We start from the raw sequence: 144,179 nt of genomic DNA, 5'->3' as shown, positions 1-144,179 counted from the left end.
TATTTTAAGTCGATAAAGATTTTCCTGTCACTTTATATCGGCGCCATTCTCACTTTCTAAGCTTGAAAGCTTTGTAATTAAGAGAAAGAAATGAAATTGATAACTACCCAGAGATGTTGGTAGTCAATGTTATTAAACTGCGGGGAAACTTTAAATATATGAAATTAAAGTCTTAATTTTTAAAATGTCGGTCATTTATAACTTTATTTTTGAAAGAATCCAAGAGGCGGTAGATTGCTAGAACTAAATCATTTAAGACCTTTTTAAAATTTTATGAAAGTATCGTATGCTTTATAACTTTTTCAAAAAAATTTAAAGCACAATTAATTTTTTATAGTCTTAAAAAGGAAAAAAAATAGCTTCGCACATAAGACCAGTTTAGTTGTATTTGAACTTATCTTCAAAAATACTTCTATGCATAATTTGTCATATTTTTTCATATTTGCAATGAAATTCAAATCCTTTAGAATGTTGTTACAAATATCTCTCTTCTGTAAAAAGCTGATATATGAAGATTCTGCATTTCCCTTCCTCATTCTTTGGCAAATTCGTAACGAACTTGCCTTAAAATTTTGTAAAATTCTGTGAATCAAGTCCTCTTATAATATATATTGTTACGAATTAGTAGCTTTGCTTTCCTGTAATGACAGTACCATTGTTGATAAGTTGTACGCATTTTTAATGGATGATGAATGGATAACAGTTAATGAACTCCGATTTTGCATCAATCTTGATTATTTGGCGGTAAAACTGAAGGCTCTGGAAAACACAAGAATTATGACGATATTTCTATTCTGTTGGGATATTATAAAAAGTGAAGCGCTTATGTGAAGAGTTAATTGTATTGAGAGTACTAAAAACGCAACGAGCTCTCTAGCTGCATTATGAGCACCATTGCTGTTTTAAGTCTGATTATGCTTTGAAATTTTACCAAGATTTTTCTCTGCGCATAAAATGGTTCCGTGATTGCTAGCCGTGCTTAGTGATTTGTTATATAATAAGGCATCTTCCCTTCTCCAGAATATTGGACGTATACCCACCCACCAAACGGATTTCATAATAGTATATCAAAGATGTCAAGTAAGCTGAATGATAACTTTTTAATTTTTTATTGAGTTTCGTTTAACCCAACTAATGTACTATTAGATTAAATGCACCTCACCAGTTGAATGTTAAAACCAACTACATATGTTGAAAAATCAAGAAAGCTGACAAGGTGCAATTAGATGCTAGATGACGCAGGCAGTTATGTCTTATGATGACATTAAAAATATTCGTATGCAACTGATCATAAATTCATATAAAATAAAGCAAGTGCAAAGATAGTATAATGCTATAGACGTATATCACAAGTATGCAAGTACAATAATAAAGGTACCATAAATGCCAAATAACGAGATTCAGCTGCTACTGAAAATGAAATTCAGCTACTACTGCCGACGAAAAGGCTGGCCGACAAAAGCGGTTGCTTTATTTAAATAATTTTTTTAGAATTTCACAGCAGAAATAATATATGGCGTACTTCTTTTGGGCGTTCATTTAAGTGTTTTCTGCCTGTTGGGAAACGAAAGATGCCTAGGGAAAAGATATAAAACGAATTAAAATTAAGTAAACATTTTACTGTAAAAATAAACAGATGAACAAGTTATTGGTCAAGGACGACCATTTAGTAATAAAAATCTCAGTTGCACAAGAGCCATTAAAATATCCACACTGATTATTCAAGACTTATTTTGTTGCACGCCATTATAGAAATAAGATTTTTAAAAAATAGATAAAGAAAGCATTGTTTCAAAATTGCTTAAATTTAATTGTGAAAGGTTTAAAATTAAAAAAAAATTGCAACGATATAAAATTGACATAACTGGAAAGATTTTTATGTTTATATTCTGTTAATTTTTGAACGTGTTTTGCATCACGCAATTTACAGCTACTATTCTGACCTATGGACATTTTACTAAATTATGAATTGAATGAATAAACGAAATAGTTTTATTCTTCGGAATGATTAACATTTTTTTTTAATTTCAGGTTCAACGCCAAAAATATTTTAACCTGATATGAAGGACCAATGACCACAATAAACAATGGCTACATTCCAGTCATGTTTTGTGTAAAGAGATGACACTTAACCATACCATCTTCGTAAAAGTGGAACTGCGAATCATCACTTCAGGTTAGATGTATATTGTCCATAGAAAAGTCAGCTTCATATTTATCGGCGGAACTACAGGAATATTTGCCAAACTATATTTGATTATTCGAAGTAAGACCATACAATTTTGGAATTTCATTCGATTAAAATTTTCTGTACTATTTTAAAACTCTCTTATTCGCACTGCAACATGCTGCAATCTAAATATTGAAACTATTTGAAAGTTTTTATAAAGTGTTATAAATCGATTGATTCTCAAAAATGGGAAAAAAAACAAATTGCTTGACGTTTGGTGAAAGATAGTTCCTTTGCTCTTAGAGGCAGTAATTTCTCGTACAACTTGGCTCAAATAGTTTAATTAGCATTTAAATTATTCGGCTTAAATGTTTTTGTTTAATTACCAAATTTTGTACAATTGTCGGTGGCAAAATTCTATTTGTCACTGACAATTTTCAGATTGCCAGTACATCAATGTTTGTTACTCATTCGTCCATTTAGATGTTTACCGAATCTAAACCATTTTTCGATTAAATCTACTTTGATTTTATCTTTGAATGCTTTGTAAAAATGTTTTAAGTTCTCTAGGCATTTACATTTCCAAAACTTTTTACCTTGCCTTAGCCTCTGTCGGAGGCAGCAGATTTTAAATGTAATTGAAATTCTGCAATCGAATTTTGTCTACATTCAGATTTCCGTTTTTGAAGTTGAAGGCGATAAATATCTGTTCTACCAATAATTAAATAAAATGTTATATTGAATTTACTCTGAATTAATCCTCGGTTTTAGAACTACCAAATTTGGCAGAAATATCCCTTATAGGTTGGAAACGTGCATCTCTTGGCGAATTATTTCTTAATTCTAATTAAATATCAAAAATGTTATTGTTTATCGAAGACAATTTTTGAAAAATATTGCCCAAAAACTTTTAAACATGTTAAAATTTAAGATATTTTAATAATTTTAAGAATATTAACTTAATTACTGTGGAATTTTTCTCTCAAATATTGATATCTTTAAAAAATGAAATATTTGCAACGATAGTTTAGTATTGTAATAAAATTTAAATCGCTTTCTTTCTGAAAGTAAATATTTGAAAATTTTCCTTCCATTGTTAAGTTAATCAAGAAACATATTAGTTACCTTTATTCATATGAGGAATCGGACATATTTCAACGCAGAAACAATATGCAACTTAAAATAGATTACATACTTTTAATTTTTTAATAACAGTCATTCGTTAGACTAGATTTCGATATAAACGTTCAGTTACTCAGTAACAAGAGAAGCTACTAAGTTGCGTGTCTTGAATGTTTGACATAATTTTATTACTTAAAAATATTTTGAAGAAATCGCGTACATCAAATTATGCATAAGAGATTTGAGTTGAACCCAAACAATATTTCAGGCAAGCTGGCTGGTTGTCAAAGGCGGTTAATTGTACATAAATATTTCTAAATTCATAATATCCCTCAATTCTTGTTTTGACATCTTAATACTAAATTTTAAGAGTGATGGCAGTGAAATGATTATTCAGTTGACTAATGTGGAGTTAATTTGGTAAAATTACATCCTGGATATTTGCTGATACCGTAGGGAAGAGATCCGATTTGAGTCAAAATTCAAATATATATGTAAAATGACGAATTGTTTCATCTCTGATTTTAAGATATGCACTAAGAGATAAAGCATGCATCTCCTGTTTATTACATAATGAAACTTTGGTGGACTTTCTGAAATAAAAAATGATTGGATGCCAGATTACTATAAAAAATATTATGTAGTTAATCTTCTGTAATACAAACAGGTTACTAAAATAAGCATTGCAAAACGTTAAATTTTCAAAAATAATAATAAATCTCTTTCGCTTTACTCCCCCCCCCCAAAAAAAAACGCTTTTTCAGAAACAACACCCACATAAAAATCGGTAATGCCTTGTTTTAATCCGAAATGCCTGATGGCAATTTAACCACTTCGCATATAATGACGAGTTTGATTAGCGCATTGAATTACTACGTTTTAAATATGGGATTAAAAGAAATTTAAAATGCCAAAAACTTTTAAAGCTTCAAGTAGTTCAAATCCAATTTTATTGTTATAGGAATAAAAATGAAAACAATAATAAATGTCCCCTATATTACTATTTTAAGCAACATTACTGCTTCGTCTAATTAAGAAGTAAATTCGCAAGTCAGAAATTAATGAGATTCTCCCTAAGATTAATGAGATTATCAATCTGGCGGTATTATTTCGACAGAAAAGAAATGCTAAATTCTTTTTATGGGGTCAGAATATCTTATTGAGGTGAAAATTTTCAATTTCATTTCAATTCGGTTTGACACTTTTCATTAGTCTTTAAGGTATAGTAATGGACTTTCGTAACGACTTCAGGCTATGAAGAGATTTTTTTTCTAATCGGTTTAAAGAAAGATGGGCTGCATCTAGTTGAGTTAAAGTAGTTTTTAAATCATTCTGTTTGAAGTTAATTTCAGTTTTTGTTCTCCTAAATTTAACTATTTAATCTTGTACATTCCTTTTAATATGTATCCAAAATTGCCAAAAGCAAGGAATTGAGATTATTAGTCGCAATGATATCTCATATTACCAATGAATCATTTGTTTAATGCTTGAAGCAGATCAGTCTTTTGTAGGCTAAAAGAAAAATTCCAAGAAGAGGTTCTCAAAATTGTTAATTTTTTGAAAGTCGAACAAAGTCTTCAAATCGCAAAGTTCCCCGATATTAAATGAAAACCTTTAACTCAATATTAATTTATTATTTAGGTCATATCCAGGTACCCCACTGATCCATTTTTAACTTCTTAATAATAAGGTACTTCATCAGTTGAGATCGGCTTGAATATAAGGAATTGACTCCAGGTGGAACTTTTCAGAAATGAGATTAGATTGACTGCCAGTGTCGAGCTATATCAGAACGAAAGAGGGGCAATTTCTTGAACATAACAGCATTTGTGACTATCCCAGTAAATTGGGGGAAGAAATCGATTTTCTATCGGATTCTTTGTTGCTATGATCTGTGTAAAGCTCCTCTTATTTTGAAATATCATTGACGAAGTTAACTTTCCATTAATCTCAACCCTTTAATGGTAAATTATTTTTAGTCTTTTGCGATTATGAAAAATCCTTTCTATGGTATGTCCATCCAATTTTTATAAATTTTCTTTCACAACTTAAATTCTTCTTGGAGCTAATTATGACCAGTATTTTGTAAGAAATCGAATTGTGTTAATGAGATGTAAATGTTTCGACGAAGGGAGGTTAAAATTGTTTTGCGGCATTTTTATATCTCTGGGCTTTAATGTATACATTAAAGGCTGTACATTTACTCATTCTTATTACATTGCGTATGAAAAGCGGGAGGGGGATTTAAAATTCCGTATATTAAATAGAAACAAATATCAAATGTAAGTCCTTAACACTCATCGCACTTGATCACTCCTAAAAAGAGCTAAAAAACGAAGTGCAGTCTTTAAAAAATATCCCACTTACATAAGTTACTTGTATGGAGATGAAGCTAAAGCTACCAATCTATTACTCCCCCATTTAACTAAAACAAGGGTGGTATTTACCGAGTTTTTATTTCGGAAATAGTCATCAAGGTGGAGGAGATATGAAAATTTGTCAAGCATTAAACATAACCGAATGACAAAATATATTTTTCGAGTCTTTATTTACAGGATCACTGGATCATGTTTCTGGTGAAGTAATATTGTAATAATAAATTGCGATTAGATGTATAATATTGTAATAATAAATTGCGATTAGATGTATAATATTGTAATAATAAATTGCGATTAGATGTATAATATTGTAATAATAAATTGCGATTAGATGTATAATATTGTAATAATAAATTGCGATTAGATGTATAATATTGTAATAATAAATTGCGATTAGATGTATAATATTGCAAAAATAAATTGCGATTAGATGTATAATATTGCAAAAATAAATTGCGATTAGAGAGAATTAATCTATAGTTTGATATTCCTACCTAATGATCAAAGTATACTAAATCAGGCTAATCACTTTAGTATCGAGTATCGTAAGAATACCACTATAGCTTTCAATCAAATCCTTCTATCTGCTGCAATTAATCACTTCGATCGCGTATTGTATAACGAAATAAGAATGAAATTTGTCATAGGTGTCGAAGTGCCTTGGGTGCAAAATGGAATGAAGAGTAGTGTCCGTGAAAGGTATGTGAATGGGAGCCTTCACACGAGGAGATGATAAATTTGTAAAATTCTTTCATAAAGTAACCTGTAATTTTTTTACACAGAATTTGTGAACTTAGATGACGCCTCTCAATAGTTTCCTTTTTTTTTTATATGCGGACTTAAATGCAACGGTCAATATATAGAACTAGAATTTTACTTACGACTTGCCCTAAAAGTATTTTTTCCATCTCTCGCAACACCACTGATTAAAGTGTGCTTAGGGCGGATTGCAAATCGTCAGTTATCTGGGGCATGGATGGTTTGTTGGGATGTGAATATATCGATTAAAAACATACAGAAGGGAGCGAGATGAGAGGAATGAGCAAATGAAAACTGTAGGTAGGAGAGAAGACAATTTGGAGGTTTGCGTATATTTGGCAGATTGAGCAGTGCATTCGTAACTTGGGAAAAATGTGATGGATTGGGAAATATTTTCGACAGCTTATTAGTAATTTTGATGAATCAAGCATGTGATAGCGGGAAAATTTTGGATTATCGAATAGTTGATAATGTGTGGCAGCACGGATAATGCGGCTGATAGTGCCGCGTAAATTGTGAGTGGTAGTGAACTTGGATATGCATGTGGTAGCGGGGAATTTATGGCTAGTGAAATGGGATATATATGTGGTAGCGGAGAATCTATCGCTAGTGGTAAGGTATGTGTTTTGTAGCGGGAATATGGCTGGTGGTGAAGTGGGATGAGTGTGGCAGAGGGAAAACTGCGGCTCGTGGAGGTATGGGAAATGTATGTGGCAGAGGGAAAACTGCGGCTCGTGGAGGTATGGGAAATGTATGTGGCAGAGGGAAAACTGCGGCTCGTGGAGGTATGGGAAATGTATGTGTGTGGCAGAGGGAAAACTGCGGCTCGTGGAGGTATGGGAAATGTATGTGTGTGGCAGAGGGAAAACTGCGGCTCGTGGAGGTATGGGAAATGTATGTGTGTGGCAGAGGGAAAACTGCGGCTCGTGGAGGTATGGGAAATGTATGTGTGTGGCAGAGGGAAAACTGCGGCTCGTGGAGGTATGGGAAATGTATGTGTGTGGCAGAGGGAAAACTGCGGCTCGTGGAGGTATGGGAAATGTATGTGTGTGGCAGAGGGAAAACTGCGGCTCGTGGAGGTATGGGAAATGTGTGTGTGGCACAGGGAAAACTGCGGCTCGTGGAGGCATGGGAAATGTGTGTGTGGCACAGGGAAAACTGCGGCTCGTGGAGGCATGGGAAATGTGTGTGTGGCGGATGGAAAACTGCGGCTCGTGGAGGTATGGGAAATGTATGTGTGGCAGAGGGAAAACTGCGGCTCGTGGAGGTATGGGAAATGTGTGTGTGGCAGAGGGAAAACTGCGGCTCGTGGAGGTATGGGAAATGTGTGTGTGGCACAGGGAAAATTGCGGCTCGTGGAGGTATGGGAAATGTGTGTGTGGCACAGGGAAAATTGCGGCTCGTGGAGGTATGGGAAATCTGTGTGTGGCACAGGGAAAATTGCGGCTCGTGGAGGTATGGGAAATGTGTGTGTGTGGCACAGGGAAAATTGCGGCTCGTGGAGGTATGGGAAATGTGTGTGTGTGGCACAGGGAAAATTGCGGCTCGTGGAGGTATGGGAAATGTGTGTGTGTGGCACAGGGAAAATTGCGGCTCGTGGAGGTATGGGAAATGTGTGTGTGTGGCACAGGGAAAATTGCGGCTCGTGGAGGTATGGGAAATGTGTGTGTGGCACAGGGAAAATTGCGGCTCGTGGAGGTATGGGAAATGTGTGTGTGGCACAGGGAAAATTGCGGCTCGTGGAGGTATGGAATGTATGTGTGTGGCAGAGGGAAAACTGCGGCTCGTGGAAGTATGGAATGTATGTGTGTGGCAGAGGGAAAACTGCGGCTCGTGGAAGTATGGAATGTATGTGTGTGGCAGAGGGAAAACTGCGGCTCGTGGAAGTATGGAATGTATGTGTGTGGCAGAGGGAAAACTGCAGCTCGTGGAAGTATGGAATGTATGTGTGTGGCAGAGGGAAAACTGCGGCTCGTGGAAGTATGGAATGTGTGTGTGTGGCTCAGGGAAAACTGCGGCTCGTGGAGGCATGGGAAATGTATGTGGCAGAGGGAAAACTGCGGCTCGTGGAGGCATGGGAAATGTGTGTGTGTGGTGGATGGAAAATTGTGGCTCGTGGAGGTGTGGGAAATGTATGTGTGGCGGAGGGAAATGCGTGTACCAGTGTGAGAATCTGTTAATGAATGAATGAATCTGTGTGAGAATCTTTTTTACTGTGAAATTGGATATCTTGGTTGTTTCTAAGCTTGGGTAACATGTGAAAGAGTTAACACTTTGAGATTTTGTGTGAGAAATGATGTAGTAATGGTAAGTTATGAAATGCATGCCGAGTGTCACTATGTGGAGGATGAGACATTTATTTTTGATCGGATCAATGTGCGGAGGGGAAAAGGTATGTGGTTGTAGATAAGGCTTGTTAGGGAAAAAAAAAAGATACGATTACGAGAAATGTGTATGGGAACAAGAAGTGACAAGAGTGGATCTTGTGTGGAATGTTACTCAAATTATGTGGGATGAAATATATATATGACGGATTGGGAGATGAAATTTCGCAATTCTTAATTATAGACTTGACTATATTGAAGCATAACGTTTTTGCAGTAGTATAAGGAGACTAAATCATAAGTATATATAAGTATTTTGTCTAATAATCATTGATAATAGAATTTGTGTAACGAGATTAACAAATTTTAATTAGAATAGTTTCAAGCTTCTGCCGAGAGATTTTTCATTGTCAAAGAATTCAAACAATTTTGGCATTTCGCAGAAACGGTTCTGCTCAGTACATAAAAGGTTGATTTCCGATTCGTAGTTGACGAACCTCCGTATAAAATTTTCCCCCATAAGTTTTTAATTTGAGGAATAATTTTCTTTTTAAAATGAAGTTTAGGTACCTTGGTTTGAGGCTGAGGTAACATTCTTATGATACGAGAATTTTAAGGTTTAACTTAGAGAAATTCATGTGTCGGATCGTTCCGTAGTTCTAATAATTTGGAAATATGCTTTTTTCATCCTGTAACTTTTCATCAGAAACGCGATCTCATGCACCTGTATATAAACGAAAATTAGAAAAATATTTGTTGCCTTTCGCTTATGCTGAGTGGCTTGCTTATTTTTATATGGCCTCCAAATTCTTGTTTAAAAATTACAATTTGATGTTTAATTTATCTGACAGTTTGTCTTCCTAATTTATTAAAAATTAAACGCATAAAAAAAGTATGGAATTTGACATGCAAGCATTTAAATTATTTTTAATTTACATATTTAAATAACCACTGCAAAGCAAATCTTAGTATTTTAATTCCCATATTTTCGTCAACAGTACGTCGAAAATAAGAGCTTGCATATTTGTTACTCTTCATAGACAAAAGATCCGAAAGAAAATCAATTTCTTTCTCCAATTTTATGGGATAGTTATAAATGTTGCTTTGACAAGAAAGTAACCTTTTTTACCAAAGCTCGACACTGGCAGTCAATCTAGTCTCTATTCTGAAAGTTTTCTTCTGGAACTCGTTCATCACATTCACGCCAATCCCGAGTGATGAAATTACTTATTGTCAAGAAGCTACAATTCATCAGCTCCGTACCTGAATAAAAAGCTAACAAATCGACGTTACGTTTCAGAGTTCATTTTAAATTACTGGACATTGGAGAGTAGATCAAATTCTATTGATTCCACAATTTTATGTAATATTCAAAAATGCATAAGCTAACTTTCTTCAGAATTCGGTTTCTAGCAGAGAGAAGATTGGCGCTCTGGGAGCAAGGATTTAAGAAGTGATTTGTGGATATGAGATGCCATCGCGACTTATAATGAATGCCAGATTCAAGATTATATCAATTTTTAACTAAAGTTCGGCAAATTAAAGAACGTGAATTAAGTTGTAATAGACTTAAAATTGGAAGCTTTAAAAAAATTCTTCATTGAATTGTTAGTGTCATTTATTTAATGGGGTAATGTATCAGAAAATTTCACTGGGTTTTTTTTGTAATGAATTTAATAAGCCTTTAATTCTATAGAAATATTTAATATTTTTCACTCCATTAAAGTCAGCAATACTTATTTTTAACTGAACTCCTCTAAATTGGTTAAAATGCTTAGGATATTCTAAAATTTTATTACATTCACTCATTCCTAAGAGAATGAAAAATAACTTCCTTTTATAAAGTAAACACCTTTGCCGTTAACTCTTCACTTTTGAAACAACCAAAGGGACGCGGTGCCTGATGGCAAGGTCTCGACTTCGGAACTGGAGGCTTTCAGGTTCGGGACTCGATTCCACCGAAGAACCGTTGTGTAAGCGGACCTGGTGCGCGCTGAATTCGTCGGGGCGAAATGTCCTCCCGCTGATGTGGTGCAGAAGTTTGAAGAGGGGGTGTCAACTCTGATTCGTCCTCGTCATCTGACCGCGGTTCAAAATTAGCCTAATGTTACTTGAAAACAGAATGTTAATATAACTAAACTGAAACAACCGAAACGGAGGGAAGTTTGGATATTTTAAAATCCTTGTTTTCTTAATTGCGATAGTTCTTATTTTTTGCGAAATAACGTTCCTGAAAGATACTTCGTAAAATTTATTTGAATCATGACGTACTTAAAATGGACTCTTATTGAGTTCTGAAATAATATTCGTTTATAAAAACACGTCACTGAATATTTAATTTCAACCGCCCAATGAAATTTTAAATTCTTCAGAAAAAGATATGGAACAGGATGAAGTAATTGTTTCGCAGGATTTACTAGTTAGTTTTAAAGCAATCTAAGTAAAATAACTATGGTAATTTTTCTTATTAGAAATAACTCATATTCTAGTCATAATCTAGTTTGTCATGACACTAGCCGCCTTTGGCGATCAGTTGATTTCTCCAGGATTAAAAATTTAAATATTTTGCGTCGCTTAGTTTTGAAGAATTTTTCAGAAAATCTTTAAACTTCAAAATTTTATACATATAATTCATGGTTGAAGCCTTGCAATGTGCTGTTTTTCGTGCAATGCGTTTCTCTAATTTTTAATCCATAACTTTATATTTACTTATAACTTTATAAGACGGGGAAAAAAAGCAACGAAAGCCCTTTACATTTTTTCTATAACGCTTAGTTCTGAAATTTTCAATTGTAAGTACAAAATTTGAAAAATACTCGAAAAAGCCTGCCTTGTACTGAAGCTTATTCAATATGAAAATATAAATCGAATCTTTACCTTGATTACCAACAATACTAGAAGGAAAGGGAAAGCAAAATTGGTGTATTAGTAATAAAGGAAACTGTGAATTTTACTTCAGGAATGAAATACGTTGTTGTAAAATCAAGTTATTTTAAACTTTTAAATAGAAACAATCTTGGTTTGGTATCTCTAAAAATTTTTACTTTATCTAAAATTAAAAAAAAAAAATCTGTAGTATTTTCGGTAGTTATGAAACATCGTCAAAACCAACTAATTTTTAAGTAGAATTTCAAAAATAGCGTCTTTAGATGCACATTCTCTCCCTCCAAAGTATATTTGTGCCAATGTTTGGTAACTTTAGATCAAATGATCTATCTGATTTTTAGGCTGTCTATGCATACTCAACTCCTCTCCCCCTACACACACTTCATTTTTGCAGATTTGCATTGAATTGCACATAATCCAATAAACTGCATTCGAATCCATTTAACTGAAGACCTTTATTAACATTTAATTAAAGGAGCAGACAGGAAACTAAACGCGTTCGGTGCATATGAAATGCGCAAGATGTATTCAAAGATAAAACCTTGCAAGATTTAATTGAAATGGTAAAGATTTTAAACATCGATATTTATTGGGAGAATGAAATAAACTCATTGATAAACCTGGCAATCTGCATAATTATTGGATATGGAAACTTCAAATTATATTTTTAAGTAAAATAAATTTTATTTGTAAGCACTGGAAATAATTTCGGCCAGATTGTATGAAAATTACTATATTATCATCAGTCAGTAATTAATTTTCCTGCGATATGTTATTCAGTTATTTGAGCGCTCTTTTCTTGCCACTTCTAGGAATTTAGCTTCACTTCATTTTAGATATTCTTAATCTTCGTCAGTTTTTAGAATGTTTAAAGAACGTAAATTAATCAGGATAAGTAATTTCGGATGAGTTTCATAGTTAGCGAAGTGGTGGGTGATTCGGATAAGTTTCGTAGTTACCTACATAAGTGGTAGATACTTATCCGAATTAGTTTCCTAATAGGTCACGGAACAAATTCTCAATTGCGAGATTCCAATTTTAGATGGCCTTGTTTGATATAGCTTAGATGGAGAAACAAGAACAACAAAAAATGATGAATGTTCATTGTCTCATCGATGTCAAAAACAGAAGAATCAATGTTGCTAACTCAGTAACTAACTTATACGGAAAGGAAACTTTTGCTGTTATTTTCAATTCAAGCTACATACAAGGAATCGGATGATAAGCATCGACTTCTATTCACTCAAAAGAATGGAATCGAAAAATAGATGCAGCTTCAAAGAACTCTCACTGCAATGCCACTTCATGCCCCCTTACTCCTAGAATCATGGCGATATCTAAATAATGGGAATGAACAAACTTGGAAGAGCAAAAGTGAATCGTGTTTTCTTAAGAAAGTACTAGAAAAAATCTGCTATTGAAGACAAATAAAAATGACCATATTGAGGGAAGTGAAAAACAATTTAACGCTTTTGACGCAATGCCTATGAAAAAGTCTATAAAAATATCGTTACCAGTATCTTGCCAAACGTCAATCTCTTGAAGGCTTTAATGGTTTTGCATCATTGAAATTTTCATTCAAAAAGAATCGCTCGTTGCTTTGATAAATTCTCTGGTTTCTAAGTTTATTTTCTATTAGCACATTGTTATGAACGACAGAAGTAGCTCAGTTTCCCTATGAAGAATGTGCAAGAATTCAATTTGAACTATTCAAATATATAATATTCATGAACTGAATGGCCAGAGACATGGCAAAAACGTTCAGCAGAAAAATCATTTAATCAAGAAAAGTGTTTTAAAGACTTCTTTTGGTATTCGCAATATTCAAAAAAGAGTGCTGATATTAAAAATTTACAAACCCGCCTTCAGTAGAATGCTGTAAGATGAAAACTGCAAAGGGAAGAAATTTGACTGCAAAATGATATTGGAAGCTCTTGTAACCGAAAAAGAGGGCAAACCTGAGATTTGCTGTGTGAAAACTGACATCTCAAAAATGGATGGACCCACAACGCTGGGTCAAGTGGCTATATAGCAGTCCCCGTAAGTCAATTTTTCAATCTGTTCTGGTCAATAAAATGCATCGTCAATGACATTAAATATAAGAATTTAGCTTTCTTTGCAGATAATGAGAGTAGAATGCTGCATAACGGGTGACATTTCAAAAATGGATGGACGCAAACCGATGGCCAAATGGCTTTGGAGCAGTAAGAGTAAGTGGGCTTTTCAATCTGTTGTGGTCAATGAAATATCACGTTAATGACATTAAATGTAAGAATTTAGTTCTCTTTGCAGAAAGTAGTGGAGAGTAGAATGCTGCATAACGGGTGACATTTCAAAAATGGATGGACGCAAACCGATGGCCAAATGGCTTTGGAGCAGTAAGAGTAAGTGGGCTTTTCAATCTGTTGTGGTCAATGAAATATCACGTTAATGACATTAAATATAAGAATTTAGTTCTCTTTGCAGAAAGTATTGGAGAGTAGAATGCTGCATAACGGGTGACATTTCAAAAATGGATGGACGCAAACCGATGGCCAAATGGCTTTGGAGCAGTAAGAGTAAGTGGGCTTTTCAATTTGTTGTGGTCAATGAAATATCACGTAAATGACATTAAATATAAGAATTTAGTTTTCTTTGCAGAAAGTATTGGAGAGTAGAATGCTGCATAACGGGTGACATCTCAAAAATGGATGGGCGCAAACCGATGGCCAAATGGCTTTGGAGCAGTAAGAGTAAGTGGGCTTTTCAATTTGTTGTGGTCAATGAAATATAACGTTAATGACATTAAATGTAAGAATTTAGTTTTCTTTGCAGATAATGAGAGTAGAATGAGGGGGGAAACAGCTGAGGGGGAAAATAATCCAAAAAGTGATGCTATCTCAGTGATAAGCTTTCGGTGGGTGCCATTTGTCATTCCCCGCTTGTGCAGCGATTTCCTCAGCTCCACGCTCATCTTCGATACACACCAATCATCCTTAATGTATACATAAGATTTGGAACTGACATCGAAGGGCAGGTCATTCAATTTGGTAAGTATTGAAACTGTATAGTTTTTGAAACGATTTTATTCGAACATTTTAAAAATGACTGTGAAAATAATGAATTTAGTTTTTGGGAATAAAAGTGAATCTCCGATTTTAGAAAAATTTCCAGAATTTTTACTTTTCTGAAGTTTTCGAAATTTTTGGATTTAAGTGTTAATGCATTTATCTGTCAAATTTATTTTCTGTCAAAAAATAATTACTTATCCTAATGGAAAAAAAATTTCTTGATAAAATGTCGTGTTGTCTTGGACATTGATAGGTTAGATATTTTTCAGACGGGGAATTAATATTTATTCTCATTGTGCAAAATGTGAAACTTCCGTATCAAATAATTCTTGAAATACTAGATTGCTAGTAAAGATTTCGGAAATTTTTGTGCAGCTTTGATTGCAAATGAAAATTCTTAATCAGTTCTCCTCATTGGGGGAGTATACACGTCTTGAAAAATAAAATTATCGTTCGATATAAAAACTTAAAACTTCAGTTAGATGTAATATAAATCTTTAGTGGTATGCTTTATGTATAATACTAACGAATCTGCTATGAATTAAACAATTATATTTAGAAGTTATTTAACTTACAATATATTTCTTTTTACAAAATGTGTTGATAATTTTTCTTAATCCATCGAGTTCCCCCCCCCCCGTGCTGTACTTGTATTTCCCTGTACTTTATTTGCAAATCAACTAGATACGATTGAAAGAAGATAAATGAAACGCGCAAACTATGAAGTTTAGAAATTCCTAGTTCATGGAACAACGTGATGCTATTAAGTTAAAAAAAAAAAATTTTTTTCTTGGATCTTTTAACTATTGCCGGTATTAACGTTGGTGTACTAAGTACAGCTACAAAACCTATGTCTCTTCGGAAGATGTTTTACAACAATATTTACATTTAATTCTTTGGCAAATTTTTAACTTTTTCAAAAATTAATTTTTTAAATGATAAAAATTAAATCTTACTGGCTTTACTATGACTTTTAGCAAAGTTTGCTACGCACATTTGTATTGCGTCCAACACGATACGCCATCGTTTGATTTTGATTACTCACTGCTGGAGGGACTTCAAAATAAATCCTGAAATCAACTAATTAAAATATGCAATTGTCAATCTAATTCCTCCTCCATTTCAGAGGGTAGTAAGCTTCAGAATCGGCGGTCTTCAGGTTCGAGCCCCGATTCCATCTAATAACTGCCGTGTAAGAGGATCTGGTGTGCGTTAAATCCGTCGGGGCCAAACGACCTTCGTTCCGCTGGTGTGGTGTGGAAGTTTGGAGAGGGGGCTGCTAGCTCAGGTGTCGTCTTTGTCATCTGACCGAGGCTCAAAATTACAAAGTTCGTCCCAAAATAGCCCTAGTATTGCTTTAAAACGGTACGTTAATTTAACTAAACTACCCCCCTCCCCTTATAATATGATTTTTCTTGCTAACTTTCGCTTGTTAAATATACGCAATGTAATGATTCTGAAAAACTTATTCCCCCCCCCCCCCTCTTCTCAAACGCTAAAATTTGAAAACTTATTTTGATTCAACAATGTAAATAATTTAATCAAATATTGTAAAGCAACATTTTAATTTTTGAAATGAGCTTTTAAATTATCTTTAACTTGGCAAAAAGTTATTGATTGTATATGCATGTAAACATGTGTACATGTATTTATATGGATATTTCTGTTCACTGAAAACGAATTTGTGCTGCATCTTATTTCCGAATTTCCCACGATGTGGACATGGATCTAATTTCGGATTCTATGGAGACAAAATTCAATTTATGAAATCGATAAATTCTATTGTCATAATTCAAGAAAAAATTAAATCCAATGAAATGTAGAAATTTTACGCAATAAATGTACAATAAAGATAAAAAAAATATCAGTTTTGTAAATATATATCTTATGTAATTTTTTTGTAATCTGTACTCTGTTCAACTTCCAAGTCAGCTTTCAAAAAAATGCATGAATCCTCAACGAATGAAAATTGTGACACGTGTAGTAATAACACGTGTAGCGTTTAAATGCAATCAACGCGCTTTCCATATTAAGTAAAACCTAATGTGGAAAACGCGTCATTTAATGTGTCATTTTAAAATTATGATTCTATAACAGTTATCTAATTGCTGTCGAAGTACTAAGTGCATTTATTACTAAGCGCACTCTTTTTATACTTAAAGGAATTGGGATGCTCTCGACAATGAAAATGATCGAAATTTCGGTTGTAATTAAAGGGTATTTTTTTCTCAAATACAACTGAAAATAGAATATTTAAATATATAGGACGAATGATTTATTTTAATTATAAAGTAATAGAAAAAATATTTTGGAATCATTTTTTTAATGGTGAATCTAATGTTATGGTGAAATAATTTTCAAATTCATAGCCACAAATTGGCATAAAAAATAATTCAGAGGAAAATCGTTCCAAAATGGGTGTAATACATGGGTATTCATTGAAATTATAATGAACTTATATTCCTTTAAATAGGCTTATAATAAACATTTCAATAAAATAATGAATGTCGTGTAATTTGAAAATCTAAAATTTCGTATAATAATTAACTTGAAGATTAATACCTCTATGCAGAAAAAAGTATCTGTTCAAGAGAATTCATAATTCCAATGAATTCATAATTTACGATTGTAAATATTGTATAAAATTCAATATGAATATAATGAGTAGAAAGCGTGCTTCGAGAGACTTTTAATCATAGAATCTCTTGTTAGATTTAGTATTAAAGGATAATTTATAAACTTCCTATTTTTAAAACTTAATTATATTACTGTGAAAAATCACCTATTAGGCTAAAGCTGACATTTTTTTGAATAATTTTTTAAAGATTTAAATGTTTCCAGTTCCCTTAAAAATATCTTAATTTTATTATTGCGCCTAATTCTAATATGTCGGAATCAAAGAATTCTTTTTATCATCCATGTCTCATGGTTTCGATTTTAAAGAAAGACCAGCATGCATAAGCATTTCCCTTTTCTTGGTTGATTGTGCAGAAATCGCAAATGCCAAAACTTCTTCAAGAATATTACATATTTTTTCCCTGCCTATTTTCATAGAATCTTTATTTTGGTGATTTTTCTCATTTCCTGTAGCAGTAGCACATGCAATTAGGGTCAACTTTCTAAAGTTAACCCAAATGGCATATACCAGCTCGGATAATTTATCAGAATTCAACCATGGGATTAAAATGTTTACCTTTTCTTTTGATGCTCATTTGGGGAAAAAATGAGGACAATCGCTTGTCTTGGATGTTATTGGTAAATAAGTTTCATTAACCAATCTACCATTCAATAAGTTCTGAGTGTTTACTGAAATGACTAAATTTCACAACCATCTTTATTTCACATAATCAAAACGAATTTTTCATTTTGTTCATCTTCTCTAAACAATGCGATGTAGTGCATTTCATTTTAATATGCTGTATGAGCTTATTTTAAATATTTCTTTAAAAAATTGTATTTTTTTAAGGTGTCCTATGAGCAGAACTAGCTCAATTGAAGACTGGGAATTCCAAGTGAAGGAGTGAATAAGAGAAGCTGAAATACATTTCGTATTTGTGTCAAAGGTCAGTAATTTACACAATTACAATTTTAGGATACAGATGTTTGAAGAATAACATTTTTTAAATATTGAAATACGAGTACATCTTTTGAACTTAATGTTGCTCCAACTCTTATAGGAAAATAATACAATAAGTGTTAAATGCTATAATCTCAACTACATTTTATTAGATTCTTTATCTTTTATTCCACATACGCTAGAAAATAAATTATAAAGTAAAAATGAATCTGTAAATTTTCTTTCCAAACTTGAAAGGCATTTTAGAAAGAAATAAGTCAAAGTTGACACCAATTTTTCGTTATCTCTGAAATACAAACATTTCTTTGAATTGCAAGTGGAGTTTAGTTTAGTGGAGTGGAGTTTTTATGAGGTGAAATTTTTTGAGTTTTGGTGAGCGACCTATTATGCGGCAGTAGTGAATACAGGAAGAATATAGTGTTGTAGATAAATAGGCCCCAGCTAAACCAGAATTTTTGTATTTTTTTAAATCGCTATGCCTGATTATACTTAATTATTTAAAAAAGGCCTTAATTATTTGCGAAATTTTTTAATTTCTATCATAAGTTTTGTTCAAAATAACTTATTGTAATTGAACATGATTTGCTTATAGGTTGAGTATATTTTTATTAAATTATCATGAAATTCTCTTATTCATTATCTTTTTCATAGCAATTGTCTCATTATAGTCAGATCTTTAAGCAAACTAAAAAATTCCAAACTATTTTAACCTCTAGACTCCTATTTTTTTTTTTTAATTAGATAATGACGTTTCGGAAATGGGTTGTCTTACTGATTAAATGAAGAATCCAGATTATATTTTGAGGTATTTTTGGATTGTGTAAGTTTATTTAATGAGAAATTTAGTACTGAATAATATACTTGTGTTTAAATTCCTGCCTGAGTAATTTAATAAACATTGTTTTATTGCAGATTTTTAAAAAAAATACGGATAAAAGGAATCAAGCTTTTCTACCAAATATTTCCAGGCCTCCTCCCCTCCCCTTCCAAAAAATGCTGGCGGTCGGAAGTTATGGAAAATAACGATGGCTATAGAAGTTCCCTATTAGTAGCAAATAGCTGTGTTTCAATAGTACGCAATGGAATACCAAATTCCAGTTTCTGCGGAGTCGTAGTACTATTAATAATAAAAAGTTGTCCTCTTAAAGTTGAAATACATGTGACAACGGCGTAGTGCAAATGACGGGGGGGGGGGCTGAACAATCTTAGATTATTTGGGACTAATGAAGATTCGAAGCTATTCGAAAATTGACTTCTCATCAAATGACGCCTCAAGAGAAATTTCCCAGGGAACTTCTGTATAGCCTTTTACCAACAGTTCGAAGATTCTTTGAAATTTGTTGGCCGCTGTTTTCTTATGCAAAAGTTGGATAGTTAAGAAACGTAACAGCCAGTCACAATAATTCCGATATATACGGCTTAGTTCTGTGGTAATGGGGTACTGGTTGTAATTAAAAAAACAAATTATGTATAGGAAGTTTTCCTAACTGGCGTACTCTAAAATAAGATACAGCTAACTGCAAATATTGTATATTTTCTATTATGCATCTTCACAACTTGTAATCTATTTGTTGAAAGAATTTAAGAAATCGGAACTCTCCTTTGCAATACTTCAATAACCAGAACATTTGTGAACATCACACAAAAGTTTTTGCATTATGCCAATTTAAAGCAAATAAATTACCATAAAAATAATCTGGATGCTTCATTAAGTTGAAATCGGAGACGTGGAAAAGGATTGAACGTGTTTGAAGCCCATAAAAAAAATGTTTAAAAACACGATTTGGGATGACACGTAAACATGAGTAAATGGGCCAATTGATTAGATAACTTGACTTGGTGACAATGGAGGAAATTTCAGTGTTATTTTAAGATGTGCCGTTCAATCTTGAGACAAATCTCTGAAAAAATTACAAACTGCAAAAAAAAGTGCAAACATTTTTAATCCAAAATAATATATTTTAAACCTACAGTTTTCTGATAAGAATAAACTATAAAAATCTTGATTGATGAAACAATGGATACTGCTATTATCCAGCAAATGTCTCGAGTGTCACCACAAGGAGCAAATAAAAATTTCCATTTTTTTCGCTTCTTTTACTTCTACAACTGTATAAAGTATTTCAGAAGAAATACTTTATACAGTTAAACATTTTTTTGACGGATTAGTGTGGATATCAAATGTTTTAGAAGACAAGGCTATGATGGCATTCGTATTATGAGCGGAGATTTTAAAGCAAAGCAAGTGCCTAATACCGAACATCAACCTAATGTCATTTATATAATCTTACAATCTGGGATTTTTGCCAAGTCCAGACATCGGAAATTGTTTTGGAATAAAAGACCACGTTGAAGTGTTATCAAAGAAAAACGACGAATTTTGTACTGAATTAAGAACCGAGGTATGAATATCTTTTAACTTACTGTCATTTTCTAATTTGTTCAGTTTAAAGCCAATGCATTATTCTATTGTCATATTTTATAATAAACAATTTGACATTATTTTCCATATCAAGTCTTTAACCCTTTAAAACGATAATTTTTTTCTAGTCAGGGTATATTAAAATCATCGAAGGATTGAGACCTGGCTTAAGTGATTCATTTAACTCATTAGATAAATTTAATTTTAATTATGTTATTTAATTAAATAACAAGTCAAAACGCCATTTTATGTGAGGTAAGGAGCTGAAGCATCTAAGTTTCTACCTTACTGAAAAATGTGTCAGAACTTGTGCCAATCTACATAACTTAATACAAAGATGGATAAAATTTTGGAGTCGCGATGGCCTGGTCTCGGCTTCGGAACCGAAGGGTTTCAGGTTCGAGACCCCATTCCACCGACAAACTGTCGTGTAAGCGGATCTGGTGCAACTTAAATCCGTCAGGGTCAGGCTTCCTCCCGCTGGTGGGGTGTGGAAGTTTGGAGAGTGTGATGCCCAAGTGTCATCCACGTCCTCTGACCGCGTTCAAAATGATGAGATCCGTCCCAAAATAGGCCTAGTATTGCTTTAAAACGGGGCGTTAACTAAACTGATGAATTTGGTGGGAAGCACATTTCCCATGGCCCTACAAAGGACTAGAATATCTGGAAATTGGATTTCGTTTTAATCGCTCTACTATATATTTTTTAAAAAATAGATGCCTTCAATTTCGTGGATGGCTTTCCTTAATGGTGAAATGTAGAATCCAGAGTATATTTAAGGTATTTATAGAAATTTAATTTTTAGTTATGTAATTTTATTGAAAGAATGCTTTATGAAATGTGCACAATTTGACAACAGCTTCCTTTTTCCATCGAACAGAATCCTAAATACGTCGCTGCCATCTTGTTGATAATGAAGGGCAGAGGCGAGTATGTTATTTTCATCCTATTATCTTGAAGTGCAACAAATACGAAATAAGTAAACTTGGCTCAGTAAAAATGTTAATATGGTATTCAGAATTATTTTCTATTAAACATAAAACATTTGAACTGATTATCGAAGTTGATAAATCAACGAATGAAAGAAAACTAGCCTAGTTGAAAAGATTTTTCAGATTCAATTTTATCAATAAACAGTTTTAGACAAATTCGTGTGTAATATAAACTATTTCTATTAAAGAAATAAATGGCTCGTATCTTTGACTCCATTTGTAATAGATTCGTATCTAATCAATATTAATTCAGCATTTTCTTTTTCCAGATGTTGATGGGTCAACAATTATATTGCATCGATCTGTCTGTAAATATCCCGGAAGGAATTATCTGGTATCATCGTTTTTCTTGAAGTCCAAGACCTTTACTAGTGTATTGCATGCGACGGACATCATGTTGCTAAGTTTTACTGTGTTGAATTGTCGATTACTGTTTTATATCTCTGAAGGTCCTTTTAGAAATATTATACAGCTGTAATGCAGAATTTCATTAACTGCTTAATAATGAAGTATTTCAACTTGCTTCCATGTTTGATAAAGTAAATAATTTTATCAAGTACTTGGCACATCAAAGACTAAATAATATAGCATTACTTCTCTTAGTTTCATTTTACGAATAATTTCTGTAAAAAAATTTCCGTATTTGTATCATTGTCAAATAAGTATCATTTTTTTAACATTAACTTTTCTCATGTTTATAATGATGGGATTTTGTGATCGATTTGTCACTCACTTCCTGATTGCTAGTTTTGAAATGTTGTGCACCTGAGTGTTCTCGATGACAATTATCAATTGATTACTTAAGTCTTTCAAAGCAATGGCTTCTACTGAGAATGAATGCTAAAAAATTTGATTTCAAGTTTCTATACTATTTAGAATTGTGAATTATAATAAATTTAAAATTAACAAAAAATGCATTTCAATCCATTTCAAATCATATGAAAAGTTAAAGCGAAATGGAATGGCGCAAGTCTGGAAAGGGTTCATTACTGTATTTAAAATATTTTAATATCCTTGTAAATACACTTTATTGCTTAAGTTTTTTCTTTAACTGATTTGATGGTGCTTTCTTGTTTTAGCAATGCATTTATGATATTGCTGATTGAACTGTAATTGCAAAGATAATTTGATATGGTTATGGATGCTATGTTATTTTTGTGTCTAATTATAATAGATGGAAACTTGCGTTTACAAGTTCAAAAATATGAAACTTGAAGTACATAAATGTATAAATATAGGTATGTTAATAAGAAAGAAAATTAAACTGTCCATTCGTCGTATCCATGCAAAAATCCGTCGACTATATTTTCGCGAGTTTATTTTATATTGAATTTAATTCTAAAATTTTTTAAATTAAGTTTTAAATTTAAAGTATTTTTAACTAGTCATTCACTTGCATTATTCGCGTATTTGTAGGGATATTAAACTTAATAAACTCCCAAGGATGACCGATTGGCTCGGCCGGCCAGTCAATCGGGATTCCATCGAATTTTTTAAAAACATTCGATCGCCATGCTTGATCACCATGGGGATTAATTGTTTTTAAAAAATGCTATACAATTATAATATTTACACCAAGTAAAGCATATAATACATGGATAGCCTATTTATATATAGAACGCTTGATTTTTAGTAAAATCCTACATGGATGCAATGAATGGTTAAAATATATGTTAGTATTTTTTTAACTTCTTCGTTAATGCTACTAAAGATGTTCGGAATTTCGAATTATATTTAAAATATGTAATAGAAAAATTAATAAACATTTAACTTCTTGAGTTGAGAATTAGTTTAAATTTCGAAAAAGAACATTTATTTTTTTTAAAAAATTTATCCTTGTTTATAAAGAATGGAAAGGACATCTGACATATTTAAATGTCTAATTTTGCCTTTAATACAAATTGAAAATTCACATCCTGTAAAATGATGCGGATGTCCGACACGTTTCAGTACAACGGGTTAATGGTTGAAAATTGTTCTCCATATTATTCTTAGAAAAATAGAAAAGACAACTAATGGTTGTTCGAATTTCTCAAACTGTAACTTGAAACTAAATCGAAAACGCATGTGCTTTAACAGTTCATCATATTCTATCTTGGATTATTATTTTATTTGAAACATGTATTTTAATATTTCGGTTACATGTGTAGAGTTTGTTTATATCGTAAAAAATTTCTTATAGTAACATCTGTGATTTAAGATTTTTCAGAATTGTTGTATTTCAATTATGTATTTCAAATTTAAGAATATGTATTGCCTATATTTATTGTTGCAGACTGTGTAATAATTTCTGCGTGATCTGACAATAAAATATTTTCATACATTTCATATCCGTCGTAGTATTGATTTCAATTTTCATTAACCTATAAATTGCATCTCTGAATTTCTGCATGACTGTTACTGGAGCTTAGAATACAAGAACAATATATTCGTATAGAATAGAAGGAATACAAGAACAATATATTCGTATAGAATAGAAGGAACAGGAAAATATTATAAAATCGCTACTGTGTATTGGCAGTCTAGTGTAGTCTTAATTTTGGAGTCGGATAGTTAGGATTTTGAAGACCTGACTTCACTCAATCGCCATCGTCTGTTTAACCTAGCTCGCTACAAATGTGTTGATTTGGATCAAGTTTCATTGTGCTGATTTAGTGTATAAATTGTTGACTTATTTATCTAATCATGGTTCTAAATAACAAAGTTAGGTCTTCACTTATTCCAAATCAAAGGTTCGTAAGTTATCGATCTCTAACCTATAGATCGATAAACATTTAAAATTGTAATCTATATACTTATAATAAAGCTCAAAGTGTGTGTGTGTGGGCGCTCTACAGGCCAGATCACTTCACATACAGCTACCAAATTTGGTACATGTATACCTTAGAGGTCGGGAATGTGCACCTGGGGTCCTTTTTTTGAAATTTTAATTAGAATTTTAATTATTAATTAAAAACTAACTTTCCCGCCAAAAAAAAAAATCTTCCATTTTCCCCACCGCCAAATGAGTAAGGCTTCAGTTATATTTTTCTCCCAACAGTAATGAGACTAGGGTTAACATTTTTCGACGGATTATTTCAAACGATTCTGTTTATTTTCTTAATGTTTGATGCATTTAAAATTAAACATTGTTAATGAATCCATGTTTCAGATTCATTCTGAAGTACTTTTGCATTAAAATAACACAGAATAAAGGAAATTAAAAATGTATAATCGGCATAGCGTTACCCCAACTGGCGTAGAAGAATTCACGCATTTGCGTTAACACAACTGGCGAAGAAAATTTACGCATGCGCATTCTGTTCTAATTGTTGTCATGACAACCATTATCAACGGATGATTTAAATTATTTTTAGGTGAGTTGCATGCTTTTGTAAGTAAATTGTATTTATGTTATATATTTTTTGTATAGGCTTATAGTTTTAAGTACTTCGTTTTTAAGTAGTTTTTTAAACCTGTTTTAGACCGATTATTTTAAACGATTCATTTTATTTTCTTAGTGTTTGATGCATTTAAAAGTAAACATTGTTAATGAATCGATCTGCTCATGATGAATCTAAGAAAATGTTGACAAATTCTTGAGATATTACATAAATTAAGATATTCTTTAGTGCCCATAAAGTTTAAACGCTCAGTGACTCTATTATCAGTAATCATATTAAAAAAAATGCTTTGTTTCAGTAAAAAATATTATTATATTAATTGCAGATTAATCATTTACACTTTAATTTAAAGCATAAATTCTACGAGGGTAACAGAAAATTAGAGATACATATCACGTTATGACTGAAGGCCTTTATAATATGAGTGAATTATATGACTCTGAAAATTTGAAGTTTTAAAATATTTTGCTGAAGAATCTATTAAAGTTGGAATTGCATAAAATATTTAATTATTAAAATTTTAGCGAACATTAAGATTGGCGAACCAGCTGGTCGCCAAAGGCGGCTAGTTCTAAATAAGTTTCGCAGAATTTATCTTCATGATAAATAATCCGATTAACCTGTTTAGGATGTTAAATTTATGATTCTGTTTAAGTCGTGCATTTAGTAATAGTTATTCTCATTTCAAAATCTTAACGTTAAAATAAACTATTCAACTTTGACAGTTTAAAGTAGATTCGAAGCACCTAGGAGAATAAACTGTTTCGCAATGGTGTCTCAAATGTATATAATTTGGTTGATTTTAAATCGGTTGGGAGATACAAAGCATCCAAAACTGGTTTATCCGGTTCTATTAAATATCCGTTTATTTTTATTTTATTTTATTAATCTTGAGCAAGTGTGCTGAAAGTTTAATTCATCGAGAGAAATGGTCTAAAAATATTTCTGCTAAATCATTGTTTTTTATTTTTTGCGATGATCTTGAATTGAATTTAGTATCGACTCATTTATTCTGCGAATGAAATTTTTCCAAATTTTTTTTGCATTCCTCCTCTTTGATTTATAAAACAGATCGTCGTTTTTAATATCTTTCAAAATCACTTTACTTCAAATCGTCAAAAACTGTCGGGTATCTTTTTACAGCAATTTCAATCGAAATCTTAATTATCTGAACCGGAATTTGGGGGGTTTCCCGCCCAATTTTCATTATTGATGTGTTAAAAGTTAATAATAAAGTCATGTTGAGGACTTATTCGTGAATTTTCAAATAAGGTCGCATTAGGCTACTCGTAGACGTTCTAAATCGCTCACTGCAGCTATTTTGCATGGAAATTGGAAACTGCACCTCGATTATGATTTCGTATCCCGATACCTGAAAATGATACATATCCTGAACTTGATTCGTAAGAACTCGGATGGGTGTTGTATTCTAAAATGCGTCGTCGGGAATTTAAGACTCTTGCATAAAACATGACGCTATTCAAGGTGTGAGTAGTTTGAAAGTACTAGTTTGAAAAATAATTATTTCACGTTTTTTATTTATATTTCAATTTCAGGTTCGAAAATTTTAACAGCATAAAATTGCCTTTAAATATCTTTTTTACTTTCTCCTATATGAAGCGTATAGAGAATATATGAAATTGTCAAACAAATTTGAACTCGAGGTTTTGCCGAATCTGTTTTAATCTCCATTAGTTTGATAAGCACATTTTTGGCTTTGTGTGACTGTAACAAGGATAACTCAAAAATATTTAAAGCTAGACATAAAATTTGGCATATGGTCTTCACATCAAAATTGTAGATTTGTCAAATTTTGAGTAAAATAAATTCAGAGGAAGTCTGTCCAGCTTTTCGAATATAAATTAACACTATAATTACAAAGCGAATAGAGCTAGATGGATAAAATTTGGTGCAAAGATTTAACATCTATAGTGTATACATCTATTAAATTTTAAGCCTAATCCAATAAAGAGCTGACCATCTGTTGATCTTTACTTTCAAATATGTAAATGTAATGATTTAAATACATCAAATTTATATGTAATTTTGTGATTACAATTGCAGTTCTGTTCAAATTTTAGTTTCTATCTTTGGGGGAAAATGCGTCTTAAGATTTTTTTTTTTTGCGATATTTTGAAGGATGCTGTATTTCGGAAATTATCTTCCTTTTTTCATAAATTGCCAGTCGTATGCGGTTTGTTACGACGCACGTGAAGCGACAAAAATTGATATTGTTTAAAGTTTTCGGTCCAAGGAAGGAATAACTACTTTCCCTCCGATATTAAACCTCCAAAAGACATGCTGTTAGATTCTTGACGGATGGAAGTATAGCGTGCGAAATTTAAAAAATCTGTATTAAAAAGTGTCCCAAAATTAAAGCAAGATTTGAATTTGCCACCATTCGTGCAGCAAAGTGTTGGCAACATTTTTAAAGAAAACCATTCGACAGCTGATAGTTTAGGGTTAGTAAAATTGAAGTTTTACACGATAGAACAACGTGTTTTCATTTTCAAAAATAATGGAAGTCGGGCGGCCGCTATTCGAAAATGTGAGAATTGGCCCCCTAGATCTTGTGATTTAACATCATTAGATTTCTTTTTACGGGGTTGTTTGAAGTCAACGGTCTATACAAATGAGACCACAAACAAGCGTGCATTGAAGTAGGAAATTCAACGATGCATCAACAAAATTCAGCCACATGTATTCAAAATGGCCATGGAAAATTTCGACAAAAGAGTCCTTATGTGCCAGCAAAGCCATTTACCCTATGTGTTAATCTATACATAACTCTCCCTTGTGTACTTTACGATTCAATAAAAATATAACAATTTAAAGAAAGCAATCTGTGCTTATTAATAAATTCAAATCTTGGGTTAACACGTTGTTCTAACGTATAACGCTCCATTTTTACTAATCCCAAACTATCAGTTGTCAAATGTTTCTTTTTTAATAGGGTTGCCAACACTTTACTACATGCATGGTGGCAAATTCAAAACTTGCTTTCATTTTGGGACACCCTTTATTTGTACACTGAAAAAAGTTCGGAGGGATGCAATGTACTTTTCAACTAAGCTTTCATGATCATTATTCATAGTGTAACTTTCTTTTTTCCAAGACACAAATGTAGAGCAAGTTTCTTTCCGAGGTGCCGAATGTTGCCGGTTTGACTCGGTGAGGTCGAAAACCGGCGTTAATAACCGACAAGGAGGCGCGCAATGCCATCTGGATCAAACCAGGTCAAGATTGCAGTTGGAGTATGATGACGGTTTTATGGAAATGCAAGGCTCGTATTTCTTTACGGAAGCAAGTCAAGCTGAATGTTAATGAAATATAACTAAAAACAATGACTGTGCATGGCTCACAATAACTCTGTAAATAAATTTTAAAAAATGTTTAAGGGGACAGGGGACAATTACATCTTTAAATAAACAATAATAACAATTTTTTAATTTTTAACCCCACAAAATAGGGGGCATTTCAGCGATTGTGGAAATATAGATTTTAGAATATATATTTTAAATATATATATATATATATATATATATATATAATATATTAATGCAATTCAAAAATGAACATTTAAAAATGTAATTAACAAGAATTCATATCATAAAAGATAGTTTTAGTATAATATTCTCAAACCAAGCATTTTTTAAATTCAAATGTCGGCGCACACATATAACATTCCTTTTATTGCATTCGTATGAAATTTCGTGCTATTCTATTTTTAAACATGACGCGTCATTAAATCTGCTTTTATTTGTCTATGGTTTAATAATACAGTTTCAAGAGTCTATTTAAAATGAAAAATATCTCATTTATATAGATTTTCAAGTTAACAAGACATAAAATTTCTTTTTAAAAGAAAAATGCGTGTTAATTATATTTTGGAGCGAATCTATGCAGATTTTTTTTTACTAGTCGTACCTACTGGAATTTATGAATTTGCATGCAAAATTTGCATTCGATCTGTTTTTAAAGAATAAATATTGTTTAACCCTTTTTAAGGCCGTGGGAAGTATGCTTCCCGCCAAATTTATCCATCTTTGTATGAAATTATGTAGGTTGGCATCAGTTCTGACACATTTTTTTAGAAAGAAACTTAGATGCTTCAGTTCTTTATCTCACACAAAATGATATGTCTTGGTTTGTCACTTAATTGTTAATTAACCAAATGAATTAAGTAATCAAATTAAATTTATCTAATAATCTAAATGAATCCCTTTTCTTATTCTAATTTCAAGCCTAAAAATATTTTTAAATAATATGACTAGAAAAAAATGGCCCTTTAAAGGGTTAAGGATGAAAAAAAAAATCATTTTCTTTTTATTTATTAGATATAATATTTCATCACATATAATATTTACATGAAAGAAATCTCCGCTTATTTACAATTCACATTTCAACCAATTTCATAGCTGATAACACCTCAGTTTCCTTTAATCTCCTTTGTTTTATTCGATTTTGCTAATTTTTAAGCATTTTTCTTTAACAACTTCTTTCAGGTTTATAAAAATGAAAATAATTTGTAATCGATTGGTCACTTATTTCTTTACTTAGTTTTATAATGTGTTTCCGGTGACTATGCTTTATATTATTTTCGGACCTTATTTATCAGTTAGTCCATCATTTTAATGAAATTTGAATACCACACGATTTCAAGATTCCACAATATTTATAATTAGTATATATTGCTCATTAATGAAACAATCACAATCACGAACTGGCTACTTCGACCCACCCGAAGGCACACGGAAAAACTTGAAGGACCGGCTTGCCGCAACAGGAACAGTGGCGGGAACCGTGGTTGAATCTTTAGGGCCATCACCGGCTACGACACAATCCTTCTCTAAGGAAATATGTCCCGTCAACGATCAGATCAGCCAGACTCTCACCTTCTCGTATACCCACAGGGGTGACGAGAACCAATCACCATGCAGGAAGCTTCTCATCCTCAATAATACCCCCCCCCCCTCCGTGGGACTATTAATGAAATAAAAAATCATATAATTTTAAAACAAAAGATTTTTAACAATGTAATATTTATTTTTAATAAAAAAAATATAGGCGTCATATTAAACGCAGTTAAATATAAATTAAAGGCTAAAAAGTACAAAATAACTAAAAAATATCCTTTTTTTTACATTAACAAAATTCCATTTTTAAAAACTATTTTTATTAAATTTATTTTAGAATAAGGAAGAAGGCTATGAAGTTATATTCTTTGATCTTTTATTAGATCCTTTTTAAATGCTCCTAACTAAAATTATAGTTTTGCTCCCAGTGGTAGAGATATCCCGAGTATGGACCTGGCTTGATGAAAGGCTCAAGGAGGGGCAAAGTTGTAGATTCAATTAGAACATATTATGCACTTTTTAACACTAAACAAAGATGGAAATTCCTCCCCCACCCTAAAAAAAAGGAATGCCATAAAGGGAATGCAACACGACACTTAATAAATATTTTTTAATTAATACACAAACTATTTGTCTCTTTGCTTTTATTAAAATATAAAAACATGCATGCACAAAAGACAAAAGAAAGATTATAATTAAAAAATATTGTCGCAAATATTAATCCTATAAAATTTAATCTTATGGCGAATGACGCTTAAAACGATGTTTACGTTTCGAACTTCTAACTGAAATAATTAATCTCAACAATATGTATGAAAATGTACCGAGAAAACCTTTACTTCGGAAGCAATTTTATTAAGAAATGCATATTGTCAAAGAATATAAAATGAAATAGGACAGAGCCGATTATATATCATTGCAATCGATAGAATTCAGTACTTCTAGCTCAAATGAAAATCAAACTTTTTTTTACCTCAAATAATTCTTAAAAAGATTTTGCAATTTTCTTTCTTTCTTTCTTTCTTTTTTCTTTTTTTTTTTTTTTGTATTTGTCACAGAAAATGGATAGTGTTACTAAAATTTTTAATTCAAAATGAAGTTTCCAGAAATTTGTTCTAGATTAATTTTTATGAATTTCGAGAAGTATTTCTTCTAGAATGCCAGAAGAGTATTAAAGCCTTCAATTGGATTTATTTTTTCCAAATGCTATTTTTTATACCTTGTTTTTCTCTAAAAGAAATAATTTTTTGCAAGATTTTGGCTATTTTGTTTTTGTTCTTTACCAAAGGCTTAAATATTATTTAAAATAAGATTGCCGTATCGGGATTTTAATTATTTTTTATTCGATATGAAAATGTATTCAGTATTTGAAAATAATTCTTCAAAGTAATTCTAGATCGATCGTCTTTTTTTAAAGTTAGATATCTTCTCCTTTTTTATAAATCAAAATTAATTAGTTTTATGTCTATTTTTGATTAGGCATTTTGCGTTTTCATTTGGTACGTTTCAATTTTTCTTTTGCTAGAGTCATCGTATTATTTATAAAATAATTGAATATATGCATATTATATATATATATTTATCATTTCTACATTTTTTGATTAAATTGATGAGGGAGATTATATATATAAATATGTGTGTGTGTGTGTGTTTATAATTTCTATATTTTTTGATTAAATTAATGTGGGATATTAAGATCTGCTATTTTCTGATGCATTTTGCAGCAATTTGTTGACAAAATTTGTATAATATATGATCCCATACTATATTAGTAATCCGCTGAAAAAAAATCAAATTTCTTTAATTAAAGAATCTAGACATTGGCATTAAATTTAATTTTCTTAAATCTTTTTTTTTTTCTTTCTTTCTTTCTTTATTCTTCGGTGTTGTTTTCAACAATGTCAGATAAACTGGCGGAAACATTAAAAAATGAAGGAAAAAAAAAAAAGAAGATTTTAAAAAGTTAAATTTAATGCCCATGTCTGGCTTCTTTATTTAGCGAAATTTCATTTTTTTCAGCAGCTTAATCATATCGTATGGGATCATATATCATGTTCATCAAAAATGTCTTTGTTTTTATTTATAAGAGAATGTTGTTATCTACTTTTGTAAATATCATTTGCCAATTCAGTGTTTTGGTGTCAATGCATGCTTGAAATTGAAAAAAAAAAAAAAAAAAAAAAAAAAGATTTTCTATGCGAAGAATTAAAAAAAAATGCATACATTTTTTTAAAGATATTGAGAAGAAAATGGTAGGCATGTTAATCATTAAAAGTAGTGATTTAGAAGCACAAAGTTTGCCTTATCTTTTATTCTTTGCTTAAAAGAAGGAAAATATTTTTAATTTTAACCATGCATTGGCATGAAAATCCTAAATTGGCAACTGGCATTTTGCACGAATTTCAGTTCAGGACGCCCATGGATATAAGCCAAAATCACAGAAGCAATCTAGTGGTGAGCTATCGGAGAAGGAAGGCGGCAGGGGCGTCACGCCATCCATACAGGAGACAAAGAGTAGGCGTTATAGGGAATTTCATTTCCAGAAAACAAAAGCGTCACCACAACTGTCTTATATTTTCTTCCATTTCTTAGAATTATATTTCCTTTGTTAAACCTTTATAGAATATCGAATTTTTCTTTTTTTTCCCAAGGAATTCAGCGATTGCTTACTGCCGCTGGTCACGGTGCAGAAGCCATGCTTTACACCACTTCAGTTCTCAACGAATCCTTCTTTCATTGATTCTCCACATCAGCTGTGTTATTGGAAGGCGTGGGGAAGAAAGAGAAGAGCGAAAAAGTTTTAGAAACAGACGCACCGGCGAGTTGTTCATGGAGCATGCGCGTCGGTCTGCTACGTCACTTCCCGTTCATCTTGCGAAGAGGGATTTTTTCGACCGGCTTAAGCATCAGTCTGAAAGAACCCTTCCTACAGCGTGGTTGAGATAGAGTGAAAATTGCGAAGCGACCAACATGTTTACGATGATCTGGATATCGCAGTATGCCCTGAGATTTGCGGATGCTGATTTGTGTACAACAATTTTGTTTGGTCTGATTTTGATGTGGATAGTGGTGACTGTTAGAACTTATGAAGAAGGAGGTGTAACTGGCCTGTTCCTACATCTGATTACTGCTTTTGCCTGTATGTTCACCTCGACTTCGTTTTGGAATAATAATACCCAGTGCCAAGATGAGAAAAAAGCTATGAATCCCAAAAAGGAAAAGAAAAAGAAAAAAGGTAATTGACAATTTTGTTTTATTTTAATGTTTGCAATTCGCTTTCTGTAAGATGAATTTATTTCTGAGAATCGTCTGCAAATCCCTAAAATTAAAACTTTACATTTTACTTTTGTTATTAATCTAAATGTAGGCTTTTATTGAAAAATGATATTCAAAATCTTTAAAATGTATAAATCTTTAGGTTTGAAAATTGCTTGCTAGGTGGGAAATGTGCGGGAATCAAAAGATATTTTTTTCTGAAACTGTTTTTTAAAGCGGATTCTTGATAGGAAAATTAGAAAAAGAATATTTTCCATGTGATTCTGTGCAGTAGAGTTGAAATAATTTTTAAACAAATAATTCTTATTTTAAGAAATGTGTCTTCCCGGAATCATAGAAATAAAATTATTTCAAAAATTAAAGTTTATTATAAGATTTTTCTTTCAATATTGTTAAAAATTATATTAATTTTTGAGATGATTTATCTAAAACACAAACCTGGCTTAGTATTAGTATTTTTCATTCTTGAAATTTATTTTAAATAAACGAACAATATTGAACTTTTATCTAAAAATACTTTTTCTTGTCTTTCTACTGTCCTTTTCATATTAGATTTGGAATATTTTGTTTAGGTGTGTGGATGTCTTCGAAATTATGTATAAAAAACCAAGCTTTAAACTCTTAATTTTTAAACTATCAGCTGTACCAGTAGTTGGCTTAAAAGTTACTCGGTTGTCATTTGTTAGATTAATTCTTAGAAAAGTCAGTTAATTTTACATATGTAATGTAGATTTTGATATTTTTCTTTTCATTTCCTTCTTTCTTTTTTTATCCCGAGTTCCTACTGTTCGAACGAATGCACGTGTGTGTGGAATGGAATACGGAATCTCTCAAGAATTTTCAATGTACTTCCTTCTTAGAGGGTTAGGGGAGGTCGAGTTTGCTTACATGACCGTCCCTAACAGAACACAAAGAATGCATGGGGGGGGGGAGAGGTTAAGATGCTTTCATAAAGGATTTTCGAATGATGAAAAACGAGTAGAAGGAATAACAATAATCTGCATTTCAAATTATTTGCTGTTATATTAGGCATTATCTAGCTCTCATATGTAATTTCACAGTTATATTCTTGTTATCGATTTGTAAGTTAGTTATTAATGTAGTTTGTTACTTTAAATATTTTTTTTAAATTGTTAAAACATTAAAACTTCTGGTTCTATATTAGCAAGGAAATGTAAAAACTCGCTATGACAATAAATTTGGAATGTTTTATTAAAGATTTTTTGCTAGATTTGCTATTTAAATTTATAAATATCATCAAGTTATATGAAACTAAAACGTATATGCAAGCCATGAATATTTCATATTTCTGTTGGTTTATAGTTGAATCAGAATTCTGAAGGTATAAACTAATTAATAAGTAGAGAAAGGTTATCTGTCCAGCAACTAAAAAAAAAGTTTCGATTTGGAATTCAGATAATTGAACTGGATATAAACATTATACAAATATTTGCTGTTAATTTTAAATGTTAGTGACTTCAAATTTGCCAAAGCCCTGTTACTGATTTTATGGTTTAATTTATTTTCTCAAGCAGGCAAGCTGTGTGGAATTAAAGAGAAAAATAATTACTTGCAGTTATTTATCCTATTCTTAGCAATCCATGGGTGTTAATTATTTAGACTAACAATTGTTTTTCTCTCTCTCTCTCTCTTTTTCTTTTTTTTTTCTTGTCATGTAAAGGGATGCTTTCCGCTATTTTAAAACATTCTATTTGTGCCTTTTTGAATAATAATTGAACTGCGACAATTACATTCATGTAATTTTCTGCATAGAAAAGAGCTGAATACTGGAAGGGTAAACAATATTATAGAACCCACGCGGTTTGGGGTGTGGCCGGTGTTGTTACTTTAAATAGTACATTTTGAGCTTTATCGATTTTCTGTGTTCTTTGTGCCCATCTTCCGGTGTATGTTGCTCAATTATTCCAAGTAGCGACGTGTGTTTGGGGGAACTTCTTGGAATCGGCGGGGAATGGTTGGATTATTGATTTTTAAATTGGGATAAAAACAGACTTGCCCATTTTCATTTAAAGCGTCGATTTGTATTTAAGGTTAAAAAAAGATTGATACATGGTTTTTAAAATTATTTGAAATCGACTTTATGTAGCATTTATGTGGTGTGAGACAATCATGTTTATTGTGTAAACTGTTTTAAAACTAAACTAAGAGATTATTATAATAAATATTAATTCAATATAGAAAATCAATACTTTCCAATAAGAAGAGGAGGAGGGTAGGAAGAAAAAAAGGAGGGGGAAAAAACACCCCACTTTTGTTAGTATAATTATTTAAAATTAAATTTATGATTGAGGTAGATTCTCTTTTCTTAAATTATTAATCCGAATCGAATTAAAATAATTAAAAGAAAGACGTACATCTGACGAGAAGTGTCGTCTCGTCGTCAAGTCATAAATGATAAAGAATAACATTCATTTCAAACTCGGAGATAAACGAAGTTATTGTTTAAACTAATACCTCAAATGATAGCTTATATCGCCGTTGATACTTACTGTTATTACAAGATGTTGGTTGTAAAATGTATTGATGTCTATCTCTGTCTTTTCAAATATTTTTGGGGTAAACGATTTTTTTCATGTTATCTAAGTTAACACGTACATAAAATATAAATTAGATAATATATATTAGAATCTGATTATACTAATTGAAATAGTTTCAGTTAAAAATACAATAAGCAGACGATTTTGGAAAGTTTTGATTCTTCAGCTAAATATTTCAATACGAAAGACATGAAATTATACGCATAAAGTTTTTCTCAATTTTTGTTATTTATTTAGAAAATATAATTACGAATCCTAATTCACTTCAAATAAAAAAAGGATCTCAAATTTACCTATTAAAGAAAAAAAATTTTAAAAAATTATTAATTAATTAATTATAAATAAAATGTTACTGATTCTTATTTTCATTAAAAAATTCCTACATTATTAAAGCTTGCAAATGCCTTCTACTAAAAGATATAATATTAATTTTATACGAAGTCAAAGATAAAAAATGTTATTTTGGTTAATTTCGTTACAGAATTCTAATTAACAGATAATGTCGGGGGAAAAAAATAGACGAATTGAAATAAAATACCGGAAATCAAATGCAGACGAACTTGCTTCTAACGATCGATTTCCGTGTTCATGTCGTAATCGTGCATGTGAAAAAGAAAACATTAATTACGAATGTTAGACTTGGTTAAGATTTTTTCCTAATTCTTTCTACGTGACCTGAACGAATTTAACGAGTCCAAATCGAATTAACTTTAAGTCGAAAATTAAGAGTAAATATAATTTCTTTTCTTATGTGATGAAGATTTTTATTATATTATTTAAATAACAGTTAGTTTACAGATTTATTTTAATATAAATAAATGACAACTTAAATTGAAAGTTTAGATAAAATAATCTTGAAAATAATAATCATAGTATATTTTATATTTATCGCCATATATAATCAATATTTAGTTTAAACATTAAAGCGAAATTTCTTTACTTCCATGGTCTTGTAACATATTTCCTTTCAGTGAATTATTTATTTTTATCTATGGAAATCACTTACAAAATAAATAATAAGAATTGTGTTACCTCATTAACCTCCTCCTTAACTTGTAAAACACATTTATTATTAAATAGGATTTATGAACCTTTAGCTTTCCAATTATTTTTTCTTTTTGGGCTTGTGTGAATTTGTTTCTCATAAAAGCTGTTTTATTCTCCGGATGCGTTAATATTGATATTATTGATTTTGTAATTGAAAGATTTTTTTCTTGTATATTTGTATAGAATCACTACAATATTTATTAAATCCTATAAAGCCTAGCACACAACTTTTTTAATAGTGGTTGGCCGAAATTATATATATATATATATATATATATTGTTGACAAAAAAGAGTGACGTTCTTATTCTTGTAAAGGTAAAATTATTTTCCAGATAGATAATTTCTGAAATAATTACTCTTTTTATTACGGTCTAATTTATAATTAAACTTGTCAGCTTGGAAATGATGAATTTGAGGAATATAATATTGATTAACTAAGTTACATCATTATTTTTATTGTATAACCATTTCTGAAAATAAAATTTCACATAATTCCATACACGAATTGAAAAAAATATCTATTTAAAATATGCGATATTAGAAGAAAAAAAAAGTGTTGACATTAATAATCTTAAATCGTTAAGCCAAACATTAGCTAAAAAGTGTTTAAGAATGATGTAACACATTTCGTTTAAAAGGGAAATCTACATCATTATCTAACACACATAGTATTGTATATTCGTCATTCATCCTACGCTGTTACTAATAACCAGTGTTACAAACAGAAGAGCAAATATTTTTAGCATTCCGAATGCAAAAGAAAAGCAGCCTGCGTTTTCCACGAGAGCAAGCTGGGGCAGGTGACGTGAAAAGTGTGCATCGTAAAGTAACACGTGGTTTTCGTCGCGAACAAAGGACTCAATGGCGGGAAAATAAGTGAATACACCGGAAACCGGTTGGCCGTCGAGTCTGAGGTCAGAACATTTCCAGGAGGTGAAGGGGGATAGAAGAAATATTCTTTTAGCCTCCCTTTTTGATGAAGGAGCTGTTACCGTTTTCGTGCACTTGGCTTTGACCTGAATGAAATGCTCTCACTTTTTTTCTTTCTTTTTTGCTGTTTTTACAGTAATGGCCATCTGTAGTACGATAAGGAAGGAATTCAGTTTCAAGAACTTTTCTCTAATTTGTTCAAAAAATAGAGATATTCGATTTATATGGGATAATACGATTTTCGTCAACATTTCTATTATATTCTATATAATTGACTAAAGAAAGATTTATGTTTCTTTCTTTCTTTTTTTTTTTTTGAAACATTTTTACTCTAATTAAATCTTTTTTTCTTCTCTCATGTTCGCATGGCATTTTTTTTTTTTTTTTTTTTTTCTTCTTCTTCTTCTTTTCATTCCTTCGCTTCCATTTTCTAATGACCATCTGTAACGTGATAAGTAAAAAAATTCTCTTTTTAGAAAACCTTCAGCATATTTTAATTCTTTATTTCTGATATCAAATGTTAAAACATTCTGATTGTATACTATTTACTGTTTAATTCATGTAATTTTTATTTAGAAATTACACTGAATTTTTGCATTTCGTAAACGCTGTTTTCTTTAAAATTTATTATGAAAAGTAAAACATTAAGACTATGGTTGTTATTGATTTGTAGAAGACATCCTTGCTCCATTTCAGCTCAAAATACATATTTTGTCTTCAATAGATTTCGTTTTGATTATTATTCGTAATTAACTTTTTGTAATGGATATTTAGATAAACGTTAAATATTTTTCTGGAAAGTTGATGAACTTGGAACGACATAAACATTCATCGATTAAAGTACAGCCGTCGCTCATTAAAACAGTGCCGTGAATTAAATTCTGTTTTTTAATCAGCTAACCTGTTTGCTTTGTGAGAACCAAAAGAAACAAAATACCTAAAAAACTATGCAAATATGATTGCATAATATTTTTCAGGGAAGGTTAAAAAATTCTTTTGTAGTCAGTGCACGCTGTAACTCTACCAACTTTTTTTTTTGATTATGTGTTTTTGTTTTTATTCATTTTTTTTGTAAATAATTTTCTGCTTTCTTAAAAGTGCAAATCGAAAGTAATAGTTCTTGAAGATTGATTGGTGTAAATAAGTGCAAATAGTAATCCTTTTAGAGATGGGGTGGGGGAGGGGGAGAAGTACTCAACTTTTTTGAACCCGAAGACATAACTTTCCTGCTTATTTCTTCTGCTTTAAGCATTTTTGAGCTTCAAAGTACCAATCCAGTGGCTAGCTGATAAAAGGAGGGAGTACGAGCTCTAAGGATCTTCATGGGAATAAAAGAATGAATGCATATTGTCACTTTTTATATAAGCAAATATGGCAAAGGTATAATACCATATCTATATACAAAATAATTAGATTTTTTTAATGGCTCTGTAAATACGTAGCTAAATCGCCTTGAAATCCTGTTGACCACTGTGACATTCCTTTTTCCCACATTGTTAAGTGCCTCCAGATTGCCAGGTGCGGGACCCACCCTTCTTTTAAGTACGGTCATCTGGCCAATTAGTGCAAATCCAGATAAGGAACCACATGTGCGTTTCCCAGGGAAATAAGTCGTATCTTTAAAAGAGGAGAGTGTCAGCCCTCCAGATGTCAATCTTCATTTTTCCCATTGTGGCGGGTGGATCATCAATGAACTTTCCTACGGTCGATCAGAGACCATTTAGGCTTATTCTGAACGGTGATTGGGTATCAGGGAGCCCAAGTGTACCAATGTGGACATGAGAGGTGGAGTCTGAGAGAAAAATAAAAGGTGAGATTTTTCGGAAGAAGAGAGAAGACAGGAGCTTGGTGTGAATTGGATTTCTGAGAAAAATTCCACCCGAAGGAAATTCGGGGGGAATCCGAGACCTACCCCTGTAGTAGCCTGAGACGTCAACAGCCTGTTAGCTGTTCTTGTGAAGGTGTTTCCTCCGAAATTATTCGAGGAACTATTCCTGTTTAATTTTCGTGCTGTAAATAGCCTTATTCATTTAACCTAGATGAGAAAGAGTTGTTTTTATGTAAATAAAGAAAATTGTATATTAACGGTACGCTTTATTTGATCGGACAAGATCAAATCATTTCAGCTCTGTGTACCCCACAATTAGTTAAGTGTTCGTAATCGGTAAAATAATTTATATCCCCATGAATGACTATCTGACAGTTGGCTAGTATTGCTTCAGATATATGTTTTATTTTAGTCAGTTAACTTTTTCTGAAAATATATTTATTTGTACAGAATGTAATTCTTGTTTATATCCATGCTATTACTATTTTTGATTCATAAGTTTAAAGGATTTCAAAAGCGTTTAAGTCCTTGCCACTTTTAGAGGGCTAATGCTTCTACAAAAAGCTCTTAACGTCCTCACTATTGCGTCATGAAGTGTAAGCGTCCTCTCTATAACGTCCTTTAGCTGTCAAATTGAGGTAGCTAGATACTTGGAGAAATATTTATGAATCCAAGTTAAGGGAGCTAAGACATTTTCGGCAATAAAAATTCCCAAATTTTTTTGCAAGTGAATTTTATATCCAATAGAAAAATTATGCATATAGAACGAATGTTTTTTTTAAAATTGTAATACAATAGAAAAATATTTGTTTTTTAATGGCAAATCGAGATATTTACAATACAGTTTCATTGGTGTCTCATCGTAGTTTCTCTTCACTTCATGAATATTTGCATTATCCAAGTAATTTCGTTAACCTAATTAGGCAACATATTTTCTCGATAAATCAGATTTGCTGTAGTTTCTACCAGCATTGCTGCCTGCTCTTCTAGAGATTGTTTGCCTTATACCGCCAAAAGATGCTCCGTGGCAGGCACTCGGTAACGATTGATTTATCTGTGCTGTTAATCTCGCCACTTGACGCGTGGCGTTGAAACAAGTATGCCAATAATGTTTTGAGGCCGCTCAGTTGGAAGGGTTTCTACACCAATTTAAAGATCATTACAGGAATAATGCCATGTGGCGAAAATGACGCACTCGAGAGGAGAAATCATTTCCCTGAATGATTAACATCACTCTCGACTCGCGTTTCGAAGGCTTGCCTTGACTCAACGAATCTGCGTACGGGTACTATTTATTTTGAACGGATATCAGCTTTCCTTTTTTTTTACGAGAACAAAACCCATTGAACTGATAAGAGAGAGATTTTATCTGGCAAAATCACTTACAAATGTTAATTGCATTGAATAAACTCCTATTGCGAGTATCTGTTGACCTGGGATTTAATGTGTGGAAGAGGTAGAGTGAATTTCTTGAGCTACAGATGGGCGTGCTGTTTCCATTCACTCAGTCGTTTTGTCATCCAGTTATCTAGACTGAATGTGATAGTAAAATTGCCTGAATTTCTGAACTTCAACCCGGCACGACAGCTAGAAAAGGGGAGGGGTTAGTAGGCAATAGGCAAACATCGGAACTTAAATGAGGAATATTAAATGAAAAAAAAAATGTCTATTATTTAAAAAATAAACAAACAACATATAACAATGAAGAGCATCAACAATTTCTTTTTCTATTCTTTTCCTTTAATTCTGATTCAGTCCATTAATTATTTTAGGGTAATATATTCTGTGTGTAGCTGGCGTCCTGGCCTAGGGGTAGTGCGTCTTCCTCGAGTCCCGGTTCGGACATGGGTGGTCTTTACCCTGTGGTCTGTCCACAAGGTGTCTGAAAGAGCTCCCCTGTAAAGTGTGCGAGTGTCATCTTCATATGAAGCGGCATTCCCACGACCGGAGAAATCTTCAGACGGGCCACGCATTCCCCTTTCGATCCCTCTTGCGGTTTTCTGGGGTGCTTTGATGCCTGTCTAGTTTACCGACAATTCAGACTTCTACCCTCGGGTGCTCATGGGTCTTAACCCTCAGGAGCTGCTACTGCACCCCTCTTTCCGTTGTAATGCGGACACGACTTCATCATCATCATATTCTATGTGTAGTAAAAATTATGGAAGAACCTCTTACAGAAGTTAAATATTTTCAAAATAAAGTCTAGCTAATTAAAAATAGGATTTATTGACTGGCAATTAAAAAAATTGGACAATCTCAATAGTTAAATTCAATTATGGGATAACATGTTTCCATTTTGGGACAAAGATTTGATGATATTCTGGGCTACGACTACATCAGCTAATTCTGGACGTTTGGTCACTTCAATTATATATTGTTGCACCGCATATGATCGTAGAATCAGGCTGCCGACAACAGAGCTGGTACTTTGCGACATCAGTGGCAGATTTATTAATTTTGTAGCCCTAAGCAATATGGATTATAAGGCCTCGTTTTGTAATAAAATGGCTAGTTTTACACCTCAATACTTTTTTAATTTTAACTGCACATTATTGATTTGCTTTAAATTGGCTTTTTTTATTTTAGTAAATTGATAATTGGGGAAAGAGATTTTGCACTTGAAAGCAGCGTTATTTAAAATGACTCTTCGTATATATATCTGTAATTGAATTATTATGAACGTAATGAATCTAATAGGAACTTGTCCCATTGCGCTTGAAAAAATAGTATCATTAGACTTTATATTTCATAGAATTTTTAGTTGCTTGAACTGCAAAGTTTACTTTGCAGTTCAGTTATTTTAAGCGACCTGGCTGTTCCAGCCCTCTGCAACAACCAGGGAGGCCCTGGTTTTTGCAGAGTACAAATCTCTCTGACATATCCAGCTCCTTTCCTTGAGGGATCTAAGGCTGGACCATGTGAAATAGAGCTACAAAACGTGGCATATATATAATATATATATATACTTTGAAGGATAGGAAATATGCATGTCGGCGTGTCAAAAATTAATCGAAATTTTGGCGTTTCTTGCAATAGTTTCTGTAAATATTGCAGTACAAAGATTATTTTTATGTCATCTTAGAATTCAAAAACTATCTTTTCAATGATGTCTTATTTTGCCGTGTAATTTTTTTTTCTCTATTTTCAATCAAATTTTAAAGAAATATTTTAAGCGATTTAAGAATACAAAAGCAACAAGAATACAAAAATATAAGAATTCTGTCAGAACAGTAAAATTATTGATAAATCATTGTCAAAGTTGGAGATATCATTTTCGTTTTTGTTTTACAATTCTAATTACTATCTAAATTAATATAAAAATTAACAAAATGTGCAAAATATTGAAATGAGTACGAATCATTGTTAGCAAAGCAAATTTGAGGAAATGAAACAATATATTTTCTTAATTCTGAAAAGAATCTATAGATGATGTTGAGTTGCGGTTGTTGAAAGTAACAAATAAATAGTATCAAGCTATTCATTAATTTACTTTCATTGGAATACTCTGTGAAGCTGTTGTATGTGTAGTAAATTCCAATAAATATAATAAAACGATTTTAAAATTATATTCTAATATTTACAAAATATTTTCAGATTCTCCGAGAAACAATTCGTAAGAGTGGGGTTAAAGTATACAAAAAGTTGTTAGATATAAGTTGCGTATTATCAGAGTACGATAATTAAAACATAAAGAAAAATTCAAAAATGCCAAACGATATTCAGGCAATTCTTTGTGGCACGAAATTAATTAATTAAAAATAAGAAACCAAACGACAAATTAGAAGTTCTATCTGAAGATCATAATTAATTAAAAGTAAGAAATCACTTTATGAGTTAGCGTCATTTGAAAGTGATGTCATTTAACAGAAACGGCGAACAGAATCTATAAAGATTTAAATCTATATTTAAAATATTTTGCATCATTTGCAAATAAAATACAAAGTTTACATTGTTTTTGTTTTAAAATTAAGTTACATTGTTAAAAGGCTAGAAATAGCAGAGTATATCCATTTCTTTTTACTAATTTTAGAGGAACTGACTGAAAATAAAGGAAATGCATAATAAAATGAACTGCACGGCTTAAGGTTTCTAAAATAGAATGAATTATATATCTATCAAATTTTCAATCTTCAGACTAAAAAAAAAAAAAAAAAAAAAAAAAAAAAGAAGCAGACTTAGTTACGTAAAACATTTAATTGAAAAAATTTAACGACTATTAATTCCAGCGAATCGGTCACGAAAAACGTCTTGTTAGAAATAAACCGTCGACATTTTTGAATAATTTTGAAAAGAAACTTTCAAGATTTTATCCCTTTCAAACAAACAAAACAAAAAAAAAGTTTGAACATTATATGATTTTGTTCAAAGTTCAGTAGACCCGTGAAAAGAATCCGGAATATAGAATTTTGGAAATATTCTTTTTTTTTTGTTACAAAATGAATTATTACGGAATCTAACTTGAAGTTTATTGGTCCCTTCACTTTTTTTACCTTGGTCTTCCCATGATAAGTCTTTGCCTTGACTCTGTTTACAACTTCCGTTCCGAATTAAATTTGAACTGTGTCATAATCCATCAAAATTCATTTATTGCAATGTGCCTCTACAGGGAACGGCCATAATCTCTGTACTCCGGAAAAATCTCTTAATCTCGAGCGGAAGTTTTTCACATTATTGAACTATATTGGACTTCCGGTCTATCTCCTCACCGCTTGTTTCTCTCCCATTATTTTGAGCGAGGAAACGGAAACGGCTTCTGCGTCTCGTGCTTTTTGGATACAATTTCTTACACGATGCGCAGCTTCTTCAGTTTCTCTTTCAGCATTCGTAGTCTGCTTGAAATGAGATTAGAATCATGTTTATTCCAAAATGTTTGTTCAGTTACGATTATTAAAAAAAGTACTATCCCTCAAAAATTTTCTGTCTCGTTCTTTTTATAAATGAAATCATTCATGTAAATGCGTACTCATTTACCAAACACAACTGTGCATTCATTTAGCTTCGCATTTTGAGCTATATCATGATTTTTTCCCCCATCCATTACGAATCAATAAATCATTATTGAAATCTATAATGCTTCTTAGAGGATTCCAAAATTAAATTGTCGATGCTGCCTTGCATGCCATTAATAACATGGGCATAAATTAACTATATCGCGTTAAAAAAATAATCTGTGAAGATATTTTTTGTGATAAATTAAATAATAGTGATTCATATAATTGACAATGACTTATTTTCCGCAAATATAATTTGAAAGGACTAGTTTTAATTTCAGTTAATCAATGTACATAAAACCGTCGTTTGATAATTGATGTCATTTGAAAATAATTTTAAATATACTGCTCACAGATATTGCATTTCAAAATTGATATCAAGTAATCGAAACAAAAAAATGCAGTTAATTTTTTTTTTATAAATTGAACAAGAATATTAGAAAAGAAAGTCACAAGAATAGAGTAGGAATTCTCCTTCTCCTACCCCATTTTACTATTCCGGTTTATTTTTTCTGCCCTTTCCCTGTCTTATTTTATTAATGCGTTTTTTTTATTCATTCATTTCGCTTTCTATTTGTTTCTTAATCAATATTTCTTACAGTTAATACAGGGTACAGTTAAAACAACACATCGTCGAGAATTTTTCGTTTTAAGGTTCCACAATCCTTCAGACTGAGTAAAAATGCCCATGCATTGCTGCTCAAGAAAGCTAAATTCAGTCAGAATTTCAAATGGTTTTATAAAAAGTTATAATGATTTTATTTGCAATTTTTTAATGCAAGATGCTGCTAAAAATCGACTTTAAAACTTACTTCTTAGAAATTATTATCTCTTGGTCAATTAAATTCAAGGCATTCATCTATTAAATTCGTTTGAAATAAATATAAAATAATACTTTAAAAATGAAATAAAATATAAAATAATTCTTTCTAATACTCGAAAACAATTACTTTAAAATAAATTTTATTATTCTGCTGAAAGGTATTTAAGCGATTAAACGAATAAGAATAAGCCACACACAAGCCAATATTGTTATTATGTTTATTTAGTTGAAACTCAATAAGTAATGCATTTTAAACAACCCTAAGTGAATAATCCAGTATAAAATGGAATAATAACTATTTTTAGACATTTTATCCCTTCGCCTCCGTAAAAGAGAGAGAGAGAAACATTAGGATATTTGAAAGCAATTTTTGCAGCACTTTGCTGGGGAAAAATGTTTTTGACAATTTATTTTCTAAATTAAATATAGAAGATATCGAATGAAAGCAAAGCTATCTTCTAGTCATACGTGATATTTGTATCTTCGTTGATCATGTTTTTTTTAATCTTCATAAATTATCATTTAATGAGCTTATGTAACTAATGGAAACGTTTTCACTTCATTGACAAGGAAAATCGATTCTTTTATGTTAAGTTTTTTTTTTTTTTTTTTTTTTTTTGGTATTGGTTTCCGACCTCCAAAATTAATAGAGTGTACATTTCAAGAAGTTTTTTGATGCGATCTTGAAATGACTCGAGTAGGTGCCGTGAGGTACGAAAACCTTTTTGACTGAAACGTTTTCTTTTTTCTCTATGGACAAGAAAATAAATGTTCCATCTTCTCTGGTGAGAGGAACTTTTCGCTGTGGAAGCAGTGGCTGGAAAAGGTAATCAGAAACCACCTTGCGTAATCCACCTACCTCCATTTGGGGCAAGTGTGTGTTTGCAAATCCCAATTCATTGTGTAACTGGTAATTGAAAAAGTGATGGAATTAAATGCAGAAATGATTTCTCTTGACACACTATGCCACTCTTCGCTTCAAAGTTTGCGTAATCCTCTGAGTTTTATTACTGTGCAAATGAGCTGTAAATGTCGACGGAGTGATTTGTTGTGGTGCTTTTATCGTTATGTTTATGAAATGGTTTTGGCATTGACTCTGTTACGCATTTTCGAGTCATTTCTTTTGGATTTTCGATCATTGTCATAAATTCGATTCTGATCAACTCACGTGATGTCATAAGTCAAATGTAACTAACTACTCATGTGATCTTTGCCTTATTCTGAGGGGCTATTTTTTACTTTATCATATACGATGTACAGAAAAAAAAATATTGGTATGGTAAAAAAGAAAAAAAAAAGTTTGAATTCGTGATTTTGAAACGTTTTGCGCTAGACGGATGAAATTTTGTATGCTATCTTTGCACCAAATTTGCAAATTTCTATCAAATTTTGAGCAAAATCCGTTTTTGAGGAAGTCTATCTATCCGGCTATATAAGTTTACTCGATTACTACAAAATGAAGAGAGCTAGATAGATAAGATTCGGTACACAGATTTAGCATCTATAGTGTAGACACTTTTTTAATTGTAAGCAAAATCCAAAAAACGGGTTGCACATCTATCGATCTGTATTTTTTAAAACATATAAAGGCGATACCTCAAAAACGCAGCGACAAATTTATCAAATTTGGTATGTAATTTTGTGACCAAATTTAGTTTTGTATCAAATTTTGGTTTCAATCGGTTGGAAAAAGCGTGTCCAAAACTCAAATTCAACTTTATTAGAGAGTATGCGAGAAAATTTGGGAGAGACTACTCCCACTGGTTCCGTTTACAAAGCATAAAGTGGATTCAAAAATTAGAACGGCGCCATCACCTACCATTCATCATGTAAACATCGACAGATTGCATTTATTATTATTTTTTGAAAAAATAATTACAAAAGGTCAAAGTAAATAAAAATAACAACAATAATATAGGGAAAATAATAAGGGAAATAAAATTTCAATTATAATTTAGCCTTCAAATATTTCAATATATTTTAAGTTAATACTCAAATTTATAAATTCATTGACGCGCTCAGTATCCAAATAAAGGAGTCTATCATAGCTTTACGGAATACACTATGTCAACTGAATTTATGATCGATTTCTTTACGTAAAATCTGAAATGACTAGCATGCTATAAAATTACTATTCTATGCATTACATAAGCCGTTTATTACATAAAAAGGAGCTATAATATTTTCCATACTCGATGGGCCGTGTTACCGTGTCGCAGGTGTTAACGAAGCCAAGGTTCTTCACATGCATACACACATACAGGAAGAAAGAAAAAAAAAAAAAAAAAAACACGACCTTCTTCTCTGTAGTGCTGCCGTTCCAGGAAGTGAAGGTTTCGACTAAAAAAATCGCCTGCTCCGAAGCGAAAATCAATAAAACTGGCCTAATAAATAAAATATATGACTTGGGTCCGGTGAATGGTTTTAAGACTTTATGGCTTCCTCCATGCTTCAACAAAGAACACAAGACATAGGGGGAAAGTTTGGATTTTTTAAAGAATTTTCCTTTTATTTATTTCTTGATTACGTCGCATTTATTTATTTGTGAAAACGGTAATTTATCTACACGTCAGAATTTCTTGATACTGCATCATCCCTGTCTAATTTTTTTATGGGAATTATGGTAATGGATTTTGGAAATACTTACCGATGCGTTTAATTGGATTTCACTCATTTTGATGCAATCTGTGAACTGATGCTTTTAAATTTCGAGTTTAAAAGGATTTAGCTAATTTTTTTTCTTTTAAGATTTATTTAAAGTGCCTTTTCATATTTGATCAGTGATAGTATTTTTTATTTACTTATCATACTATAATTGCCTTGACTACCAGGGATTGAGGCACTGATTATGAAAATCACTTTAATCGTTAATCTGTTGCTTCATATGCTCGCTCTGTTACTTTAGATAATTCTGTAATAACAGAGATAGGATTAGAAATAAGCTTGTTAAATGCACATGCTTTTGCACTTTATGATAGAGGTAACTGATTTGAAAAAATAAAGAAATAATCAGTTTCTTTCTTTCTAATTTTGGTAAAGAGAAATATTAAAAATAATAATCAAAAATTCATAAATAATATCTCATAAAATAATCTCATATCAAATTCATAAATAAAAATAATATCTTATAGATATTATTTTTTTTTATCTTATATGCAGTAGAGACAACATAAATTTTTACTATATTTGAAGTGTTTAACTCATTTATTTAATTTAAAGCATATTTTTCCAATCGGTTTCCTTTCAAAGTATACTAAAAACATTAAAATTTAAGTAATAGAGAAGTGAATTTACATTCCGAATTTAAAAAAAAAGTATTCGGTAGAAAAACATTAGCAAATATTTTTTTAATATATCTTAATAAAAAATTTCTTAATTATAATCCTAATACAATTTATTTATTTTTTACTTTCAAAGTAAATGAAAACACAATAAAAAATATAAATAATTTTGACGTAAAATTAAATTTCGTTTAAAAAAAAAAACTAGAAAAGTTGGTAAAAAGTAATTTTAAAAATATTCTTAATTGATACATAATAAAAAAATTTTTAATGAAACAGAATATCAAAAAAATAAATAAAAAAGATTTTCGAATTTCATGTTACCTCGAAAATGAATGAATGTGACAATCAAAAAAATTTCAAGATGGCGAGATTTCTACTCAGAATCTAGCTAAAGTGTGGTACATGCCATTTGAAAATAGTTGGGAAATATATATAAACTGTTTAGTATAACGGGAAGGGTATGAGTGAAGGAACAGTTTGTGTTTTACAGGAAAAGGAAGGAAAGGCAAGAAAATATATTACGCTTTAAAGGAAATATTATCTCATTTATTAACCCGTTAACTTGGTGTTAATGGGTTAGTAGATGAGAAGATATTTCCTTAATGCTGCATTATTTGCAACAAGTAATCATGCCAAATTTTACTAACTTTAGCGAAACGTACTTATTTCCCAAATGCATGAATCATACAGGGAGTAGTCCTATATAGTTCTTGTATTGAAATAAGCAACAACATTTAAACATTAACACACTTAAAAAAAAATTCACCATATATTCATTAATATAATGTATGCCATTTCACTTATTAGTAACTATTTACATATTTTTTAGTAAGTAATTATTATAACAGTATTTTTCAACAGTCTTCATTGTTGCGTAAACATATGAAGTTAACCAAACAAAATTCGAAATAAAGATTTAGATAAGAAGATATTAGAATAAAGATATTAGTCCGGATCTGTTATCAGCGATTCCTTTTTCATTTCGAATTGCAATTATTTGGAGATAGAAATATTTCAGATTTTGCCAAAATAGGGATAATTGAAGGCTTAAGAAAACAGCAACACGTAGTTTTGCGAACATTAATTCATATTATCATGAATACGATGTATTAAAAAAAGGAGTAATTCATATTATCATGAATACGATGTATTAAAAAAAAGAGTAATTCATATTATCATGAATACGATGTATTAAAAAAAAGAGTAATTCATATTATCATGAATACGATGTATTGAAAAAAAAGAGAGACGGATTTTAAATGACATTTAGAACTCGCATGATTGATGTTAAAGGATTTCATTTAAAAGAAAGTCGCCTTTTTATCATCAATCATTATTATTTACAAAGCAATAATATTTCCGCTTTAAAATTTTCACCACAGAATAGTAATACTTTTTCTTTCTTTCTTTCTCTTTCTTCCTTATCAGGAATTCTTTTTCGTTTGGAAACTTAGATGAAATTTTTGAAAAGATAAAAAAAAAAAAAAAAAAAAAAAAAAAGTTGTGTTTGTTTGCGTTGAGTTTTCTCCTCTTTTTAGAACTTAATGTATTCAAAAATATGCATAATCTAGATAATGTAGTGATTTACTTTCATGTAACGAAATGAATGTAGCTCTAAATTATAAGATGAAAAGCATGGGCATTATAAGATGAAAAATGGCATTTAAAAATTCTAGTTGTTATTCCAATCTCGAGCGAAATAGAAATAACAGCAAAGTTTTTTTTTTTTTTTTTTAGGGATTCCAGTTATGTCATATTTAAAACTGGGTGTCATTTAAATGTTCAAGTTTTCTCGATTTAATATCCGTATTTACAAAATGATAGCGGAAAAACAAGCTTTCTGTTTAATCTGTGTGTGCGACTTGAAAAATTTAAATTTATTACATTATCATAATTGACTTTAAAATGTTTCTGTAGCGAGTGTTTCAAATCCTCATTATTTTCTCCGAGCTGTGCAATAATAATCAACATCCTGAAAGAAACATTTCGATTTTGTTATAGGCTTTTGCCGGTGACGTCAGTAGTTTTCGAAACTATAACTGTAAAACTGTTCTTCGTGTTTTTTATTGCTGTTTAGTCCAGCTGTGTTCATAGCCTTAAGACATTCTAATATGGTGTTTTCGACAAGCAATTGGAAACAGTTAATGACTCCCCTTTTATTACTTTTTATCTTTTATTAGTAGTTTGATTATGTTAAATTATGTTTGGCATATTTTATTATTTATGCATAAATTTTCTATCTTTGTCACAAAGATTTTTTTTATATGTAAATATATATATTAGAGTTTAATATTGTTACTATAGATACATATACATATAATATTGGAATTTATTATTATTATTATTATTATTACTATAATTTTCGTTTTGAGGAAAAGTAGCTGTAAGCGTCTAATATCGTTACCGTACACTGTGCAATGATTCGTATTGGCATTTTTTACAGCAAAAAAAAAAAAAAAAAAAAAAAAAAAAAATTCTCAAAATATTTGTATTTGGTTACACTTCAAACTTCGGCGAAGATGAAAAACAGTCCAATCGTTAAATGAATTTGAAGCGCGCGTAGCTACTGCTTTATCAGGCGCTCAACGTATGATGTAATAAGAAACACTTAGACCCACTTACACGACGGGTCTTCGATGAAATTGGGTCTCGAACCTGAAACCCTCTTGTTCCGAAGCCTTACCACTAGGCCACCGCGGCCCAACAGTACAGTAATGAAAATATACAGTACAGTACAGCAACAGTAACGAAAATGCAGTGTAAGGTGAAAATTCCGCCGTAGCTCAGGAATCGAGAACCAAGGCAATTGAATAACCATGTTGATTCGAATATTAAAAAAATGGAACAAGTTAAGCATTTCGCTGCGTTAAAAATCCATTCATCCTTTTTAATTTCCCATCGTGTATCGATTGAGTTTGAACATCGAACGCAACAATTAAATATACAACGAGTGATGTAATAAAAATGTTTCGAGGCCGCTCTGGCTCACGTGGATCTCATTTTGCCCAACTCTTTCTGTTAGTAAACAATGACTCCGCGAATGCGTTATGGATTGCATTCCCCGCATTTACGGTTTCTGCAGGGAGGAAAAGCGAAACACTTGTTGCTATTACGCCGAGAGTAATAATCTTCCGGCTTATCGCATTTAGTTTTCTTTTCTTTTTTTTTCTTTTAATTCTTTTTCTCTTTGCCCCGTAATCCGTAAATCACCCTGTTGTTGCGAAGGTCACATGTTGAGGAAGAGGATTTGCTTTGCTCGCGGCATCATTGTTTGCGCCTTCTCTCTCACTTTTTTTTTATCTCAAGGTCATATGAGATAGTATTAGATGTTGATTGATTTAAACTTTCGCTGTAATTAAAACATCTTGAGATGGATGCATTCAAACGCAGTGGAGGATTTAAGTACCTGCTGATCTGTTAAAATAGTTCTGGAGCACTTTGCATATGATTTTTTTCTTATGTCGGTGTTTGTTATCTAAGCACTTAGGTAGATAACAAACTTACTTAAGTACTTAGTATTAAATTATCCATTGCAAACTCGGGTTTTTATTAAGTGGAAGGGTTTTCCTTAATCACATCTCTTCTGTAATTACCTCTTTCTTCAAGATTTGTAATGATGGCGCATGTCAGTTTCATATGTTTAGAGTTATGTTCTGAGAGATCCAAATGATTAAATTTTGTCGTCAGTCTCTTAACGGAAGTGAAAGCAGGCATCGCCTTGCTAGAAAGCAAAAATAAATAAATTCTCCACTTGGCGTTTATCTTTATTTAGTCACTGATGTAAAAATTCAATGAAAGTAAGTCAGTTTTTATTTTCTCCTTTATAAATTGTAGAGAAAGAATTGAAACCGACAAAAGAATTCAAATTGGAGGTTTAGACGAATTTTCATATTTTAGACCTCCCTCGGTTCGTAAAACATATTTCTGGAAAATATCTATCTGTCTCTGATAAACATAACTTTGAGCTTGTCGAACGAAATTTGGTTTACGGTCTTTACATCAAATTTGTAGATATCTGTCAAATTTTGTGTAAAATCATTCTGAGGAAGTCTGTCTATCCGAATATAACTACGAAATAAAGAGAGCTAGATGGATAAAATTCGGTATTCAAATTTAGCATCTATTGTGTAGACACATAACAAAATTGGAAGAAATTCGACGAGGAGGTTAAACACATGTCGGCCTGTACTTTTAGAAACACGTTAATGTGAAAACTCAAAATATATCAAATTTGGTATGGGATTTTATGACTGCAACTGTAGTTCTGTGCCAAATTTTGGTTTCAATCTGTTGGGAAGAAACACGCCTAAAACACAAATTCGAGCTTATTAGAGAGTATGCGAGAAAATTTTTGAGAGACCATTCACTCTGGTTAATTAGAAATGATTGCCCAAAACAATTTTCAGTGTGCAGATGTTCTTCATTTGCTTATCACATGCATTGCCTTTTAGTATAGATTATGTTTAACATCGGCCTGGCGGTAAGATCTCTTCTTCGAAACCGGAGGGTTTCAGTTCGAGATCCGATTCCATCGAAGAATCACCGTGTGATCAGGTCTGGTGCACGTTAAACCCTTCGCGACCAAACGTCAACCCGCTGGTATGGTGTGAAAGCTTGGTGTGGGGGTGCCAGCTCAGGTGTCGTCCTCATCATCTGACCGCGGTTCAAAATTACGACATCCTTCCCAAAATAGTCCCAGTGTTGCTTTTGAACAGGAATTTAATATAACTAAACTAAATTACAACACATATGTATCACATGATTGTTAACTATTCATTCGCGTGGCAGCTTATATATTAGCTGTTATTGCTTACTTAATACAACTGAAGAGCCGATGATGATGAAAGAAAATTTAATTCATAAAATTTGAACGAATTATTGTATTATCCTTATTTCTGTTAGGAGACTTGTAGCAGTGTAGGCTGGTTATCAAAATACAGCTAAATTTATTGAATTCTATAAATATTTTAATTTTTTTGTAAGAAAGTTCAATTTACTATTTTTGAGATGATGGTCTATTATGAAATGTAAAACTGAAATTAGTAAATTAGTGAAATTACAGAAATTTATTAATTAAGAAAAATATGTTACTCGTTTTTTGTTAACTTGAGAATCAAACTGAGAAACAAACAATAAATCATCACATTTGTATTAATTATGGTCAGTAGTTCATTCTATTTAATTTATATCACCACTGTTTTGTATTGAATTGTAAATTTCATAATATTTTGGAGATTATAGAAAACATTACTTTGATGTTTATTAAACGTTAAAAATATCTGAAAGGCTCTCTGAATTAATAAGCTCTCAGCTTGGAAGCTAGAGGATTGCAAATTCGTCTATCTGTTCTGTCAGCACATTCCAGAGAAAAGCGGTCGGCCGCGGTGACCTGGTAAGATTTCGGAACAGGAGAGTTTCAAGTTCGAGACCCGATTCTACGGAAGAACCGTCGCGTATACTGGTTTGGTGCACGTTAAATCCGTCAGGCTCAAATGTCCTCCCGCTGATGTGGTGTGGAAGCTTCGAGAGGAGAGTGCCAGCTCAGGTGTTGTCCTCGTCATCTGACCGCGATTCAAAATTGCGAGGTCCGCCCCAAAATAGCCCTAATGTTGCTTTAAAACGGGAGGTTAATATATAAACTAAACTAAGACATAGGAGAAAATTATCAGGCCATGCGCACACAAAATCTGTTATCCAAGGGCCGATACTGTCTTCCATCGTAGTGCATAAGATTGGAAAGTGAAAAGTCGCCCTCGTCATCTGATCACGATTCAAAAGGACCTTGCCAATCTCAAAACTATTTGTAAGAAATAACGCATTTTAATTCAGAGTTATTATTCAACAATGTAGACAAGAACTACGAATCGTGTAACCCTCTTTTGTTAACTAAAATTATTTTCTATGTCATGATTATTTTATTACGATTACTTTATTATTATTATTACTGTTTGTCATATAATTCAATCCCATTTTAAAATTTTAAAATGTTGCAAACTTATAATCAAATTTTTTTGCTTATTCATTTGTTCTAAAGACTAATAAAATAGAAGTATAAGTCAAGATTTCATCTTTATATTACTTCATAAAAGTGCGTTCAAAAACATAAAAGAACTAAATCAACCGTTTTAAAACTTAATGCTTCCAAAGTGACATCTTATTCTTCATTGTCTCTCGTAATCTCTGGATTCCAAGGCCAGATATTTGAGCGCTGTTGAACGATTAAAGTTTAATTATCTTGTTGAAGTGAACGTAAACTCCGTGGAGGACTCAGCTGACTGATCTCACTTCAAACAGTTCTTTTGTGAAGAACAGTTTATACATGGCTATGTAAGAATGCTTCGGTTTAGAAATTAGTTAAGTGGAGAATGAAAGCTGTCATCGATTGCACGTTCTGTGTTTATAAATGGAAATATGCTGTTCTTTTAATCGCCTCTTGATAATATCGTTTGGCAAACAAGAATCAGAACAGAGTTGATGTTTATCTCTGAAATATGCTGTGGATTGTGTTCTGAAGATTAATTTCTACGGCGGAATGGATTTTTGTTCTAAGAATAAAATTTAAAAAAAATATTGCTTTTTATTAATTTTATTTGGGCAATATTGTAAACAATAATGAAGACTTACGATAATATCTCGGAAATATGTATTGTGCAGTTGTTTTCCGTAAAATTAATTTTTTGTACTTTTGGAACATAGTTGCAAGATTTTTCTTTTAATTCGTATTTATAGTTTTCGTTCATTATGTATAGTTTTAATTCTTTCATTTATTTATTTATTATTTTTTATAATCGCTTTTGTATTTTTTTATTTAATTTATAACGTTCAAATTCTTTTTTCAAGTAGCACATGCGTAAATCAATAGTTCTGTTTTTCATTACTTTTAAGTTGGACGCTTGTATTTTTGATATTACCTCCCCATTCCAAATATATAATACATTCCGACAATTTTAAGCTTTTATGGTATAAACTATTAACAATGAAGAATTTGTTTTGAAAATTGTTTCATTTGTTTGAGATTTTCATGCCCATCGCATTTAAATGTAATTGATTATCCGATTTTCATTCTGTTGTTGAAATGAAGAAGCAATTTTTTTGAAAGAGATAAACAAGGTAACAAGTTACTTTTTTATTTTTATAGCAGTGACTTATTTTTGCAGACGACACGACAGAAACTATTTGATGAAATATTAATTACAATTAAAATATAATTTTAAGAAATAATTTGTTTGGTATAATTAAATGGAATATGATATCATCTTTATTGGAAGAGTTCAATCGTTTATTTTTTAACAAGGAAAGCAATTCAAATGGAAATAAATGCTTTTGAATTAGTTTCGCATTACATTCCTTTTTACTGAAATTTTAATAAATAATTGAAATTTATAAACACACAATTTTTTTTACACATGTAATCAAAATCCCGGTAGACCTTAGCCTACGTCTTTCAAATGACACTAAATTAAGCCTAATATTTTAAGAAAAGTAATCTTTTTATTATAAAGCGAATCTTTTTTTTTTTTTTTAATGAATCGTAATTGCCTAATATACGGCATTCTGCCTGCCATTTATTTCCTACTGTTAAGTAATTTTCTATTTTTCTATGAATGTTTTTCATTTTATTCTTTCCTATTCCAAATTGAGAAACGTGATTTTATGTTTGTATGTTGTTTATATTGCGTATTGTTCGTATTCGTTTCAATGACTGAGCTTTGTTTTGGCATTGATTACTTGCAACTGCAGAATCGGTGTATGTGTGTTCCAGTGAAACCAATGTATGAATTTTAATGAAGCCTTCTGTCTTTTGTATTCGTTTAAACCGTGACGAAATGATAGGAAAAACCGAAATGGCTCGATTGTCAGAATCGGCTGTGTTAAAACTTACTACTATACTATTTTAAGAGCTTTTGAATACATTGCTTGAAGTTGAAGCGCTTTGTAAGCATCCAAAGAACTCAAGAAAGTCTCCAAAATAACTAGTTTTAGAGAATTTTATTGCTTAGCACATTTTTGATATAGCACAGAGGTTTTGTGCTCACTTGATACGCATCAAATGCGTGTATAAATATAATTTACATGGTGTGTATAAATATATTTTTATGAATACATGACGCATCTTTTTTAGATGAAAAAGAGCTTAAGACAAAATGTCATTAATTGCTTAGTATTTGTTAAAAAAAAAAACTTGTTTAGTTAAAATGTTGATTTAACCCTTTCTAGGGTCGTGGGAAATATGCTTCCCACCAAATTTATTAATCTTTGTATGAATTTATGTAGGTTGGCATAAGTTCTGACACATTTTTTTAGAAAGACAGAAACTTAGATGCTTTAGTTCGTTATTTTACACAAAATGATGTGTCTTGATTTGATGCGTAATTATTAATTAACCAAATTAATTGATTAATCAAATTAAATTTATCTAATAAGCTAAATGAATCCTTTTTCTTATTCTAATTTCAAACCTAAAAATATTTTAACATAATATGACTAGAAAAAAAGGGCCCTTTAAAGGGTTAATAATAACGTCTGTTTCAAGACCTTTGTTAATTCGCTACCTTGAGGTTATAAATTCAAAAATTTAACATTGTTCTCATATTAGTTATGTTTAGAGTTGAATTAAAAATATGGACAATATGTTTCTATTACTTATGTGTAATGAGTAGATGCTTTATTTTTGACATTGTGTGTCAGCTGCTCTTAAACATACTTCTCTGGAATCAGCATAACGAAGAATCTGCCTTCATTCTGTTAAAAAAGTGAAATTTGTGGGGAAAAAAATATTTCTAACCATGAATTTCGATAACTAAAGCGGGGCTATTTAAAATCCCATTTTAGTTAGAAACATTGAATATCACTTTTTAAACCTTTTTTGGGATTTCAAAAATATATTTTATGTAACCTTATTCTTGACATTATTAACTTTCAATTTATACTTATGTAATAGCCCTAACCTCCATGATAGTATCTTGTATGTTTGTTTATTTACATCTGTATGGCATGCATGCACGTTATATTTCATCGTCCTCCCTAAATACCTATAATTCATACCGTTTCAAATCTAGTTTAAGAATAATCATTACCTTCTTTGGATAAAATGTCTTCAAAATTCAAGGATATGAAGATGTCGTGCGCGGTTCTAGTGATCATTTTTGTGAATAATGTATGTTCCTTTCGCTTTCTTTTCCGCGGATTACCATGACAACTAGTTGTTGTTGTTGCGGAATATTCAGTCACGGTTATATTGAATAACGGCTCGATGACCTCATTTTCTTCCTGAGGACGTTTTCGTGATAAAAGTGCATATGTTCTGAAGATGTGAACATCCTGCCGTGAGACGGTGGATTTCAAGTTTTTAATTTAATTCAGAGGTTACATTATTTTTTTAAAAATTTCTTTTAGCTTTTTTTTTCCCGAAATGTACGTCGAAAAGAAATGGATGTGTTTTGCTGTACTTCCATGGATTTATTGTTTATTTAAAGCTGATTAATTTTATTACGCACTAGTGCGTGTTAAGATACACTGGTTCTATGAAGTGATATTTATCAAAAGGCTGATTCATGAAATGCCACTGTAGTCTTTGTTTAAACATTCTATAAATCTTTATGATTCAATCTAAGGACCATTCATAAGCCACCAAATTATTTTTCTCGTCTTCCGGTAACAGTTCACAACTAAGAGACCCGTCGCATTAATTGTTGTCAGCTTATGTCCGGAACATGAACCCAACAAATAAAACAATTGATAAAATAGAAGTAACATGCTACACATTCATTCGAATAGGCACTGTAATGCATGATTAAATGTTGAAACTTTTATTTCAGTCAACTAATATTATTGATTAGTTCTGTTCAAAACCTGCTGTCTGTTGCCAACTAACTTCTACTCTAGTTTAGTTTAATTATATTAATGTCCCGTTTTAAAGCTATACTAAGGCTATTTGGGGACGGACTTCGTAATTTTGAACCGCGATTACATGACGAGGATGGCACCTAAGCCGGCTCCCCACCCCTTCTCCAAACTTCCGCACCACACCAGAGGGAGGTCGTTTGGCCCAGATCGATTTAACGCGCACCATACCCACTTACACGACGGTTCTTCGGTAGAATCGGGTCTCGAACCTGAAACCCTCCTCTTCTGAAGACTAGACCTTACCACCAGGCCACCGCAGCCCTGAACTGCTATTCTAATTAATGCATAAGTAGTTATTATTTTATAGACCCTTTGGAAACTTTTGATTTATTTCTGTCGTATTATTGCGCCGTTTTGAACCAATGTGAGTATCAATATATGAATACAACATATCTAGTGCTTTTGAACGATGGTCAGGTGAAAGGGGCGACACTTTTCCGAATAACATACCACACCAAAAGGAGGACACTTGATCCTCTATATCATATTTAATGTGTATAAGACCAACATGCACTATGGACAATTGGTATTAGGTACCAAACCTGGAGCGAGACTTTAAGATTAAGGCACGGAGGCCCATCAGAAAGACTTAGAATGTAACATAATAGAATTCACGTATCGATTTAAAACAAATTTGATTGAGTAGTAAAAAGGAATAGCAAAAAATACACAAAATGTGTAAGGAATATATGACTTTGTCTTTTTGATGAAGACAGTCTATGTGACATCGTGATTATGTTGATAATTGTGGTGATAAACATCTAATCTGTTTCCACTGGGCTGTAACATTTTTTCTCTCCCGTGTAAGATCCACAATGAATTTCGTCATTAGATTTGCCCAGCGTACTTGACGTGCATTGAATGAACAAGAAGTGAATATATTGGAAACTGTTTGATTGGAAGGAAAGTAAAAATAAAGGTTGAATGGCGTAACGATGGACGACAAGAGAATAGACAGAAGGACGGCGCCAATCTTTGAGGGCGATAATTTATTTGTGCTATTTTTACTTTCTCGTATACGAAATAGACAGAAAGTATTGTAACTGGTTAAAGAATCGCGACTCGAGATTTTTACGAATCTCCACGTTTAAAACCTGAAACTCTTGAGTTCGGAAAATACATTTTCGGCATTATGTCTGTCTGTAACAAAGATAACTCAAAAACGCTTTGAGCTAGACATATGAAATTTCGTATACGATGTTTGCACAAGCAAAAATTCGTTGAGAAGAAGTTTTTGAGCCTAGCTGTTTGAATATTAGTTAACACATAACTACAAAAAAGGTGGAGAGCTAGATGGATAACATTTTTTATATAGATATCACAGTTATAATATAGTCATCTATAAGATTTTGATCCGTATCCAATGACGGGTTGGCCGTCTGTCGGTTTCTACTTTCAGAAAAATGTAAACACGTTAACTCATAAACGCAGTGATATGTCAAATTTGGTATGTGATTTTGTGACTATAAGTCTAGTTTCTTGTCAAATTTTTGTTTTGAGTTCGGATGTGAAAAAAGCATCTAAAGCACAAATACAATTATCGGGTACTATTAATTGCTTGCCAAGCATATATCGCCAAGGATCATATGATATATTAAGTAAAAATTTTCATGCCAAATGTTAATTTTTCGTATCTGTTATACGCCAATGCCATGCAAGGCGTTCTCTGGAATAACACCTTACTAGAGGGTATGCGAGAAAGTTTCGGGGAGACTCTGTTGGTTTGAAGAGGAGCACGACGGAGGGACAAAAACGGAATGTCATGACCCAATTTTATTAAACCACTTGATCGATCGCCGATTTTTTTTTTTTTTTAAGTCATCTTATGATTAGGATGTCACTGTAAAAATGTAAATACTGTATATAGCCCGCAATTAAACTTACGTTTTATTTCACAATCTTATCTTCAGAATCTTTTTAATCGATACGCGCAGACGCCTTTTGATTAAAGACAGTTGCTGTTTCTTATTTATCACATCTAAAGAGGGCAATTAAACTCTGGGCCTGCATTAATTCGTTAAGTCCGATGCACACACATAATGTCCCCTCTTGTTTACTTAATAGCGCTTTAATTTACGACGCGTTCCAGCTGAAGACGCGGTCCTTGCTGCTATCTGGGCGCTCGCCAACCTCAAAGCGTCTGTGGAACTCCGCGCAGCTGCCAACAAAATCAACGGGTGAAACGCATATAGTGATAAATACGCTATTTGTTGTGCTGTAGATTGTTTCATTTCTTAGTGATGATGTGTTGTTCTGCATTTTTTCGAAGTGCATCATTTGTCATCATCCAGTGTTTCGAATACCTCATTTTTGTATCAGCCATCAATTTTTTGAAAGTTGAGGGAGGTATTTTTAGGAGTCCGTAACAAAGTGTCTTATCTATTACTAGATAACTATTCCAGGACGTTATCTAATAATTATATATTGGTGGTATGTGTATAAGTTGTGAAATGAAATGAAATGTCAATAAAAAAATGTAACTATGTAAAACCTGAAATATTTTTTAAAAAAAACGATAAACAAAAAGCAAAAATAAATAGTGGTTATATATTGACAGTTTTATCTTTTTTTAAAAATTGAATATATGCAGATTTTATTTATATTGGTGGTAGTTTTAATTCCAAATGGTCTAACTTGTGCCTAACTTTATTCATTAGTTAAGAACTCATACTTGTCTTCATCTATTGATCTAAACCATCTGAAATACCTGGAAAAAAAAAATCTAACTTGGTCTTCTAAATATGGAGATAACTACAAAAAAGCTATTCCCTAACCTACTTTAGCAAGCTGACCTGAATGACCAGACTACTAAGACAATGAAAATAGTTACTGTGATGAATTCGAAATTGATCCCATCATTATTACGGTGCATCCGTACTCGTCCGCCGCTCATTTAAAAAAATTTCTGCCTATCATTGGAGTAGAGGTTACTTAACTCTACATCATTTTTTTACCCACCGGAAAAGAAAAATTCTTCGTACTTATATATCAACTTCACACCCACATATCTGAAAATCTTATGTCCCTATGATTGGTAGGTTGTCATCATGAAAGACTTGCAGAAAAAATTGGTCCGCATTTGCGTTTGACAGCCATTTATAGATGCTCCATACATTGTAAATCCGTCATCTTTTCTTTACTTCCACAGGTTACGGACTCTCAATGGGTTTTACTTATGATGCTTTCCCGTAGCGAAATTATTAATATTTTCGAGATTTGAATTATGGATACTTTTTTTAAATTTCAGTCTAGGAAATTCAATAATTTATTTGCTTTTTTTTTTTTTTTTCCCTAATTCGAGTTTATTATAAGACACATTAGAAATAATTATTAACATTCAATTTCCTTTACCACTTATTTAAAAGTGATTTAAATTTATATATATATATATATATATATATATATATATATATATATAAATAAATAATTCAGAACGAATGTAAAATACATGAATATAATGCTTTGTCGATAAGTATAGCACACGATAATAAATTTTCACAATTAGGTACAATGTTGCGCTTAGCATTTATCCATAGATAAAATAACCCACAAATGGCGCTATGCCTACGATACATTCGACGACAGCTGAAACGTTCATTGGTGATTATTCAAAATCACCTGTTTATTATATTCCAAAGATTTTTGGATAAATAATGTATAAAATTAAATTTTTGTCAAATCTATCTATTACTTCGGAACATATGTTGGATCATATCTAGGAATGATCTAGCGAGCGTAACTGTTACCTTTCAGTTTAAATTACAATTCCTTGTGGGTTAAACTTATTTTTTAATCCCACTACGTATTGACCCGAAGCTCTTGCGTAATTCTGGATCTTTTATGGATGTAAATAATTCGCGCCATTTTTAGCGTCGTTTTTATGTTTCTTAATATTCTTTTATGTTTTGCTAGAAGCAGGCTGTGTAAATAGTATGTAATTACATGTGTTATCGAAACACTTTACCTTTCGATTAGACGACAGACACAGCGTTTTTCTGATAAAGAACTCGACCATGTGTCGTTCCAGGTGGGGTTTTGGTATTCGTCGTCGATGTGTAAGTGCTGCACTGAGTCCTTGGAATGTGTTCCATTTATAAAATAATGATAGAATTGGATTTATTGTCTTGAAGTGTGTATCCAGCTTAGTCCGCATGAACCCCTCCCCACCTATAAAAAAGCAGCTACGAAGAGGAAATCCTTTAAATGTGGTAAAAGTTATTCTAATTTGTGACAACTGTCTGTGACAGTATGAAGATAGTTGCGTGGTGTATCCTTACGCCAAGTTAAATAGTCCTCAATAGTATTTTAATTTTATTGGAAGGTAACTGTTATATTTGAGCAAAATGTGATTTGAATACCAAAAATATTTAATTTCATGGGCTGGGACTTCGAAATTCATATTATGTCTTTGTCAGTGATGTCGCTCTGTAGTTGTTGGTGATTATATCATAACTCCGCATTGTGTTCAGGTTCACATTTATTCTTTGAAACTCAAAATTTATGCAGTTGTGGTGAAAGCTTATAAGCCAGTTAACAGCTAGGCTACAGGAGCAATTGCTTTTGTATTGTGATCATGTTACTGGGCTGCGAACCACAAGGTCCCAGGTTCTATCCTCGCTCATAACAAATATGCCACACAGTTATTGCTATTATGCAACATTAAATTTTGATTTAGAAATAAATCTGTATTCTTGTCCGTTCACGTATTTGTATGGCAGATGTTAAGTTTTAGCTAACTATTTATTGCATGTCGGTCTTGTAAGTTTTCTACGTTGTTTTTCAAAATGAATCAAGGTATAGCTTTATTTGGAACTCATTTATCGATTTTGTGATTCAATAATTTATAGATAAAGTTCCTAATAATTTCTAGATTTTACTATTTTAATAATTGTAATATAGTTGATTTCTTATAATTTATAAACAGTAATGAAAATAACGAAAAAAAAATCGAAAATCGTCTTCTTGTCGGCTTTGACATCTGGAAAAAATAAGTTATATATATATTAGAAGTTAAATATTAATTCTGTATTATTAAAAAAAATTTTTTTTTCCTTTATTTCTTGCTCTTTTATATATATATATATAGATGGTTACCATGGATATTTATCAATAGAAAATGTGTTACGTAAATTGAAATCTCTAATTGGTTTTTTTTAAATGCAATTTCTTTTTAAAGCTTAACTTTTTTTTAATTTCTATAAAAATTGCGACAGATTTTAAACAGGTTTTTAAGTAGTTCATATAATATTAGTACATGTGTTCTTCCATTAAGCGCATACAGCATGTCATATTTTTTGTTCATTATATTGAATTTTCACCAAATTCATTAATTAGATAGATATTAAAATAGAATATTTAATTCCATTAATTGTCAGTAACGCATCAATTCAGTTACGTGTTATTAATTCATACTTTTGAGTAGGAATTCTAGTTTTTCTTTAATGATTAATTACTGTCATTAGCTAATTCTTCATATGAGAATGCTCATCACGATTATGTTACATAATAATTTGTAGCTACAGAGGCACGCCCGAGGTTTTTTTTTTTTTTTTTTTTTTTTTTTTTTTTCTAGATAAAAATATATTTAGTCTACTGTATCATAATTAGTTTTTCTGTACTTGTTTTAATTATTCTGAACTGAAAATCTTTCTAAAAATCCTCTGCAATTTTATTCCGATCTCGGAATACTGTCAGAACGAGATGGTGTTCTTGTTTTGATAAACAATTTTAATTAAATAAGTACAGTTCCAAGTTAATGTGTATTATTCTGATGGGCCAATTATTTAAAGATTATTGGTTTTCATTCTTGGATAACGTGGGAATATTCAACCAAGAAAAATCATTCATTTGCTCGCAATAAAAAAGAGGGAAAAATTTGTACATTACAGAAAATATCACGATGAAGGAGAATTAGTTATGTGATTTTTTAAGTTAAAAGATACTATTCATTATATATTCCGATTTCCTTTTCGAATTTTTCGTAGAATTTATCCCAATTTCTCAATAATTCTACTTCCTATTCCATTTTGCTGATGCAGATGCATCCCGATTATTATTATTATTATTTTAGATAAAAATATATATATATTTAGTCTAATGGATAACTACTGTGTCACAATTAGTTTTTCTCTACTTGTTTTAATTATTCGGAACTGAAAAAGCTTCCTAAATTTAATAAGCTTAAGAAGTTCTTTATATATGAATAAAAGTCGTCTGCAGTTTTATTCCGAGCTCGGAATTCTGTCAGAACGAGATTTTGCTCTTATATTAATAAACAATTTTAATTAAATAAGTACAGCTCGAAATTAATGTTGAATTCTTCTGATGTCACAAATATTTAGAGACTCCCCCCCCCATTTTTGCATAACGCGGGAATAATCAACCAAGAAAAATCACTCAATTGCTCGCGATAGGAGAGGGGAAATAAATAAATGCAAAAATAAAAAAAATTAAACATTACAGAAAATATCATGATTAATGAGAATTAGTTATGCGATTTTTTTCTAAGCTAAAGAATACTATTCATTATATATTCCAATTTCCTTTTCGAATATTTCGTAGAATTTACGGCAATTTCTCAATAATTCTACTTCCTATTCCATATCGCTGATGCTGATGCATCGCCTGATAATAGTGAATCTTGATCAATCGCATCGAATCGAATTTGGTTTATCTATTTTCTACTGTAACTTTTTTTATTAACTGGATGTCCACTAATATTTGATGAGTCATCTGTAAAACATTCGATTTTTTTAATTCCGTCCAATAATTCCGCTTTGAGTGGAAAGAGGAACTAGATGAGTCATTATCTCGTCGATTAGAGGAAAGCTTTTACTACAAAAGGATGTGAGGAAACACAGTTGAAATTGCATTTTGTGGCTGAATGAATTGTTAGGAGTGATTTCTCTTGCGTCATTTAATTGTTATCATAGTTTGTACTCTAAAAATAGGTGTTTCTCCCTCATTGGTCTTATGGGAAAAAGGCACATTTCGCAATTGTGAAATTTCGATTAGTAGATTGATTTTTGTGAACTGGCAATGAACTTTTAAAGTGATACACTATTCCATTTCAGAAATGAGGAAGTTTTTTTCTTTTTAGGATACGCGTTAATCTGATAAAAGTTTCAATGAAGAGGTTGAAATTTAGAACGGCAGCGTGTATTTAATGCGTATGTTTATACTGGTTAAAAAAACTATCAAATGGGGTTCATTGAGCCATATTTAATTTATAGAAATTATAAGAGTTTTGATTTTAAAATACATAGTAAGCATACACTGTATGGATAAAAGGATGTATATACTGTATAGATAAAATTGAAGATTTAATCTTCAAAATACGATTCCAACACGGTAGACTGTGTTAAATCTCGGATTTAGTTTCCTTGCATTGGGAATTATAGAGTGAGGATCACACATTAACAACTCCGACACGCCCTGGACAACATTGATAGAATCTAAATGACCGGACCACCGTGATAGCATTGGCGAGGATTAAGGTTGAGTTCTAAGGAAAATCACCGCGCACTGTATAACCCATCCCGTGGGGAACACATCCCGTCATCGGTTAGGACGTAGTCAATCCCACACCTTTTCAATACTCACTTGTAGGGACTTGTGAGTAAGGATATCATCTGTTTAAAAAGTGTTTCTGTAAAAGTAAAGAGTACTATAAGTTCTAGAATTTGAGCTACGAAATATAACAATGCCGGTTTCAATGTGTATTTTTCGACCCCCAACATTTTTTGTTATTACACTCAGTTGAGATGCAATTCCTTACTTGAAAGCTAATTGAGCCTAAAATTTATTAACAACTAATTTATTAAGTATTTGGATCAAATTCTCCAGCAAATTATGCTTTTCATTATCTTAATTACAAATCTATAAATATCTTATAGTCTTGTAATCTGTAAATGAATTCTACATTTTTTTTTTTTTTTTTTTTTTTGTAGTTTGGTTTTTACTATTTCTTCCACTAATCTAATCTGGGTTTCGATTTCAGCTAGAATTTTAAAATATATCATTTGTTTTGTATTCTTTTCACCAATTAAATAAGTCAATACGTATTAACATTTATTATATATTAATTCATAATTTTTGACATAAGTTCGAGGCATTTAAAAAAATTAAATGTTTCAAAAATTAAAAAAAAATAATTAATAAGGAAAATTGACATTACGTAACTACGCTGCTTAATGGAATGCTTATTTTCACCTTTTTGAGGAATAATTTAATAAATCATTTAACACTATTATTGTTTTACTTTTGCTATTGTTCTTCTGTTTTTGGCTACTTTTTGATGTAAGTAGAAGTATCTACGTTTAAAAAAAAAAAAAAAAAAAACCTTTTGTTTTTTAACTGGTATATTTTGTTTCCATAAATGTTTTTCAGTCTTTTTAATAGAAAAATTTAACTGTTTTAGAAACGTTTTTCAAAAAAAATCATCGCCAACATACCACAATCTGCCATGGTGAAATTTTTAATAACAAAATTTTAATTAAATAATTTTTTTAAAAAAATATTTCTCTTGTATTTTTTATACTCATTTAATAATATTTACTTAACTTATAAAAAGTAAAGAATCTAAAAATTTAAATTATTTTTTGTTTCTGTTTGGGTTTTTTGGTCAGAAGAAACACAAACAGGAAGCGATATTTCCTATGAGGAACTACGAAAATACCAAATCCTTTGAATCCATACTAAAATCCTTTGAAATCAAATCTCGGAAAGCGAACATCGTAGCAACAGCTGACGTCCTCTTTCAGAAACAGCTGTTCTTCGCGGTGACCGCGGATAAGGGAAATCCAGGTGGATTCCTCTGTCTCGCCTGACCCCCCCCCCCCTCCTTCCTTACATAAATACAGAGGCCCTGGAGTGTAAACCCTTAATATTGAAAGGTTCGTCCCAAACCTGGAAAAGGGTAGAGTCGCATAGTTTGGCCGGACTGCTTTTAAGTTAACGACTCTGCGTAGATGGGATTTGAAAAGAGTTCAGTATTTTATAGCAGTTGTGGAAAAAAAGTAATGGATCTTGCATTTTTGTTTGTGGCATGAGTCACTTCTGCCATACTGGTTTTGGCTTTGTTTGGGCCTTGTGGGCAGGGGGAAAAAAAGAATATCCTCACGTTGTTCCATCCCACGCGTTTAGTAAAATCTCAATGAAAATTCATTTTGTTTCTTTTTATCCAATAATGTGGTCACACCTATGGGTTTCAGCTGTCTATTCGACTTCCATGAGCTCTTTCGTACGTTAGAGCCTCCTTCTTGACCTTGATGATGTAATATGTATATATATATAAATGGTAATAATTCACAGTAATATTTCTGACACCAGTGGCAGTGATGTTCATTCGCATTTTACTCTCTTGATTACAGATCTTTTACAATGTAACCATTGATGTATAAAATATCTGCGCTAAAGGTATGGCTGGGAAATTTCTAATAAATCAAAATTTCACTCATTGACGTTGTTAGGGTTGATTTGCGTTCATATTTGTATAGCAGGCGCCAGTCTTTAATTATGCTGTAAAAGCAAAATATTTTTATGTATGTTTCGCGTTTCTAAAATCAAAAATGCCTTGGGAAACAAAAAGAGAAATATATATAGAGAGTAGTAACAATAACGTCGCTGTTTATTGTTACTACTGATTTTCAAAGTTTAATAAATTTAAAAAATTTTAAAATTTAAGTTCAATTTATAAAGTTTTTATTGCCACTACTGAATTTCAAAATTTAATGAAAATAAAATTATTGTTTACTTATTTCAATTTTTACAGCTAGATGAAATATTAATATATGTGTGTGTGTGTGTGTGTTTAACTTAGTTGATAGTTTACGAGTTGAGAGTATTGGATTAAAGTTGCTACTATTTTACTTTGATATTGCTACTTCGGGGCGACTAGATAATGAATTAAAATAGTGAAAAATAAAAGAAATATTAACGATGACGGAATAAATATTTTTATTCAAGATTTTAATAAAAAAAAAAGATGTAATGATAGCTAAGTAAATATACAAGCGGACATCATTGGGGGAGAGTGGAAACTAACAAACAAGGGTTACTACAGCACATGCTTGTCTGCAAATGCTGTCAAGGATCCATCATCCTTTTGTTGTGGTAGAAAATTTCTAGAGGAGTTGCCGGTACATTTGGTTCCTTATTATCTAACTACGGCCCAAGATGCTGTGATCATTCACAAATAGCCTTCGTGTAGGTTCATTAAATTACACTAAACTAGAATTCAAGTGATTCCGATATGCCTGGTTTTGTGGCAGTGTAGTGCTATAGAAACTGATAAAAATACCATTAGATTGAAATCATGTGAAAGCTATTTTGGAACTTACGTCTTCATTTTGAATTATGATCAGGCGACGAGGACAACATATGAACGGTGTTTGATCCCCAAAGGATTTAATGTGCCCAAAGTCGGTGTATTCTGCAAGTCTAAGAAGTTTGGAATCTGAATCCGAAACTAAAAATTTTAATAAAATGTCTTGTACGTAATAAATTTTTAATATATATGTGGTATTTCTCGTCTTCGGAACCCGATTCCACCGAAGAACCGACGTTAAGTGAGTCTGGTGAATGTTAAATCCGCCGGAGCCAAAAGTCCTTCCGCTGGTGTGGTGTGGAAGTTTGGAAACGGGGAGGTGCCAGCTCAGATGTCGTCCTGGTCATCTGACCGCTATTCAAAATGACATGGTCCGTCCCAAAATGGCCTAAGTGTCGCTTTAAAACGGCACATTAATATAACTAAACTAAATTATAATATATTTAATATATTATTATTTTTCTTTGTTTTTTTTATTATGGAATTTTAATAAGTTAGTAAACAGTCATCGAAAAATAGAATCTCTTGATTCTTCTGCATAATTTATACGTGACAAAAGACTTTAAAAAAATCCTGGAACATAGTGGTCTTGATTTGCTATTGTTTGTTTCGTTCTTTCCGTTTCGAAAAGAAGTTTCTTCTCTTACAAGAGAATTCTCAAATCTGTTTATAATCTTTTAGACACATGTTAGAACAAAAGGAAAATGTATAAATAGCCCTCTTTTATCCACAAAGAAGTTTCCTTCGTGGCATACTTGGTATTTCGGGTAACCAAACTATCGGAAGTGCAAATCGAGGAAGGGATTGGAGTGCTTTTTGTTCGGAACCGATTGTTTTGTTTTTAACAGGAAAGAGTGCTCTAAAATAGGCATTTATCTAGTAAGCGGCATTGCAATAAGCAGGTCAAAAAGATATTTATTGAATTCAATCCCATTGATAAATTAGATTGTGGTATTAAATCAAAATATTGAAAAATATCCTAAACAGTAATTAAAAAATTGCATGAAATGGAAATCTGTGATTAGAATATACTTTACTAAATGACTACCCAAATCATTATCTGTTATAACTAAATTTCGCGCCGGCGTCCTGGCGTGTCTTCCCCATGTTCTGGACGCCCCGGGTTCGGACATGGTTGTTGTTCACCCTGTGTTCTATGTGTGTGAAAGAGCCCCCATGGAAAAAGGGGTTGTGCAAGCGAGAGTGTGTGAGTGTCATCCTCGTATGAGTTAGAAGTCAGACTTTTGCCCTCGGGTGCTCAGGGGTCTTTACACTCAAAAGCTACTGTACCCCCTTTTCCGTTGTAACGCTGGCACGACATCATCATCACTAAAGATTGCACTAGATAGAAAACTATAAACGACCCCTTTTCTGACAAATAACGTAATATACGTTTCTACGCTGTAAAAACAGTCTCAGGAAATAAATTACTATCTAATTACCATCTCGTGTATGAAATATGCAGAAAGTATTGTAGTCGACAAAAATTCGAACTCGAGATTATGACTCATCTCCATGTTTTAGACCTCTCTGAGTTCGAAATCCACATTCTTGGCATCATATCTGTCTGTCTGTGACTAAAATAACTCAAAAACGCTTTGAACTAATCGAATAAAATTTGGTATATGCTCATCACATCGAATTTGTAAATTTCTATCAAATGTTTAGCAAAATCCGTTCTGAGGGCGTCTGTCTGCCTGGCTTTTCGTATATAAATTGGCACGATAACTACAGAAAGAAGAGATTCACATGGTTAAAATTTGGTGCATTGATTTAATATCTATAGTGTACACACCTGCTAAATTTTGTGCCAAGTTCAAATGGAAGTCGAATGTTTGTCTGTCTGTATTTAAAGAGACATCTAAATGCGCTCCCAAATAACGCAATGGTTTAAATATACCAAATTCTGTTGTATGATTTTTATAATTGCAATTGTATTTCTGGAGTTTTGGTTTTTATCTGTTGGGAAAAACGCGCACTAATTCACTTGTATTATAAAGTATGCGAGAAAAAAAATACAAAATTATATAAATTATACAAAACATCTGTTCATGGTTGACTCTTAATTATCTTTTAATATTTCTGGTTCTAGTTTTCTCTTTTAATATATCGGGTTCAAGCCTCGATTTCACCGAAGAACCGTCGTGTAAGCGGGTCTGGTGCACATTAAATCTGTCGGGGACTACACGTCCACCCGCTGGTGTGGTCCGGAAGTTTGGAGAAGGGGATGCCAGGTGTCGTCCTCGTCATCTGACAGCGGTTCAAAATGACGAGGACCGCTCCCAAATAACCCTAGTGTTGTTTTAAAAAACGGGACATTAATATAACTAAACTAAAGTTAAAACTCAAATGCTGTAAGGTTTTGTTATTATGGTGTCTCATGAGTCTAGAGAGACATATGAGAATGAGCATTAATATATCCTTTCCTCAGTCGGATACCACTACACGTAGATCTCGTAGATACATTAATTTCACTATTTGTAGTTTCAGGATGCAATTCTAGATATTTTAATTCCATGACGGTTTGTTGTAGAAGTAACTATTTATGAAATTTATAACCCAAGACTCATCTTATAGAATAATAAAATTAGCTAAAATAAAACTTTTTTTTAAACTGTATAAAGTATTTTAAATATCTGCTCTTGTTCATATTAATTGTAAAACATCATCTTCTCCATTTTGAATAATAACAAATATTTATTTTGTAAACAAAGCTAACAAGTGTTCCGACACCGTTGAAATAGAAAATACTATTCTCTTTAGGAACTCGAAACAATCATTTTTAGAAAATTTTATACTGCACAAAAGTAAAATAAGCGCTTTTTCTGGAATTATTTGCTTATCTTTAATGTTCGTCCCATCTGATGCGTTTTCTTCCCGTTCTTTTTGTTTACTTGTTACTTAGAACCATGTTTTTCATTTATTTATTTGTTTTTACAATTTACGTATTTATTGTTCTTATTTTTCGTTCAATGTTGCGAATCATCCGCGGTTGCTACGTCACTTAATTCCATTGTCAATAAGGATATACTATTTTTTTCTGAATTTAACGTCGTATTCGTTATCTCAACTCTATTTTGGTGATGTTAACGCTTCCTGATGCATGCACAGAAAATGGTTTTCCATATTTGAAAATAAATAGTATAGACTTACATTTAGATTACAAGTGTTTTGTGTCTACAATGTGCAGTGAAATCTTATTATATATAAAGGCTGTTTGGGGGGAGGGGGGGGGAGGGTTGCATTCATGTTGACTTTTTACATTTCAAATACACCGAGCCGGTTTTACTTTGAAATCTAATATGTTGTAAGACTATATGCAGTTACATTTGCTATAGCTGTGGTTATAATGTAACATAAAGTGAAAAACTTTGGAAAAAAATTTTAAAAATTAATTTTGTTCTTATTTATAGACATTGCAAATGCAAAATTTAATGTCTATTTACAATTTTTTCCCCAACTCTCTTTCTAAAACTTACGCAAAAAAGATCGTGACCTTTTATCTGGGATGCTTGTAATGGCCATAAATTTCGTCTCCACCCCATGCCGTAATCTGCACAATCTCTCCCCCCCCTCCCCGAAAGTTGTTTCTATTTTTATCTTCCTGTCGGGGTTTGTATTTATAACATACCCACGAAAACGTTGTGATTTATTCGCAAACGTTTCCGGAATGGTTTTGCTGTGGTGGAAGCCGAACTGCTTGGTCGAAGGCGCCTATCAGTTGGTTCAAGGCTGCTTGTTTGTCAATAATTCTTCCTACGTCCGAACCGGTAATGTTCTACATCTATTTGTCCAGTTGAGGTCACTCAGGTTATTTGAGTGTGTTCAAGGTCATCAAATCGGGTCTCTGTCTCTAAGCTTTGTTTGTTCTTGGTCTGCTCTTGTAACTTAAACGTATTATTTAAATATTTAAAATTGGGAATATAAGATTAACAATTGATGATTCATTTTTGTATGTGTTTGAATGCTGGCTCATTCATGTTGACTGGGACAAAAAGATTAGTATAGTACGAATTCTATAATTGATTTATTTAGATGAAACAACTTTATTATAAAACTACAATTATACGAATTTTATCTGGCAAAAGTGAAAATTCTTCCTGCAACGAAATGGCGTCACACATGCTACAGAAAGCATTCTATATGTCAAAACATCTTTCAAATAGATTCTCGCTCAGTGTTTGGTTAAGAACCAACGCGTCTTCACAACATCCAACGATGAGTAAAGCAGTTTCAGGACACGGAGTGCCTGCAGAAGGAAACTTGACCAGGACAAACTCCCGCTTCGACAGAAGTGGTTGGAAAAAAAATCTTAAGATATTTTCAGGAAGTCCCGAAAAATTAATGCATCGAATGTGTCTCAAACAACGGCATGGCTTGTGTTAACTCCGCTCCAACAACCCATTCCTTTACGGATATGGTCGTAAATCTCCAATCTGACCCATTGCAGGACCTACCCCACCTGTGGGACTACCCCCACTCCGGAAAACCATTAGAGAGGGGAAAGAGAGCAAACTGCCTGTCTGAAGAAGCACGCGGGCCGTCAGTATGGGGCTTAAAGATCGGGACGTGGGGTGATTTAACTGACATGTGGGACTCATGTCAGTTAATCAGCGACTCATGTCAGTCATGACTTCTATCACTGGAATACAGCACTGTAGAAACTGGAATACAGCATTGATATTTGCCATATCATCGGAGGGGCAGATATAGAACAACTATAATAACTTGGATAATTGTAGTTTCATTTTAAATTTGATTTATCAAAATAAATTAATTACATTCATAGGTACGCTTTATTTTAGTCCTGTTCAATATGAATTGTGTTTCTTGTATTATTTTTGAGAGAAAAGATATTCACTGTTGCGAATCCGTTGGTTTTAAATATTCCAGAAAATATTTATCGTGTTTGATTTTGTCTAAAAATCTCGTGTTATTTTATGGGAGTAACAATAGTCATATTGATACCTCCAATAATTTTTTCTGTGACTTTAATAACAGCTTAATGTAACTTTTTTAAAAAAAATTTCTGCCAAGTGTAGTGTGGATATCTTACAGTTCAACATCTTGTGTTTGCGCTAGTTACCGAGATAATTCAATTTTCTTGGATCACATATCCACCATGATCCAAGGATTTGAAAGAAATCAATAGATTTCTAAAGTGACACAGGAAAACTAACAATCTATATTTTATCTAAGTTTAAGTTTTTTTTTTTTTTTTTTTTTAAGGATATACGTATTTATTAAGCTTTAACCAAAACAAGCGGAATACCAAATAACTTCATTTTACATAAAATATGTTGATTATATTCACATGTCTTAACCTTTGCCATGACTGCGTTTCTCTTTTCTTACCAAAACATACATAAATTTTTCCTCATTATTGTTTTTGATTTTGATAATATCTTTTTAGAACCATTTCGATTCCTATCGTCTGCGTTCTCCTTATTTTTATTTAAATGAGTCTTTTTTGTTGCATTTTCCTTGAGATTGCACTCAAAATGAGCGTTGGCATTTTTTTTTTTTTTTTTTTTTTTTTTTTTTACTCGCGTGCTTTCTCGGAGAAGCCGGAAATTAAATATCTCTTAGAACGATATTCCTCTTCCTGGTACGTAAGTGAGATGAGGCGTAGAACTAAAGGGGTCAATCAGGTTTCTGTCTATCCGTCTGAGAGGCAGAATTTAAGTCCTGCATTCCCTTTGCCTCTGAAACATTCCTAGAATGGTATTTTCGACCATCTTTAAAACGGGTTTTACCTTAGGTTTTGCAGCTATTACGTTCGAGTTGCAGAGAAACAATCAAACAGTTGCTGTTTTTTTTAAATTTTTTTTTTATAATGGATTTCCCAAATTAGTGCGGTCCCTTTGATTTTGAGTTAAAATATCGTTGGTTTAAAATGATGTTTTAAGTGTTGCACAATGCATCCTTTTGCCATGGCTTCATTTACATTATTGCATATCTTCGGTGACATGCGCATTAAATTTATCATAATGGAATCGCAGTGGTTTCCAGATTTTGGATTGTGTCTCAACATTTTTTGTTCCCACCAAACCGCTAAGTTGCCAGAAATTATTACAGACTTAAAAGCAAATGTATAAATTAAAAAAAAATTAATTATAACTTATTCGCAGAACTTTGTTAGGAAATTTCGGCATTAAGGTTATAAATTCCAAATTATTTTGTCTCCCTTTCTTTATTGAAAAAAAATGATGCAATGCATTTTGAACCTGCTTTTGTGCGTCATTGGTATGAATAAATCACTTCACGTGACATTAAACATTTAACTATTTAATCGGTATCGCATCTGATATTTATGTAACCTAGTGTGGTGACGCTTTATAAGCCAGATAACAGCTACGAGACATGAGAAATTTCTTTTGTCTAGTGGTCTTGTTAGTCGGCTACGAACCCAAAGGTTGCGAGTTCGATCCTCGCCTATCGCCAATAGCAACACTAGCAACTGTAATATAAAAACTTTAGAATTAAGACATGAGATAAATTCGTGTCGTTATGTTTGTAAGATGTTTTGTTTCGGTATTGGTCTCAGGTCCTGTAATGACCGTTTATGTACTTATAAGTTTTCCCCGTCATATCTGTAAATAGTTCATCATGTGTTCAATTCTATTTCCTCGTAATAAATTGTATTTAAATTAAATCTTTCCTTTTGTCGGACCCAATCTTTGGAGACTTTTTATTCGTCATCATTTCCACTGCAATACTCTAATATCAAACGGCTGAATTCCCAGCAGTTTTATAAAATATCATTGTAACAGAATCGCAGTAGTTTCCAGATTTTGGATTGTGTCTCAGCATTTTTTGTTCCCACCAAACCGCTAAATTGCCAAAAATTATTACAGACTTAAAAGCAAATGTATAAATTTAAAAAAAATTAATTAATTATAACTTATTAGCTGAACCATTGGTTGCAATAAAATTTGAATTCTTAAATGGCTTGTAGAAAAATGAAATGAAGCGAACTATTTACAGAATGAGTGATGACAAGTCTTTCTATGCGTAGAACTTTATTGTATTATTTGACAGTTACATACACACAGGAATGTATGTATTGGAATTGAACTTTGCCCCAGCTTCATACCTGATCGTTGCAAAATCCGATATTTAATTTCGGATTCAGCTTGGAGGAAGTACACACGATATGGGGGTGGGGACGGAAACCAAAAATTATGTTATTAAACAAATACACGTAATAAATTTGAAAAGAATGTGTAACAATGGAATGATTAGTTAAAAAAAACAAGACGCGTTAAAGAGAAATAAATAATTAAAAATAAACATTTCGCTGTTTGTTTTTTTTTTTTTTTTTGCTGTCTTTCTTTCAGACTGATCTGTTCACATTAATTAGTTAGGATAACCTATTAAGCAGAAAAAGTGAATTCTTCAGAAACTAATTATGTTAAAATTAAATCTAGTTAATTTTTATAAATCAAAAAATGAATAATCTGGATAATTTAATATAAAATTTGAACGGTTTTTTTTTTTTTTTTTCAAACTGATATAACTGTTTTTACGTATATATAACAAAATATGGGGATTTAAAATTACATCTTCTGTTCGTTTAAAAAACTACCATTTTTCGACGATTCTAATCTTACTAAAGTGTGAAACCCAGAATGATGAGTGTATTTCAGAAATTCTTTGACCTTGATTTCAGCCTTATTAGATACTTTTTATAGAATAAATGAATGACAGAATGAAGTTCGCCCCTTAAAAAGGGTTGTGACGTGTGTGTAGCTAAGTCGTACTCTTGGCCCTAGATGGCGCTACTGAAAAAACAAGAAACGCACCCTTGGCTTAAAATCACTGATTTCTAAAGTCAGTGGGCTTGTCTATGACATTAGAAACAACAACAACAACAGATACTTTTTTGTTTATTTTTTTCACGTATATGTAAGTGTCGTGTCGCTTTTGACCCTATTATTTTACTTTAACTCAAAATTTATTTATTTTATACCCGAGAATAATTTGACTTTTCTTTATTGTTAAATATAAACATCTCCTCCTTTTATTTTTACTCTCACCCCTACTTTGAGGAAATTAAACCCATCTGAACGCATGCGCAAAAGCGCGGAGAGTTTTAGAATCCGTTGGCAAACAATAGTTAATATATATTTTTATATGCACCATTAAATTTTAAATAAATTTCGGCATAATCTAGGTTAATCCGGCACCTCTAGTCATCATAATATGACGACTGAGATAAACCTCCAGCTGAATTGTTGACAATTTTTTTTCAGTAAAAAGCATAATTAGTTTGGCTATTTAAAAGCTCTAGAAGATTTAACTGTTAAATCCTGGTCAATCGGCTTAAGAGATGACCCTGGCCTTAGCAGTGGACGATATTTCACTCATTCATGCTGTACTTGACTTTGTTGTCGGGTGTCGTGCTACATCCAGGAACTCACCGTTGCAGAAAATCTGTTTTGGTATCAGCAATACGTTATAATCTGTCATACAAAAGGCCGATGAGCAAAAAAGGTCGCCTTTGTTTGCGGTGGTAAAGCGTTTAAGCGAGGCAGAGACACGCCATGCACTTTTCCTTTCAAGGTCAACGCTTTCCGGTCGTGTGCGTTCGAAATCGACGATGCCTCAAATTGTATTTCCACCGATTTGAACGTGCCCTCTAGATGGAACAGGTAATGCCTTCCTTTTGTTACTTAGTCATAACTCATATTAGATCATTCTCTTTGTTGCCTGCCTTATCTTGAGAGTCGTATTGATTTAAGATCTCACGTTGTTCTGTAGAAACTCGTTACCTCTATTCGAGTCCAAATCGGACTTTTTGTTTCGTATTCCACTGACGATAATCTTGAACCTGTGCAGATAATGCAGGGAGCGTAATGAAGGAGATGCGTGCTTTGAAAAGCGCCGTTTTAACCTTTTGTATGTGTGCGGATGATAATTTCCCTCAATTTTTGTTTATCGTTTTTCTTAATGATAAGTATTAAATTAAAGCGGAGATTTTATATAAAAATTAACGTAACATATTATTTTAGCTATTTAGTAAAGCTGCCGTGCTATATTAAGCTCAGTTACAATTTTGATTTATTCTTAATTTATTAATGTATATTTTATTACTCAATAAAATTTATTTTAAAATATGTTTTTTACCGTCTATTGTCATTCAGAATAAATAGTACTGAAAAAAGTGTCTCACCTCATCCATAATAGTAAAAGATTCTTCTAATTAATGAACAAATCCATGACTCGCTAAGTAAATTATGATTGTTTGGTAATTGGTATACTTCTTGCTTAATTACTCTTTCTTTATATCCTCTGTAACAGTGTGTGTGTGCGTGTTTTTCTAGTACATAAAGAAAAGACATTGTAATAATCAAAAAATTATACTTCGATATGTTGATTTAACTCTACGTGTCAAACTTCACTGATGCCAGGGCATATGTTTTTGTACAATTCTTTCTTGAATTCTAAAACTCTCAACGCTTTTGCGCATGTGTAAGGAGGCGTTTGTTTCCTCAAAAAAAGGCATGAGAGGAGAGATGAAAGGGATGCTTGATGGGGATGAATGATGTTTATATTTAGAAATTGAGTGAAATGAAAATATTCGCGGAATTAGGAAAATTAGCTTACCACCCCTTAGCGAAGTACAATTGTCGAAAAATGCTAATCTGGAGATCTTCCAAGAAATTTAATTATGTCTTCTTTCTGTAAACACAGTAACTCAAAAACATACTGTGTTAAAAACTTGTCATGGGGATACGAAAAAAAAAAAAAAAAAAAAAAAAGTAATAATTCCGAAATAGGATTTTTTCTCGTGATTTTTTTTTCATAGTATATTCGCTTTTTAATGTGGCTGCGTTATAATTGATTCTGACTTATTTAATGAAATTCGTGTTTTTGGATCTTATGAAAAATTTAATTTAGGAATTAAAAAAATATATGCGTTAACAAAAGTTCTCTAAGAATTCAATCTGTTGCGAATAACGTGGTCGCCAAAGGCATTCTTTATTAAGAATCATCAGACCCACTTATTTAAATATATCAAAATACAAAACGTCGAATGTCCTGCATATGAATTTAAGAATCTTTTTAAATTTTTAATAAAAATAAAGCAGTATCATTTTGAACACAAAATATGTTTCAAATCCATTTTTTGTAGTTGCTTTTCTCTCCCTTTAAATTAAAAAAGATAATTCTTGTTTTCATGTTTCATTATTATTACTTATGGAACTAGATTGAGATAAACTGAAATACCAACAAGTATGAGCAATTTATACCATCATTTTCTTTTAGAAATTTAATTTTCAAGTATTGCAGCTTCCCAAAGAAATACACAAATATGATAAACACCATCTTATTTACATCACTGCGAAATTAAAAGTGAAAGCTTGATTTATATTTCTATCAAAAAAAAGTTTGTGAAATTTTGTTATTCTGATTGTGCATATCTAAAAGCAGTCGATGAATTCACAATTTAAAAGCTATGTTAAATTTTTTTTACAAGCAGAATTTTCCGATTTTGTTGTTGTTACCTTAATTTGCGAGAGAGAGAGAGGAAATAATGACGTCATGCAATTTAAATGTAGGTCACGGGCACAAGCCGGTGAATGAATATTTCGCTTTTCGAAGAGCTGGTCACTGTAACCTCCATGTTCGGCTGAATAAATATTGAAACATATTAGTATCTTTCTTTTACGAGACATCCGAGCAAAGATTGTTTTAGTTTTTACGATCATCGCATGAAATCACTCTGAAATTTTTCTTTAAATGGAGTTTATCGGGAAAATAGGGTTAACGATAAACTTTATTATCGTCGTCTAGTACGCGTTGTAACTTTTTATTTTTTGTTTGAGAAAAATGAAATGACTTTTATTTTATTCTTGTAAAAATTGCTTTGATGTAATTTACCCATGCCTAAAATGTAGATGTACTTTTGTGTGTGTGTGTGTAGGGGGGCGGGGAGTTTTTAATCTTAAACTGTTTTATAAAAAATTGAGATGAAAACGTTCACATTTCAATCAATTCAAATGTTTGTTTGTAATTTATATTACAATGGTTTTAAGTTTTGATCATTTAAATTATTTAATTAATAAAATTAACTATTTTTAATTGTTGATTATTAATGATTTTTCAGAGATGTATCTAATAATCTTTCCATTTTTAACAGGAAATTTCAGAAAGACTAAAGGGGAGGGACGGAAATGTAAAATAAACAAATAGCTGTCTGCAACTGTCCTTGAAGAAGTAATTGTTACATTCGACAAATAGGTTTTTGAAAATTATGTATTATAAAGAATAAATGTTAATGTTAAATAAAGAGAATTCAATTTTCCAAATTCTGAATTATTGTTAAAATGTTGTCTTATTTAGTTATTTTTTTAAGAAGTCTGAGATTAGTGTCATTTGTCAGATGATTTTTTTTTTTTTTTTTGTTAATTTTTTTGCTGGCAGATGGCCACACCACCCTAGTCTTAGTGGGAAAAATAATCCATTTAGTTCAGAAGTGGATTAAGTCCATTTTTTTTTCAGAAAAATCAAGGAAAACACACACGCACGCACGCACACACCAGTGTGTAACTATGATAATTCTGAAAGTTGTAGCATCCGTGCAGCTTAATATATATTTTTTTTAAATAAAAAGCTTTCATAGCTCCCCCCCCCCTTTTTTTTTAAAAAAAAATTAGACTGGTAAGAGAAAAGTATTTTTCAGACGAAAAAATTTAGGCATTTGCATTTTGTGAATCATTTTTTTATTTTAAATTGAATATTAAAATGTCTAATATTGAAAAATGTTCTCTGAAACGTCAGTTGCTGTTAAATCGAATGAACCGCTGTAATTCAATTTTGAAATCCATAATGCACTTTGCAGGAAGGAAAAGGATATAATGGCACACAATAGGATAAATAGAAGATCACAAAAGTATTATGTGATCTTCTATTTATCATGTGATTATCGTATCATATTAGAGGACATCATTTCTCTCTCTCTCTCTCTCTTTTTTTTTTATTATAAATGTTGAATAAGAATGAGAATGAATTTGAAATGAGAAAATTTTAGATACGACAAATCGATTGCTTTTATTCTGAACAGTTATTTAAAAATAACTGTTTCAGAATTCCAACCCTCGGCTCAAATAAAATAAAAAAAAAAATAATGAATAAATAAATGCTTACAAATGTGTGTTACATAATGGTCTGTTTTCAATCATTTTGTTTTTCTTCCATCAACACTTTAATCTCAATCCAGATAATATGACATAAATATTTATTTTGAAATAACTGCGCTTTTTGATTCAAAATAAAGATAACAAAAAGAGACGATCTCTCCCTTTTTATTTATTTATTGACATATCGTTTTGAAAACCTTTCTGATTTTGCAAAATATTTTCAGAAAAAAAGAATTCATTGCCTCATTAATTAAATTTTGGTTATTTAATTATCTTTATGCAGCGTATTGAAGCTTATACAGTTTTATCATTTTTGAAACTTCCACGCCTTATCACTGTTTCATTAGTAATTTAATCCATTCTTTTTAACGATTTTAATCGTCTTTTTGCTTCTTTAAAACGGACGTTAAAATAACTAAGCTAAACGAAATCATAATGGATTGAAGATTTGAACAGAAGATCACTAGTGCTAGAATGGCACTAATTCTTTGTTTTTAATTACTGTTAACACGTAATATTTAATTTACAAGTAATTATTCAAACTTTTGATTCAATTCTATGAATATTTAATAAACATTTTCCATCAAAAGTGTTTAAATTGACGTTTTATAGAAGTGTATTAGTTCACGATTTAAATGGGAAAATGCCCCCATAATTGAGAAATATGTTGAAAAGTAAGGATGAAAAAATAAATATCATTAAAAAAAATATTCAGTTTCAAATTTTTTTGAAACTTTTTGTACCAAAATATTGGTTAATCACTTTTCTCATAAAAAAGAAGAATCTATAAACAATATTTTATGAAAAAATTTCCTTGGTGCTGTATGATTTTCCATAACCTCATTTGAGATCATGATCTATCAGTATTTTTTTCTAAATAAAATGAAGTTTTTCGTACGAGGTTCGTTATTTTTTCTGTTTCTGCTGATTTTAATATTTAAAAAACATAGCATTTTCTTCAGAAATATTAATTCATTTCCTTCCCCACTAAACTTCAAAATCATTCTTAACGAACAGTCAAGAACGTCATTTTTCCAAGAGTGACCTTGGTTGAGATCTTTTTCTAACAGCCAGGGAACGTACGAGGCAGGGGGTGAGTTCTCTTGCAGTCCCAAAATAATTCGTTTGGAAGAGATCGTGTTTGTTTTGAAAACGGTCGGTGATCTTTTTCAACTCGGAGTTCAACTGTCGCGTTTGTTTATTTTGTTCACACCAATAATTGTGCACTTGAATAGAGACTACCTTCAAATGTCATGAACGTGTGAGAAGTCCTGCAGCAGAAATAAAAATTTTAAATGAAACATTTTGCTTTCATGTGATTCGTAGAATGCACATTTCTGATTAAAATTTATGATTTATTCTGCATTTTGATTATACTAGTTGTATCATTAAAAATAAATATTTTACCGTTTGAAATAATTATAAAAATTATAATTTATTTAATAACATTTCTTATTGTAACGTTAAGAACAATTATTTTACTCTTTGAAATAACTGTTCATGTCATTAGATATAGTTTTTTTTTTGTTGTATTAATTTTTTAAGCCTCGTTTCATTTAATTAATATTAGTTCTAATTTCCGTAAGAATCATTCGTGTTTTTGTCAGCATTCTTTGAGTTTTTCGATCTAATTTGCAATGCATTGACATTTTGCGATTGTATAATGTATTAGATTTATTTTGTTTAAACTATTTATTCGATTAATCATTATTTTTATGATTTAACCAATAAATATTCGTGTTGGCATATTGGAAAATCTCTTAACAGAATATGAATAAGATCTGTGCTTGTCTTTATTAAATATAAATGTGGCAAATTTTTCGTGTATAATCGTCTTTCTCAATTGTATTTTAACTGTCAACAGATAAACTCTGCAATTTTCTTTCTTTTTTTCTTTTTTACAGAAATGTTCGCTGGAAACATAAATACATACTATTTATGCTAGAAGATGCTAGGTAATAGGTACTAGCTTAGTTTGCCGTATAATATCGCTTGCAATTATACGCTAGACTTAAGTAATTACATTTTACATTTGATTTTGCGTACAAGAATTAACTCGCGCACTTTTTGTATCAAATCGATTATTTGTTAACGGGCTTTTTATTTTTGCTTTGGATTTGTGAGCCCAATATAGGAAGCAGCTATGAAAAAATATATTTCAGTTTCTTCTTGAGAAATAACAGTTTTTATTCTTTTACGAGAAATAAAAACGAGATTTTCAGACGCCACATAAAGCTTCTAGGTTGACTGGGTCACCTTGGTTCAAAGATACTTCGAAGTAAACAAGCCTTGCATTTATTTATTTAGAAATGATTTCCTCCTCCGAAGTTCTATTTACATTTTTTGTTAAATATTTTTTTTTATAAATCTTAAGAAATATGTTTTAAATCAAAACAGGAATTTGCGTAATTTTTTTTATTTATAAGATTTATAAATTTAAAAAAAAAAGGCTTTTCTATCTAAAATTTTTACACATACAAAGTTGCCTCGGTATAAAATGCTTATGAAAACAAACTAGAAATATCACCTGTAAGGAATAATATTAATTAAGTATTCTTAATGAAAACAGAGAAATTATCGATTATTCAAATGGTTAATTCCAATGGACTGCTAAAGAAAAGTTCATTCACAAATTTTTTTTTAAAAAAAAAGTATTTTAACATAAAGAAAATAATGAAATTAAATATCACTCTTTGTATATATAAAAAAAAAATCAGTTCATTATTCCACTGATTATTAAGTCATATTTGCATATGTTATAAATTCCTTTCTTATAAAAAAAATCAAAAATTTTGTTCATTTTTATTTCATTTTGCGAATGTTCTGGATTTGACAAACATTATTCTTTTGAACTTAATAAAAGTATGTTAAAAAAGTGTGTATCTTTACTAATAAAAATGTGTTTCTTCAAAGCTTCGTTTTTTTAAAAATTACTTTTTCTTCTGTAAAATTTACAGAGTACACTTTAAATTGTATCGCTTACTAAATAATACACCTGATGAAAATACTTTCATTTTTCATGCTTTTAAAACAAGAAATACTTTTATATAAAATATTGTAATACACAAAATCATCTTATTATTAAAAATCTTCTACCGAGATTTAAGTTAGAATGTTGGTTCAACCAGACGATTTTTTAAAATTATATTTTCTCCGAAGGTTCTTTATATGTTTTAGAGATTATTTTAAATTTAATGAAGCATTGCCAATACAAAGTCGGAAGTGAATAAATAAAATTATTTAAAATATCATTTCCATTCAGTAAGAATGGCAACATGAGGTATAAATTTGTTCTTTGTTTTCTGTATGAGGAAATAAAAATAAAATAATTACGCAACCTATTGTCTCGAAACCTTCATTAAAACATTTCTTATGTTTCATAGCCAAATGGAAAGAAAATTTATTCTATAGTTTCATTTTGCTCTACATTAAAATTGGCGCTTCAAAAGTATTTCAGAAGTTACTTTACTGTATTTGGGCTTCTTGGTAGTTAGTTACCTCTACACATGAATAATGGCTACTTTTTTTGATGACTCTGCAACCAAAATAGGTTTATTATACAAATATTTCTATTACACAATACTTCTTTTTTTTTTTGCATTTAAAACATATCCCCAATTTAACTAACCTCATTTCCAACCATTCGTTATTGTTGTAACTTCTAAATGGCAAAACTGAGCATTTCTCGGTAGACACAATATACTCTCCTCACAATGCTTTTCCGCCTTCATCATCTCCTTGAATCTTTATCAGCAACCGCTGTAAATCTGTTCTTTGTGTCTTGAACCGAGCGTATCCTTATCAAGATTACCGGCGCTTCGTTTGATTTATGGTTTGGCTTAGAAGTTCTTTCAGACGAGTGATAACAATCCTCTTAAATTTTAATATCTGAAAAGGGAGCAGGGCTAAATGATAATTAACCTCTCCATTTCGAATGCTGTGGAGAGTTGCACTTCTATCTGGGGACGTTTCGAAGTTATTTCGTTCTGTAAATATTTGTGTATCTTCAAGGCAGACGTTGCGATAATAATAAACCAACGGGAGCGTTCTTTTCTTTACTTTTACGTATACCAACACGACATGGAGAGTATAGTGTATCTAAACAGTTTCATAAAGAATATGATGTTGATGATAAGACCATGAACCAAATTTCATTTATCTAAGTTCATTGCATTTTTGATTCGTCAAATTCACTTATATGTACTCGCATATGCTGGCCGCGAACCAGTGGACTGATTGCATGTAAAATTTCGCTGAACATCTGCGGCTGTAAAGATAAAACTGTTTATCATTTTTTGATTATCGTTTTCACGTGTACAAAGAGGGAATCTTGTCACAGGTAAATTTCGACCCAAATTAGCTTTTTTTAAAATTCTTATTTTTATGTAAAAGTTGTGTGCAAACTTTCAGTCTTCTAACTGGTTTCGTTTTTTATTTATCATATTCACAGACAAACCATTCAAGAAAAATACATGAGACCGAGCACAGAAAAATGTGTGAGATCTAGAAAAGGTGGAGATATATCAAAATTTTGTGATATAATTGTTACTACCTTCTCTAATAGGAATATTTTTGTTTGTTTGTATTCTTTTAATGGGAGAAAAGCAACTTTCCTCTATTTCATGAAAAATGCATTACTTCGTTGAATTAAAAAAAAAAAAAAAAACACCCTACCCCTCTTCTCCCTCTCTCTCTTTAAAGGAGCACTGCAGAAACGGGAATGAGAAGCTTCCGGAATGGTAGTTGGCTCTTTGCGCTTTGGTGAGTATAGAAATGGTGTGGGGTCACTACCTCTGACGTGGCATTCCTCTTATGGGAGGGATTATCCTGTAAGGCTCCTTAAGCCACCTGGAAAGGGTCCTTAACTGGGACTTTTACGGATAGGGTTATAAATCTTCCAATTGTCCCATTGTTGGATCATCCCCGCCTGTGGACGTCGATTTCCGCAAATTGTCGGTAAAATGAACAGACATCAAAGAACCCCGGAAATTCACGACAGAGGGGAAGATTCAACCTTAATTTCCGACAATGCTGTCCGATCCTTCAGATTTTTCCCACGTGTCTTTGGGCAGTTCGTGTTATCTGCTTATGGTCCCCACTTTATTTAGTTACATTCCTCCCGTAGGAATTTCCATGAAAATATTTTTTTTTTTTTAAATTCCGGTAAAAATGTAGAAAAAAAATATATATTTCCATAAAAAAAATGTATATGTTGTAACGCGTGCTTTATTGTTATAAAATCATTACTCAAAATAAATTTTAAAAAATAGAAATCTGCATTATAAAACTAAGGATAAACGAAATGATGCGCTGGTAATGAGAGAAATACTAAGTTTGGGAATTAATATTTATACAGGCGCTACTATTAAACAAAACCTTCCACTTTAATTGCCTTAAAAACTTTCTCGGTGCTTTTGTTTCACTTCACCTCTTAATTATCCTCGCAACTAGCAACATAATTCTCTCACTATTTCGCCACTGGTGCGAAATGTTCTTGGCCTTGGGGATTTTATTGCAGTGAATATGAGCAGAAGTTAAGCCCTGACCAAACAAAAGAAAAGGAAATACAATATTCAACAATTGTAAATAAATGATTATTCATTTGGCAATAAATTGTAAGATTTATAATTTTTTTTTTAAATTTTGCATCATTTGAGATATGATATTTTGAATCGTCATCGTTTGATTAGAATGCATCAGAATTTCTCTGGATTTCTTAAAGGAAAAGGTTTCGATCCATATTGAGAATAAGTTCTAAATCATTGAAGAAAAAAAAGAAAGAGTATAATTTCTGTCACAAAAGAACATATTAAATTCTGTATAAACTTATTCTTTTCTTTTTGGGGGGATGGGAGGGATTCTCTTTTTTAATTCATTTATATTGTATGCTATAAATTTAAATCTGAGTGCTGACAATAAAATATCAAATAAATGTCCGTGCTTTTTGGCATTTCTATGCAATTAATGGTTTAATTTACTCCTATAAACTCAAGTAACGACTTTTCTTTGAGATGAAATTCAAATCTATTTCAAGGCATTTCTTATTTTCTTTGCCTATTCTAGATTAAAGTTTATTTGTTAGATAAATAAAATAAAAAGGGCGATTATATTATTAAGTCTAACTATAAATATTGTTCTTTAGTTTATATTTAAGCAATATTTGTTTAATAGATAATGATTCAACCGGATAAATTTAGGAGAGTCTTTTACTTGTGCATGAATTAAATACTAAATCGAAATCTATTTTCATTAAAAATCTAGTTCAGAGGTTCCAATATTAGCTTCTTGGCATCATCACATTCAAATTACTTTAATTAAATGGTTATGATCATAATACATGAAAAATAAATTGAGACATTGTAAATCAACGCACGCGCCCTACTCATTTATGGTTAGCACAACATTAAATTACCTTTCATTATATCTGTAACCGTGCCTGTAGGTTAACAAATTTATTTAATTTTTTTTCACTTTATTAATGAATGTTCTAAGAATGGAACTTTATAACAACTTGGATAATAAATTTTAAATTACAATTTTTTAATTTTAGGTTGCTGCTCTAGAAGTTCACTTGATACTTGTTGGTTTCAATGGCGATCAAAAAGCGCCTAGAAAAAATTTCGCCTGTTTGGCGATTTCAATCGTCAATTTTAATATTTATGCACTTGAGTATATTTTTATTTTTTGGTTGCCGTTACAACCGGATTGTACCTTTAACTTTTTAAGACATTCTTTTTGCTAGAAATGTTTTTCTGTTTGTTTGTTTAAATCTTAATTCTAATAAGGAAAAAAAAACTAACGATAAATATGAACCAGTGCTTTTTGCTATAAGTATACTTGTATATTATTATTAACCGTATTATCATTTACGAAGAGAAATTATGAAGAATCTTTAGAATGTAATGTTTCGGCGACTATTCACCGGGATGCAGTTAACACAAAAGTACCAGAAAACCAAACGTGCATTTTGGATATCTTTTTCCCGACAGTTCAATACCAAAAATGGACGCCAAATTCCAATTATATTCGCGAAATCTCATATCAGGTTTCATAAATTTAAGTCATCCTATTTACATATTTATGAAAGTACAAAACGGCAGATGATCTATTCCATAACGGATCTGCTTTCAAATCTGATATATATCTTCATTTTAAATATTAGTCTGAATGTTAAATTTTACCCATCTAGCTCTCTTCGATTTGTAATAATCGTATTAGCTTATAGTTGGACAGCCGAACAGACAGACTTCTTTTGAATAGATTTCTTTCAAAATTTAATAGAAATGATAAATTAAAAGTTAAATAAACCAAATTTCACCCGTCTAGTTCAAAGCGTTTGTGAATTATCGCCTTCATATGCAAACAGACAGATATAACTCCAAAAATGTGTATTTGGAGTTATGATTAAGTCTAAATTTTGGTAATCCACTAAAATATTAAATTTGATTTTTCTGCAGATTACAATACTTTTTCTTTATATAAGAGGGGAAAAAATACTTTATTAGTTTTATTGAATAAATAAAAATAACTATATTTTTTTGTGTTTATAAATGTTATATTTAAAAAATATGTCAAGGAAGTCAGTACTTTTGTCTGTTCTTTTTTTAAAAATTATTATTATATAATTCTATTTTATATTATCTTGCACTAAAAAATCGCGCTGTTTTATCTAACAGTAAGATGCTTACTGGATTGTAATATAAAAATGCTTCGCTACACATTTGATATGCATCACATGATTGGGAAAGGAAATGGAAAATATAGTTTTTAAAACTTAATATTTTGTGTAGGTAAAAATACGAGATTTTTCATTTATAAAATCTTTTGCGTAGTTTAAAATATTTGTGTTGGACTAACTTTAAATGTACTGAAAATAGATTTCAATTTGTATTTGTTGCTGTATTGAATATGCTTTTGTGGGTTTTTAATAGATTCGCCGAAAAAATCGTCTAATAACGGCTGTTATGCAGTATCTAACTTTAAAAAAAATAGATTTAGTGGATGATATTTGGATTTTCAACATTTTGTGAATACTGCATTTACGCAAATTCTCCTTTTCGCTTACCTTTCCATATTTATATCTTACTTATTACTGCTGTACTTTAAAGATTTTCTTTTCCCATTTCATGTTAACATGCTTTTGGACAACCAGTGAACGTTTGACGTTCCTTTTTTAAGGTAGGTCAAGTCCAGACACGTCTAGACAATTCTGTCTTGTCAATCACCGGCGAATCGAACCTCCCTTCCCGAGGGTGTGGTCCGTCCTTTTCCCGTCGGGGATTTTACTTTCACCAGGAAAAATGATGCCAGTTACTGTCGGATTTCTTATAGCGTCTCCCAGTTCTTGTAATGAATTTATTTCAGGCTGAAATCGATGGAGGATGTCTGTTCTGTTATTTAAACAGGAAAGATTGCAAATGATCCTTTGGTCTACTTTTTTCATACTGAAAATAAAGCGGTGCTGGATAACGCTACCCTGTTTCAGTACACTTAAATATCGTATTATCAAACATAGTTTCTGACACACAGTGTGTTTTGTTAATTAAATCAACTATGTGATGATGAAGAGAGCTATATGGATAAGATTCGGTTGAACTAGATGAATGAAATTTGGTATTTTGACTTTTCGACAAATTGATAGATTTCTCAAATTTTGAGCAAAATTCGTTCCGAAGAAGTCTGTCCGGTTGTTCGAATATACTTTATCACAATGACTATAAAATAAAGAGAGCTAGATGGCTGAAATTCAGTACACAAATAAAGCATCTATAATTTTGGCAGTTATCAAATTTTCAGCTAAATCCTACAAAGTTGACCGTCCTTCGGTCTGTACTTTCAGAAACAGATGCAAACGCGATGATTTAAAAGGCGCAATGACTTAAGTGTATCAAATTCGGTATGCGATTTTGTGATTGCAAGCGTTTCGTGTCAAATTTTTGTTTCAGTCATCTAAAATACAAATTGGATTTTCGGTTAATATTAATCTTATGCTAGAGATTAATCGCCAAAATTAAGCCTCGAAGTTCCCACGATAGATTCAATAAAGTTGCTAAATTCATGCCAAAAGTTAATATATTGTAGTTATACACCAATGCTATACGAAATCTTCTCTGAGATAACATCTCTATAAGAAAAAGGAAAGAAGAAATGCAAAAAAGTAATATTAAACTACGAATATTCATAGAATCAATGAGAGTGTATTCTAACTTAACTTTCTTTCTCGTATTCAATACAAAATAGTGTATTTTATGCTTCATAAAAGGGGGGAGGGGGATGGAAATCAGTTTTGAGTACCAATTTTTCCATCTATTAGGCTCAAAATTTGATATAGAATCTACACCATTGAGGAAGGATCGCATACTAAGTGTCCTTACGTTTCTGGGGTATCATGTTAACATCTGCGCAGATAATCGGACGTTTTAACAGACTAGTTGTAAAATCTGATAAAAATCTGTAATTCTAATAATAAATTCTTATGTTTATTTTTATTAGCTATACGCGTTCTTCAGTTATAACGTTTACGTGGATATAACTAGGCTAATAGATTGATTTCCTATAGATCGATTTTTTACAGAATGAAAATTTTATTGAAAAGTTACTCCTTTTTCTCGCTCCGTTTTTTTCTGTTATCGTGTTCACAGGCCAACATTAATTCTAAAAATGTGTCTTTAGAACTCGAGTGGTGATCGTTTCTAGCCTATAAATTTATGGTGATGAAAGGCAGTAAAATAGGCGCATTTATTTTAAAATGTTTCTTCAAAAATGAAATATTTCGTAATATATGAAATATTTAATAAAATAAAAAAAAAAAAAAAAAAAAAAAACTAACAATCTCCTATTCATTTACTCAAAAAAAAAAAAAAAAAAAAAAAAAAAAAAAACGTTTTATGAATCGACTACCAAGATTCTCTTTCGAGGGGGGGGGGATTAAGCTCTGGCAAATTCGCAAAATTTGTTGTTTTGGCAGAATTTAACATTTTTCATTTTGGCTGCAAGTGACCTGGGATAAAGTCTCAGTTTAAGGAGCGAAGTGTTTCATTTTTTAAAGTTCGATTCCTTGACATTGAGCATGCTAAATCCGACTTCGCGAGCGAAATATCCTTCCGCTGGAGTGGCGCGGAAGTATGGAGAGGAGGTGCTAATCCAAACGTCGTTGTCATCTGACCACGGTGCAAAATAAAGCTTGCGGTGCTTCAAAATGGATTGCTAATATAGCATTTTTACTTTCCTTTTTTTTTTTTTTAAAAAATCATTGGTAGGATTTTAATATTTCTGACAATGACATAATATAATCACGTTTTTGACTTATCGTATATCACTTAGTATTTTGTTTAATTAAGAAGTCATCTATTTAAGAACAGGGATACTAATATTAATTTATCTTTTAATTAATCTATTTTAGTACCTTTAAGAAAAGGAATAAATTTAATTGAAAAATAAATATTTTTAATAAACGACTTTATCCCATGATAAAATGTGAGAAAAAGTAATTCATTTATCGCTTTCTGTAAAAATCAGCAAAAGTGTGTATGCCCCCCCCCCCCGTTTTTTTATTTATTAATTTTATTTCTAGAGAAGAAGGTTAAATTTCTTCATCGCAATTAATGTTTTTCTGCGAAAATTGTAATTTGAACCCTGCTGAACCGGCCCCAAGTGCATTCTTTTGGACGTCTTGCCGGTTCCCAAGCATTTTTTCGCCCTTTTACATCCATTTCACAAACGAACCTTTGGGGCCTTTTGACGAAACCGAAAGCACTTTGCGAAACTAGAGACTCATTCTAGTCGAGTGTTCCATGGAAACCACGTGTGTTGGGACAAATTCGACCTGCCTTCTCTCTCCGGCTCGAGGAGAGGTGCTTTTGTGAAATGGAAACTAGCAGACGATAATGCAGGGTCGTTGATCGGACATTCGATTGAAGGTCTCCCGCTCTTGTGGCCTGACCTTGTCTCCATCTGCTTGCTCCGTTGTTAAGAGCATTAAACTGATTTTTGTTGTTTGTATGCTAATTTTTCTCGCTTTGTCCTTGATGTGGGGGTTGGCCATTGAGCTCAGTGGAATTTGATTTCTAGCCACTAATAATTTTAGAACAATTTAATTTTTAGAAAGGAGGAAATTTTCTCATCTGAAAGGAAGGAAAGCAGCCTTTAATCAGTATTATCATCTTATTGGGGACAAATAAATAAATAAAAATTATAAGTTTGTTATACTTTGTAGAACAGTTTTTCAATTAATCGTGGGTAATTTGAATAAAAATCCGATATAATATTATTATAGTCCTTTGTAAGATTCAATTATAGTATTTATTTACTTTCTAGATAGATTTTTTTTGTAAACGGGTACAAGTGGAGGTATCCGAATTTTTTATAACAATCCTTGATATTAAGTATAATTTTTTTCAAAGTTATCCCTAGATTTTCAGATGTAAATAATTAATTAATCTTACTGTAATTACAGTTTTATCACTCGAGGCCCTTGACCTTAATTTAGCTGTTGAGAAATTATTTTTTTAAATTTTACCAACTCAAAACGAAGTTGATAAAGTGGTTAACAGAATAATATTAAAATAAAAGTTTATTTATTTTGTGTTTGAAGTAATTTGAGATGAAGTAATTGCAATTTGAAGTAATTGCAATCTCGAAATAAAAAGATCTGCTTATCTTAAATGGAAAAATTCCAGTTGGTAATATTCTGATTTTTTTTCTTTTTCGACTTCACCCCTCTTCCCTTTTCTCATTCTTCATTAGTTTCTTAGCGAAAATCGATGTCGAACGTGTTTACTATCATGTTTTCGTTCCTAGTCGAATTTAATTTTAAAAAGAGACACTAATGCTTTACCATGTGGTGGTTTCGAGTCTCGTATTATTTAGTGCCAAAAAAGGATGCAAATGCCTTATTGTTCCATCCAGTGGCAGGTGGTAATTGGTTGCCATGAGCTTGATATACTTGATAGTAGTTAGGTTTTAAAGCAGAAATGGTGAAAAAGATATAACGTCCCAGTACATCGTTACAGATTGTGTAATTAAATGTTATGCGCAGTTAAGCTTGTCTGTGATGTTCATTGGCGTCATTAGCATTATTATTTTTGAAACGATTTGAGTAACAGTGTAAAGTATCTAATTTTCAAAAGATTAGCCATTAGATTTTATCAACTGTTCTATAAAATAAATTAGATTAAAATTATAAGACATACTGAAATAAATTTCTAAGTGTTCATAAAGCATATAGTCTTGTTTATACCGTACTATAACAATTTAAATTTGTTAGAATGGATTCCTTAGGATGGAGCGGCGATCCTATAAATCAATTGGTTTCTTTATAGCGTAACACGATTAAATAAACTATTATTATAAGTTAGCGTATTGTTTTTCTTATTTCGTGGCGTATAGCTTTTGTTAACAGTTTAATTCAAAAGTCATCATGTATCTGTATTTAACTTACTATTCTTTACAAGAATTACGACTGCGAATCGTTTGTATACAAAGTCATTATTTTGTTAGGTCCTTAATTGTAGATTTTTCTATACCAGAGTTTCTATATCGCCCCCTCTTTCCTAAATCATATTATTATTTATTTAATATTAACTGTAAGGAAAAACATTTGCTTTTTTATTTTATCGTATACGAATTTTAGATAAAGTTTGTACTCCCGTTCATCATCAAAAAATGTATGAACTAGAGATTAGAACTAATTTCCAAGTTGTAGAACTCCCTGAGTTTGAAAACCACATTTTTGGCATTATATTACAAATTAATCTCAGAATGACAAAACTCAGAAACGTTTTGAGCTACACGGATGGAATTTGGTATAGGGTCTTTGCACCAGATTTGTCGACTTCTTTCCAACTTTGAGCCAAATCTATTCAGAAGTTTGTTCGAAGATAGGCTAAAAAAATAACTACAAAACGAAGAGAGCTAGATGTATAAATTTTGGTACACAGATTTAACATTTATATTGTAGACACACATCGAATTTTGAGGCAAAATGCAATGACTTAAATACTTCAAGTTTGGCATATAATTTTGTAACTCGAATTGTAGCTTTGTGTCAGATTTTGTTTCCGTCGGTTGGGGAAAACGCGTCATCAAACAAATTCGATTTTCTGATATTATTAACCACATACCAGAGATTGATTGCCAAAAAACACACCAAGAATCCATCACATGATAGATTCAGTAAAATTGCGAAATTCACGCCAAAGGTTAATGTTTCGTAAGTATTGTGTGCCAATGCCGTGTAAGGCGTACTTTTGGATAAAACCTTTATTTCAAGCATAAATTCTACAGGAGCTAACAGAAAATGAGAGAGATACAGATTACGTTATGACTGAAGGCCTTTATAATATTATAAGTGAATTGAAATTTGAAGTTTTAAAATATTTTAATGAAGAAGCTATTAAGGTAGGAATGACATAAAATAGTTAATTATTAAAATTTTAACGAGCGTTAAGATTGGCGAACCGGCTGGTCGCCAAAGGCGGCTAGTTAGAGAAAGTTTTGGGGGAGAACCCTTCCGCAGGTTGATTTATCTGCATGCAAAAGTGTAGACGATAGGCGCTCAAGATCTCGCTGAATTCGGTTCAAAGTTTCAGATGGACGTACTCTTTAGATACTATGTCTATGCATCAAATTTTATATATCGAACTCTCACAGTTTAAAAAAAATTGTTCTCAGAAAGAGTGACAAAAGTCAAGTGTATAGATTTGGTTCAAAAAATTTAATAGAAATCTGTAAATGTGTGTAAAATTTGTTTTCCAAATTTCACACGAATATCTAAAAAGAATCGTGTTCATAGATGGACATACATAATTCCGAAAATGCGTTTTCGGAGTTATGATTAAGTCTAAATTAGGAATTAGGACGATGAAGTCTAAATTGTGGAAATCTGCCAAATATTAAATTTGATTTTTCTGCAGGTTGCAGTACTTTTTCTTTGTGTACTCTGTATAAGAGAAAAAAATTCTTTATTAGCTTTATTGTGTAAATAATAAACTATATTTTTGTGCTTAAAAGTGTTAAACTTAAAAATCAGGATTTGGCGAAAATACAAAATTTAGAATAATTACAAATATTCTGTGAGAGGGTCTAAGAATTGTTGAATTGTTTTCTCTGTTAAATATTCAGCAATACAAGAAACGGCAGGAAACAAAAACGAAAGTTAACAGCATTAGTGATGATGTATTGGGCGTTTTGAGGTTGTCCGTACCTGATTGACACGGCCGCCTTGAACTCTTACTCGATTGTTAACGGCAGAAAACCGAGTTCTGTTTTTCTGCTGGATCGGTGGGGAAGCGTTTAATGTGTGTAGAACGCGTCAAGTTGAAAATTAATTTGAATTTCTAAGCTTTGGGTTGAAACGCGGCACACAAGTTTTCAGTTGCATGATTTAACGAAGGATATTTAATTTCAACTTCAAATACAATAATAATGTGTAAAAGAAGATTTTTATGTCTCTCGAAGTTCACTTATGTTATTGCAAATCGTTTTAATAATTTATCAAATCAGAAATAAAATGATTAAAAAAATCACGAATCACAAAAGGAAGAGCATTTTTGATTGGAATATGAAAATATTTTAATTTTTAATTTAATATATATATTTTAAAATCCGATTTGCTTTATGGAACGGTACGTCTCATTGTTATAATTATATTTGTGTGGGTTTCTTCTGGAATATATTGAGGCAAATAATACTTTATTATAAATTTTTACTTAGAAGGGAAATTTGTACATTTTTTAAAAGTTTTCCACGATCCTTATATGTAAACATAAAAACTATTTTAGTACATAATATCACTATACAAAATCAAAACAATATACAAAATATATTCGGTCTATATAATATTATTATATTCATATATTTCGTCTAAAATCTGTATCGTCTACGTTTAATTAAATTTCAAATATAAACTGAGCCAGGTGATTTTTAAAAGCCACCGACAAAATTTTCTCAAAAGACATTAATATTTGTTATATTAATGCTGCAATTTTCGTTCACAAATATTGAAATATAAGAAATAGTGTCTTCCTTGGAGCAATTGCCTTAAGCGTAGTTTTAAGCATGGTTAAATCACTATTTTAAGGCCTGTGAAAATTTTGTCAAATCTGTATTAAAATGAAAGAGAAATTAAAAAAAGAATATTTTGGTAAAGTAGTTCTAATAAGCATGAAAAATATAGTTGAATTCGACCCCGTTATTGAGTAGGTGACGACTTTTAATTGTAATTTAAATAAAACTATATTTATTGAGACTGATTTAATCGCATATAATTTTTAGCTTCTTGCGCGATAAATTAATGAGTCGTAGCTTGTATATCGACATGTGTGGCACGTTCCTTACACTTCAACAGTTCAAATAATCCGATATTATTACTACAGTTAATAATAAAGGAAACAAGCTTAAACCGAAGCATTTTTAGTGCTGCCACTCATTTAGTCAACAAATTTTTCACCAGAGAGACTTCAATCAGTTGAAAACAATTCTGAAATGACATTAATATTTATTTATTTTACAACTATGAGTTTTGCGTAAAAATTTAGACCATCATTTTCACCTCCTTTGTGCATTTAATCCTAGATCAGAACTTAAAGTATCTGTGTAACTGTATCAACCAAGCCGGTGTCAGAAAATCAAATAGTTAATATATATATTTGAGAGAAGAGTCTCAAAGTTGATACTTAAAAGAAGTTGATAACTGGAGTCTCATAAATCAAAAAGTTATTTAGGAAATGAAGAAAAACACATTTCTCTTTAAAAGCACTTAAACAATGTTCACAATGCATCTTCAGAGCAAAACAACGCCGGCAGTTTCGCGTTATTGGGCGCATAAAATATCATTCTTTTGAAAAATTGGCCTCTAAAGAATCATACGGGGAGAAGGGATGCAAAGGAAATGGCGAAAATCTTTAAAATTCGTGAATCCTGAAATGAAGTTTGATGATTAATGAGGACTTATTTATGTCATGTACGTTGTAATACTTCCGAATTTATTTTTATTACTTTTAAATAAAGGATTTCGGAAAATTATGTCGAAAGAAAATAATGATTTAAAATTTTAATTCCTTAATCGGGTTTACCCGCTATTCGGTCCCAATGAGCTTGAGTAGACGAAGTTTTTCCGGGGTTGTGGGAATACAAGGGTAAAAACATTCCATCTGCGCCTCCCGAATTATAACCCTATTTCCTTTACCCCTCTCGCATTGTTGTTCGAACAATAACACCTGTAGTAATCTTGGGGTTAACCGGTCCTTGTTGGTTCCCAGTTGTTGCTTTTACATGTCTGCAAAAGGTGTACATATTTATTACCAAAGAGGGTACTTTTAAATATGAGATGCTTTTACCAGCGATATCTTTTTCCCAAAAGAATGTAAGAATTTTCTAGATTTTCTCATCTCCTGTTTACTGGAATCAGTTGAACATTCAGAATTGCCACGTTAGACATCTGATGGCCTCACATAGGTGTGGTTCCTATTTAGTTCCGCTCTTTAAGGGGCGGATCTCTTGTCTCAGAAGGAACCGTTTCATCATCTCTGTCACATTTGCTTTTAGATTGTCATTGCTTTACGTTATTCCGTCCGACATGTGTGTCTTTCAAGACGCAGGTGAGGATAATGGGTCTCAATTGTACATAGCAAACCTACAACGATTCTTGATTGACACTCCCCTTCTTACTAAGAACTTGGTGCATAGAATGCCTATGAAAGCATTCCATCTGCTATAATGACAATTGCTTTTCTGTTCAAAGCAGATCACAGCTAAAGGCAGAAAGAAGCTGAGAATTAAAAAGACCGATCATTTCTAACTCCCTTACTAATCTCTTGGTCTAAAATTTCTTCAAAATCGGCCTTAGATAGCTACGATTAAATTGTGAGGATTTTTTCAAAAAAAAAAATAATAATAATAATAATAATAATAATAATAATTAATCAAAATAGTTAGTTAAATCAGTCCCTATAGTAAAGCACGTGTAACGTAAATCCATTAAAGCTCTCTTTTAACCCATAATTAATTATAATATTATTTCTCTATTAATAATTAGATCGTAACAATTATTTAAATAATTACACCAAATTTCATGACATTATGCGCTCGCCCAAACTAGTTTGAATTCATTTTAATCTTTCCCTCCAACTTATAAATTATAATTGCCTTCCAAATTATAATATGCCAGTGCTCGTGGAATTTCGAAATATCATAAGCTTTGCCGTTGCCATTTAATATCGAATAATAAACAAAATATAAATGTATATCTATGTAATATAGTTAACATTAATCGTTTGCACATCATTTTAAACATATATATATATATATATATATATATATATATATATATATATATATATATATATATATATATATATATATATATTGATACTAGGCTGAATTAGTGTTACAATTTTTTTTCTAGTAGCTATTTATATAATATATTTTAGAATGAATTTCAAATGGATTTACAACTTGTTTTGCTTCATTGTATAAATTCCAATTTTATAAATATTGCTGCTAGCAGATGATAAAGTACAAACTTCATATCTAAATTCGTGATTGAAAAATGGAAACTTATAAACAGTTATTAATTTAATAATGTATTTTTAGAAGTTTTTTAATTAAATGCTTGCGATTTGTTTGCAGAAAAACACAAGTGGGGAAGGGAATTACACGGACTTGTTACAATGAAAGTCCGATATCCGTTATCCTGTCAGTATTTATCGAATGAAAATGTTGACATTCACCGAAGAATATTGACATTCTCTTATTTTGTACTTCCACGATAACAGACTGATTATGAAAAACATTTTTCTGCCCTTTCTCGGAATATTTTTATATATGAAGGGGAAAGAAATATCGTGCTGCCAATCATTTACTCGATAAATTTCCTCCAAATGGAACTTTAATTACTTATATATAATTATGATGTGACATTCATATTTATTTGTTTTTTACCACTAAGAATCTTGTATGAAAGTCAACTATAACATTCATTTTACCTCATTTGTACATTTAATTCTGGCGCAGAACCTCAAATATCTGTGCTCTGTCAACCGAGGTACCTAATACCTAGCCAGTGTCTAGTGTTTTTCATTTATTTTTAAATAAATTTTTGAGTGAAGGGTATCGAGCCGATTTCTTGAGAGGCTAAAGCTTATAAGAAGTTGATAACTGGAGGCTCATAAATCAAAAATGTATTAAGTAGGAAATGAATATTATCCCAGTTGTCTTCAAAAGCACTTAAACAATGATCAGAGCAAATTCAATGCATCTTGAGAGTAAAACAACGCTGGCAGTTTCGCGTTAGTGAGCGGATAAAATGCAATTCTTTTAAGAAATAGGCCTCTAAAGAATCATACGGGTAAGGGGATGCTAAGAAAATGGCGAAAATCAGTAAAATTCGTGAATCCTGAAGTAAAGTTTGCTCATTAATAAGACTTTATTTTATGTTAGTACATCATATTACTCCCGAATTGATTTTTATTATTTTAAATAAAGGATTTCGAAAAACTATGTCGAAAGAAAATAATGATTTAAAATTTTAATTTCTTTAATCGAGTTTTCCAGCTTTTTGACCCCAGTGAGCTTGGGTTGACGGAAGTTTTTCCTAGAAACCCAAGGGTGAAAACATTCCACGTGTCCCTCCCGAATGATAGCCCTACTTCCTTTACCGCTCCCGTATTGTTGTTCGAACAATAACACCTGTAGGAATCTGAACTCCTGTAGGAGGATGTTTGCAAGCTGCCCATTTGTTGCTTTGGCCTTTTAAAAGTTATGCAGATTTATGACCAGAGAAGACACTTTTAAATGTATAATGCTTTTCCAACAACGTCTTTTGACAAAAGAATATAAGAATTCTCTATAGATTTCCTTATCTGTGCTGTATCTGTGGGTATTATGGTTAGCCAATTCAGAATTGTCACATTTCGCTTCAGACAGTTAGTTTGCCTATTAGTTCCGCTCTTTAAGGGTGGATCTCTTGTCTCAGAAGGAACCGCTTCATCTTCTCAGTCACATTTGCTTTTAGGTTCCCATTGCTTTACGTTATTCCGTCCCACATTCTTCTTTTCACAGACGCAGGCGAGGATAATGGGTCTCAGCTGTACATAGCAAACCTACAATGATTCTTGATTGACACTGCCCCGCTCACTAAGAATTTGGTGCATAGAATATCTATGAATGCATTCCACTAAAGGAAATGGCGAACTGCTTTTCTTTTCAAAGCAGATCATAGCCATAGGCAGAAAGAAGCTGAGAATTAAAAAGACCGATCATTTCTAACTCCCTTACCAATCTCTTGGTCTAAATTTTCTTCAAAATCGGCCTTAGATAGCTACGATAAAATGTTGAGGATTTTTTCAAAAAAAAAAAAAAAAGTAATAAAAATAGTTAATTAAATCAGTCCCCATACTAAGGCACTTGCACCGTAAATCCATTAAAGCTCTCTATTAGTCGATAAATAATTATAATATTATTTCTCTCTTAAGAATTAGACCGTAACGATTTATTAAATAATTATACCAAATTTCATGATGTTAGTGCTTTATGCGTTCGACCAAACTAGTTTCAATTCATTTCAATCTTTCCCTCAAACTTATAAATTATTATTGCTATTCGAAATGGTGATGTAGAGGTACTCGTGGATTTGCCGTTGCCGTTTAATAACGAGTAATAAACAAAATATAATAATAAATGTATGTCTGTGTAATATAGTTAACATTAATCTTTTGCAGATCATTAAAAAAATATATACATATTGCTACTAAGCTAGATCCGTGTTACAATTTTTTTAACGTTGCTATTTAAATAATATATTTTCAGAATGAGTTTCAAATGGATTTCCAACTTGTTTTGCTCCATTGTATAAATTCCATTTTTATAAATATTGCTGCATGCAGAGAATGAAATAACAAAGTAAAGAAAGGGAAATACGAGGATCGTCCACTATTATTATTATATCGAAATGAATGATTGAGAAATGGAAACATATAAATAGTTATTAACTGAATAATGTATTTTTAGAGGTTTTTTTTTTAATTAAAAACTTGCAAATAAAAAAAAAGCAAGGGCGGAATCCTGCCCCCAACACAATATAAATGGATTGTTTGAAGTTCCGCCAAAATTAGCTTGTGTGGAATAATTAACAAAGTATTTGAATAGCATACATTGCTTTCAACTTGAAAATCAAAGACTTGAAATAATGGCATGACAATAATCTTCCTATAATCGTATCTTCATATTATGGTAAAAAAAATTCGCGAAGCCTTAGTTCGTAATACGAGAGCGTTTAAACGATTTTAAAGTGGTTTTTTTTTTTTTTAATAATTACTTTTTTTAGATCAATTCTTCGATATGCCAGCCTGCTTCAAATTAATCTATTAGAAGGTTTTCTCTCATTCCGACTTAAACAGAAGCTATTGTAAAACGATCAGAATCAATCTATATTAAATCTTGAACCATGCCTAATCGACCCGAATTGAACACGGTTTCTTATTTTTCTACTCTGTCTTTCAATATAGTAAAAAACCCGATTAATTAAATTCGAATGAACGGAAGCTTGGATTATCCGAAACGCCACTGAAACTCTGATTCAAAAAACATGTAAAATACCAGAAATTAGCTCAGTTATTTCCATACAATCGCTAAATTATAGAATTGAAGTAGTTAAATGTAATAAATAGCATGCGCATGGCCTTTAATGAAAGTATTTCATTCGTTTCATTGGATGTTAAATGCTAAGCCGAAAAAAATCGTTATTTGATATCGCCTGGGTAGGGTTGGTTTTCTTTCTTAAAACTAAAACCTGACGCTTATTAGCATTTCGGTAGTGTTTTGTATATGAAAGTTTAAAACCTTGTGTCATGTACTGTAATAAAAATAATTAATACCAAATTTGAACTCGTGAAGAGACGCAGTGAAGCAATCGGGAACCAACCACTATTTTGTAGATTTTGTGTTCAGTATTGCAGGCTGTCTAAATCAACTCCAGTTTGCTTTAGTAACTGACTTCATAATTATTAATTTTTTTAAAATGCAGCAATTTTTTTTTTCTGTATTGTTTTATGAAACCTATTTTTAAAATTTGGAATTGGTTTCTAATGGCGTTCAAATGGCTGTGAATTAAGCGACTGTGGACACTCTTTGCAATGCTTTGGATAGACTTTTTATAAGGATATTGAAATAAGAATTTATTTATTTTCATCGCATTTGCAAAAGTCCACAGAACTTTTAATGACTCTTCCTTAGTAATTAAAGTAAATACGTCAGTCGTGTTTAATGCGGACACAATTTTAAGATCGAAAATTTTTTTAAGTAAGCGAATATTTTTTTTAAGGAAATCTAATGCGTATTTTTGGTCGCGGTAGGCTGGTGGTAAGGTCTCGGCTTCGGAACCGAAAAACCTTCGTGTAAGCGGGTCTGATGCTCTTTAAACAAGGCCATAGCCCTAGTGTTGCTTTAAAACGGGACGTTAATATAACTAAACTAATATGCATTTTGTATTTGCCTTTCTAATTTCATTCTGCGCTTTATTAATATGCAAATAAATAAAAAGTCTTTATTTTTGTTATAACTAAACACGCCCAAAAAAGTGGCTTTTCTTTTGGCCAGTTCTTGAAACTCTACCGATCGAATCCTTTTGTGGTATTCACTGTAAAAATGGCTTCAAATATTTCTTCTTTTTTTCTTTTTCTTTCTGGAATATTGCTTGTGAGCAAATGATATTTAACAATTTATAAATGCCCAACTCAATTACTTTTTTCGGTTTATTCAAACATCATTATTACTTTATCTGCTCGTTTTATTTTCCTATTTATATATCTATCTAATGTGCTTTAAATAGGAAGAAGTAAATAAATAAATAAATAAATAAAGGAATGAAAGTGATGGGGAAATGTTTTGCATTCCAGAGAAGGTCGTATAGGGAGTAAAGTTCAGTTAAGTCCGGTTCTACACGGTACTTAATCGAATTCTCCCATAACCACGGACGTGTTTTTTTTTTTTTTTTTTTGGTATCTCTCTCTCTCTCATAAAAAGAAAATATCTATATTTGATATGAATAAATTATTGCTCACCGATCCGGATGGGTTTCTTCCACCTGTTGATGATGTTAAAAAGTCATGTGTTCTCAGTGCAATTGTTTTTTTTTTTTTTTTTTTTTTTTTTTTTTCTTTCCGATTGGCTGATTTTTTTTACGATTCATAATAAGCTTATAAAATAAAACAATCAGACATGTCAGGGATTTTTTTTTCAGTTCTAGATCAATATTTTTATTCTGTTTTCAAAAAGCAAAATACAAACAAAAGATTTCATAATCATCTGTGACTGATCTTACTACAGTAAGAAAAATTTCTCCGAGATTGTGTAAAAATAAAATTAGTAAAATTGAAAAGCTTATTATTAAAATTAGGTTTTGTAAAATTGTTTCTTTGCACTAATATTCTCTTAATTACGAAATTAAAGAAAAACATTAAAATTTCGCCTAATATATAGTTAATTAAAAAATCTAATAAACATTTTGAAAAACCTTTTTTTATTGAACGCCTACTATCCAAGAAGTAATTACGTGTCAAATTAGATAACTGTGGGATTGCAACGATCTATTCTCTATTTGAATGATTATTGACACATCACACTAATTTCGAATAATATCTAGTTTATAAATATAATTTTGTCGACGGAAAATTCACATGTCTGTTGTAAGAACTTCTATGCTTAGTTAAATGGCAACGTCTTTAAATTTGTTTATGCCACTTAATGTGTCTATTTGTATATCCAACTGTGCTATTTTCGGTTTTCAAAGATAATTATTTCTAAAGATGCTTAATGGAAAGAAGGAAAGGATTAAGAGAAAACGTGAAATAAAAAAGTGAAATGAAATGGGAATGTCCGTTTTATTCCAGTAAGAGTTGAGATGGAGTATAATAAAAGGAAATGTTATTAAAAATATCGAGTATAGCAAGTCTGAGGAAAAATTCAATAAAGCGTTTATAATGATAAATAAATAGTTTTGAATCTGCTACGGACGAAACTAGGAAATAAAGTTAATAGCAAACTTTTAGATCTTATAATTATTCATAAATTTTTACAATGTCATACTGAAATTTAATTTGAAGTGATATATTTCTAGAAATCGCAATTTAAAAGTATTGTAATTGTTAAAAAATCCGAACTCGGGATTTGTGAAGAATCTCCACGTTTTAGACTTGAGATTTTGAGTTCGGAAAATGCATTATTGGCATTATGTCTGTCTGTTAGAAAAATAATTCAAAAACGCTTTGAGCTAGACGGATGAAATTTTGTATGCGATTTTCACACGAAATTTGTAGATTTTTGTCAAATGTTGAGCAAAATCCATTCTGAGGGCGGCTGTTCGTATATAAATGGATAAAATTTGATGCACGATTTAATATCTATGCTGCAGGCTGTCAAATTTGGAGCCAAATCCAATAAGGGGTTGAATGTCTGTCGGTCTATACTTTCAGCAAAATGCAAGCGTGGTTAACTAAAAAAACATTGACTAAAATATATTAAATTTATTATGATATTTTGTGACTATAATTGTAATTATTTGTCAAATTTTGCTTTTACTCTGTTTGGAAAAAAACGCGATTAGAACACGAATTCTATTTTCGGATACTCTTAACCGCATGTTATGGATTAATCGCTAAAAATTCGCCAAGTATCACGCGATAGATTCCGTAAAAATGCGAAATTCACGCCGAAGCCATGCAAGGCGTTCTCTGAGATAAACGCCGTTATTCGAAAGTATGAAAGAGAGTTTTGGTGAGACCATTGCCGCTGGCTATTACATTTTATAATTATTTTTAAATAATTGCAGTATCATATCAATATTTTACTTGTAGTGACTTTATAAATAGAAATCACAATTTTTAGTTGGACATCCCAGTTGGATAAAAATGCAATTTCCATCGTTGGAAAATAAATACGTCTTCTGCAAATGTGTCTTCTTTTTTCTTTCCTTGCTGTTAAACAACGTTAAAAGAAAACACAGCATATGTAACTAACGGGAAACATAATAAATAAAAATTGCTTTTCCGATTTGGGTTTATTGTAAATAAGAGAAAGGTCACGGAGTCTTCTGAGGAAATGTTATTTCCTGAAGGGCTTGAAGGTCGTCTTCTTCAGTCACCTTGTATATAAGCAGAATCTTCATCTGTCGTTTGGAAATAGAATGGTTGAATGTTGTGTCTGCCGCATTAAATCGGTTGATGGGTTCTTCTCTCGATTTTTTTTTTTTAATTTACATCCACAACACGGTCAGTTTGTGGGACAATTTATAGTGTAAGAATGCCAAGCTATCGTGCGTTTTGATGTCTTGTTCTTGACCGATTAAATTAAAAATTGAACACAGATCTCCATTTTGGGTTTCAGGACAACATAAACGATTTTTCTTTAATCGTCTCTTAGCGTGTTTACGTTTTTGTATACGAAGTATGGAGAAAATATTGTAATGGACTAAATTTCAAACTCGAGATTTTCACTTATCTCCACGTTTCTGAATTCGAAAAACACATTTTTGATATTAAGTGTACATGTCTGTGAGAATGATAACTCTAAAACATTTACAGCTAGACGGATGGAATTTGGTATATGGTCTTTACACCAAACTCGAGATTTTCACGTATCTCCATATCTCTGAATTCGAAAAACACATTTTTGCTATTAAGTTTGCATGTCTGTGAAAATGATAGCTCAAAAACATTTAGAGCTAGACGGATGAAATTTGGTATATGGACGTTACACCAAATTTGTAGATTTCTATCAAATTTTGAGCGGAATCTGATCATTGGAAGTCTGTCTGAGTGGCTGTTTCTGCGTAAGTTAACACGATAATTGCAAAAAGAAGATCGAAATGGGTAAATTTCGGTTATTCAGATTTAACATCTACAGTGTTGACACCTATTAAAGATGGGGCGAAATCTAAGGGCTGAGTACCTATCGCTCTGTACTGTCAGAAACATGTGAACGCGATAAGTCAAAAACGTAATGACTTAAATATGTCAGATTTATTATGTTATTTTGTGACTACAATTGTAATTCAATGTCAAATTTTTGTTTCACTCGACTGGGAAAAAACGTGTTTAAAACATAAATTCGATTTTCAGATACTATTAACGACATGCCAGGGATTAATGTTAAAATACTCGCCAAGGATCTCGCAATAGATTGAGTAAAATTGCTAAGTTCACATCAGAAGTTAATATTTTGTATCTATTATACGCCAATGCCATGCAAGGCGTTCTGTGGGGCGCCTTTATTAGAGAATATACACGAAAGTTTCGGGAAGACAACTCCAGCTGGTTGTGCTGTAGCGTTCATGGTGGATTTCTTCAAAAGTTTCGATACGAAACAAAGATTTTAATGTAATGATCATATTGATTTATTTCTTTGTTCCATATCGTTCTTTCTTGTAAATTTCTTCTCATGTTAGTAAAATTGTTTTAAAGCATAAGCGTGAGGTGGAGTATAATTAATTATAAGATGCCAAACACAGCAGGAAAGTTAGTTGAATTTAGTGTGGTTGTGGTAGTAAATTTTTGTAATGAATCTCCAGCAAGATTTTTTATTTATTTATTATAATACTAAAATCTTCTTCTTTTATTCTTCCGGTTGCTTAATATTACTTTATGTGGTTTAAAGCCGCAGGGTGTTTTATTTTGTGGTCAGTGGTGAATGTGACCTGTCATTCTAAAAATATTTCGGGCGAGCGTTAGATGTACATACATAAATTATTTATGTATTTGTCGAAAAAAAAAAAAAGAAGGAACGTCCGCAATCGTCTGTGACCGTACAAGTGAGAAAAATAATAAAGCATCTGTTTTTTTTTATTGGTGTTTTTACTTTCGTTTTTAAAAAGATGCTTTTAATTCTATTGTTTGAACTTTTTTAACTATCACCTTTTCAAAATTCTGAAGTTTAATGCCCGACTAGAATGAAATCTCTGTTATATGAGACCGAATTCATCTTTTTGGTTAAAACACACTGATAAAAAGAAAGAGAAAGAATCAATATTGCCTACAGCTATTTTTTTAATAGTAATGTTTTCCTAGATAATTTTAAATTATCGCTTGCGTATTTAGAAATAAAACGTAAATAGAATTACCTGGCGAAAATGTACGAATTGTTTTGATGCTTCGAATCTCTTGTTTAATAGGGCAATGTCTCATAATAGCGACTGAATGAATCATTTTATTCATTTTGTGTCTGGGAAAAGGTTGTTATTAATTGCGTCTCTGGCTCATCTGATATAACAGTCGCAATGGTGTATTAGTTCTGTGCTTTTATGTGTATGCGTCTTATTTTTCCCTTTCGGTTTTATTAGCGCGCTCACCTATTGGTGACTTGATCAAACATTTCCACTTAGTCTAGTGTAAACATTGCTTCACAATGCTAACACGAGCGTAAATAATAATATTTTGAAAATAGAATGACGATCATAAAAACCCATGCGCGTTACACATTCCCGCGAATATCCCCCCCCCCCACCTTCACCAAATGGTTTACATGTATCGATAGTTTCACGTTCTAATTGAATTAGCCATTTAAAGAAAGAAGTGGATCTAAACACTGTTTTTTCGGAAGGACGTAATAAAGTCAATTTCCTACATTTCTTATTTATTTTTTCTTTCTTCTTCCCCTCACCCCCACATCTTCTCAATATTTTTAAGTTCCTTTAAATAAAGAGTTATTACTTTTTATTACATATGGCCGTCTTTATGATAACACGCATTTGATAGAAAAGAGAAAAATGTGAAAATAATCAATTTAGACGTTTGTTTACATTTTCGAACTGCTGATTAATTTGAGATAAATATTTAGTGTATGCTTCTCGACTTCATTATTATTTTTGTAAATATTTCATTTCATTTTATGTTTCGAAGAGCAGTGCCATTACTTTTGATGAATTTAGAAAATGTGATATTTATTCTTTTTATTCGAAATGGCAAAAAATTTAAACGTAACGTACAATGAAGCAAACGAAGTGCAAACTGGAAATGATAACGATTTTGCAAATGCATTTCTCTGTCTTATTTTATGAAATATGCGTGTTTTATATAAGTTTTTAAGAATGCCATTACCTTCCTGCCTTTGAGAAGTGAGGGGGGGGGATCCTCAGACAAAATGATCTCGAGTTAAAGGAGCGGAACAATTGACTTTGACTAATATATTTACGCAATACATTTTTAATAGATAATGTTAGTATACAAATGTAAACAATATAAAATTAATATGCTATAAGCAAAATTCGTTTTTTACCTTAGGAAAATAACTGTTTCGTTAGTTGTTCATTCAGCTGTTTCGTAGAAATCAAAAGATTCTTTGTTAATTTTGCAATAGCATTAGAAACACCCTCCCCTTTCCTCCCAGTAGTTATCAAAGTCATTTTCCATAAGAAAAATCAACGTAGGAAATCACCAGCGACAAATTGCTAATGAATCATTCCTCTGTTTTAAAAATATGTGTGTATGAAATACCATGCTGTCGTATGTACATACTTTATAGTAAAGTAATAGTTGAAAATAGATTGAAATCCAGTTATTTTTAAACATATCAAATGAAGTCACAATAATGTTAAATATCAAGATTTCTTAGTATTGCTAAGAAAAGACTTCCCGTAGTTCGTTTGCGTAAAGAAGTTTATGTAGTTTGATGGCATAAACCAAATATATCAACCCTTAGCAAATTACTTAGTTTGGATTTTCTGAATGAATCGTGTTCACCAAGATCCTATCAGACAGTCTATCTTTTGCACAGATTTAACCTAGACTCAGACCAATTTTCATTTTTATCGTAAGAGTTCATATATTGCTATATATTCAAATATCTATCTTGTTGTGATTCTGAGTCATCTCATTGAGACAGTGATAATATATTAAAAAGTGATAGTGTTTCGTAATGGCAATAAAAACTTCTACGTAATGTTAGATTTTGTCAATGGGAACAAATGATTTTCAGATTTGAAAATAACTACATATTAAATTGATAGTATTTATGGATTTCTTGGAAACGGAGCTCTATTATAGAATCTAGTTCATCTTCTGTAATAATAACAATAAGTAATCATCTTCTCTGGATGTAATTAAATGTTTGTAAAATCGAAGCTGGTGATTCAAGTTTTGTCAAGCTGTATTGTGCTTTTGAGACGAATCTGCAGAATTGTATCCAGCAGTTCACTCGGCTTATTCTGTCACTCACTGAAAACCAAATTTAGCTCTCTTTTCAAACGAAAAGCTTCATTTCGCGCAAAAGAGAACGCTCATTGTTTATAAAATAGCTTTCCAGAAGCCGCGTGTGATTCCACCTGAACAGGTGAATCCAGATGTCCTCTTCCATCCTTTCCACCTTCGAGAAAAATGCTGGGTTGGTAGCTCCGCCATGTTTGGCCATGACGACCCGCTTTGTTTTGTTTTGTTTCTATATCTTTTGTTTTGTTTAAATAATATCTTAATACATGGAATTAAAATTTTTAATTCTTATATAATATGCATTTCCCCACCCTTGTGAGGAAACGTAAAATTATTGATTTGTATTTGCGATGATGGTATTATCGATGAAAAGCTGATGTTTTTTATTTATATGGATATTATTTATATTTCTGGCTGATATTTTAGTATAGACATTTTTATAGAAGCTGATATTTTGTATTAGTTTTAGCCGCGAAAATTGCTTTTTTCCTGCTAATGAAATATAAGTGTGCATTTAATTTTCAAAAGTCATATCATTCATATTTCTTCATGTGTTATGATGTACTTGAGCAGAAATTTTCGACAATAGTTGAATTTTGTCGTTGTTGTTTTTATTGGAATGTAAATGGGTATTTTAAATTAAAATTGCTTTATTTAGTTCATCATAACTTTCTCGTGCATTATTTATGAATGGTTGAAATACTTAAATGGAAATTATCTTTCAGCATCTGTATTTCTTTTTCTGTTCTCCCCCCCCCCCTTTTTTTTTTTTCTTCTTCTGTTGCATAGAAATGTGATATGCATTCCTGCATTTCATGCATGTACTAAAAAGTTTTTTTTTAATCATTTAAGTAGCCTTAATTATTTTCTCTTATATTATCTATGAGTATTTGAATAGAAATTCCTGCCATTTCAAACAAATTGGTATCATTAATTAATCATGATTTCTTCACATCGTCTATGAATAACTTATGCATATTTTAGCAGATATTAATTCAACTATGCAGATATTCAATCATTTCTTTCACTCTTGGTTTCTATAATGTTCATATTTTCAATAGAATTTTGCAAATTTAATAAAAGTTGTTGATAAATTTAACGAAAAATGGGCGCGAAATATTTAAAATCTTAAAAGTATTAAATAGAAAATGCTTTCGTAACATTTTGCGCCAAAATTTCCATTACTGCCCGAAACACGCCCTCCCCTTAATTTTTCTGTGCTTTCGAAAAAAGTACATCTAACCCCTTTCCACACTTAATAGGTTATAGTTTTATCAACTTCTGCTGTGCAATTAATTATAATTTAATTATTCTAATTGTTTTACTTCACTTACTTTTCTTTGCGTAATATTTCGAATTTTTTCCATTTATAGATGATAATTCTAGAATAAAAATTGGAGATTTATCAGATAGTGAAGGGTTTTAAGATTAAACTCCCATTCTTACCTTCTCCCAGTTCAGATTTGATGAAAAATGTGTGAATTAGTTCAATTGCATACGCAGCTTCAAATAATGGTTAATTAAAGCTTAAAGAATAAATTTTAGTATAAATATTTATTAAGCAATTATTTTGGGTAATTACGAATTTAAAAGTCTCTAACATTTTCAAATAGAGATTTTGAGTGTTTTTTTAGGCGATTTAAAGTGTACTTTCATTTGCTTTGCAAATTTCATTTACTCTAGTGTAATCAAATTACAATCGAGATCTCGATCTTATGTGTTTAGGAATCCGCGAGTATCTTTTGAAGTTCAGGATATTACTCTTAGAGATATATTTCAAATTCGCTTGCAGATAAAAAGAACTTTTTAAACTTTCTAACTGATTTACAAGTCAACAACCCTGGCAAATTTTATAGTAGGTTGTGTTAAAAAGAAGAAGAAGAAGAGATGCTTTTAAAGAACAATACAATTCATAATGAAAACTAGATTTTAATTATAAAATGTGAAAGAAGAAGAAAAAGATGAAAGTTGGAGTCAATGAGTTACTATAAGCTTACATAACATATCTGTATCAACAATTTCTTTTCACTTGAGATCATGTTGGTGTGGTAGGACCTTAACTCTTCTTTTATTGCTACATTTTTACTTTCGTCTTAATTTCTCAAAAGAATCTTGAGGATAGTTTTACTATTGTGAGCTGTATATCTTTTTGAAATCCGATATTTCTGACAAACAACGTCTTATTATTGATATTAAACATTTCCTTAGTTCTTTTTATTATTACATTTATTATTTAAGAACTGCTTATATGAAAATAAAAATAGAAATTGATTGGAAATAATTAAAAAAAAAATTTATAATATTTTTGGAAGTTGAAAGGTTGAAAGAGAGAACAGACCCCGTATTGCTAAAGTAATCTTTTAATCTGGTTCTGGTTCCCGGAGAGGCAATAACCCTGAGTCCAGATGGTAATCTAAGCCAACTTAACTCAGAAGAAAGGGTTTAAAGATTATGTGTCATTACATTAAGATGTAAATACATATTCCGTGAGTTATTAAATACTAGGGTAAAATCAACACTTCCTCGAATATAATTGGTCAAGTTCTTATTTGTTTCATTACGTTCACTTAATTATTACCGACCTTAATTAACGCTTGCTTAAATGATATCATGCACAAACTCGGATGTCTCGCAGTCATGAGTCATAATAAATAAATATACATTTTCAAAAACTTATTAAAATAATAAAAAAATTAACATAAAAGGAATCATTAATATATTGAATTAATTAAAACTGTGAAATTAGATTCATTTGCTAATTTCCCAAAATGTCTCAAATCGCCACTGAGGGGAGATGATGGATGGTCTTCATAATCCGCATTCCCCCCCCCCATTTAGATGGGCCCCTGAGTGGACCAAAATGAACTGACACTCGGCCAATCGGCCACTGAGGGGAGGCATGAGTTTAGGCCAGCAGGTGAAAAAATTCCACGTAGCATTGGTCAGCAATGATGGATGGTCTTCATAATCCCCATTGCCCCCCATTGCCCCCCATTTAGATGGGCCCCCTGAGTGGACCAAAATGGACTGACACTCGGCCAATCGGTTTGAGCTTTCAGCTCATTGGCGCAGATAAAAGTGAGGTCATCATCACTGCGAGTAGAAAGCTGGCGCTACGCTACGTGACTCAGTTACTACTCCGTTGTTATACGTGATCGCAACAGCTTGGTTGGTGAAGTTCTTGTGTTGTTGTGTTATTTTGATATTCATAAGGTTTTCTTACTATGTAGATTTTGGATTTAAGTGATTACTAGTTACGCCGTCTCCATTTTCTGGTAAGTGAATGTTTTATTAAATAATTTTTTAAAGTTATTATCTTGCAACGGAGATAAACAAACTCTGTTTAGATCTCGCTGGCTAAACACGTGGTTTTGCGTAGAATGTTTTTTTCTTGGCGTTCTTTATATAAATTCTTCCTATTGTAGCTCTTCTTATTGTATTCTCTTTAGATATGTTATTAACAATACTTTTTATTAAAATTAAATTTCAGAATTTTTAACGTGTTGTCCTGATTTTTTTTTTCAAATTATTTTTTCCCCCTTTCCTGAAAATTTGTAAAAATTACTCCTGTTTGCACGTGGTTCGTAACAATTTTTCATTCTTATTATCTCTTATTGATGTTAATTAGTTTAATCGGTAGCAAGTTGTAATTGAGTTAATTTTAACCGCAGAAAGTTAAAAATGAGATAATTATCATTGTGCCCAAACACGCTTCAAAACTTGTATTAACCTGCATGTTTTATTTCTCTTACACTTCGCAAACGCGCACTTTTTTTTTTTTTTTTTTTTTTTTTTTGAAATTGGTCACAATTTGTTTTTTTATATTGAAATTAGAAAGCTATTTCTGATTTTTTTTTATATCGAAATATTATGGAAGAATTACCTCAATGAATAAAAAATTACTGTATCTCGGAGCCCTGGATTCATTTGTGAGCAATAATTTTAATATTTAAGGGTAGTAGGAATAATTAATAGAAACTCCAAATGTTTATTTTTGTTTGCAATTAAGTCTGTCATTTGTTTTTCTTGCGTGCATTTAAAATGATTGCAAAATAACTATTTTTTATATATCATTTATGCATTACAGTTAGCATTATACATAATTATTTATCTCCAAATTACCATATATGATTAAATATATTTTAATTATTCAGGAAATCGGGTTGTCTAGTTTCTATAGTACCTGAAATACTTGAATTATTAAATAATGTAATAATGACGTGCTCTGTTCATAGAAGGTTATAGGATTTTAGTACACAGTAAATATAAATCTTCATACCATAAAACCAATATTATTTTTAAAATAATTTTAATAATAATTAATTAATGCATTTTTTTCAGTGTTCAAAAAGATATTATAAATTAGTAATTAACTGAAGATAATAAGATAACCTAAATATTTAAATTATATATTATATTCACTATATTACCTCATTCATTTATAGCAGATATGGTGTTAATTATAAATTAAATTAAATTAATTGTTAGGTAATGCATATTAATTATATTTTAAAAAATGTGTGTGTTGAATTTATGCATATTATTCGTTTTTTTTTTTTTTTTTTTTTTTTTTTTTTTTTTTCATTTGTTAACAGTTTTCTGAATAGATTTGTATATTTTACTTGTTCAAAATGGATTGCTTGTATGTTCTGAAAGGCTTGCATAGTTGCGCCTCGTTTATCATAATTCTTAGTAGACTATTGTTTTTGATTAAAGAGTGAATACTGTGAAGTTATTTAAATATTCTGTTAACAGGGACCCATTTATTTTTGGAAGCTTATCTTTCAAAGTCAAATCATTTTTCTTAGTATTGATCCATAAACAAAGCGAACTATTTGTAAATTTCTTCGCAGATGTTTCTTACCGTCGAGATTTACGTGAGCTTACTGACCGGCCTTGACTTTAGGCGAGTGGAATTCTGAAAAACAAGATTGGCATCATTGCCAAAACTCCGAGTGCGCCAGAGATTGAGGTTCGCTGTGCTCGGATTGCGTTTGTCATTTTCGTGGGAAAATTCAATGTCAAGAGGTGGAGGTTGCTTTAGAAAAGTGGAGTAAAGTGGAAAATGGGAAGAATAATTAAAAAAATTAATCTAATTAGTAATGACACTTAAATTAATTTTAATGAAATCTAATGTTAATTGGTTAACTATTTAAGAATTAACGTTTCATTGAAAAGATGAATATGCATTTTTAAAAATTTATACTAGATTAAAAAGATAATTAGGATCCCTATTTTACATACAATTTATTTATTTTATTTTATATAATAATGTGTAAATATCGATTAAATGACGTCGACTCATTGCAGCTCCATGGAATTTGGAAATAAAAAGGTCTTTGCTATAAAGCTGTAAACAAATTGTTTTAAATTTTAAAAAATTACGAAATTTTCATTAAAATGAAGCCGTAGCTAATGATTTTCTTGAATTATAAATATCTATTATCAAAATAATTCTCTTTGTTTTCTTTTTACTAATTTTATTTATATTGCTTGTTTTTGTTTTTGGTTCGTGATGACAGGGGGGGGGGGGTAGAACTGATGAAAGTATGGTCTAGCTGATAATTCATTACTGTTGTAGTGCTGAACTACCTTTGAATAATATATACCATTCCTTAATAATTTTATTAAATTAAATATTTAAGAAATTCTTTTAGAATATAATTTTTGGAAAGAAGCATTCTGTTTTACGGCTTATTTTAGTTTGATATTGTTTTATTAATAATGTTTTAAGTAGATAAAGAATCAATCAGATTAATATTAAAAATGAAAATAAATAAAGAAACAATATAAATATTATTTTTATAACTGAACTGAATAATAATTATATATTCGGTGCGTTCTTATTTTCTTCATTTGATCTGGGATGTTTTAATATTATTTGATTTAGTATTATCGTCTGATTACTCTTTTTATCGTCGTATTCTATTCTTTATAAACGTGGGATAGTATGTGATGTATTAAGTCGCTTATTTCTAGACCTGAGGTGTTAAACTTAATATAAGCTAGCATTCTTTATTAGAATACTACTTTTAGATATAATAATTCCATGCTGGATGTGAAATGTGCATTAAAACTTGTATGCGTATGCATTTTATCAAAGATGCTTCTTTTAGAAATAACTGTGGATAATTTTCTTAATCGAATAGTAATTATATTAATTTTGAAGGATTCTATAAAAAAATATTTTATGACTACCTTTTAGAATTCTAGAAATTTATTAAAAAGGCTAAAATGTAAAACCATGATTTTATTAAGCATTTTAATGGATAGTAGCTACCTTCCAATTAAAGGAAACACCTGTCTATACTTAATTAAAAAATTACTTTAAAGAAAGTAAAAATCGTTTGTTATTAAATCACTATTAATAAATATTTATTCTAGTTTAATAGAAGTTGTTTGCCACAAGCATTTTATCAAAATAGTGCCCAGTCGTCAACCTGTTGAAAAGATAAGATTAACAGATAAAATAGCTTTTGAAATGTAATACGATAGGAGTTTGGATAAAGTCATCTCAAATGGCGTGTCCCAAAAGAACATTCTGTGATAAGAAGTTGGGTTTTGAAACCTCATGTTAAATTTTTTTGTGTGTGTGTTTGAGTGTGTATTAAGGTCACCTCTTCAAATTTTTCCCATTTACAGATTAAGGACTGGTTGAAAATTCAAAATAATTTCTAAATAATTTATTTTTATGGTATATATATCTATATATTGTTAAATACATATGCAGGGACGGATTTCAGACTAGACAGACGAATCAGCTGCTTACAGACAGCTGCAAGTCGATCAAATATTATTCGCCAATTTGCCAAATAAATAATATTGTAAATAATACAGATTCTATAATTTATAATTATTTAAATTAAAATGCTCGTGTTAAAATGATTAAAGTCACTATTAAATAAGTATAAGTAATTGCTTATAATGGGACATAAATTATTCATCTAATGGAATACGTCGGACGGTCCTAGAATAATAATTTTTATATAACATTTGTAATTTATTATTTCCTCCTAATTTATCGTAATGATCACATGCATTTGTTAAAAAATATTAATTAATATCTTTTTAATGTATTGTAATATACGATTATGTGTGGTAATTAATAATTATGATTAATTTTTTCAAAAATTAAACCAAAATTAATTATTTATATATTGATTAAGCTAAATATGTTTTGAAATAGAAATCACATGGATCAGTGATTGAAAGAGACATAATACGCACGGCTTAGAGCTGCAAAAATGCCTAAATCCATTACTAACTGTGTGTTTGATTAAGTGTTTCAAAACTTACAATAAGAGAAAAGGTTAAAAAAAAATAAAAAAAAAATAGTATGATTTAATCTCCCCCCCCCCCCATCATGATCTTAATTTATAACAGAATTCTTCTGTTTGCTGTAGAAATTTAAAAAAAAAAAAAAAAAAAAAAAAACTGTATCTGAAATAGTTTTGTGATCGAAAGTAATATTTGAGGTAAATATTTGAAAAGAATTGTTTTCGTTCTTGTGATATTAAAAGTTAACTAGATTAAAATTTAAAGAAATTCCATACAAAAATTAAATGAATACATATGATACTCTGCTAGATATTTAACTAGATATTTTTAATGCTAATTCTCGTTCTTGTTTTATAAATTTAAATGTTAAATGTAGCTTCAGTTTTTATGGGAGCAAATGATTTTAATGAAACTGAGTTTTAAATTATTCTTTACTTACAAATGATTGCTTTTAAATGAATGAAAATCTGCTCTGGCAGACGAGAAATTCCATGTCAACGTAATGATTATTTCTGTGTGGAACTTAATATTTTGCAGAGTCACATTATTGTGTCACAAATGAGTTCGAATGAATTTGATATTGATTGCATTTATTGTGAATTATATTTATATTTGTCATTTCAACTCCTTGCTTTTCAACAAGTAACTATTAGGTCAGTTTGAACATTTTGGACATGGCTTTAAAATCGCACATCTCTTTATTTTCTTCACACTTTTTAGGTAATTTTATCCAGCTTATTTTATTTTTATAAAAACAGTTGTTTTAGACGGTAAATTAATAATTACTGCTAATAGCGCCGCCATAGTTTTCTTCCCTCCCTCGATACCTTCAGGAAGTTATGTTGTTCACAATATAGTTAGATATGTAGTTATTAGTAGATAACTAGATGCAGTTAATATCCATTATATATTATCTTGTTCACAAGATAACGCTTTGCCCATGTTATCTCGTAAACTAATAACTGGACTCATTTTGTTTGATTTTTTACTGGCTTGGAATATGTTGTTTGAAATATAAAAATCTCTGGCGAGTTAATAGGCTAAAAAATCTTTTAGGTAATAATCTCTAATATAAAAATCCCTCTCTAATATAAAATCTCTGGTCAAAGTTGATTTTCGTTTGCTTCAATTAAAACTAAATCTTTTGGATAACAATTAATAACAACATTAGGATTATCCAAATTTAACAAAAGCAAGTCATCAATATATCTCCAATCGTTTATTAAGTTGAGTTTTTTCCTAATAATGTAAGAAAATATTAGCTAAAGCATTTGAAAAAGTTGTTCTCATTGGAATTCCCTTTACTTGTTTATAAAAATTAATTCCGTTAAAAACGTAATTTTCTTTAATATTAAATTTACATAATTCTAGTCAATTACTTTTTGTAATAATATCTCTATTTAAATATTCGTCATATATAATAGTACAGACATCTATTAATTTTTCATGAGGTAGATCAGTGTACAAATTTTCAAAATCATAAGTATTATGTATATTAATATTGTTATCTTTTATAAAATCCAAAACATCTTTGTTACTATTAATGATAAAATTTTCCTCGTCTTTAATTTTATTTAGGATAATTTTAAAGTATGTAAAGAAATAGTAATTGTAACTGCCAGTGCTACAAGTTACAAATCTAAATTTTATTGGGTTTTTTAATGAAATTTTATTGTTGGGAACAAAGAAGGATAGTTTAAAGAGCAAGTCTTAATTTAAGTTTTTTTAGCTAAAGCTAGCATCCTTTTATCCAGTTCCTTTTTCCTAGTACTAAGTTGTAAGTCGAATTAGAATTATATTCATTAATGAAAAGTTCTTTATAATAATATTTACAAATTAAACAGAAATTATTTGCCGATTTATCTATTACTGTAATAATAAACCTCTGTTTTAAATTTTTTATTTCTTTTTTCAATGATTTGTTAAAATAAATTCCGCATTCTTTAGTTCTGACGTTATCTGGATTAAACTTTATCTTAATTTCTTCTAAAATCCTCACCTTCCATTCTCTAAAAATCCTGCGGAGGCCAATGGTATTTCCTAGGTAGTTTAGAAATAAAAATATCCAAATCTTGCCCAATAGAAATTAAGATTTTTTTAATGTTTACTTTTTCTCTCAATCTTAATTTAGTTCCCCTTTCCATTAGATCTCTTAAAGAGCTGGAATCTATAATTTTCAAATTCCCCATTATAAATGTCCTTTGTCAACATCTACATAATCTTTATAAATTTCTTTGTTACAATTACAATCTGTTTTGCTTATCTTATTTAAATTTTTGTTATAGTAATTATAGCTACAAATTCTTTTACTTAAAGTTGCTGAATAACTAAATGCTATTGAAATAATTGCATTATCTTTAAGGGAAAAAATTCTCTACCGTTGTGCATAATTTTAGGTTTTCGAAGCTTATATCCAAAAATCTCACCACACAGAACTCTTTATTTAAATTATTTTTATTTTTAAATAGTAAATTGTTTTTACCAATATTAACTTTAATTTGATTAGATCTAGAATTATGAATTTAGTGAAAGAATTTTCAGATTTTAAATCTTCAAATTTATTATTAATAAATCACAAATTTATTATTAATAAACCATCTAATTTTATTTTCCCTAAAGCTAAAAAGATATTTTTTAATTTTAAGAATGTTCTCACTATTATGTTCCAAGTTACAATAATTTTGAAACAAAGTAACTTTGCCATCGAGCTTGCCGAGAAAAATTTCATCTGTTCAAATCACAGATGCGAATTATAACCCGTTCGAAATTTTTCTAGATTCGTATATTTTGTCATCTAGAGCATTTCGATCCGGTATGAGTTCTGTCCATTCTAAAATGTACCGTAACAGGTTAAGTTAATAAAAACAATTAATGGCGAAAAGAATTTCTTCAATTCATCGTTACCAAAATTGCTATTTTAAATTTGTATGCGCTCTTAAAGTAATTATATTTTGAGATTAATTTCACTATAAAACTATGAATTCTGATATTTTTATTTCATGCTGATCGACTTTGCTAAGGATATTGGTTATATTAAATTTAAGTTAAATCGTTGAAATAAAACTCCACATTCAAGATTCTTTCAAATTTTTAGACGTATTATTTTAATAGTATTACATATGTTCTGTTCATTGTACATATGATTTTAATGGTGATCAGATCTATGATATCATAGCATAAAAAAAGATTTCGGTTTAAATTATAACATTGAAAATATTGTTGCGAAATATGCTTAAAATATTTTTAAAATTATTTAAATATAGGCTAAAAAATTGTACAGCAACTAAATTGGTATTATTGAAAAAATAATTTTTTGTACTTTTAAACGATTTTTGTATGATAATATTTTCGGAAGTTATCATGAGAAAACATCAAAATTTACCTTATTTTTTAATTAATTAAAATTAAAACACTCCTAGGTGCACATTTCCATCCTCCGAAATAATTCCAGACTAAATTTGGTAATTCAAGATCAGTCGGTTTAGCCTGTGGAGCGCCAGTACACACATTCATTTTTATTAATAAATTTTATTGATGTGGCTACCCAAAAGTACTTACGTCTTTCATCAAACATCTTGCATTGTTTTGAGTTCTGTGTATACTAATTTGAATGCACATCAAGTGCCAGAGTTGCAGCGTGTTACTACTTCGGGTATCAATACCTACATGCTGCACTATTTACTTTCGTTTTCCCGCGAAATTGTCGTCATACGCTTTCCCCCTGACTCATTGGCGTAAGACCGGAACCCCACGTCATCTGTTGCCATGGCAACTGCGGTGTTTCCTCGAAGAAACGTTGGAGGAAATTTCTTCATCGCTGATGATGTAATCAAGCAGTGGCGCTCCTATCCGCGCAACACTGGCGGGAAAGTGCGCATTTCCCAGCTTTTTGTTTCAACTTCCTCTTGTATTGCTTAGTTTTGGAACGCTCCTTCTGGATGTTACACGTGTGCTTCGCTAAAGTTGACGTTAAAAATTATACATATTATAACATACATAACCTTAAAGTGAACTTTGATACTCTCATCAAAAGGAATGCGCCGATTAAAAAGTGAGTAAACCCTTTCAGAAAATATATGAAAAAATGGGGAGCATGCAGTATGTTTCATGCGCTGATTAGGTTCTGTATGCGATTATTGTTTTTCAACTCATTTAACGGGTATTTTATTGAAGGGGAAAAAAATATGATAAAATCCAGTACGCCATTTAGCATTTATTTACAAGTTGTATTTATTCTATTTTGTGTGTGGTTGAAATGATCTGTATATACGATTTCAAAATAATTTATCAAAACTCCTAATATATATTAATTTTGGTTTTAGCATATTAGTATGTATATGTATTAGTATGTAATGTATATTAGTTTGGCTGTATGGAATATTTGATTATCATTAACCTCATGTAAAACTTGTCTGAAAGTAACAATTGATTTGACATTCATTCAAAAAATGGAAGAAAAAAAAGGGGGAGGGGGTTCTTGTCTATTTAATATTTTAAAAAAATTATTTACGACTTAATCACTCTTGCTATCCATTTTTCGATTTTTAAAACTTTCCGTGATTATTTATTTAATTTTTGTTTTGATTTCTTTCTTTTTTATTTTTTAAAAATATTGTTAGATTTTAAAATGATTGCTAAAGCAATCATTATAAATTATTTATTAAAATTAAATACGAATTATAAAAAGCAAATTTTTTTATTCTTAAATAAATGCAACGTTTCCGTTTTTAAAATTTTATTTATTCGATTTTTTTTAATTTCATATCTTAGAATTAAGGTCATTTAATGCATTTGTATATGCATATAATTTTTGCTCTGCTGCAATTTATTACTAGTGACTTAATTATAGTTTCCAGTATCAGATTTTGTAAATTTTATACGCGTTTCAAATACAGTGTTATAAAAATAGCTTAATGAAGCCAATAAGAGATATTTTCACTCTTGCCTTTTTTGATATTTACTATTGTTCTTGCGAATAATTAGCTTTTCCCTATAGTAAAATGGCACGAATTTTTTTTTCTTTATATATTATCTGTCGACTTCCGTTTATCCCCACTGTGTGATAAAGAGTGGACTCTTCCAAGTGTTGAACGTTACTGAGGAACGGAATGGCAGTTAAAAACAATCATTGTAAAAAATGCAAAGCGGAACATGATTTTGACTAACATGCATCTGGATATGTAATGAATTTAAAATGTAATGTCTAACACAAAAAATGAGACTTCATGACTGTTCCTTCATTTCTGGAATTGCTCCATGTAACTTTAAATATATAAATGTCATTTCTATACTGATGAAAGGAATTCACAAGTCACATGGGTATACAGATGATATTTTAAAATAATAACATTTTTATTCATTTTTCTTTTGTCCTTGTCACTTTTAATTCTCTGCTGATTATATATTTTATTGATGTTTTAAAGTCTTGCTCTAAGATTAAAATATATAGTTCCACAGTTTCAAGTAGTGTTGAAGAAGAGGCTACATATATTATTCTCACTTTTTTTTTAGTCCTACGTTTTCTTTATCTTATGCTAAAGGATTCTTAAATCTTTTTGGAATATTTAAAGAATTTGACTCGAACGTAATTTTATTTTTTATTACTGTCTATTAATTTTTTTCACTTTTTTCTCTTTGCAGAAACCCCGCCTCCTGTTTTAGTGGATGATAAGAAAAAGAAAAATAAGAAGAATAAGAGATCTCAAAAGAAGATAGTGTCTAAGGAAAATAAAGGTATGCTAATCATTTGCTGTTATAACTTTCGTAATCAATTTGTATTTTTATTAAAATCCCACCATTAATAATGAGTGAGTGGACAAACTCAAATTTCACGATCTCTGAAAACAAACAAAGATTGAGGTTGACAACTAAACAGAGTTTTGATTTGGATTGTAATGTTTCAAAGTGAATTGATTATTATTGAAAACTTCTGATAAATTTCAATTTTTATGAGAGGAGGATTCGGTTATTCAGTCTTTCAATGAATGTTCACTCCAGATAAATTCATTTTAAAAAATGACAAATGTCGTTCCATTGGACCATCCTATCCCTGTCCTTCTGTACATAAGGGTGCTCATATTTAGTATTTAGTACTGGTTAGAGTCTCAGTATTTCCTGTTGAGCTCTAATGCTATACGTTTTTTATTATCCAGAATGTCTTTTATTCTGTAACATAAATTATCTAAAAGCATTATATTTCTTTAGTACTTAACCTTGAAGCAACTTTTTCGTATTTGTTTTTACCATTTGAGAAACTATATTGGTAAAATTCTCTGTCATTTCTGAAACTTTTGATTACAAATTCAGAATTTATGTATTACCATTTACGACTTCAGAACTGAAGAATATTTCAGTGGAATTTCGCTTAAACAATAGTGTTAAAATTAAGAGATATTAACTATGCCTATTTAATGAAATGAATTTCATATCCGTAATTTTTTAAATCTTAAAATAATACAAGGATAATTTTTGTGAGATAATTGTTTTGGGAGATATGAACATCCATTTCCATAAGCAAATCAGCGATTACTCACACATCTGTAGAGTGATCGCTGAGAGAGTAATTCGCCCGGTTAAGCCTATTTTTGCGCTCGATTAAACTTTTATTTGAAATTTATTTCTTGACTTCTTTTCTTTAACTAAATTTACTGTTTTGAAGACACGGCGAATCCTTTCCAAAACATTTAATAATATTTCGCAGCCCAATCAATTTATCTAAACGAAATGCTCAATTTAATGAAGCTGTAAATATATTCAATGAAGCATTCTAAAATTCGTAAGTAATTTTGTTTACATTTGACTGTTGCCATTACAATAAGCAATAAGGGTGATTTCTGTCCTACATATTGTTATATATATTATAGTGTTATATGTGGTACGGATATTAGATAGTAAAAAAAAAAGAAGTTTTTCATTTAAAATTTGTTCTTAGTTTAATGTTTATTGGATTAATTGTTCCATATATATTTATGAAACTTTCCATTATTTTAAATGTTTTTTTTTTAATCTTCAATTAAAGACAGTTATTTTAAACATAACTGTTGAAAGACTTTTTTTTAGAATAAATTGAAAACAAAACTACTTCAAGATTTTTTTTTTTTTAACTTATTACCATTGGCATAAAAAATGAAGATTCCGCTTTAAATTATTTATCGTAATAAAATTAAAGAAGCAATATATTTTCAAAGAATTAAAATACTTGCTTAAAAAATTTTTTTTAACTATCATATTTTAAAAGAGGAGCATTTAATGCGACAGCACTATAGTTTTTAGCCTATATAGTTTATATTTCCACTATCTAAATCTGTCCTTGAATAATGTTGATTGTAATTTTGCTCGAACTACATTCTATTTTTGTTCATTAACTATAAATGAATCTGTTTTTAATTAATATTTTATATATTTTTGGCATGTGTGTAAGAGAGAGATATTTATTGGAGATCTCTAAAACTTTCCATTTTATTTATTTATTTGCTGTAATTTTATTTTTTCCATGCCATCTATTGGTTTGTCTAAAAAAAATTTTTTTCTTCTTCTATTTCTAGAACCAACAATTGTGAAAGAAAAAACAAAAATGTATCCTAGCTTAGAGCTGTGCCAAAAATTAAACCGTGATGCCCGTGAAGTTTATGAACTTTTAATGCCATTCAAATTGACTAAATCTCAACTAAAGATGAACAATTTTCCCTCTGAGGATTATCATCCTCAGACGCTTGTGGATGGCAACGACAGAGTATGTGTTCGATGCAACGAGCAATTTGAGATTTTCAATGGAGTATACTTGTGCGCAACTTTCTGCAAGCACCATCCAAGAAGAGCAACTTTCTCCAGAAGATCGGATGTTAAAATCTACCCATGCTGCAACAATCCAGTTGGATCTGACCCCTGCACTGTTTCGAACCACCACGTAACGCTCCAGCACGGACCTCGGACCATGACAAAAACAGCTTCAAGGAGACATATAAAGAAGGATCTGCAGTTTCGCATTTATGCCCTAGATTGCGAGATGAGTTATACCACCGAGGGCTTGGAGGTCACCCGGATTGGCGTAGTGGACATCGACGGCTGCACCGTGTACGATTCGTATGTGAAGCCGAAAAATAAAATACTCGATTATAACACCCTGTACAGTGGAGTCGAGAAGCGGCACTTGGAACACGTGAAGATCACTATAGATGATGTTAAGGAGATTTTAAATGGCTTCATTCATGAGGATACCATCCTAGTGGGTCACGCCTTGAATAATGACTTGGCTGCTCTAGGTTTAATTCACAACACTGTCGTCGATACATCAGTCCTTTACGGCAATCCCAATTGCCCCATGAAGAAAAGGTCACTGAAGGCATTGGCTTTCGAACACTTGGGTATGACCATACAGGATAATCCAGCTGGCCACGACTGCATCGAGGATGCTAGGGCATGTCTTCAATTGGCTCTTCTGAAAGTGCCGCCCTCTCCTAATTTTATCGAATACGAGAATCCTGCTTCGGCACGACCCCGGCGACAGTCTCTTGCAGAAAGAGAAAACTTCTTTTACGAAAATGGGAATCAACAATCTTCGATTGGCAGTAGAGAACAGCAACAACCGTTAATGCAATTGCAAAATTTATACAGTTACAGAAATCTTGCAGCAAGGGCGCCAAATGTTTTGTGTAATATTTATGAGTCTGACATTTTCCGTTTCGACCCCAGCATGGGTTGTTACAGAAATTATCAAATCCAAGCCGAGAACTCATTTACTCTGTAAAAAAACTGAGTCATTCAACCTTGTGAATATCATAGCTTCATCGGAAGTTCACGAATTACATTGTATATACACTTTTCATTTTTCTTTTTGTAATAAATTGATTCTTATGTTTTAAAAATCCTATTTTGTGTGTGTTTGTTCCATTGTATTTTTTTAATTTGAATCTGTAAATTTTAAAGTTATTTTGTTCTTCCCCAGCTCATTATTTTAGCTGAAGTTAGACGAAAAATTTAACTTATAAATGCTTAATTGGATTTTATTTTTAGAATAATTTTTTTTAATGAATTGAGATGGTTTCTTTTTTAAAGCATATTCTTCAATAAAATTATTATGGTTTTTTTTTTTTTCAAATAATAGTTTAAATATTCATGTGGAGTCTTAATACTTTTTATTAGCTTCAACACAATCAGCAGAGAAGCGTTTTTTTATTTTTTTAAAAATATAATTTCAGTAGTTTCTTATTTGAATTTAGCATCGGCAGTGTTAAAACATAAATGGCAACAAGAAAAAGACGAAATGTTTTACTTACTTTTATTTAGCTTAATGTTCTTTGAGTTAAATGTTTATTTTTATGATCATATTTTAAAATTTCTAATTTTGTGCATTTCAATATCCTCTATGACAAAATGCCAAAAATACAATTTTTATATTTTCGGGAATTCAATTATCTGCTAATTGGTTGGTTTTAGTGCCATATCAGTAATAATGTTTAATAGTGAATTTAATTAAGTAAATTTATTTTTAAAATTAATTTATGAAAATTAATTTTTTTAAAGTTTATTCACAGAAATGTTTGAAAAAAGATTATCTATTGTTTTTCAAGATAATTTATTCAATCTACTTTAAATGAAACTACTAAGTTTATGTTATTATTTCAAGCAATAACAGTTGCAGAAATTTCATTATCAGCTAATTGCTTGATTTTAGTGTCATACAGTAATACTGTTTGATAGTGAATTTGATCAAATTATTTTTAATTATTAAAATTAATCCATGAAAATTAAGGATTTTTTTTTTTTAATTTACTGACAAAAATGTGGAAAATGATTCCTCTTTTTTTTTCCCAAGACAATTTATTCACTAAATTAATTCAATTAATTGGTTGATTTTAACATCATACCAGTAATACTGTTTGATAGTGAATTTGATCAAATTATTTTTAACTATTAAAATTAATCCATGAAAATTAAGGATTTTTTTTAAATTTACTGACAAAAATGTGGAAAATGATTACTCTTTTTTTTTTCCAAGACAATTTATTCACTAAATTAATTCAATTAATTGGTTGATTTTAACATCATACCAGTAATACTGTTTGATAGTGAATTTGATCAAATTATTTTTAATTATTAAAATTAATCCATGAAAATTAAGGATTTTTTTTTTTAATTTACTGACAAAAATGTTGAAAGTGATTACTCTTTTTTTTTCAAGACAATTTATTCACTAAATTAATTCAATTAATTGCTTGATTTTAGTGTCATACAGTAATACTGTTTGATAGTGAATTTGATCAAATTATTTTTAATTATTAAAATTAATCCATGAAAATTAAGGATTTTTTTAAAATTTACTGACAAAAATGTGGAAAATGATTACTCTTTTTTTTTTTTCAAGACAATTTATTCACTAAATTAATTCAATTAATTGGTTGATTTTAACAACATACCAGTAATACTGTTTGATAGTGAATTTGATCAAATTATTTTTAATTATTAAAATTAATTCATGAAAATTAGGGATTTTTTTTTAATTTACTGACAAAAATGTGGAAAATGATTACTCTTTTTTTTTCCAAGACAATTTATTCACTAAATTAATTCAATTAATTGGTTGATTTTAACATCATACCAGTAATACTGTTTGATAGTGAATTTGATCAAATTATTTTTAATTATTAAAATTAATCCATGAAAATTAAGGATTTTTTTTTTTTAATTTACTGACAAAAATGTGGAAAATGATTAATTACACTTTTTTTTTTCAAGACAATTTATTCACTAAATTAATTCAATTAATTGGTTGATTTTAACATCATACCAGTAATACTGTTTGATAGTGAATTTGATCAAATTATTTTTAACTATTAAAATTAATCCATGAAAATTAAGGATTTTTTTTTTTAATTTACTGACAAAAATGTGGAAAATGATTAATTACACTTTTTTTTTTCAAGACAATTTATTCACTAAATTAATTCAATTAATTGGTTGATTTTAACATCATACCAGTAATACTGTTTGATAGTGAATTTGATCAAATTATTTTTAACTATTAAAATTAATCCATGAAAATTAAGGATTTTTTTTTAATTTACTGACAAAAATGTGGAAAATGATTACTCTTTTTTTTTCAAGACAATTTATTCACTAAATTAATTCAATTAATTGGTTGATTTTAACATCATACCAGTAATACTGTTTGATAGTGAATTTCATCAAATTATTTTTAATTATTAAAATTAATCCATGAAAATTAAGGATTTTTTTTTAATTTACTGACAAAAATGTGGAAAATGATTAATTACACTTTTTTTTTTCAAGACAATTCATTCACTAAATTAATTTAATTAATTGGTTGATTTTAACATCATACCAGTAATACTGTTTGATAGTGAATTTGATCAAATTATTTTTAACTATTAAAATTAATCCATGAAAATTAAGGATTTTTTTTAATTTACTGACAAAAATGTGGAAAATGATTACTCTTTTTTTTTCAAGACAATTTATTCACTAAATTAATTCAATTAATTGGTTGATTTTAACATCATACCAGTAATACTGTTTGATAGTGAATTTGATCAAATAAATTTATTTTTTATTTATAATTATTAAAATTAATCTATAAATATTAAGGTGGGTTTTTTCTTTTTTTTTTTTTTTTTTTGATACTGATAAAAAATGTGGAAAAGAATTCTCCCTCCCCCAAGACAATTTATTTACTGAAAGAATGTAATATTTACGGAATTTAATTTATAAAAAACTTTTTTTTCTTATGAATGTGTTAACGTCTAAAGTAAACATATATTAGAAAATAACACTGAAAGAGGCGGGAAAATGTTGTCCGTTTTTCTCTAAAGTGCTTTAAAGAAGGCACCTTTCTTTGTATTCTTGAAATATCAGTAATGCTTCATATTAATTAAATCTCTTGTATAGTCCTGCTTTTTAAGTAAGGAATTTGAAACCTCATATTTTGATAGACATTTAATTTATTCAAATACTAGCTGAGGAAATACTTTGGAAAAAGGTAATGAATGTTATCAAATGAAATAAAAATGTAAAAATTCACTGAATTCTAAACTGATAACTAGATTTAAAAAAAAAAAAGCTCATTTACAAACAGAATGCAAATGGAAAGAAATGTAAATATATGCAAGAAAAATTTTCAGAGAAACAATTAAAGAAAATCAAAGAAACTGTTTTGAATTGCATCGCAATACTGAAAAAAATTCTAGCAAATAGTATTTAAAATTACTTTTTTTTTAAATTTATGGAAAATAAGAGGGAAATTACGCCGAAGCTAACCTTCCGTTGTTGAAATGATACATTATAACCTTTTTCAAAAAATTTCTGATTCTCTTTATATTATTGTAGAAATGTCAATCAACAAAAAATTTGTATTTTAATTCATTTTTGGCAAATAAAAAGCATTCATTGTTACGAAATGGTAAATAATAAAAAGAAAAATGGTGCATAACAGAAAATGTTTTAATATTTGGATTAAATTTTTGCTGCATATACCTAACTGAATGTTTATCATCTTAAGAAGGCCATAATATTTAATTTATTAAAAACTAATCGCTTCAGGTAACTAGCCGATTCGCCAGGAATATTTTTTATATTTGTTTTCAGATAATTGTTTAAATATAATTTCATATCTATGATTTGATATTAAAGTCACGTTGTTTTAATTGCCTTTTTTTCAGTTTTGTTTGTGGTGCGAAAAAAAACAACTTTTTAATGGAAGCAATCCAATAACATCCTAATGCTATTAAAAACGTAAACAACTGGTTCATTTATCTTCTGACCATTTTTTTTTTTTATCAATTTTGTGAATTACACAGATTTAAAACAGAATCCTCATTCTTTCTCTCAGAAGAAAATCATGTGATTATAAATTTGATGAAACAATGAATACGTTTTGAATTCCAGGGCAACTATGTAATGTATTGTTAAAAATGAAACATATATATATATAATTGACAAAATTATGTAAAAATTCCCCCCGATTATAATTTGGTATCATGAAAAGATTTTTAATATTTTAAAACAGTGTAAAATTATATTTTTGTCCAGTAATATTTTTGGAAGTTATTGTAGAAAAATGCCAAAATTCATAGGTCCGCGGTGGCCTGGTCGTAAGGTCTCGCCTTCGGAACCGGCGGGTTTCAGGTTCGTGACCCGATTCCACCGAAGAACCGCCGTGTAAGGGGGTCTGTTGCACGTTAAATCCGTCATGACCAAACGTCCTCCCGCTGGTGTGGAGAGGGGGGTGCCAGCACAGGTGTCGTCCTCGTCATCTGACCGCGGTTCAGAATTACGAGGTTCGTCCCAAAATAGCCCTAGTGTTGCTTCAAACGGGACGTTAATATAATCAAACCAAAATTCATATTAATTTTTAATTTATTAAAATTTCAAAAAAAATCGCTCCGAGGTGCACATTTTCACTCTCAAAGGTAAATAAATGTGTACCAAATTAGGTAGCTATAAGTCAAATAGCCTGGCTTGTTGAGCGTCAACACACACATTCGATTTTATTAATTCTTTAAAGGATGTGCCTGGATGAATATTAAAATTCCTTTCGTTTTTTTTTTTTTTTTTATCCATACAAAATTCTAATTGTAATAAATGCGCATTTAGTTAATCATAAAGTACATATGTATGTTTATAACAACAAATAAGGGGAGAACATAATCATTAGAAAATCTAAGAAATGAAATATCAAAATTATTGGTCTAGCAAAACAGGTTTTTTTTTTTTTTTTTCCTTACTCAGCGGGTAGAAAACAGAATTGATAAAAAAAAATTTCATTCTTTCATTTCAAAAAGAAAGGGAGACGGGGGAGGGGGAAGTCATGAAAACAAATTCTATTTTCTTATAATGGAAGGAATGAATGTTTCAAATTATACTTCAGAATTAAGTTTTAAAATTATGAGAAAATTATCATTAAATATCATAGTAATAAAATTTATGTCGCTAAAAAAATAATTTACTTCCAGATCATGGCGCAAATATTGAGAATATGCGATCGAAATCCTAAGCACTGTGTTCCCATGCATCGAAGATTTATATATTGACTCTTGATTCGATATATTTACTCTGAATAAGAAAAGGCCGGGATGCATATTTCCATTCAATACCCTATTTCATGTATGGAAGCAAATCGGGCAATATCATTGGTTCGCTCCTCCGTTGACGTCATGCTTGCTCTCGCTTAGATTTTCGGCACAACTTGGATTTGCAATATAGTATGTCATATATCTTAGTTACACATACATTGTTATTTGCCATCTATATTTTTCATTATAATTTTCCGTTTAATAATATTTTCCAGTTACTTAAATATATTTTACTGTCTCGCAAATTTACAAAATGTTATCTTAATATAAATGAAATTCGTGTCTATGAATCTGCGTCCCACATCTGCTAAACGCCTTCGCCGATTTCAACCATACTAATTCTTTATGACAAGGGGAAAAAACATTAATTTTTCAAAATACATTACACAATATACACTCAGTATTTAATTGATTAGTAATTAACTGAAAATTTGCCACTTTTCAAAAGTAACTTCGGAGAGAATTAACTTATAAAAAATATTTTAATATGTTAAAATTCAGAATTTTAAATTTTTAGTACCGTTAAATTCACTTCCGTCCAATTTAACAAAGTTAAATCCTTTTCGAGAATCGTAATTTTTTTTTTTTTTTAAATTTAACGCAGACAATTTTAAGATACGTGACAGTAAAACTGACGTATTCTGCTATCATTTTTTGAATTTTGTATTTATCTTTGGGAATTCAATTGAATTAAAATAGTTAATAGTTCCTAAAAAGCTGAAAGAAAGGATAAAAATGTTATATCGTTCATTTTCCAATGAACACAAATAAACAAGGAAACCAATAACGTGATGCGAAGTAATAAAAGGATTGTTTGCATTATAATTTATCCAAAATTAGATTTTACAATAAAAATATTATGCATAAATGTATTCCAAGCAACAGCAGATTTTCTGCCAATAATTTATAAGTCTAATTCCTGAAAAAATTAATTGCTTATATAATAGTAAGTTGTTTATAGCCTTTCCATTGGGATAAATAATGCATTCATCTTGTTTCTTTTTGTGTTGAAATGTGTGCTCTCGCATCAAAGGAAATGAATGGGTAGCTAAAGTGAGATTTAAGGCATATCCTATCATAATTTTTTCTGATATTCAGCAGATTTTTTATACTAGTCAAAAGTAACAAACTCTTAAATCCTTATATTTCTGTGTAATGCTATGTTAATTGTACTACTTACATTTTCTGTTCCATTTATCGATAGTCAAAGATCTTGGATTATTGCAGTGATTCCAATTTAATCTTGCACAGTATGCTTTCTTTCATTGTTATTTCTTAATGTCTCAAACATTTATAAATATATTGAAATATAAATTGCCTAACAATTTAAAAACACTAATTGAATTTCTTTGCCACAAAGCATTCATTTTTCCAGTAAAAAAAAAAAATATGCAACTTTATTAAACATTTTAGATTTTAAAAAATTCAAAAAAATGTTAATACAAATATGAATTGCTACACAGTGTAATGTTATCCATCGCCCCATCCGAACTTTTAATAGTCACTCTTTAAATAACTATCAAAAAGCATTTCAATTAATTAAACTATCAGATACTTTGCTCTTATTTGATATTTTTATCAAGTAACATTTTTAATAATCTCAACAAATCATATTTTATTAAAGTAAGACCATAAAACATCAATATCCAAAAGTTAAAAAAAAATAAAGAGCAAGGGAATTTTAAGAACAGAATTTTAAAATAGGTGATCAACTTTTATTACTTATAATAGGTGTCAAGATCCCAGAGTTTATTTTGCTATAATTATGATCCCTTTTAAATGACTATTAATATAAAATTATACAACTTAGAGTTGGAACAAAAAAAAAAAACTGATCTTTATAATTTAATGCATCGTTCCAAATACCAAGGAGTAAAATATGTATGATTAATTGAACAACAAAATGATTAAATTTATATAAAAAGTTCTTGAGATACTAAAATTATTACACAAAAGAAAATTCATTAATGTCAAGAATGAAAAAAATATATTCTGGAAGATTTGATCCAGAAATGTATCAGGCCTGTAAAAATCATGAAATTTCCTAATTAAAAAAAAATCTTTTGGTTTGTATTTGTATAGAAATAATACTTCATTTTTACTGAAATATTTATGACCAAACTTTTTTCTTTGAAAAACACTAAGTTTATTCATAATGAACAAATACATATTTATCATCTTACTGACATTAATCTTAACTTACTGACTTAATCTTATTAATCTTAACTTAATCTTACTGACATTTTCATGCATTAAAATAAATATTACAAAATTAATTGATGTACTGCAATAACTGTAACTGATTTAAATTTAAGTTGAATGAAGCAAAAACAAGCATTTATAGTTGCAATTAGAGAAAGCTATAATAAAGAAGAAAATGATAATATTCATACCTAGCATATAGATTTTCTAGAATAATAGCATTATACCAAAGAAAACAATGTTTGTTTACAATTTTATAACAAATTTAGAAGAAGCTGTAGTGTAACTATTTATTTCTAGTAATTTTATAACAAATATAACTTTTAGTTAATTTAATATTTTTGAAAACTAAAGTATTTATTATACTTTTAAGCATTAATATAAACAATGGTATCATATTTTAAAATATTTCTATGAGGAAATTATTTATTGAGAATATAAACGTGCAATTTCTTACCAAATGACAAGAAACAACCCTTTCAAACATATGTACAATATTATTTTATCATCAAAATATATAATGTGAAAATAGAAATAAAAAGCTTTTCTATCCCTTGATAAATTCTAGAAATATTTCCAACAACTTAGATACTAACTCAATATACTTTTTTTGCATTGCTCATATTATCTATATACCGTAACAAGTAAAACCATTTTTTGTAATAAATTTTGCATTCCAAGTAGAGGAAATATACAAATAAATATTGTGATAAATTTAAGATTTTTAATTGTGCAATATGCCAATAAAAAAAATAGAATAAATCATTCAAAGCTTTCTCAATAAAATATTCTAAGCAAGTTTTTTAGCATTAGGTTGATATTTTCTGTGAGGTTATGCTTTCTTTAGGGGAAGAACGTGAAGCCCTTTAGATGGGTTGACCACATGCTAATCATTTGTTGCCTCTTGTAATTCTAACAGCTCTTCAGGCAAGGAATGTAGGTTGCACTCTTATGGTCACTCCAGCCTTCTTTAGAGGAACATTAATATTAAGAGTTGCCAGTACTGTTTCTCACTATCCTATAGATAATATTTTTTCTAAATACATTTCAGCCTTTTCCAAAATTGATGAGAAAAAATGCTGCAGAAAATCAGTTGTAACTTCAGAACACTCTTGTTGTATTAATATTATTTATTCTAATAGCACAGTTTTGAAATTCTCTATCACAGAACTTCTAGATAGATATTTATAATTCATGGACAACCGTTATCGATAAATATCCTATAATAATTATAAAAATTTAAAAAGAAAAAAAAGTAAGATTTTGTTTTGAAAAATATATCCGATTATTAATTCCTAAATGTGGAAATTCCTTTATCTGGAATAAAATGCTTCTAGAAAAATTTCAAAGATTTTACCTTTTAATTTTTGTATTATGAATTTTCTCATGTATTGGTAAGATTCTCAAATTAGTCAAGTGACATTCTCTTGTACATGCAAAGTACAAAACTAAATATTCTTCTAATTTGTTAACAGTTATGTTACAGAAAAACTTTCAAATTTTAAAAGTTGTTGTCACTTAACAAATAACTGTTTAGAAATAAAACATGCAACAAGAGTTTCTAACCTTATTTAGAAGAATCATATTTCTAAACCATCTGTAATTAATTTCATCAAATTTTCATTCAATTCTTCCTTCTGTGAATTTTTATCATTGTATAAATGAATGTTATAATCTGAAGAATGGCTTATTGTAGCATTAGGTAACTCAGAAGTTAAAGGAGGAATTCCTTCAAGAGATTCACTGTTCCTATTAATTGTTAGAATTTCGCATCCATCCAATTGAAATGGTCGGTAAAAATCAATTGATCCCTTCTCCAAGTGCCAAATAAGTTATTTGATGTTTTTGTTTTGCTTCAGCTGTACATTTATACAATATATTCTTTAAATCACATTATGTATGAATCTTTTTTTTTCTAAAACAAATTTTCTATATTTTTTCAGCCATCTATCTCATAAAATAACTAAACATAACTCTTATGTTTATTCTATCCTAATTTTTAAAACAGAGCCAATTACTGAAGCATTGTGCGCTTCATTGGTCTAATTTATCCTTGCATTTCAAATTATACATAAAGTTAATGGATACATATAAACCGTAAATGTCTTAATTTAATATTAAACACAGATATAAAATATAAAAATTTGGCTGTTTCTGCAGGTCCAATGCCATCACCAAAATAATCTTCGAACTGTTCTCTGCAGTCTTTAGCAAGAAGAAATCTTAAAGTTTCAGCAAGATTGTGTTTAAGAAATGGAATAGTAGTAATCAATAGTAGATGATTCCAGTTAATCCCTTCTGAAAAGATTCAAAGTTAATTTTTGGAACTGATACACTCCTATCAAATAAATTAAGATGATCTGATGTAGATAGTGGATTTATAGATTAAAATCCAAAAATTATTTTCTTGTAAAAATGATTATTTAAATAAAGCATTTATTGTACGTAAGATCAGAATAAATATAAACTCTAGATAATTTCTATTATGAAAGTCTGGCCTAAATTATTAGTTTTAATCAAAGTACTGAACTCATCAAGAATTTTATTTTATGCATTTTTTGAATGACAAGTTTTTATATCCACATTAATTTTTTTTGGATAAATATATGAATTTACATTTTATATATTTATCAACCCAGTAGCGATAATTTGATTATACTGGAAATAATTATGTTATAAAGAGATATAATATAATAGAAAACAAGCAAAATCTCCAACACTTTTTATCACAGATAATTATATACAATTATATACAACAGATAAAATAGCTTAAAATATGAACTTAATATACTTAATTTGTAAAAACTGCCAATTTTTAACCATAAATTAGAATTAACGTAATCTTAGAAAATCATCTTCCATTCTCATGTGTGTAGTATTTAGTTTTATCTTCACCATAAACAGAGGCAGAATTTTTTGAAATTCCTTTCTTATTCTTGGTAAATGATACATTATTGAATGAACCATGTTGACATACAATTTTTTTCCTGTAATAATGCCAGTAAAAAGCACTTTATAAAGAGACTTAAAATATATATTTCTAAAATTTATAGCTAAAATTAATCCACTAATAATGGGAGGGAAGTTAAAATTAATTTCGTAACTTAACTTACCAGCAAATGAATCTTTTCTTTCTACTGTTCTACTTAGTATTTGTTGAATTTCCAAATTCTTTCACCCATTCTTTTATATCATCCATGGATTTTAAGTTGCACCTGATGGAAACTATTTCATTGTTTGCAGAAATTTTGTTTTCGCAATTTCTCTGGTGTTATAATCATGCATATATTCTCAGAAAAATCCATTTAGTCGGGAAGTAAAAGGTAAAAAGAGAGAGAGAGATAATAATTACAAAACAAAGCACAAAGGCAAATTCGTTCTTCGGAAATTACGAAGTACAGTAATACGAACTGAAACTACATCTAAGTTCACACATTCTGTTAGCAGAGTAAGCTGTGGTGCGAACCAATGATATTGCCCGATTTTCTTCCATACATAAAATAGGGTAGGGAATGGGAATATGATGACGGAATAGTGTAGTTAGTAGGGCGTTGGATTCGCATCCCTTGGGTTGTGAGCTGGAACCTCGCCGGCCGAAGGCTCTCCGTGTATATGGTGACTGGTGAACTTATAAATCTGTTGTAGGAATAAAGTCCTCCAAGTCGAAACAATACCACTGGGAGTACTGTATCAGAGGTGATCGCTTTCTCGTTCAGGTTTAAATTTCGATTTCTCAATGAAATGTATAAATGCCCTTGAAAAGGGCTGAGACGCATTCTTGGTCCTAGATGGCGCTCCTGAAACAAGAGACGCTAAAAGTCGGCTTAAAATAGCTGACTTTGTTGATGAGATTGTCGATGACAAGTGCCATAAGCTCTGTATAAGAATTTCTTTACAAGAAAGAATATAAATTGAGTTGAAGACTCTTCTCTCTGTATTAAATATCCATTTTTATTATTTTCTCGCATACATAATATAGAGAAAGATTGTAAAAAAGTTCGAACTAAAGATTTTAACGAATCTCTACGTTTTGGATCTCCCTGAGTTCGAAAAACACCGTTCTGAAAAATGTCTGTCTCTGAAAAAGATAACTCAAAAAACGCCTCTTGCTAGACGATTGGTATTTGGTCTTCCTGCCAAATTTGTAGATTTCGAGCGAGATCTATTCTGAGAGAGTCTGTCCGTCCGGCTTTTTGAATATAAGCTAACACTATAACTATAAAACGAAGAGAAAACACTATAACTATAAAACGAAGAGAATTAGTTGAATAAAATTCGGTACACTTATTTAGCATATATTGAGTAGAAACCTATCAAATTTTGAGCAACGCGAGGTTTACCGTCTGTCGGTCTGTACTTTCGGAAACATGTAAACGCAATAACTTAAAAACGTAATGATTTAAATATATTAAATTTGGTAATGGATTTTGTGACTACAAGAGTAAATTTGTATCAAATTTTTGTTTCATTCGGTTAAAAAAAACGTGTCCAAAACCCACATTCGATTTTTTGGTACTAATAATTGCATGTCAGGGATGAATCATCAAAAAATTTGCCAAGGACCACACGATAGATTAGTAAAAATGCTAACTTAATTCACGCCAAAGGTTAATATTTCCTAACTTTTTTTTTACGACATTGCTGTGCAAGGCATTCTCTGTGATAACACTTTTATCAGAGTGTGTGCGAGAAAATTTTGGGGTGACCCCAGGAGTCGACCTCGTCATCTAACCGCAGTTCAGAATCACGTCCAAAATAGTCCTAGTGTTGCCTGAAAACGGGACGTTAATTTAACTAAATTGAACAGATTACAGTCTCCAAATATAGATGTTTAGGTATAAAAAAAGAAATTCTGCATTTAATAAATGATGAAGAATGCGGAGTAGTATGGTATATCCAGCGGGATTGATCACTTCGAAACTTTCTGTCATGCTCGGTCATAAAGGTATTATCTCATAGTACGCCTTACATGGTATTGGCATGTAATACTTGCGAAATATAAAGTTTCTACACGAATTTAGCATTTTTACCGCATCTAACTCATGACCTTTAACAATTAATCCATGGCATGTGGTTAATGATATTTGATATCGAATTTGTGTTTTAGACTCGTTTTACCCCACCCGATTGAAACCAAAATTTAACACAGAACCACAATTGCAGTCACAAAATCACATGCCAAATTTGATATATTTAAAAATAAAGATTGACGGACAGTCAATCACTCGTTGGATTTGACTCAAAGTCTGACAGACGTCTACAATGCAAATGTTATGACAAAATTTCTGAATTTGAATTTTTTTGACAATAACATTTTCTCTGCTCTTCTCACACGATAAAGTAAAAAGCATGAAATTTATGCGATATTAGTAATTTCGAAAAATGTGATTCATTTATTAAAATCTCTGAATATATTGGAGGAGATCGAAAGCCATTTCAGTCCTTACAATTTAAAATTGGTGAAGTAATATTGAAAAGAATAACTTTTCTTGCAAATTTTGATAAGAATCTACACTTTAGATGCTAAATCTGTGCACCAAATTTCATTTACCCAAACTGGTTCGTTTTTTATTATTTTTCATGCTTGTAACAGTGCAGACTGGACGACGGTTTCCTCTTCAACATATTTCGCACACGATTTGATTCGTATTCTACACTTTAGATGCTGAATTTGGGTAAATTATCAATTTAGATATTTACACTTTGTTGTTGCTGTACTCACTTGTATAAGACTGACCGTCTTCCTGTGAAGAGATTTCATTCAAAATTTCATAGAACTATGTACATTTTGTGCACACCAAATTTCATTCGTCTCTAGCTTATAGCTTTTTTGAGCTAGCCTAACTATAAGCCATCGTGTTCACCCATAGATAAGCATAAAAGAAAATATTTTTTCGTACTCGTAGATGCCTAAAACGTGGAGGTCTTTTTTTTTTTAAAAAATCTAAATTTCGATTTTATTTTTATTTTTTTGACAGCTTTTTTTTTTACATACTTCTCATACAAAAAGAAAAAATATATATAAAGGGGTATAAACAAGAACATGCCTAAAAATGCGCTGTGAACAAGAACAAGCATTAAGATTGAGCAGTTCAATAAGGATAAATGGATAAATATGCTGCAAATTTAGGAATTTCCAATTTTGACACCAGCTTTGGGAGACAATTTGGGCCACATGGCAAGGCCCCGGTATCAGCACCGGCGGGTTTCAGGTTCGGAACCCGATTCCACCGAAGAACCGACATATAAGCGGGTCTAATGTATTTAAATCCGTCGGGGATAAACGTCCTCCCGCTCGTGTGGTGTAGAAGTTTGGAGAGGGAGTGCCAGCTCAGGTGTCGTCTTCACCATTTTATCAAGGTTCAAAATGACGAGGTACGACCCAAAATAGCCCTAGTGTTACTTTATAAATGGGACGTTAATATAACTAAAACTAAAATTAAAAAAAAAAAGACTGTGTAAGTTTAAATGCTGCTCAAGAGAAGAATATTGCACTAAAGTGCTTGCGTATCAAACGCATAATGCCTTCATGGCAAAAAAAAAAAAAAAAAAAAAATTACTGAAACCTCTTTTAAAAGAATATGAGTCAGATTGTAGTCAAACGATTTGATTTGTAGTCAAAGCGACCTACAAATCATTATTTTCAGGAGCAATAACATACGAGAGTGTTTTTACAGAAAACACTCTCGTATTTTTTGAAGAAATGATGATTGTGATTCCGTCAAGACGCCAGTTGTGATTCCGGTCTTGACACTCATCAGTTGTCATTTGTGTGAACATGACTGCAGAGAAAAATTGAAGTATTGCAATGCGAAAAAGAAAATAGCTATCATTTTAAACCCTTGGGAATAGTCTCTCCAAAGCTTTCTTGCTTACCCTCTATTAAAGGTGAATTTGTGTTTTAGACGAGTTTTTTCCCGACCAATTGAAACTGAAATCTATGATTGCAATCGCAAAATAACATACCACATTTCATTTACTTAATGACATTGCGTTTTTGAGCTATCGCGTTTGCGTGCTTTTGAAAGTACAGACCTTCCGACAGACATTCAACCCATCACTTGATTTAGCTCAAAAACTGACAAGTGTCCACACTATAAATACTAAATATGTGTACCGAATTTCATCCATCTAGCTCTCTTTGTTTTGTAGTTATCGTGTTCACTTATATTCGGACAGATGGTCTTCCTCTGAATGAATTCAAAATCTGACAGAAAACTATTAATTTTCTGTAAAGTGCATATACGAAATTCCATCTATCTGCCTTAAAGCGTTTCTTTGTCACAGACGAATAAGCATACATTATGCAAAAATGTGATTTTCGAATTCTAAACATGGAAATTCGTCAAAATCTCGAGTTCGATTTCTTTTTTTCCAATGGTCTCTATATTTCGTATGGGAGAAAATAAAAGGCGGGAAATACTTCGAAAGTAATTATGATTTTGACAAAAACTATGGATGATCAGAGATGGAATTTCGCTACTTGGATAAAGGGATGCTCAAACGAAGCGGCGAGCTCATTTTGAAACTTTCTCTCATATTCCCCAGTAACCCCACACAAACATACTCCTGTTTTTCTTCTTCGCTGGAAATTGTGGAAGCTGTGAGCTCTGTAAGTGTGTGTACACCTTTTTATTTTCAGAATCTCGCATATGATCTGCTTTTTGGATCTACATTTCATGTAATAAAGCTATGAACCAAATTTCATTTATCTATATCGTTTCTATTTGGAATGATCGTGTTTTCCCATATTCGGAAGCGCCGATTGACAAACGGTTAACCTCTTGCCGGATTCGACTCAAAATACACTTTGGATCTACCTTTTACATAATAAAACTGTGAACTACATTTCATTTATCTATATCAGATGTGGGCTTTAAGTCGATCGCAATCGACCGGTGGACCACCAAGACATTTTGGGGTGACCGCCTTTATTAGGATCTAAGACGCGATTACGAAAAGAGACATATTTACAGAATATCGTTTTCTGAGAATACCAAGTTTACCTCCTTCAAAATGACATAATTTTAAAAGAGAAGAACTTTAAAAGAATATGGACGGATCATTTTTGGAACTTATAACTTAACAACTAAGAATAACTTTTAAAATCTAATGGACGTATCTTAATTTTAAAAAAAGTTGCATATCATTTAACATCGTACTTTGGTTCTACATACATGTGTGAATCTGCATTTATAACGATGAATATATTTAAGCTGACATTTCGTTCCCGTCTCACAAACGACCGCACAGAAGCTCTGTAAAATTCTTGAAATCAACAAGTTCCCACAAGGAAAATAAATTTGTCGATCTAACACATTCTTTTAAAATATCCCTATAATTCCCTTACCTGAATCGACTCGTGTAAAGAAATCCCTATCAGAATCTCACAGTATATAAAGTCACGGGGATAAATATTTCGTTTGCTTTTCCTCTTTTCGCTCTTGTGTCGTTCTGTGTTGATGTGCCTCGTCGCTTTTATTTGTACGTAGATTACGCCTCCCTGGATGGAATAAAAGCGAAGTTTAAAATCCATATTATGTGGCTCAATAATCCCTGTAATAAAATTCACAGTTTTTTTTTTTTTTTGTCATTTGTTTATGTATCTAGTCGAAGCCTTCTCCAACATTTAGTGCTAAATAATGTTCAGAAAAACGGCAAATACTTCGTACTTTTTTTTTTTTTTTACTTAAAATGAATAAAAATTGTGCATTCTTCACTCTGAGAATTGCCAGTAGAGGATATTTTGAGTCTGCAAAATTTGAAGCTGAATATCTTAGTAATTAGTAAATCCTTGAACGAAATTGAAAGCATTTTATTTCTTGAAAATTTTATATTCTTTAATTTAGTGTACAGTTGGATCTCCCATTCCAGTGAGAGTGAACTTTCCTTATCTCGCCAAACTCAGAAGGAAGGAATAAATAAATAAATAAATAAATAAAAAACGATTACTTAATGCGGTTGTGGTTCTTTGTTCTTTTACTCATCGTTCGCTTCATGAAAGGGTCAAGGTCAGGAAGACGAAAGGGAAGGATTTCTTTGAAATGACTCCATCTGCCTCTCCTAGAGAGGGTGGAGCGGCCATACCTAGAGAGAAAATTTGCGTGATAGGGGTTGCCCTTCTTAATAATGAATAGTGTCAAAATTTTAGTTGTAAATAAAGGATATTTTTGCCCGGAAGTAAAGTTTAATATATGATAAAGAATTTATAACATATCGAACGAATAATTTATTTGAATTGAAAAATATTTGTTTGTTAAAGTATTTTTTAATGACAAATTGAATACGTATTGTACTGCGAGAGTTTTTCGACTTTATACCCACAGAACGGTACGATGAGAAAAAATAATTCTGAGTAAAATCAAAATTCCAAAATTAGCATATTATATGAGCAATAGATTTAATAACTGCTGTCTTATTTTCATTTAAATATGGTAGTAATAAATTCTTTAAAAAATGCCTATCATGTAACTTGAAAATCTTTAAAAAAAATGATATGCATGAAAAATACATGACTTTCAAATGTTTCCTTAAAAATATAGCCAGAAATTCCACAAAAGTCATTCGTTGATACTGTTTGAAAATGATGGATCTATCATTTCCCTATTTTAAAATAGATAATTTTCAACGATATATTGAATGAATACTTTAGTGGGCATATGAATACTTCAGTTTTGGACCGGAAGAGTTTTCATAATGATAACGTTAATCAACAAATGATAACGTTAATAATAACGTTAATCAACGTCATAAAGAGCAGCGACCACTGCGATAAAAATGAAATCAATATGTGTGAATCAGTCAAAAGTAACAAAAGCAGTTACATTGTTAATGCTCTTCGCCTGCTCACACTATTTGTTAGTTCTTTTACAAATACAGCAAAATTTCTTTAAGGGAACCGAGAATATTTGTGCCTTTATAAAATTCCTTTTTCAATTCCAGTCTAATAATATAGAGGGGGCGGCAATCAGAGCCTGAATAAGGCAGGGGCATACGGGGCAATTGTCCCGGGTCCCCACATCAGAGAAGGCCCCCAAATCGAATAGAAAGTTTTTTTTACGTTTCCTTCTTTAACGAAATTTTTTATTTTTGCTTTTCAAAGACAAAAAAAAGATGGAGGGGGGGGGGCTGTAAAAAGTTTTGCCCTGGCCCCAATTAGGCTAAGTCTGGCCCTGGGGGGGGGCATTTCATTGATTTCAGAAATGAATAATTTGTAGAAATTCGGGCAGTCGGAAGTTTCTAAATCATCCTTCAACAAATGAATCTAACAGAAAATCCTACAATCAAAATATAAAGTTCTTTTTTTTTTTCCTATTTTTCTCAAAATTATTATTATTATTATTTTAAATTTGGGTATAGAACAGATTTCATTCCGGTCATTACATCGTATGAAATTTTATACAATAATATTTACAAATATAATGCATCTGTTAAACAAATTTTTATTATTTTCTACTCAATATTAATCTTCAGAAGCTATTTATCATGATCTTGATTGGTTCAAAAGAGACTACTAAGCTGCTAAGCTTGAAATGTGCTGAACAGTCATAAAACAGTGTTATTTGCGATTAAATTATGAAAGCAAAACGGATTTTTTTTATGAAAAAGAGCCGAATTCAGACAAAAGAGAGAGATTCTTAATAAGAGTGAAAATTTACCTAGATGTGTCAACGCAATGCAATGAGATATTAGAAAACTTTTATGTAAAATTTCGAAAAACCGTGGACTTTTTGTAAACAAAACATTAAGGATTCCGATGGGAACGAAAGTAGTGAAGATCCTGCAACGAATGTCGAAATGATTAAAGCACTTGATATTTTGAAATGCGGCATCCTTCAAAAAATTTTTTTTATTATGCTGTAAGTGAACTTTTAAGGAATGACTGTGTTGTCAACAAGCAGCAATTAGCGGATTCTTTTTAATTGTTATTTTAAAAATAAATTACAGAAAGTCTAGATGAAAATAATTTTTTTTTCACTTGATAAGAAAAGTATAATTGATTTTTTCCCCCAATTCAGTTATTGTCATCAATTGATTAATTTTATCAAAATTTCGAGTCCAGGGACAATCACATTAAGCTGCAGCTACTATATTTCAATTCTGCATATAACAAAAATGAGGAGTAAGAAATTTAATAAATTTTGTTAACCCTAACAAAATTGTTCATTTATTTTTAGAAACCAGTAAAATCCTACAAATTTTTCAAGCAAATCAAAAAAATATAAGCTCGGAATACTTCCACTTAATTCTGATCGTTTATCCATGTCTTTGGTCCAAGCTAGGAAGAAATATCTAAGGGAGATAACTATAAAAACATTAAATTTTGTTAATATTTTTTAAATTATCTTAGTATGAACTGTTTACATAAACATAAAATTCAGGA

General features: G+C 30.8%; 1 protein-coding gene and 1 long non-coding RNA gene across 3 annotated transcripts; both read left to right on the top strand.

Annotated features, from left to right (window-relative positions):
* The first annotated feature begins 15,925 nt into the window (after positions 1-15,925).
* Positions 15,926-19,081, top strand: LOC129973076 (uncharacterized). The gene is made up of 3 exons (XR_008784933.1): positions 15,926-16,054; positions 18,156-18,252; positions 19,008-19,081. It is a non-coding gene; the product is annotated as an uncharacterized LOC129973076 (long non-coding RNA).
* Positions 19,082-32,812: 13,731 nt separating this feature from the next.
* LOC129972707 (putative exonuclease GOR) lies at positions 32,813-125,376 on the top strand. Of its 2 annotated transcripts, none has more exons than XM_056086938.1 (3): positions 32,813-33,154; positions 122,148-122,240; positions 124,052-125,376. In XM_056086938.1, the coding sequence occupies exons 1-3, from the start codon at positions 32,890-32,892 to the stop codon at positions 125,251-125,253; spliced, it is 1,560 nt and encodes a 519-aa protein (XP_055942913.1). In that variant the 5' UTR covers positions 32,813-32,889; the 3' UTR covers positions 125,254-125,376. The 2 variants fall into 2 exon arrangements, with proteins under 2 accessions (XP_055942913.1, XP_055942914.1); XM_056086939.1 differs by lacking the exon at positions 32,813-33,154 and adding an exon at positions 120,372-120,558.
* The last annotated feature ends 18,803 nt before the right edge of the window (positions 125,377-144,179 follow it).

Source organism: Argiope bruennichi, chromosome 6, assembly GCF_947563725.1.
Source record: "Argiope bruennichi chromosome 6, qqArgBrue1.1, whole genome shotgun sequence".
NCBI lineage: Eukaryota > Metazoa > Arthropoda > Arachnida > Araneae > Araneidae > Argiope > Argiope bruennichi.
Note: the sequence above shows the minus strand (reverse complement) of the source record. Positions and strands in the feature narration are given on the sequence as shown.

What these genes read in the sequence shown, in the direction of transcription:
- LOC129972707 (XM_056086938.1), top strand. Translation starts at nt 32,890, where the DNA reads ATGTTTACGATGATCTGGATATCGCAGTATGCCCTGAGATTTGCGGAT. An exon ending in GGAAAAGAAAAAGAAAAAAG is followed by an intron (nt 33,155 to 122,147) that starts GTAATTGACAAT and finishes TTCTCTTTGCAG; the next exon opens with AAACCCCGCCTCCTGTTTTA. An exon ending in AGTGTCTAAGGAAAATAAAG is followed by an intron (nt 122,241 to 124,051) that starts GTATGCTAATCA and finishes TTCTATTTCTAG; the next exon opens with AACCAACAATTGTGAAAGAA.